The sequence below is a fragment of the Pempheris klunzingeri genome, chromosome 1 (assembly GCF_042242105.1).
Source record: "Pempheris klunzingeri isolate RE-2024b chromosome 1, fPemKlu1.hap1, whole genome shotgun sequence".
In the NCBI taxonomy this organism is placed as follows: domain Eukaryota; kingdom Metazoa; phylum Chordata; class Actinopteri; order Acropomatiformes; family Pempheridae; genus Pempheris; species Pempheris klunzingeri.
In genome coordinates this window covers 3,227,128-3,332,981 of record NC_092012.1, presented here as the reverse complement: position 1 = coordinate 3,332,981, position 105,854 = coordinate 3,227,128, and the positions used below count along the sequence as shown (strand labels likewise).

Below are 105,854 nucleotides of genomic sequence, written 5' to 3'. Positions count from 1 at the left end.
GATGAAGCCGCTGAAGCTGTTCCTGAGTCCACGGCACACGAGTGCAAGTACAAGAGTATCGAGAATCAACCATCAAAACAGCTGAAGCCTATTTCAACACGCTAACAAGCTAACATCTAATTACTTCAAAGTTTCTTTACTGGGATGCAACTGAAGAAAGAGAAAGTGAAGAGGGAGAAAGACATCAAATAGAAGATGAAAATAAGATCGATTAAAAGAAATTGAAATGGACAGTTAATACATTAAGAGACTCCTTCGCACAGAAACGAATGGACTTCAGCTTTGAAAAGCTCCACCACTGATTCTCTTAATGAGACCCTGCGGGGGGTTTATGCAGCTGTATAGTGCACCAAGGCTGAGAACAGCTTCATTTAACTGAATTCAGTGGCACGACTGACACCAGATTCAAGACCAGCCATACTTATACGTTATACCAGCGCCCCCCCACCATCCTTGTATCCCAGTTGGACCTTGAACTCAATAGAAATCACTTACTAGGCCGATGTGATCGCAGCCTGCTAAGAAAACTGCATGCACGTTTGAGCGCTTGGAGACGTTTGCATTCTTGTACGGACGGATACATTCAAGGAAAACGAGGTCATGTGGACAAGACATGAATGTAATTTCTTCCAACAGCTGACAAACAGGCACCATGTCACCAAACACAAAACGTATAGATGTCATATGGCGGCCTCCAGTTAGCTGATTCAAGACCATACAGATCTTTCCAAACTGCTAAACCCTGTTCAAAACACACTGTTAAATAACTGCCATTGTGCTCAGAGAGAAAACTATTAGCTCATTCGTTGATTGACAGAATTTATCTGAAAAAAAAGATAGTAATGTGAAAAATGGTCTGATTCAAGCTTTTCCAATTACACTTTTCCTCCTCTATGATAATAAACTCAGTTGGATCTTTGACTGCTGGTCAGACAAAACAAGACATAAACAACTTGTTGTGATGGGCTTTTCTTTTTTTTTTTTTTTTTACAATTTTCTGGCAGTTGATAAGCCAACGACTGACTCTTTACTATGTAGGAAAAACTGAAGATATTTGTTGCAGCCCTAATTCAAACATAGAGGATAAAGCAGGAGGCAATAACACCAACTAGTACAATTTTAATTGTTTCTCATGTGTCCCGAGGCTACACTTTGAGGGGGACAGGTGTAGCGGTGCGTGCCGTGTTAGCCACTGTGAGCAGAATGGTGCATAACTTAGGGATTTATTTTAGAAACTGGAGGTACATTAGTTCACAGAGTAAAGAGGCAGACGAGGGGCAACAGTTCAGGTGTGAAGACAGGTGTGACAAACAGAAAGTAGAAGAGAAAGACGTGACCCACCCCAACTTTAACAGTCTGAAAGCCGAGTAGCGTCTCTGGGCTGATTATATGTAGTGAGCGGCTGACGAGGGGATGAGGTGATGCAGGTGAGGAGGTGTGTGGGGACGTTCAGGCAGCTGATGAAGTGGGAACAGGTGTGTAGAGGAGCGGGGCGGTCAGGTGACGGGGAGAGGAGATAAAGTCTGAGGGCAAGAGACAAAGAACGGGGGGTTGGAAAGTGTGAACGTGGCTGGAAGGTCGGTTTAGAGACGCAGGGTGTGATGGTGTGTGTGTTCGTCCCAGCCTGCGACTTATTAGCTTCACTTTGTTTTAGAATATAAACTTTAATTGTCACGTCAGATGTCTGGTTCCTCTTCCTCTTCCCACCACCGTTCCTCAAAGTTCCCCAGCGATCTCAACGCTGCAGCTGTGACAAATTCTTTCAAAATAACTTGCGGTTAAGGAAAGCATCGTTTCTGATTCTGACTCATCTGTATCACAGTGTCATCGGCGTTTGTTATCAACAACAACAACAAGAAGCAGCGACGGTTTTGTTCTTTCTGCTGTGCGACTGAGCCCACTGTGCGGCTATATTTAGTTTGCCAGCCTGCTCCATAAAAACAGACCTAATGATGAAACTAGGGCAGCCCACAGTGACAGAGCCCCTTGCAACCTGAAGCAAAGCTCTCTGAAGTGCTTCACGATAATAATAATAATAATAATAATAACAACCCTAAGAACCTGATAAATGACTTTTCCAACAACATGTTCTGCTGCAAAAGGTAAAGCAGACACTTGTCTACAGTGTGCTAGTAAGCAGAGGGCTAATCTATAGACCTGGTCTTTTCCTAATTGAGTTTTTAAGACGTACAGATGACAGATTAGGTGATTTAAGGCATGCGGTTAGTATGCAAACACGGCACCAGAGAGGCTGAGTTGTATGGGGAGTGAGTCACGCCTGGCTGCCATCTGTGTTTTCAAAATTAGGTGATAGAGTGTGAGATATGGATCCAATTGAAGATATTAAAAATCCTCTAGATAGATGCATGCACAGATTATCATCAACACTTACTTGCAGCAAATCAAAAGTAACTCAATTTAACTGTCGTATTCAAATATCTGAAAAATTCAGGAAAGTGGAAGGCACGACGTCCCTCCACGGAGGCTGAGTTGGACACTAAAGACAGCGAGCACTCGTGGATCGCTGTGATGAATAATTAACCGGAGGGAAATCGGGATCCCTCTAATGACTCCAGCCTGTTACATCGCTGCTGTGGAGGAATACTCAATCATTTACTCATCAACTCGACCTCGGCTTCGCATTTCCACAGAGGCTTTAGTCCAGGTTGTGGAAAAGAATATTTATGTGCACAGACACAGCAGCTACACTGCAGCACCACTCAATCAGCCATCACTAAAGCACCCCTGCGGCACAGAGTGAAGCTGTGTGCTGTGACAGGCTTTAAAATATAACTTTAACTTTTATTGGTTTTTAGAGGGAGAAGGAATCAGAGTCTTTACATCCTGCTCTTTGTTTTGCAGCTCTGTACAAATTTAGGTCAACACTGTGATTACCAAAAAAAAAAACAGGAAACTTAAGTTTATTTAATTCTTCTGTGAGAATTGAATTGTTTCCTAAATAATTCATAGAATTGCTTAAATCTAGACGGCCGCTCTGGTAGTTAACCAGCTACAGAGACGGTGCTGTCAGCCCCATCTGTAGCTCCAGCTCTGCATACATTAGGTACTCCATGTCACGGTTTGGGTTTGTTCTGACTCGTGCACTTATTGGGTTAAAATTATTTTCAATTACTACAAATGAGTGCAAACATTAGCTTAGCAGTTAGCTTAGCTGTCTGGCTTCTATTCAAATGTTAAAGTAGTGGCTAAAGCAGTTGAGCTCACTTAAGACAAGGTTATGTGCCTGAAGCTCAAGTATACAGCAACACACTTACAGCAACTGAAAACAGGTAAATTACACAAATGGCCAAATTTCACCTTTTGCAGCTATGAATAAATAATTTTAACTTAGTATTTTACTAAGAAATCTGCATCCTTGGTATTTATTTTGACTTACTTAATACTTAGCAGAAACAAAAAATAACTGTCAAGTGTAAATCAATGCCAACGTTTGCAAGTGAGGCTAAAGGAAGCTATAAACTAGCCTGTTAGCTTACAAGGTGACTGTTTTTACGCCCTAATGATACATAACCAGAGCTGTGTGGCCTGGAAAAAGAGGAATTTTAAGCTCTGTGATCAGATGCTTTCTCCTAGGAGTTGTCAATGGGAAAATGAATGGGAATTCCATTTCCTGAAATAGCTATTGCCAAATGTCCAAATATTTATGCTGCAGTACCTTCATAGTTTATGTTTCCCTACACAAAAAATAAAGGAGGAATTCAAATTCAGGTCGACTTTTTTTTTACAAACTCAGATGGTTTAAAGAAACCAAGAAATTAATAAAACTGTGAATTAAAAAGAGAAAAATCTAGACAGGCAAAGATCCATAATTTACAACCAAGTGGTTTGATCGAGTACCAGCTCTGTCTTCGACCTAGATTACACAGGTTTAAAAAGAAATACGAGTTAAGGATTCTGTCTTTCATCCGTCTTTCTCTTCCTCTGCTCCTCTTTCCTGTCCATCCTCCTCTCATCCATACATCCATCCATCCATCTCTCCCTCCATCCATACGTGTCTCTGGGTGGCATGGAGCAGTATTAAAACATAATGTCAGGGAGGATGAAGATGTCATGCTGCAGGGTTATCGCCGTGTCTCTTATTTCCACAGCTGAGATGGTGCTTTGTTATTAACAAGGTTGCCTGGAGCTGCCTACGCACCACGACAACTTCTATCTCAAGACAGGTCTTAATTTCAACACTGGGGAAAATAGAAAAATCCAACTCTGCTGTTTGTGTTTTGATGATGAAATATTCCCATATCTGTCTCTTGTGGGTTTTTTTTTTTTTCCCACATCCTCTGCTCTTAAAATTTGTGTGTTAAGATATGACATTTCAAAGGCTTTTGCAAGAGCAGTTGCTTTTGCAGCAGATGCTTTTCTCACTAATTAATACCAGCGAAGACAACTCTGACATTCACTCACCAAGAGCAACAGAAACACAAGCGCCGTCTTTGCCACACTCGCAGATAGCGAGAGCGAGGCACGGGCACTGTTCATCTTTCTGCTTGGCACATTTACGCCGGCTATAGGTTAATTGGCTCATCCGGAGTGGATGGAGAGAGTTATGACCATGAAGAGTTGGAGGGAGAGTGAGTAAAAGACTGACAGCGAGGGTAGAGATGCAGCGAAAAATGGCAAGAGGGAAAAGAGAAAATGAGGGAGACAATCGGGACCAATTTGCCATCTTCTCCCATCATTAAGTGATAGCTGGGGCGGGTCATTAGCTGAGTCTGTGCTCTACTCTGGTCTCATGGTGCAGGATGAGGAACACCTGCTGAAGGTGGCAGATGGCAGAATAAAGTGCCCAGAAATAGACATCCGTGAGGGGGAATGGTTGATGATTCAGCTCCTGCGCTATTTTCAAATTGTTTATTCAAAATGTAAATATAGAGTTTGTTAAAGCTAAAAGAAAAAAAGATGTTCTCGCAGAATGTGATCAAGGTGCTTTAAAAGTCAGAAGAAAATCGGCAAAAGATATGAAAGCTGATTCATGTGTGCTTTGAGCCACTGCTGTTCTGTGAATATTAGGACTTGGTTATTAGGACTTGGTTCAGCTTGTGGCCCTAATTCCTCCAGTGCTCCAGCCATTTAAAAGCCCCTGCAGAAGAGGAGGGAAATGCAGCATTTCTATTAGTTTCAGGAAGGTTACAGAGTCCCCGTCAGTCCTCACACATCTGGTCATCCACCATGATCGCGGTTTGACTCCCAGCCCCTCCAGTCTGCATGCAGCCAAGGAAACTGAATCCTATGTGAATGATCGATTAGCTCCCCCTGATGAGCTGATTTGCAACTTGCCTCATAGCCCCACAGTGAATGAATGTCTGTGTGTGTGTGTGTGTGTGTGTGTGAATGTGGTGTAAAAGCACCTTGAGCGGTTGGAAGACTAGAAATATGCAGTATTTCAAATATCTAATAGAGCAACAATCACCAATTCAGTTATAATACACGTGGTGAAATGTGCCAAGAGGGACACATAATTACAGTATTTAAAAAAACACAAGACCATAGAGCCAGCGGATGGGAAGTTTGGCAAGGGGACAATGTTAGGGGGAAATGAGCTGAAGGCATAATTATATTTCTCCATTAAATTATTGTGCAAGATGTTTTGGCCAAGTGTCACGTTTTCCATTGGACAGTATAACTGTGTGTAAAGTGTAATTGTGTTCAAGCAGACGTTACAACGATATATAATCAAATGAGGCCCAGTTACTTTGATTCATTACGTCCCAGTCTGAAGTCTGATAATCAGACTTTCACACCTTGTTTTGTTCTCTTCATGCCTGCGTCAGACATCGTGATCATGTCTTCACTACTTCTAGTGACTAATAGATCACTAATAGATCCTTTCCTTGTTTCCCCACATTAACCAAGCAGGAATAGTTTTTGAAATATCCAGTATATTGTGTTTGTAAGTCCACTCGAGAAGTTTTCGCCATATTGTCTCTCTTTTATCTAAACGTGCTGACTCAGCACATCACGGCTTTGATGTTAAGCTCCTTTTTTTTAAAAGAGCCTAAATTAGTAGAGCTGAGTTGAAGTAGGTGGGCTGGATTGAGGGTCTGGGGGAGGGATGATGGGATGAGGGTGGGGTAAGGGAAAGAACTAAGGTTGTGGTCTGATGGACGGAACATGTAGATGAATCCTGGCAGCTTGATGACGGGAAGGAACCGAGTAGTTGAGACTCTGGGTGGGGTCTTTTCTACCATCTTGTAAATTACATCTGCAGCGGTTCCTAAATCCAGAGGAGAGAGATGTGAAAACAGAGTCAAAGGAGGAAGAAACAGACATGATGAGCTTAAATACTTTGGTCATTGTTTCTGAATTTCAGACCAAGCTGTGTCTGAGTCTGAGGCCGGCTGCTGAATAGTAAAGAAATGAATAAAGAAATCATAAAAGATGAAAAGAGTGTGTGCTGCTACGTGTTCTCTCTTTAGCTCATAACGATGTACATGAATTCACTTCTTGGTGAGCTTTGGAAAGCAGAAACAGTTCTTCAAAGAGCCCTCTGGGTTCATAAGGCTGACTGGGAATGATCAACAGGATCGTGGTGATCAATATTCAGGCCGACACTATCACTTAACTTCATCTACATTACATGAGTCTGTTTGCTGCCATTTCTGTGTTATTTTGTCAGCGTGGAAATATTTTAGACCCCAAAAACATGGTTAAAAGTTTAAGCAAGAAGTTGAGACTTTTTGGCAAAAACCAAATCGGTCTGAGCTTCTCTGCTTGTTTGCATCCATCAGTGATGAGTTTTGTCTGGTTTGAAAGCGCCAAACTAATCCCAGCTGGGACGAAACTTCAGTGAAGTAAGAGAGAGAGAGACCAACAAAAGCGGCAGCATAAAAAATCGGTGGGAACAGCCACTGAAAAAGGTTCTGTTCAAAACAACTTGTCTCTGCTGTGACGTGACGACAGCAACACAACTTAGTAAGTGTTGGGAAAGGATCGTTCTTGGGTACTTAGGTTGCTGCTAAATCACCACTTTTGACCCAATAGTTTGACAAATGCTCTCCCTGCTGTTAGTTCAGCGCCCACCGGCCCTGTCCATGGTGCTGGATCATCAGGGGTGTCGCCCATGACGGGATATCCACCAAACAACATTTCACATCACAGACACATTTCCAGTGATGAACAAAAGTCATGACAGGTTTATTTTGGTTGGTGCGAGGCCAAAGATGTCAGCAGCAAGGTGAGGCTACATACTTGTGCTGGTGGTTTGGTTTCTGTAGGGTCAGGACTGGATCACATGCTCCGATGGGACATATTTCAGGCTGTTACAGTATAATGGGCTGTCGGAGCAGTGGCACGGCATCATTAAAGTCAGGAGGTCCTTCTCATCGTGTTTGGTCACGGTTAAAAGAAACCAACTCTGACTTTGTTGTTCCTTTTTAATAATGCAAAACGCCTCCTCCTCTGCACAAACAACTCTGATGTCTCAAACATTCTATCAAGAAGAAAAAACAGTTATAAAATTCAGAGAGCTAAAAGAAGAGAATCAGCATTTCAGTCATAAAACCACAATCAACACACCAGTTTGTCTTGGTGAGCTTTTACCAGCACAGACATTTGCACACTGAAGACTTTCCGTTCAGTTGTTTGCAACCACTAACTGTCTGGTGTTTTGTGGTTCTGTGTGAACAGCAAACTTCAGCGAGAGTGTCTGAAAAGTGTAAACTGAAGCGTCTGTCAGCGCGGACACGTCCCCAGCTTCGGTGGCTTCACACTCCATTACCTTCGCCGGTCTGTTCCCAGCCTGCCCATTAGACCTGTTTAGCCTCATTGTGCGGCCGTGCTTCCCACTCTTTTAATTCTATTTCTGTGTGTTGGCCAAAAGACAAAGAGCGTGCCGGTTTGCCAAGAAGCGTCCAGGATGCTCGGATGCAACAGAGCGCGGCAGCCTGCCAAACGCTGGCCAAGACAAGCAAAAGCACAGGAGGGATTTAGTCAAGTGCTCATTTAAATATGAGCGAGCAACAGACTGTGGAATTTGAATGAGATTATAAAGGGGGACTGGGTAGGATGAATTTCAATTTGAGAGTATTACATGTATTCTCTCTGTCACCACCACCCCCCATACACACACACACACACACACACACACCCTCCCTCCCTCCCAGAGGTGAGATAATGACTCCCAACAATGAGCAGGAGGGAGGAAGTTGGCAGCACTGTCGCCACATAGCGAAGCCCAACGGTTGTTATGGCACGGCTGCTCCTCCCCTCTGATTTATCTGTGCACACACACACACACACACACACACACACACACACACACTGATGATTTAGGTTAACAGAGCATCATATCTGAGTGCATCTCACCAGCAGCTCCACTGCAGTGGTACGCATTGCACCTCCAAAACCTCCTTATCAGATCACAATCCCCCCTTAGCATATACAGTTTGTATTATGTGTGTGTGTGTGTGTGTGTGTGTGTGTGTGTGTGGTGATGTGAGGGGGGTGGGGGGGTGGGGGGGTTGCCTAATGCAGCTTCAAAGACAGCAGCAGGTTGAGGGAAGACACTGAAGGGGGAGGAAAGAGGCAGATGGAGAAAAAAAAACGCGAGTGACAGGGAAAAAAGTGCAAGGAGGGTGAGTGAAGAGGGTGGGAGAGAGCAGAGAGAGGGAGAGAGCAGAGAGAGGGAGAGAGCAGAGAGAGGGAGGGAGGGGAGGAGAGGAGGAGGAGTATTGAGGGAAGGTTTATCCGGCAGCGCTGGTGAGACAGAAGTTTCAGCTCTGCGCTTCACACACACACACAGGCAGGACAGAAGATATCACACACACACGTCCAGGTGAGACGACTCCTCTTTCTTCCTCTGCACCTCCTGTGAGGGTTTTGATTCTTCTTTAGCTGTAATATGATGCCGACATTCAGGTGTGAAGCTGAACGCAGTGTGGAAAGCGATGAACTTGGTGCTCAGACAGCCTAAGTTGGGAGTGTGCAGGCATGAGGCAGAGACGCCGGTGCATCAGTGAGGGTTTTGTTGCGTCCTGAAGGGATGAATGACAACAAAGACAAATAGTCCAGGATGTGTTGTGTTCGTGCCCAATGCACGAGTCTAATTTTCCAGATGAACTCTCAGTAGTATAAGTGTCGCTGTAATATTAATGGATGCTTTCCTGAAGTGTTGCATGCTGTGCGAGTGCTGGAGGGAAAGCGCTATACTGTCTGTGTGTGCGTTCAGCAGTCGTGCCGCGTCTGAGCAGCATGAATTATTTATCTGCACTGATCTCCAGAAACAGCGATACCTCAACGGGGGCAGAGGGAGGAATGTATATACTGTAACACAGTGTTACTATATTAACGCTGCGTTAATATCATATGTGATAGCTGGACTGATGATGTGAGAGGAGGAGAGCGAAGGGACAACCTGCATCTTTTATATGTTCAGCTGTGCCACACTTGCTTTGTCTTGTTTGTAACATCTTGCCACAGCAGGCATGGATATCCTATGGTTTATTTATCTGTCATTATCTGTGGTGGGGATACCGGAGAGCCCCGAGGCAGCAGAGGGCTGTGAATAAGGCTGAGGTGACAGGATCTCTCTTATCTTCAGATGGCTTTTCCACACCGAGGAGGTCGACTCCTTTTGTCTGCAGATACAGTATCTTTGTCCATCAGTGTAACACACGGCTGCTGCAGGCTACAGATTCTCCTCTGACTCACTGAGTGTGTGTGCAGATTACACGTTTGTAAGAGGGCATATGCTTGTGTTATTTACAGCATCTGTGTGTGTGTGTGTGTGTTTTTATGTGGCTGCATCCAGCTGCTTCTGCCCTCTTTTATTGAGGACTGAAGGCAGCTCCTGATGTGGAGAGAGCAAACAAAGAAACCAGCAGTTATAAGACCTGTTTCTAGATAACACAGCATTATATATACACACACACATAAACACTTTAATGACCAGTAAAGGAATATCGAAAGCCACCTTCTGTGGGCTTAGAGGATGGTTCTGTAAAGTTTTGAGGGAGATGCTTCGAGGAAGATTGCAGCTGTAGTCGGTTTGGATTTACAGCAGTTAGGCGGACTAGTCACTGCAAAAAATATCAAAGCCTTTAAAGAAACGTGTCAAGCAGCTGCTGCAGTGAACTGCATCTGCACACTGCTGTACATATTTTTTATTTATCTTTTTTTTTTTGCTAAAGTACACAGCTCTCATCCGTCATAGGCAGTTTTTGTTGTTCATGACCAACTTAAAGCTGGAAATAGATCTTAAGATCATTGAAACCCACACATTTTGACAACACACACAAATGTTTGTTTAGTCTTGACGGTTTGAAAGCGGCACACGCTGACAACTTGTAAATAATATGGACATGCATCTCCATCACAGATTACTGATACACATGAAGTGACTACCAATGCAATACACAGATGTCTGTGGTTGTACCCACACAGAACACTTACTGTGTCTGTAGTGCTGCAGCTCAGTAAGCATCTCATTCTGTTTTTGACCTCTCTCCTCTCATGGCTACCCGGAAATGGATGTTCATCAAAAACTGTCCGCCGTGTTTATTTATATTCTGAAATTCATGCAAGAAAGGCGAATATGTTGCACGTAACAAAGGAAAAACAGCTTTGTATGACCAACAAACTTATAAGAGTGGTGAGTGTTCAGATACTCTCAACACGTTTTCAGTGTAGTGTTCCTTTAAAAGCGATGCAGGCGACATATTGTGAGAAAAATGCAGACACTGCCTTTGCTCCTGCCATGGTCACCTTGCCATCAGGGAGACAGGGCAGTGACCCCGCTCAGATATTCACGACCACACATCCCCCTAGCGAGGAAACAAAAAGAAAATGTTTTCTTTACCGAAGTCTGATGCTGTCAGTCAGTCAGTCAGTCTCTTTTTTCATGCTAAAGATTTCCAGTAGTTTGGATTTGGAAGAGATCAGCTGTGACATTTTTACTTTTCCTAGAGCTTCTTCTGATGGGAATTTCCACCAGGAGCGTCTGTGTTGCATTCTGGCTGTGACACGACTGTCGAAGCTGAGCGCACACACTTTAGTTATCGCTTCAAATCCCACCAGCAGCGTCACGTTGCGTTTCGGAAGCGTCCCAGAGGCGACTCTGCGCTAAAGATACGCGACAGGTCTCTTTTCGACAGAAGCCGCAGCCTGGCCGCGTCATGCAGAAGATTTCCAATCACATATTCCACCACCACATCACCAGGCCGGACGTCAGCCGGTCAGAGGGTTTTTAACACCATGGACACTTTCCCTTTCACTTAAGCTGCTGTCTGTAGCTACAGCACAACAAAGTAGTAAATACATGCAAGAAGCACATTTAAACCGGACAAAATGGGAAACCTAGTAGCTGTAAGCTATAACCTATGAGCTAGTTTGCTCACGGTAGAAGAACTGAACTAAAAATGAAGCAAATCAACAAAATCAGTCAGGCAAAAACACTGAAACACTCCCGGTGGGATGTGAGGACGGAACAAGGCGCAGGCGTGTCCAGTGGGTTTTTCTGGTTTAGTTAAAGTTGATCATAAAGAGTGAGCTTCAAAACTTATTCTGTTTTCATGCTGTGATTATTTTTAGATCTGGTTTGACTCTGCTGATGTTAACAGTTCGGATGCAGAAAATAACAGGCCTGTTGTTCTTGCTGAGCTCCAACTGTTCTTCTCCCACACTGTTACGCACCACACACACACACACACACACTACTTTCCCTCTGCCTCATGCAGTACTCTGAATTACTGATGGCCCAGTGTAACACAGTGAAGTCTGTCAACGGCGAAATGATCCACAATAAGAATGAATTACAAAAACACTGCAGACTGGAGAGATCACGGCTCCTAAAGAGGTCTTGAACACGACGGAGTGCAGACCAGCGCTGCAGGGTTAAACCATTTTAAGGTTTAATTAAAAACAACACAAAGCGTTCACAAGAGAAAAAAAGAAATGATTATGACTTTGGGATCTTGTAATTATGACTTAACATAATTACAAGATCGATATCTCATTATTAGAAGAATATGATTCGGAGATATGGGACTGGGAGGTCATAATTACGAGATAGCGGCTCCAATTTCTTCTGCGGTAAATGAACTTCTGTATCAGCCGAACCCTGAAATTGATTCAAAAACTCACCATGAGCCAGTGTGGGGAGGTTAAAACCTAAAGTGATCATTTCTACATTTTGCACCAGAGTGGAGCCTTGCTGGTATTCTGAACAAGACTCCCAAGTGAGGCAGGAGCAGCTAATTACATGAGCGACCTTCTATAAATTAGCTGAGGATAGCAGCAGTTTGATCTTTGAAAATATTTCTAAGCTGCAGAGAGAATTGCTGAGCAAACTGTTATTCAGTTTTCTAAAAAAAAAAAAAAACTTTGCTTTAACTTGGAGAATAATCTTAGCCACACAGAATCCCCTGCAGATTATATCTTTAAAGAGTTATGAGTCAGGGTAGGTCTACCTTAAGTTACAGCTGACAGTATTGAATCATGCTGTTGCTGTACCAATAACACTGGCAGTGTGTTCCAAATAAAATTGAATGTGGGCCATTCGCAAAGGCAGAATAGCTGCTGCTGAATACACCTCTGCAAGCACCAACCAGGATACTCGAAGCAGATGGAGGTCTGTTCGGTCTGAGCCCGCCAGTCTTGAAACCACAACATGCAGCCCACACAGGACGCAGAGACAGAATGCAACCAGACACATGAGATTATTGACCGACTGCAGGTGAGTGTGTTGTGAGCAGAGATTTTTTATTTTTAGGCACTAACTGCACACCTCCAGGTTTGGATTGCTGTGGATTTCAGTTATAAACAAGTCACAAAATAAGCCCTGAGCAAATAAAAACATGACAGCGCTGCAGCATCTGCGGATGTCTTCCAGTTATACAGGGAGTCGTCATCTGACAGTCCCTGTGTTGCTGCACCTGTCTGTCTCCTGCAACATCCTGGAAATCGCTCACACTCACACTATCATGTTTTATTCCTCTGAATCAAACCGTTTAACCCTTTCCTCCTCCTGTGTACCTGAACGCAACCTTCATTTAAACCTAAAACAAGTTGCCCCAGAGGCTCATTTCTGTTTACTTATGTAAATTCAAAGCTTTAGGACGGCTACGTTGCCTACAGCGATATGTTAAATGAATTTCTAACAGTGGTGGAGAGCGTAAAGTTAGAATGACCCATTAGCTTTCCTTGAACGAGCCGTTTCTAGAGGTGTGTGCAGACAGAATGTGAGGCTCATTTTAACCACAGTGCAAAGTCAGACAAAGTCAATGTAAAGAAAGAAAAGGGACAAAATCTCTCTGGGTGGCTTTAATAACGGGCAAAGTCATGCTGGCATGGATTGAACATCATATACCATCTTATTTTTATCTCAATAACTCCACCCTCTAAGCATACAGCATATAGACAATAGGAGGAAAAGAAGTTCCCAGTGAGTTCTGAGCTGTTTGGGATCAATATCCACAAATCGTTCATTGAACAATCCAGTGGTCAACTGAGAACCAACTGCATAAAAGAAATGGACGTGGCCTCTGGCTTTGAAAAGAGAAGCCAATGTGGAAGTGCCTTAAACCTGCATTAGCTGAGTAAACACTTTCCTCATGAGTTTATGGTTTATGTGTTTATCATTACAGCCTGATGTTCGTTTAAATTAAGGTCCCATTTAGAGTATAAACCTTGTGACAAACCAACCAGAGGCAGGTCATGTCTAAACCTAACCCATCAGAGACGAGTCTTTCTGGAATACGAGTAGGAAAACAAACCAAGCATCACTTCTGGCTCCAAATTTTAAAAAAAATCAAATCTTGTACAGACATTCGTGGTCCCCAGAGAATGAATCCAACTGATTTTGGTAATTCTTTATTTTTAATGCCACCAACAAGTTTGATTTTTGGAGAAATGTCTTGATAACTATTGGATGCATTGCCATTAAAGTTTGTGCAGACATTCATGGTGCCCAGAGGATACATCTCTTCATTACCAGAACAGATCTTCTGCTTTGGTTTATGACTAAATACCTGTAAAACTAATGACGTTCTTGTTGTCTCTTGATGTTAACATCACTAAACGACGATGAGTTGTCATGTTGGCATTAACCTCAAAGCGGCTCCACTTATTCAGACATTGACACCTGTGATTTAATAGTCAATTCATCCCGAGGATTTAAAAATTGTTCGTGCGAGACCACCTCCGCTTGATCAGAGAAACTGAAACAGAGCAAATGAGAATTTCTGTGGCTATATGTGCAACAAAGATGAAACTAGATTATTTTTACGCATTAAAAGGATTATCCATAAGTGAGTGGATAAATCTGTCCCTGTTCCTCCTCTGATGGATTTCTCACTGCACGATATGATGTGAATATGAGTGTAAAAGTAAAATGGCAGCTCCATTTATGTTTTAGATCACAGAAACTTGTCGTGCTGTGCTGGAAATATCTCGGTGTGTCAACAATTCAACTGAAAAACAGGCCAAGAAACGAGATAATTCACTGATAAATGGTTAAATCTTGTCGTGCCATTTTCCCCTGCAACCTTACACTCACATTTTAATCTCACACCAGGTCCTTACATGCACACCTCCAGGACATTTGTGTGTTTGGTCCTCATAATAGCACCCATAATGAGCAGAGGCAGCAGTCGGCCGGCCCAGTCTGCTGCCTCGCTCGTGTCTCGTCTGTCACTGGTGAATCGAACCCCGCCGTGATTCCTGGCAAGGCACCAGGTTGCTGCCATAGCTGTTACTCTTCCTTCCTCGCTCTTTCTCTTCCTCTCAGTTTCTTGTGCTGTCTCTCCGCAGTCGTATTGGGCGAGTTGACAGGATTGTGAGAGCAGTCTTTCTGCTCCACGTTTTCTTTGTACTCAGACTGTGGCAGGAGAGAGAAGACATTTTACAGGATGGATTAGAGTTCATAGAAATGGATCTCCTCTGTTGTTTGCTTCAGCTGACAAGCCTGGCTTACACCTCTCTTTCTTTTGTACTCCTCCTTTCTGTCTTTCCCTCCATCCATGCCGTGCATCCGGTCCCCAGGCTGGTCCTGCGTCTACAGTTGAGCAGGCAGCTGACAGCACGGTGACAAGTGGTGGGGATGAGAGGCAGTGGAGGGAGGGAGGGAGGGAGGGAGGAACTAATGAGAGGGACAGCAGCAGCAGGGGTCTGTCACTGCACCTCCAGATAACAGCCCCCCTGACTCTCTTTGATATCCGTCCCAAGTGACCAGGTCGCTCCATCTTCAGCTTGTATCAGTGAGGCGGGGGTAGGGGTGCTTATTAGCCGCTTGTGCTTTTTTTTTTTTTTTTCCTTTGTGCACTTGTGAAGGGAGGAGGGGGAGGAGGAGGAGGAGGAGGAGGAGGAGGAGAAGCAGAGGAGGGTGGTGTCACACTGGCATGGATCAAAAAGCCAAAAACAGACCAGCAAGAAGATCCAGTAAAGGGAAAAGATGGAGACATTGTTTATCTTAGAGGGTTTTTGGTGCTCTCAGGTTCTCCCCCCTCTGAGTTTGTATTAAAAAAAAAAAATAATGCAGGCTACTGTACATGAGGAGGAGGCACCAGGGAGAGATTACAGCATTTATGATGTGCAAAATACCCAAACATGACTGCTGGCTCACGACAAAAATATCAGAGGAGAGCAACGTTGCAGTAAAACTGATTATATACATTTTAACATATGGAGGGATCATATCTACTGTATCTATTAACAACACAGAAATACTGGCCACCTGTTTTTCTTACATTCAAACATATAGTATATGTTAAATATTAATAATATGATAATATTATAAGTACTGTTAATAGTGTATATTACACTCTGTAGTTATTTACCTGCAACACACAACATTTTGTACATTTTTATTTTGCATATTTATTTGTTTGTATTCATGGTGGTGGTCACTTCTATACTATTGTAACACCATATATCCCCCCTGGGGATCAATAAAGTATTTCTATTCTATATATTTTATATAAATATGAGGATTCTTACAAACTCTTACAAAAAAAAAAGCACATGTGATTGAGGTGAGGTGTTTTTTTTGGATCTCGTTTGTCTCCATCTGAAGAAGAACATAGAGGATTTCCACCTTTTTCTAATGAAGTTTCGTCCATTTTAACCGTTTACTTTAAGCTAAGCAGAGACAGTAGAGAACAGCTCTTCTCCACTTGTGATTCCTCCTGGGAATGTTGACTCCACACCCAGCTCTTAATACCAAAGAATACAGCCAATACGAGGGGTCTCATCAGAGGACCGCAGGCTCAGTCACCTTTGTGTTAACTTGTTCAAACAGATTTATTTAACTGAAAATCTTCCAGATTGCAACTTTAATGCCTTTACGTTACATCCTCATTCAATATGTAGGAAGCCTACTGTGTATTTATAGACACTGTCAGCAGGGTGCAGATCTAATTACTGTATATTACTTGTAGCTCTTACAGCAGCTGCATATTTCAAGGTTGGCGCTGTGAATCAACTGTGTCACACGGATCACAGCGTGAGGCAGAATTAAAGCATGTAAAACAAAAAGCAGTGCTAGCTGGTGAACACGGAGTGGCTTTCATATTGTGACTGAAGCTACAGGGAACTGAGATTGTGATAAGGTGCTTCTGTTTATGATTGCGGGGGGAAAAAAAAACCCTCCAACATGTGCTTCCATTTTCCTTGTTGTTCTGGCAGCTGTGGCTCAGCAGGTCGGGCAGGACGTCCGAGCGGGACACCGAACCTCAAACTGATCTCAGCTGTAGCTTTGCTGACATCAGTGTGTGTGTGTGTGTGTGTGAGATTCAGGGTATTAAAGCAGTGTATTAAATAAATCTGAATGCACCTGATCCATGCACAGTAATTATCTTTCTAACTAGCAATAAGATTCAATCAAACTCCCTAAAATCATGCACACGTGTGTGTGTGTGTGTGTTGGGTTACTGCGCACCACGGTAGCATTTTACATTTTAAATCGAATGGTACCTTAAACTTGGCATGCACATTATTTAAGTCCTGCTGTCTGTTTTTTGCTGACTGGAGCAGCGGCCTTGTACTGATTGCCCTGATTGTATTAGCTGCTGCCTCATTTCATACAAAACAGGTCCCTGACTGAAGCCTCTGTCATCTCCTGAAGATCTATTTAAGGCCGACTATGTTTAGCTGCATTTTAATCCTCCTTTTTCCGGTTTGTTCCACATAAAACATTACAACTGCTGTTTTTTTTTTTTTTTTTTTTTTATAGATGTCAGTTTCAAGTTCTTTTTTTGAAACCTGGTTTTGAAAAAGCAAGCCAGCGCATGAAATATTTATGAATACAAACTTTGAGGGCCACAAAAGGACTCCAGGTGCTCGCTGTCAGTTCTCCTGCCCACAAACCTCACACTCCTCTGGGCTTTTGTCTGCACACAAGCCTGATAACATGAACAGTGCGATACAAACGTCAGTGGAGATGTACTCAAAGGACAATACAATCGATGGAATCTTTGGCTCCATTAACACCAAACAGCATAATCATTCGTCGTCCTCTGATTCTCGGGCTTCCACACTTTTATTTCCCCTCGTGTGATTACACACCCTGACATCCTGATGTGCACATTCTGGTATTGACTTTGAGTCAGAGGTGTGAACTTTGATATCCGCCCTCCCCTCAGAAGCCCGCGCTTTGATTTCGCCCTCCCAGCAGGTAGGAGACGCCCTCCAGCCAAACACAACGGCGGTATTGATCGTCATGGCAACCTTCGTGTGCAGGGATGTTTCTGTGCATTTAAGGGCAGACACATGCAGATATTCATTTATTTGTGTTTTGCGTCGAGTTGATGGAAGTGGAAGGAAGCAGTGGTTTCGTGCCTGGGAGGTGTTTTGATTGGGAATCGCTCGACTCACTGAGAGAACCTGGTAAAACACATATTGATTTCTATTCTTTTTCAAAACTGGAAACGCTCAATAGATGTGAAAGGGCATTGAAGCCTGCCGGGGGCTTGTCCCTCAGTCCTACTGAACTATATTGACTTTTATATCCAACCTGTGGTAAATGATGGTGGTTCAAGTGCACAATGGCACAGGTAGCTGTTTGGATGACTTATGTATCATGATGGATCATCTCCAAAATTCTCAGTAAATGATGGCAAACATTTTAATGCACAGCTGAGGTGTTAGATTTTCATAGTTTTGGCCATCGTGAATCGAGAAAATGAAGGTGAAATGTGAAATCATTTTTTGAACCGTCTGTTATAAACATCAATCACATCAATGGGTCACTAGAGGATAAAGTGTCAGTGTCACGTTCTGCCTTGTTTAAGCATCTGAAGTGCACGGCTGTAGGGGGCCATAATGATTACAGGAGGAGGAGGTCATGGTGGTTGGATGCATCAAACACAGGCTTATTAACGCAGGAGACCGGGTTTGATTCCTGTGTGAAGCAAAAAGGTTTGTTTTAGTTATTTTAAGTAACAATTTATGTATTTAATTTATTTATATTAACATACTTATTGCAACACAAACTATATGTTTTCTTTAACCTAACCACCTAGTTTGGTGCTTTTATTTTGTAAGCCTAACTGGACGTTGCATATTTATTGTTGCTAAACTGGCCATGGAAGGAAAACATGTGGTTTTGACAAAACATGGTTGTTGGTGCTGTTCTCCTGTGCAACAGGAGATTATTACAAACATTTCTGTTGTGTTCAGCTTTCGTTTTTTTTTTTATCAGAAAATAATAATGTTTAACTGTAAAACAACTGGCTGAGCTGTTCGTCCTCTGGAAACGTGAATGTCTGCTGTGCCAGCATCTGCCAATCCATGATGTAAATGTAGGAGATATTTCAGCTTTGACCTGTGTGATGGCACTAGAGGAAAAGTGAGTAGATCATCGTTTAAGTCGTGCTGCTAGTGGGGCAATCACTGATTTAAGAAAGAAAATTTCTCCCATGCATGAGCATATTTCTAGTGTGTGAAGCTCAGAGCATGACCTGTGCCATTTTGCACCAATGCTCAATAATCATTCAGGGAGAAGTTCAGTGAGGAAGAGGCAAACAGAGGCAAACACGGTCGCAGTATCCTCTCTGTTGCTATCACAACAGTCTCACTTTAACTGTATACTGTGGATCAAGGTCAGATGAGAAATGGCTGAAATGCACTCTGGAAAAAATACATAATTACAATCCATTGTGGAGGTAGATGACTGTTGGGGGGGGACAAGGTTCAGGGAAAGTGCAGAGCATGTTTTTTTTTTAATTTTATTTAGTACTCTAGGACATTGGACCTGAAAAGAAGCGATGACTATGTGGTTAAATTTGAAGGTATTCAACCAAATCCAATGAGCCGTGTGGAAATTATAGCTTTTGTTTTGTTCACCCTGTATCCTGCAATAGCTGATTTTTGAAGGCAACATCGACTTATCACCTTTTTAAAGAATAATGTTGGTATTTTTTAAACCTGGACCCTATTTTTTTTTTACATATTTGGGTTCAAAATGACTGGTAACTACAAAGGGTTATATAACACAACCAAACTAAACATCTATAGCAGTGGGAGACCTCTCCCCTTCTTCTGCGAGGTTAAATTGCTGTTTTTGTCAATGGAGTCTGGTGGCTTTGAAGAGAGCGATATAAAGGATCTTCCAGGTCTCTCTCTGTAGGGATCCTTTCTGCAACGTTGTCAGACACTTAGAATAACCACGATCTGACCCTTTTTCACACTCACACATTGTTTTGGCATCATAATTTTACATTTTGTTATTAGAAAAATATCCACTGTTGCTGCTTTAAAGTAAAAAGTGCTGCGCTTTTCTGTCAACATGGACGTGAACTCAAGCTGAACGTCAGCATTTCAACCTCACAACACAATAAAACCATCCCTGTCCTGATACTGTCTGACAGCACTGTAGATTCCAGGAAAGAAAATGAGTATGTCATCACAAAATGACTCCCTGAAATCACTTTTTGATGCCGTCTGACAGTGACAGAAGGCGGATTTTGCTTTAATCTACATGAATATCCTTGTTGATGACATTACACTTCATGAAAGACGGAAAACTATCATGGCCAATATGCACAATGTCAGTTTTCATGGCCTCCAGCATCTCATGTTGCAGCCTATTCATATGGTTTGATGAGCATCCACGCTGTTTAAGACAAAGTGTCAAAGGCAGTGATTATTCTCTCGTCAGGATCAAGCTCCTCTCCTCTCAGCAGAGGATTTGGCCGTGCTCTCGCTGCTTTCCTGCCTCTGTGGCTTACAAGGCTGCGTGCTGAAATTTCTATAAAAGTGGTTTTCAAAGGCGTTTTTATTCGGATGGCAGAGCGAGAAGAGAAAGCAGCCGCCGCCACCACTACTGGGAGGGTTGGGGCCTTCGACAATGGATGACTGTCTAAACTCATAAAGCAAAAGATGCTTCATCCACTGAGTGTGAGTAAACAGGACGGGGGTGATGTGTGATAAATCTTTTAACTAAACTTTTTGTGAAGCACTGTAAGCATATTTGACATTTCTAGTCAACAATTTACTCCTGATGAAATTCTATACAACTTTAAAGGGGAAGAAATTGCTTTCTTACATGGAGGGAGATGAGAGGATCGATTATTAAATCCCACTTTAGTGCAACAAGGACGTGTTTAAAGGTGCGAAATGGTTCAAAAATACACCTACCAACACATCTAAAGCTCACTTATTACTCACTTATTAAGCATTTACAGTGATGAAAAGGTGGTGATTTGTGGTTTCAGAGAGTTTTATAGTTATAGTATATCTGTCTGCTCTCTCTTTAACGTCCCAATCTTTCATCGTCCCTCTGTCGTCTCTCTACTGTGGTTTTTGCACTTCCTAATCTAACGTTCCTGTTCATAAACAGATAACAACAAGTGGAATGTAATATGCAGATCAGTGAGCTTTAGATGTTGGCAGGCACTTTGTTTTTTTTTGATTATGGACCAGCTTTCCCCCACCACTTTCAGTCTTTCTGCTAATTTAGGCTAAACACTTCCTGACTCCGCTTCTCTACGTAAACAGATTGTTTGAGATTTTGGGAATTGCAATTATTCGCTTCACCTCCAGGAGCAGATTCAAGCTGGTTCTGTTGGGAGTTCGGGGGAGAGCATCATGCTGCTGCGTCAACAGACAAATAACAAAGTGGAAAAAAAGCTTCCTCTTTATTTCATCAACTTGCTTCGTCACAGGGTGATTTACAGCTTGTCTTCCATTTACCAACACCTCTAAAGCTCATTAATTACCATGCTGTCATTCATTTGTTCAATGTGTCTGGCTGCCAGAAACTAGTCTGAGTTTAACTTCCCATTAAACCACAAACTGTTAGTCACCAAATTAAACCAACAACATACAATGAGTTGATTGTTGAGCTTTAGAGGAGCTGGTAGCCAGAAGCAGGCTGGCTGTTTCCTCGTGTTTCCAATGTTTATGCTAGAATATGTGCTGATTGCTGACTGCTTGTAGCTCCATATTTAGCAAACAGACGTGAGTTTTACATCAACCTCCTCAGCTAATGCTGGGAAAACAAAGCAAAAAATGAGCAGATATCCCGAAATGTTTGGAAGATTTAGTGGCAACCACCTGAATACCAGTCGCTTCACCCCTTTTCTTCGCAAATCTATTGCTTTGTTTTGTGCTAAACAATAAATAACTCCATGTACTACAACACAAAACGGTCCTCCTCCTTCCAACTGGTCCATTTGTGCGACCAAAGCTCTTGTTTGTTCATTCTGGGCTACTGAAGGAACACGACATGGTAGATTCGGTGGAAGAAGACCCATTCACTGTTTAGATATAAAGGGTTCATTCAAAGCAGATCATAATATGACAATTCTTAATCATACACTCCTTTAAACATAATTATTATTAGTAGTATTATATTCCATTATGGCCTATAGATCCTCCTAAATCCTTGACACTGCACCTTTAAGACGCAGAAAAGCCAGATGAAATTTCCTTGTATGCAAATGAGGGAGCATTAAAAACAACAGTAGCTTGTATGTGTGTGCATCCATACATATGTGAGATGAGTGCCTCTTTGTTATTTGGGCTTCAATGCAGGCAGGCAGTCGTGCTCCATTATACAGCAGAACAATAGTTCTCTCTGTGTGGCTTTGATCTAATGAGAGAGGAGGGAGGGAGAGAGAGAGAGAGAGAGGGAGAGAGAGAGAGAGGGAGAGAGAGAGAGGGAGTTTGTTCAGAGAAGAGCGGTGGATTTACACTTGGATCACGCTGATGGTGAAAGGGCTCCAAGAAGTGATTTCACTTTGGCTTGACCAAAGAAATTACAATAGAAATTGAATGGTGTGGTGTTGAGGAGTCATACCGACACTATTTTCAGAGCAAATGACAGATATGGGCTTTTCTTTCACACTAAATCATAGTGCTAGATGAAAAATGTCTGTATTTCTTCCTATTATGCATGTATGTGCACAGCTAAACGCACTTCCAATAAAGGTTGAAGACCTCAGTTGGCCTTAAGTGGAAGCAATTGTGAAGACAGTATTGTAGTACAAGTATAGTAACAGAGACAGAGGATTCAAGAAAGTATCGACCAGCTAGAGTTTCCATACACCTTTTTTTATCCATATTTTACATTTGCACATAAAAACTCTGAGTGGAAACGCAGAAAAATCTTGAAATATCACAATAAAGTTCAGTTAAAGCAAAACATGACACCAGTTTAGTGGATGATCTAGAGATAATACTCCATCAAGAAGTCAAATTGTTGGACACCAGGGGGGCAGAAGAACTCAGACACAAACACCAAATGTGCAGCAGAGCATGTTATGAAGTCGTTATATCTAACTTATGAGCAGCTTGTTGCTAATTCACACGTTCAGCAGACACATAATCAACATTATCTTCTCTCCCAGTTGGTTTTCTTTTTCTTTCTTCTGTCTGTTGAATATTAGACAGAATTAACTCTTCTTTTAACTCTGTGTTGGTCTCCACCAACACCTGAGAAAAACTCTTTCCCTGCTAGACGTCCCACTTTCTTCTCCAACTAGCTGCTAATTAGTTTGAGCGGTAGAGATCGGGGCTGGAGCCTCTGCATCGAGGTCCCACCCGCACGCCCACCTGACCCCATCGGGCGCCGGGATTAGCTGTCAATCAAACCACACGTATCTCAGCTTGATAAAAATGACCTAAAAAGACAGGAACCATCTTTAGTTTGATGTGTATGATGTTGTTTGATGTGATCTCTAACGTACGGCCAGCCTTCACCTCTGGGGAGCTTTACATACAGTCTATGGTCTGAACCATGAAATGCATTTTAAAAACCAAAACAATGAGCTAAAAGAGGCTACATAGAACCGCAGTAGAAAAATCTTCACAGGTTTGAGCCTATGAGCTATTTTAACGGATTCAGTGTTAATATAACAGCATCAATAACAATGAAGCTAGAAGCAGGAAACTCCAGTCACAGTCCAGTAACAGTAATCGTCCTCTAACTCCAGTCTTAGTTCTGTAGCAGTGAGACAAATTCAGGAGCTCCCGGTTGAGGGTTGAATTGCCTCCTGAGGCGTTTGTGTGATGGCGCTGCTGTGTGTGCACTGCAGCAGGAGGAAATACGCAAACATATTAACAGGTTCTCAGAGCGGACTTAAAGGTAATATAAACTAGTAATCCTCAGCCAGCCGGTGAGAGTCGGCGAGTGGTTGTTTTGCTTCAGTCTGAGGGCTAATGTGTTTGTTATCACCTAGAGCAGATGGCCCAGCATGGAGGAGAGATTCACTCACACACACACACACACACACACACACACTCATATGCACAACCACAAAAGCATTGTCACACATGCATATCATGCAAGCGCACAACCAACACAAGGCTGAATACACATATGCATGTGCTCATACACTCGTTTACACACAAAAACAATATCTCGCACACACACACACTCTCATTATGCTCCACAGTGGGGACATACACACACACACACACACACACACACACACATATAATTCATGTGCGCAAACTTACATTCGCACAAAAATACCTTTAATCAGCACACACAGTCACACATTTCCTCACACCAAGAGCAGCCTACGTAACTAAGACTACGCAAACACACACATCACCACCCACACAGCAAAGTTTTATCAGCCACACACACACACACACACACACACACGTATTGTATTGTATGGCCATTCTCCCATAAACACACAAATAGCAGTAACACAGCCAAACAACCTCCCACATCTTCATGCTCTGCTCTAAATCCACTCTCGCAAGAAATCTTTTCCACATTTGTTGGGCTCTTGCTCTCTCATCATCTACTCCTTCTCCTTTCCTCGCCATCCACGTCCTCTCCCTCCTGCCATCCTCCTTTTCATCCGCTTCTCAATCATCAGTTATTGATCTGTCTCCAGGGAGGAGAAATCCGCCTTTCGCCATCCTCTATTTTTAGACATGGGGGAGATCTCATCGAGAGCCACAACCTGTGAGAGAGACAGAGAGAGAGAGAGACGGTGGAAGGAGCCCAAATGCAACTGATAGTGCGAGGTGGTGCTTAATTTGATGGCAAGGCGATACAAGAGTCGAATAAAGAGGGAGTCTGTAAAGTAATGAACCTCCAGATGTTCAGATCAGTGCAACCAGTGGCACTGCAATGCAAATGTGGTGTATTTTTGCATATCTTTGCATTTTAACTTGAATTTAAGAGTTAGGTGGAGCTTCGGGGGGGTTGAGAAACGATGACACCCGAGGCTGCGAGACACAATCCGCTGTATAATCTCAAAAATGCATGAAGGTCAATCTAAAAATAAGGCTGGTTTTGAAATCCTTGATAGGCTGACCTTTTGGAGACAAAGGGGGCTCAGCTGACGGGTTTCCGCTGGCTTGAAAACACACAAACAGCTGATGGTGTGTTCAGACATGGTCCCTCTGTCTTTTTCTTAGAAGGGCACATCAATCCTTTAAGCCTGAGCAGACTTACTCAGAATGTCAAACACTGTTATAATCACAGCCGCAGAGATTGTGAAGATACTGGGGATCTGATGACAGCGTTTGATGGCTGAAATAATTACCCATCTGGTGAGGGCGAGACGGCCGTTGCGCGAGGAGAAGACTGGTGAACGGTACCTGACTGAATCCTCTTTCATTGTGAAAGTCGATCTGAAGCCACCTCCTCTCTGCAGAACCTCGGGTTACAGTCAATGCCAGTTATTTTATTTGGTATTTTTCAATTTACCTGAAGCACTTCAAACATTTTTGTCCAGCTGAAAGCACAGAAACACAGAAATGGACATTTATTGCTAACTGTGTAGGGATCTTCATCCAGGTCAGCTTGCTTCCTGATCTAACTACCCCACCATGTTCATCTGCCTCTTCACCTCTCTGGAGGTGGCAAGTGCAAAGTTAGTTTGATCCATATAGTCACAATGGCCTCATGGAAAAAAAACAAATTGTCCATAGAGGTTTGGGCAAGCTTGTGGTTACAGAGAATAAAAATACAATCATGAAAAGCAGTTCTGTGACTGCATGTAATCTGGCTTCCTACACGTAAGTGCTGCTAAATCACATAGTTAAGAATCATCCCAGGAATACTGGACTTGCCCCTGTGCTTTGTCACGTCATGTGGGGCGAGCACCCACGCCTCAGGCATCACTCAGCAGAGCTGTGGGGAGTCGCCCGTCCACGCAGGCAGTGACTACTCGCCTGAGACCACTTTGCCTTGGGTGGTGCCCCCAAGATCAGAGTCCTCCTGATAACACCGCAGCCGGGGTCGCTGAGGCGTGCAACCCCATCTTCCAGGATAACGCAGCATTTCCACTTGATGCTTCGGCATTAAGTCAAACTGGGAGAAAACAAAATGAAAATGTTTGAAACCACATGGTGGCACCCAGAGCAAGGATTCACGCTGTTTTCAGTTAGCAAACCTCTTTCAGCTGCTATTTGTGGTTGATTTAATGGAGTAATGAGTTATATCATGATTCCTTGTGGATTTACTGCAAAAGGTTTTTTTTTTCTGGCCCACTGAACTAGCCGAGATCGACACTCCCAGTAATGAAACTTATGACGGATGAAATCTTTTGTTTTGTTCCTGTTACATCTTGAGAGGTTTTCCTCAGAAGCTACACCAGCGTCTACCCTCGTCTTTTTTCTTTCTTATAGAGCCATGCTCGCGGTGTGGGAATGTCCACCGCTCTGGTCCAGACTGAGTTATTTCACCAATGAACTGCTGCTGAATGTTAATGCATGTGAATGCAGTCCATGCAAGTCCATTCGTGCTATTTAGGGGAGATTTGAGCAGCTGCCCAGATGAGGGAATTCAAGTCATTTTAATGATGAAAGAGACTGCAAGAGTGATTGTAAAAACTACAGCATTTTACACATTTCATGAGACTGGTCATGATTAAAGAGCTGAGCCAAAACGCAAAGCTCCAAACACACAAGACAGTGACATGTGGGATTTTATGTTATATTTAAATTGACAAAGGAGATGTTCATGTTTCATGGATCTGAAGGACTAAGTAGTGTCGTCCTGCACACTCATGACTAACTCTAGCTGTGTGCTTGTTTACTTACTCACCGGAAACCAGCGTTTCTGACAGGCAGCATTAAGGACCGGGTTAAAAAACAGGTTGTTATGTGCAGCGGTGCAAACATATAGAATAGCTGGAAGATATTTAAACATTTCCAGTGGATGTGAAGAGAACTGAAGTAGGTGGGTGGAACCGAGCGACATAATAAGAATTACATAGATTTACATTAAAGTGATAAAGCGATTTCTTTTTCAGCTGTGATTTGTGACAGTTTCTGGAAAAAAAAAAAAAAAGTGTTTACACGTTCAGATCCTCCTTAAGACCCTGTACGTTCACACGGGTGCTTTTGATCCTTTCGGCTGTCATTGCAGCTCTTTTGTGGTCTTTGAGGGGTTCTGTTAATTCTGTTGCATCAGATTAATTTTGTATTTGTAGTATACAAAGTTTGTTTATCGCTGCAAATACTTAGTATAGCTTTGCCCAACTTCTGAGAATAAGCCTAATTACCCCGAACCTTTTAAAGAAGTAAAGAAGGAAAAAAAGAAGTAAAAAGAAAGAAAGCAGTTTCTGAGAAGTGATATAGAAGTGGAACGAGGATGACAATGGGATTTATTTACTCCAGCGGATCAAAGTAAACCCATAATATGTCATCATCCTGAGGCTGCAGCAAGGACTCAGACTCCCTTTGTCTAAAAGTTTAAACAGCATGACCAGCTGTGAGGAGACTCCAGAGCAGATCCAGGACTCACTGGGGGGGGAAGACATCTTAAAGTCTGCTCGAGCCTCTTGGAATCCCCCAGGAGGTCCTGGAGGAAGCTGCCGGGCAAAGGAGTCTGAGTCGAGGCTCCTCCTGTGTGGATTGTAGCTCTGACCCAGATAAGCACAAGAGAAACCGGATGGATGAATGAAATGTTTGGAGATTAGTAATTACCAGCAATTAATAATATAAATCAGGCATTAGTCACATTCATTACCATAATCTGCATGGCGTCTTTTTTACCAATCAGCTGGACTAATGATTTCCTCCAATCTTTAGGTTGGCATTGGGCCATCATAATAAACTGCTGGTGATCACATTAAGGTTACGTAAGGTATAATTTGCTGGAAGATTCAAGCTGTAGCGCCATTGCCAGGGGGAGAATCCATATATAATATCCTCCCCACCCTCTTGAAACAAGTATCATCAACAGCTTTCATCAAGGTCATTAACCTTCCGGTGAAGCTGCTCAGTGAGAAGTGCTCACTAAGAATGTTCAATATTTCAATTCACTTTGGGTTTAAGAGGATACGACGCCATTATCACACATGTTAGTTCACACTAAAATAAGTATTTACTGATTTTCAGTTTGCTAATGATAGCTACAGTAGGTCTGTGGTCTAATTGTGTCTCCATGTGTGTGTGTGTGTGTGTGTGTGTGTGTGTGTGTGTGTGTGTTCTTTGCTTTTACAACCATTTATGTGACGATCTATGCACTTTTCGAGTGTTTGGCGGGGAAGGGAGTGGGGTGTTAAGTGTGAAGCTGTTTGGATGTGAAATGTTAAAGATCATTTAAAAGAAAATAATTCGCCGATCAGTCATTTTGTAATGGTGCATTTAACTACGGAAGAAGTGCGACGAAACAAAGTGACAGATGTGACAAATAATAGACACAACAGTTTACTTTTTAAACTTGCGTGGACTAATTCTGCTCCAGTCTTTCCTACTCATCTGTTCCAACGCCCCTCTCCGTGCTTTACTCCCATGGGTGCTCATTATGGAAGAGGTTTGTTTGATCTATTCTTTCATTGCCGTTTGAACCTGAAGCATCCCACTCTCTAAGGAGTGCAGTCAGTCGGCATGACTAGTTAAAACTGCTGCCATTACACAGACAAACAAACACCATTTCTTAGTGCAAGCTGCCTTTATGTGAACAAGCACAACTGCTGCATTGTCGGTGTTGTCGTTTTTTTTTTAATAACTTGAGGCTACGCTATAAAAAAAAAAAGTGTTCAGAGTCATTTAAAGGAAAATTATGATATTTTCAGCCCTGCTTTTACTGCGGCATCTTTTGCTGTAGCAGAATGAATTCCTCCCCCTACTGCAGCGAGACGAGAAATCAGAGAAAAACGATCAGTTGTGCCTCAGTGCCTTAAGTACAATTAACCACTATAATTAGTTTCCATTTAAAGAGGTCGATTTAGTATAAACATACAAGTAGAACATTTAGATTCAACAGTAAATAACTTCAGGGCCTTAGCGGGGACGCATAACAACTGTGGAAATAAATGTAGAGCATCATAAAAACAAAGGAGAAAAATATGCAACATATTAGACACTTAAAGTACATTTGATATTGTCACAGTGGCTGAAATGACAGTCAGTGATTATATTTTCATGCAGGGGTGAAAAGGAGGCTGACAGACTAACGGTCATGAGGACTCCTCACAGGATAGCGCAGTCTTACACAACAAAAATGTCCCTAAAGGCAACACCGACACATTTCCAGTAAGGATCCTTCCTGGCACAAACAAAACAAATGTATACTCTGGGTGGAATCAGCATACTATTACCACTGCTTCAGTTTGGAGGACCTTTCTGTAGATTGGTTTTGCATAAAGTTACCATATTTTTGTTGTCAGTCCTGCATCTCTTGCATTCCCGATTCACTCTTGTCCCATAGAAAAGTCGAAAAGTGCTCTCTGTGGTGTAGAGATGGGGGGAGCCGACTCCGACACAACAGCTGACAACACCGGCTCACTTACAGTCAGCAAACATAACAGAAGCGGGAGTTTTATTTATGTTGTATCGTGCAGAACTCTGGTGGATTTTAGTGCAACACATCAGGTATGAGATACATTTCCAGATGCTCTGGTGCCACACGGGACCAAACTGTTTTTACCCTTTACCTTTTGCTCTGATGTCAAACTGAAGCACTGGTTTAGTGGAGTGAGGAGTCGGCAGTCAAACAGTCAATTAAGAAAATTTGTGAATCACTGCAACCACGAGAGATCGTTGAGCACACAGGCTCAAAAACATTAGGCTGATCAGTCCGGTAGTATGCAAGATTAGATCCGGACAGACAGACAGACAGCTGAATGCATGATCCCCTCCAGCCTTACGCTTGGCTGAGATAATGAGACAAACCTTACAAAGCTTGTTTTTGCGTCGTGCTGCGTTCACTGGGGCTTTCCCTCTAAGGAGGATGTTAGTCGTGTGCACTAAGCGTGTTACTTCGACACCACAGCCTGCAGCTCACTCACGTCACCTTCCAAAAGTCTCCATGAGAGATTTTCTCAAACGTGTTGAGCAGACACGAGGGAGCAATACAATCAGCCAGAGGCTCTAAATAAAATCTATAATTGGTTTGAAAAAGGCGACAGTTTACTGCCTGTAAGTTACTGGATCATCCTGGATGATGGTGGGCCTCTGACAGTGTCTGGGTCACACAGAGTGAGGACAGGAAGAAGCTTAATTAGCTGAATGACTTGTGGACTTCCTGCCTGGATGAGGAGCATCTTCATCACACCTCCTTCCTGACGCCATTATTAAGCAGATGATGGAGCTGTTCCACCTCTAAACACGGTGTCATTTACTTCATAAACGATTGATAAACTGCACCGAACACCTCCTCTGGGTCTGACGGCGCTGCACATGATGCGCTGTGTCTTTTTGTCGTGAGGGTGCTTTGAGAGCGCTGACAGCTCCACCTGTGTGCGTCTGCTTCCTGCTGGTTCATTAGAGGAGGACACCGAGACAATGAGCGCACTTGTCTCTGCTAATAAATGACACATTAGTGGTTTGTCTGCTGAGAGCGATCTGCTCAGGGATTGTGTGTGTTTTGTCTTTTAGTTGAAGCCTATTTGTGTCTGTCTATTTTTTGTGATATGCCTGTAATCTCTGTCTATACATATTGTCTGCCTATGTGGGTGGTTTTAGTGTTTTACCTCCAAACTCACACTCACAGATTCTTGTGAACTCGTGTTTTCACTCGAGGGGTGACGCTTTGTTTCTTTTCTCTCACATGAAGCATTTTTCTAGTAGTGATGTGTGATATCTGACTGTAGCACCAGACACTGAACATTTTCAATAACCAAATGCTGGTTTTTAATCACCAATCTTGTTTGTTAATTTGTCTGATCAGATCATTCCTGATTCAAATCCACATTTTTCCAGTTTCGCACATTGTTCCATGTCATTCCCGTCTGTCTCTGCGGCTCAAGGGAAAAATGCCAAAATGCTGTTGTTACGGCAACTTGGGAGCAAATGCCCACCAAAGAGAGGCTTTATCTCCAGTTACATAACCAACAATCAGCAAACAGCAAACAGGAAAAACTGCAGAAACGCTTCTAGGTCAAACAGTGCTATCTGTGGTCTGAGATGAGCAGTGAGGTCAACTGTAAAATGATGTGACGAGACAAAGTATGACACTTATTGCAGTTATTATGGCAAAGTTGGCATCAGTGAGCAACAAAATAAACAAACATGGTCGTCGGGCAGCTTGGTGCTGCTGCTGTGTCACAGGATGTTGAATGAAATGTTTTAAATCCCTTTTAGGAGCTTCATGAGATAAATGAGTTGCAACTGACCACAACAGACAAATAGGAAGCAGCACACACTGGTTTCCCCTCCTTAGTTACCTGCTGTGGTTTGTCAGGTGATCAAAAGTCAAACTTTCATGATATCATGCTCAGGAACAAAACTCTGCAGCCATGTTATGTTCTGTATGTAACGAAGCCCATCTCACATTTTGTCTGTGCAGACACAATGCTGCTCCCGGCGAGCCTGCTGACTGGCCTGCTGTGCCTGAGCCATGTGGGCGGCGTGTGGGGTTTTGCCCGTCTGCTGGATGACGTGGAGCTGCGCTCGGCTTTCTCCGTTGCTCGCACCAACAGCATGGAAGGAGGGCCCAAGATGACTGTGACCTTTGACACTGTTTATGTCAACATCGGCGGGGATTTTGACCACAAGGCTGGCTTGCTGCGCTGTCGTATCCCCGGAGCCTACTACTTCTCCTTCACGGTGGGAAAGTTCCCACACAAAGACCTGTCTGTGATGCTGATGAAGAACAGAAACGAGGTGCAGGCCATCGTGTACGAGGAGAACGCCGGAGAGGAGAGGAAGGTGGGTTTCAGAGCTCTGAATCCAGGTCCGATTTCAGACCTTCAGATGAGTTCAGGTGTTGTTCTTATGAATGGAAGCTTCCTGTTCCACAGCCAATCAAAGCATGTTTTTCTTATTGTCAACAAATCCCATGACAAACAACCAGGAATGTGTGTACTAACAAGTATCCAAAGCCTGATATGTCTCATTCCTCTGTGCCATGAAGATCCATTGTTGTCCAAAAACTATTAAAGACACATCACTGACAAGAGTTCCAAATGTGGATTAATCCACTACTGGAAATAGTCCCCAACAAATGCATTATTTCTTCCTGTTTGAACAACATTTGTTAAAAACTACAGTGATCAGCTGTGTGAAACTATATATCTGTAAGCCGTTTTTAAAGATTTGATGCCAGCGTTATCCTTTAAACACAGCCTTTGTTTGTTTGTTTGATGTCCACTTTGAAAATGATGAGGCCCTCTGACAGAGAGCTTGCTGCTTCGAGTCTTCGTGCTAAGCTAAACTAGCAGCCGCAAAGTTAACGCAGTGACACAACAGTGATAATGAGCTTCTCGTGTAACTCTTGGCAAGAGAGCAAATAAATGTATTTCCCAAAATACTTCTCTCTCAGGCCGTCTCTCAGTCATGCCGGCCTCTGGTGTAAATGGCCAAACTATGTCTCAGGCTGGATTTTTCCCTCTGAGGAAATGTTTTCAAAGGTCTTTTATCAAGTCAGAGCTCTCTTACGGCGCAACACGGCTCTTATCACAGAGGGTTTGTTTGTGTTGGGGTAGTGAATGAAAGCAGAACAGAGGGGATTACACACCTGATTCCCCTGAATGAAGAGCTGTGTGAGGTAGATGATCGGATTATGTTTGGTGTCGGAGCCTTGATGTAAAACAGACCTGGATGTGACTCGGTAGCTGGGATAATGAAGTCTGCTTTCCACCCTCAGGTGCAGAGCCAGAGTGTCATGCTGCAGCTCGATTTTGGTGACACCGTCTGGCTCCGTCTCCATGGTGACCCTCGCTATGCGCTCTACAGCAACACCGGACACTACACCACCTTCACCGGTTACCTCGTCTACCCTGACACCTACAGCTACCAGACGCACCACCACCAACACCATCCAGCCCCCAACTCCCAGCAGCCCCAGCGGGACAACATCCCCCTGTTGGACAGCAACCAGGCCACAGAGCACGTCAGGTCTGCAGCAAGAGACACGGTGGAGGAGAAGGACCTGCAGCCTAGGGAGGAAGAGGAGGAGGAGGAGGAGGATGATGAAGAAGAGGATGGCCAGAGGTCTGCCTTCTCTGTGGGGCGCACCCAGAGCATTGTGGGAGTAGACCAAGTGGGCATGCCGCAGCACCAGCCGGTCAGCTTCGACACAGCATTCGTCAACATCGGAGACGACTTTAACGTAACGGAGGGGATGTTCACCTGCCGCGTCCCCGGGGCCTACTACTTCTCCTTCAACGTGGGCAAGCTGCCGCAGAAGACGCTGTCCGTCAAGCTGATGAAGAACCACCTGGAGGTGCAGGCGATGATCTATGACGACAGCCAGGGCGAGAAAGCTCTGCAGAGTCAGAGCCTGATGCTGTCGCTGAAGCCGGGAGACACGGTCTGGCTCTACTCCCACCAGAGAGATGGCTTCGGGGCCTACAGCAACCACGCCAAGTACATCACCTTCACCGGCTTCCTGGTCTACCCAGACTTCCCCGTCCCCTCCACCAGCCCCACCACCAGCCAATCATATGCAGACAAGAAACCTTAGCTGCAGCACACGGGCTAGGGACTGAACATTGTGGGAGGAATTCATGCAAAGTGGAAAAGTCCACAAAAGGTTGGGGACTTTCTGGTTTGCGTGTAAGTGGAGAATCCTCATAATGAATGTTGCTTCATGGTTGTCTCTGAAATTCCTCTTCATGTGAATTCCTCCACAAAGTCACAGGGACCTTGGGCTGACGGCTGAGCTCAAATGAAAATCTCTTCGATTTCCAGCTAATGGCTTCCCAGGAAATGACTCCATCGCACTCAAATGTGGAACCTTGAAGGACTGTAATGTGAACTCTAATTGAATATTTCGCTCTGTAATGAAAACTCAGTCATTACCATCTCTCCTCTGTGTAAGCCGAACTCTCATTTAAGTTAGTGCCGCTGCCAAAATGCACTGGGACTCATCTATCGCACTTCCATGTCACAGGAATTTGTGGCATCATTTTTTTTTTTTTTTTACAGCTCAAAAAGAAATACTCTGCAGCCAGTGTGAGGACACCATGATTGAAGTATTTTCAAATCAAATGATTGCACAGTGGGTCCAAAAGCCGACACGCATCCTTGCAGCCACAGTCTCCCTGTGAAGTGAAAACAAAAGGGCAGTTCAGTCTGATTATCATGCTCAAAGAAAATACTGATTAGAGGAATTTGATGAACATTTCATGCTCTTTTTTTTTTTAACTATAAGCAAAGATCATTAACTGCAGCGTTGGGGGAGTTTGGACTGACATGGAGGCGAGGAGGTAATCACAGAATTTTAGTTTTGAAGTGAAATAATTCTGTAAGTGCATTCATTATTATCCTCGTCAATGACTTGGTGTTTCTGCTTGTATGTAAAAAAAAAAAAAAAAGACTTTACTTTCTTTGTCTTAAGAGGCATGTGAAAAATATATGAACAGTGTGTTTTGTGTCAAAATGAGTGGCTTTCCTCTTCATCTTGAAGTGTTTCTCGCCCCGATGTTCGGCCACAGTGGGAGCAGAGGACGGCAGGACGAACTGACACAGTTTCGGAAAAAAAAGCGCAGACTGTCTATCCATCCCGTACAGACTGTTGACCACATGCCACCTCTGGGCCTGCAGGGATCTGGACCGTAATTTGATTTCTAATTCTAGCAGCGTTTAATTCATTTCTTCAGATGGCGACCACTGTGGGGAAAATCTAATTGCTTCTCCCGGGCAACTGTAATATGCATGTCTGTTTAATTTCACACCGCCGGGAGAAAGATGATGCTGTTCAAATTGCGATGAACCCTGACTTTATGAAATCACCTTCTCTGCTGGAGAAGCACCATGTGAAGTAATACTTCACCGTGATTGAACATTTACATTTTTTTTATTAGAGTTAAGTGGATGTGAATTTGTAAAGTGAAGTTCTGGTTCTAACTATGGTCGAGACACACAGGTGTGCTGCAAACAGAGCAGTTTACTTGCTGAAAACTCAGACTGGTTCAGTAAAAGTTTGTTTTATTATATACTGGACTACAATTTTAAAGGGATGGTTCACCCAATTTCTGCTGCCACTTCTGTGTGTAACATGACAGAGGTTGCTCGAAGAGTCGAGAATTTAAAGAATAATCCAATGACTCTACAGTTCTCCGCTCTGTGGAGCGTCTTGGCATCTTGTAGCTCAATGTTTCAGTTTTACAGACCAGAGTTTTACTGTTATGGTTCACTTCCACTGCTCTCATTGACTTTGTCTCCAGCTAAACTCAGTATATGCTAATTACTCATCACTACCAGACAAAGTTAACAAGTTAATGGTGAACTTTCGCAGCTGTAAAGTCAGGTGTTTCACTCATTGTATCATCCATCCGTCCGTTATCTACACTGCATTTCCTTAAGGGTCGCAGGGGGGCTGGAGGTGGGGAACACCCTGGACTTGTCAATCACAGGCCTTGACACATAGAGACAGACGACCATTCACACTCTCACCTACAGGCAATTTAGAGTCACTAATTAACCTGCGTGTCTTTGGACTGCGGGAAGAAGCCGGAGAAAAAAAAACCAAACAAGCGCAGGGAGAACATGCAAACTCCACACAGAAAGGTTCAAAGCTCAGACCAGATTCAAACCTTGAACCGAACCCTCTTGCTGTGAGGTAACAGAGCAAACCACCGCACCACCAAGCTGCCCTCGTTATATCATCATCAGCTCATTATAGTAGTTTTTTGTTCTCTCCAACACTCCAACAAACAAACAAAATAAGCACCAGAGTCAGTGATTTGAGATACAATATGGTACATACATATGCTAAGGGGGCCGGGGGAGGCCACAGCCCCCCGGGTACAATTGCTTGCTAAAATAATTGGAGTCCTCGGTGTGTGTCTCCTCCCTTGGCCAACAGTACTGTCTCTCAGATGCTGCAGCAGGCTCAGTTTTACGTTGAAGATGTATGTGATTTCCAAACCAGGGTTTCTGACCTCTCCGAGTTCACCAACATAGGAGAGGAAAAAGAAAAACGCAGAACAATACGTATAATCAAAACTTTGAAAAGACCAATTAAATAAGAAAAACCTGAAAATGTGGCCGTGTCGAGCAGTCAGAGAGCCGACAAGCTGAGCTTTCCTCCAAGTCATAAAAGTCTCTCTGGCACTGGGGAAATAGTCTCACACCTTGTCTGAAAACTAATAACAGACAGAGAGTCTCAGGCATCACACCCTCTTCCACCACAGTGTTACTAACCACAGCCTCCTGTCCTGTACGGCTGCAGCCTCTTCTCAAGGTTGTGGACGATGGGATGCAATTTTTTTCCACAGTAATGAAACGATACTGCAAGTGTCCCTCTGTGGTTTCTCCCTTTCAGCCTCAGAGTGAGCGGCGCACACAGGGTGGACCTGCGATGGCCTGAGTTTTACTTTAAGACCGACGTGACCCAGTTCAGTGAATCAGAACTCGTGTGTGTGTGTGTGTGTGTGTGTGTGAGGCGACTTGAGCGAAACTCATCCGACACACTCAGAAGCACTTGTGTGATGCATGCTTGTAACTAAAAATACAATGGATTAAAAAGATACTTTCTCACGGTGGCTGAGCAGCTTCGCGGGCCCAGTCGACGCCTGTTAACTGTATTTTTATTAAGTGAATCATCTGTACAGTGATTGACAATATGTTGAATGTTTCTGCTCTGTGCTTCTTTCTTTCTGATCACCCTGATGAAAGATGGATCGTTGTGTATTAGGAACTGTGTCGAGCAGACATGGGTCAAAATGTGGTTGAAAGTACTTCTCTTATTTCTCTAATTTGTCTTGACGAAATTGCCAAAATAGCAAATCTGTGTCCCAAAAGATAATAATAGCTACAAGTATATTAAAAAGCAAAACATTTTGACTCGTGTGCTGTTGTCAGTAGTCTGGCTCATGTTGACTCTTTGAAATGTTTTGAGTATTTCTTACATGTTAAATGAATGCTTTGATGAAAATGTTTGAGAAAATAAAAAACAAGAAATGCACAGGGCGACTTGTTATTGCACCTGTGATGTGAACTCATGTCTGAACTCATGAACTGAACCGACAGGTGTGATAAACAGCAATCGAGTCCTGATTTAGTATCCTGCGGTGCAGCGCAGCCTGCTGGGCGACTCCAGTATGGTGGATTGAAATTACTATTATCTATTATTACAATTCAGATTTCAACAAGAAAATGTTGTGTAATTCGTTTTAAATGGGCAGCGCTCCGATGGAAGAGGACACCAGTCTGGATTCAGAGGTAAATGATTTGGTAGCTGCGCTTCCTTGATTCAAATTGACTTAATTAGAGATGCTGCTGAAATGAAGGTGGAACATAGACATAAAACTTAAGGCGCTCTCTTTGTGAAGAGTTAAAAGGCCAAAAACAAAATCTGCCACATTTTTTAGACTTTGGGCCAAAAAAAGCTGCTTAAATTAGATATTTTGCCGTCTTGTAAAAAACCACAGATCCACAGAAAATCTTTTCACGATGGTTTTATTAGTATTTTTATTTACATAAATATTTCAGGTGGGTTTGTCGAACAGAGACAACGGTGATGAAACCCGGGGGGGGGGGTCTTATTTCTTCTCGGGGGCCTCACCAGCCTCCAGTTTGGGTGCGGCCTCTTTGGGCTCGCGGTAGGCGGGGAAAACCTCCCAGGGCGTGTTCAGGTCGAACTTCCTGAACTCCTGCGACAGCTCGACGGGCTCCGCCACCACGCGCTTCACCTCGTCATCATAACGCACCTGCAGAGGGAAACACGCTGCAGTTAGAACACCGGTGCGATTCAAGTTTTCATGGCTGTCGTCGATACATTTTCAAGACTAACAAATGGAAAATATGTATTAAAAAAAAAAACTACGACAGGAAAAGCTTTTCATGACCGGAATTTTTTACACTGTAATTATCCATTTATTCTTTCAAGGAAATCTCTTCAGTTTCAGAGCATATTGAGACCATAAATTATTCTTTCTCAGCACAAATTCTCAAGGATTTTCAAGGCTTGTGGGAACCCTGAAATTGGTATAATGTGCCCAACGAATGAATAAATAAATAAATAAATGAATGAATGAATGAATATATGAATAACAATCCCAGGACCCAGAGGAGTTTGGGCTCAGCTTCCATCCTGCCAACACCACTATGTTTATCTTTGGAGGAAGGAGATGAGGCTGAGTAGAGCTGGCAGGACTCACCTCTACGTATCCTGACAGGGGGAAGTCCTTCCTGAAGGGGTGACCCTCGAAGCCGTAGTCTGTCAGAATGCGCCTCAGGTCCGGGTGGTTGGCGAAGAACACACCAAACATGTCCCACACCTGTCCAAACACACACTTTTACTTCTAATGTGCTTATATTTACTGTTACCATCAGGGTTTGACTGGGTGTTTGGGGGTGAGCACGATCGGCCTACATACACAAAAGACTACGAGTCTATGTTGCTCTATTTAGCAGACATTTTCCTACTATTTCTGACACTTTGATAAACAAAAATGTCAATTATGTTTGAGAAATGTTTAAAGAACATTAGAATACTGGAAGAGGAGGAGCGTAGTGAGTTTGAGGGAGAAGAATAAGTCACCATTTGCCCTTTTTAGGAGGCTGTAGATGAGAGGGGAGTTGACTGCTGGAAGTCAGAGACGTCGTATCTAAACTAATGTTCCGCTTGTTCCACAGTTGTTTGATAAATTGTTATTGAACACATTCAAATAGGATTTGAATTGCTATTTGTATTCATTCTCATCCTTTTGGTGCTGGTGGATAAAACCTCTTTGTGGAGGGACGCCAAAGACTCCTCTATGCAGGAAAAACTGACTGTGAAGACAAAGTGTTTGGGGAATGAAATAGACTGTAATTAATCTTGTGATTGGGCCGGCGGGCTGTGACTCACCTCCCTCTCGTACCAGTTGGCAGCCTTGTGGACCGGCACCGCCGAGTCCAGTGGTGTTAACTCATCTGTGTACGTCTTAACACGGATACGAGAGTTGAAGCGCAGCGACAGCAGGTTGTACACAATCTGTAAACCAGGGAAAACACATTAGAACCACTATAAAACATTCAGAGACCGTAGATGTGAACCTCAGAATACCAGCAAATAAATATTTCAGTTCTAACAATAAAGCATTTAGTTAGAATGTGAGTGTTGAATGAAGACAGTAAGGCACTCCTGTCATAGTAAATACATAACAAACATAAGGATACGTCTACAGTTCATTGTAGAATTAAAGCTTTTGACTGTAAGAGCACTGCTGCAACACTAGATAGTGCTGTCATGTGTTCTAACCTGAGCTGCTCATGCTTAAACTCATTTACTCTCATTAAGATGAGCGACAGTCACTCTGTGTAGTTTTATAATGGAAATCCAAAGTCACGTTTTACATTTTTTGGCACTTTAATGACTTAAATGATTTTGGAATCATTGTATTTTGTTAGGCTGACCTTCTTTTAGGTGGCTAAAATCTGTTTTTCTGCTGCCCCTGTCCACAGCAGGGACTCCAGGCTGCTCCTCTAAACTAGGGATCTACTATAGGTGACACACTGACTGTGTATAAGCACCTCCTACAACCACACTTCAAATTAGTCCGAACTGTCCCTTTAAGTACTCGCATATTTGTACTAAAGGAGAATAACTGTGCTTTATGTCAAAGGGGAAAATGTGGCGGGATATGGGATAAGGACTTTAAGTAAAAAGGTAGTCCTACTTGTCGCCACTATGACATGTTTCTAGGAATGTGTGTGTGTGTGTGTGTGTGTGTGTGTGTGTGTGTGTGTGTGTGAATGTGTGTGTGTGTCAGCTACCTCAAAGCGGTTCTGCCGTGTTGGGATGTCGACGGCAGTCAGGTCAATCATGTTCCTGAACTGGCTGTTGGTGTGGTCCCTCAGGAAGGTCAGCACAGGGATCACTCCGTCAGGATGGATCATCACCTCCAGCTCATTAAAACAGGTCACCTACACACACACACACTTTTAGACCTTCTGCGCTCTAAATGTAGTTATCTTTATTGTTACCAGGGGATACGTGTTTGATACTCGTGTGATTCTGTGAACTGACCTGGACCTGCTGGATGTACTTGGGCATCATCTCGGACACGTACTCCCCGAACGCTGCCAGCTGGCTGTGAGTGACGGCATCCTTTGGCTTGACGGTGGCTACGGGAAGGACGAGAGGAGACGAGAGGTTCAAGATGACTGAACGACGCAGCGATTTCTCTCCATGACAGACACGCTTTCTTTCTTTCTTTTGTACCAACATCTCATCATTAACATGGCAAAACACCCTGTAGTATGATGTTTATTGTGCTTGTGTTGTTGATGTTTATTACGTTTTCGAGGGATCTTCAACATTTTGTGCCACTAATTAATTACATGAGTCACAGAACTAAGCATTTGTTATTCTAAATGATAAATCTTTGACAATCGCTCATTTAACAACACTTATTCATGTTTTTAATGTATTTGACTCTTTTGGCCATCTGGATCAAAGATTATTATAAATTAAATAAAAGACTTTTTTAAAATTGTGACATTTTTTCCCAACCAAAGACTGTAACAAATCAAGCATGGAGATATGTTTAGTCATGCAGCAGACAGAATATATTTATCTGGATAGCTAGAGTCAATGTATTCTGGATATATCTTTAAAACAGCTGTAAGCTAATTTGCCTCAGGGGGCTTCACAGTATCCTCCATCTTAAAACCCTCGATTAAAAAACTCTTAGACAAATGAAAAATAGATGTGCAATAGACAATAATAATCAAATTTTACAACAATCTTACAATAATGATAAAAATTACAATATGAACAATGAGGGTGACAGAATTATAGATGTTCCAGTGTTCTGACTCTGATATCAGATATCAATGTCTTGCAATATCTACAAACTGCCAGTGTTTTGAGGGGTGGAAGTGGCATTATAACATATCTCGTTTTATATTAGAAATTTAATTGCTGACCAATTAGCTGCTACATTTAAAGGTTTTACACTTGGATTATAATCCTGTTACTTTTGAGTTGCTGGTGCAAGATTATATATTATTTTCATAATGAAAAACCAAACTTATATCTTTGTATTTATTTGTGAATGATCAGAATCAGGACTGAGAAAATGGGAACAGTGCATCCTTTGATAAACGGCCTTTAAGGTTTTAACGATCACCAGCGGTTTAACTTTGAGAAATGCAGACAATTAGCCCTGTGACTTCAATGTCATGATAGTTACAGCCTGATTCACCTGCTACAGCTCCTGTCAACACCTCTTACTTATCTTAAGGACTTTATCCTGTCAACTGAAACTGAGCTTTAATGGTCTACATCCACACCTTTCCAAGTTACAAAACTAACCACAGTGAGATGAGCTTTTAGGGCCCCTGTAGCTCATATGAGTGTGGCAGCCATCCTGCTCTGACTGCTGCTAAACAACAGTCATTCTGTACATTACACGCCTGCTGCATTATCAGTTAGTGTGTACTCACGGTGGGTCTCGGTGGTGGAGCTCTGCAGCCTGTTCTGCTGCTGCAGGAGGCATGAAGTCCGTGCAACTGGGGGGGAAAGCAGGAGAAAGAGGTCACATAATAATATAAACATGCTACTGATAACTGGGGCTGCAGAGCTGCAGAGCATCTGGGGTGATGTGAGCAACACAGCAAGAATAGAATAAAATAAAATAAAAAAAACACACTAAATGTCGTTCTAAATGCACCCAGAACACTTCTTTATATTATTTAACATTTAAATGAACTCTCTGTTACATAAAACAGCATCAGCTAGCTTAGCTGTCCACTGTCTGCAATTCAGCTAGCGGAGGCTAACATTAGCATTAGCTAGCTCGAAGGTCAAACCGGAGACGTTTGACGGCTGAAAACGAGACAGAGTTGTTTTCACTGGCGTCCAAACTCCCGCAGAACCAGATGGGGAAAGTACAGCAAACGGCGGCCGGAGACTCAAGTGAATTTCTGGTCGACTTACTGTTAAAACTCCTTCCAAGTCCTCCGCGGACAAACCGCACCAACGACGCCGCCATGTTTGTTCTGTGGAAGCTGCTCTGCGCTCAGTGACGCGTCTGATGTTGGCCTGTCGCCCCCTGGTGGGCCGGAGGGGAAGTGTCCATATTAAGATAAGATAATAATAATAGTAATACTTTATTATAGTAAAATTAAATGTACTATGTCACAGCAGACAGGAGGAGATATATTTATATATATATATATGTATAAAATATATATATGTGTGTGTGTGTACAGTTAACACAGAGGAAGTATAAAGATAGAAACAATATAATATACATAGGGGGTATATGAAAATAGAAGAGGGAGATATTAAAAACTATTGCACATTGTGAAGTGAATTAGAGTGATGAGTGGATGAAATACTCAATTCATATGATAAACAGTATTAATCAAAAGCCAATTTTTCTGGCGTGTCAGTGTAAAAAAATAAATCAGATAACTATTGTCTAGTAAACGGTACATTATTCCCACCTGAAACATGCACAAATACTACCTGCATTTATTGGCTATACTGAAGAATAATTTGCAGGTGCTGGTACCTCATTTCAGTACTGTTCTTTGTCCCTTTTCAGCTCTGGCTAAAAAGATAAATACTAGTGCTATAATAGTGCTCCGTCTGCAGATTAGTGTGTTTTAATGTTGCTCCACTAAAACAGCTTTCATTCCCATATATGCATGTATTCACCATTAATACCAAAGAGCATAAACACCATTAGACTGGTTTCATCTCACAGATATTTTATTCAACACCATTGTCAGTATTTTTTGAAGCTATGAGGCACCAAAACAAAATATGATCACCTGAAATAAAGCATTCTTAAACTGTAACAGCGCTGAAATGTCCTTGTCTTGTTGCACCACTGCAGTCTAAATGCAACAAGCACAGCAACTGGATCAAGTGGAGTGTTTCTATGACCGCAGTCACAAACACACTGGACTGCAGTGCTCATTAGCTCGAGGAATTTGATGGTATTTTTGGCTGAAACAGGATGATGGATTCAGAAATCCAAACGAGGGGCAGGTCAGGTACTTTGAAAGTGGTCAGTTTCTTGATTTTGAGCTTCAAAACTTCCAGATATAAAACGAATGCATTTCAGCCACATGCAGGAAACCAGGCAGTCGGGGTGATTACTGGTATGTTGTGAAGTAACTACTAAAACGTTGCCATTCCTCAGTAAAACTCATGACACTTTCCTTTAAAAATAAAAGGAGGAAAACCCAAGTATTCAGCATTTTCTTCAGGTCTACATGATGATGATGTCGAGGATCGTGCAAAGCTCTGAGTCCAGTCCGAGCGGCCGCCCCGCTCTCCCTCAGCTGGACTGTCCGCACACCTGCTGGTAGTATTTCCTCAGCATCTCCAGCTGAGCGGAGCGCACCAGGATGTGCGGTCGAACGGACGCCAGCTTCTGACAGGCTTCCTCTGGGGTGCAGCAGTGTAACTGTCAGTGGCAAAGTGCAATGTCAAAATCAACAGACTCGCTGCTCACTGACTGAAATAGACAGCTGGGACCAGACACCAGATTTTGAACTGGAGATGTGCATTTCAAGCAAAAACGCTCGGACTAAAACGTTAGAAACACATTTTGTGCCCTGCTGCAAACAATTAATCAGATATTAAAACAACTGTCAATACATTTTCTGATAAACTGATGCATTTCATTAATAAATGTATAAATGGTTTAAGCCCTTACATAACAGCCTCCAGCATAGAAATGAGACATCACATAAACTCTTTAAGAGATGGGGGACAGAGTTACATAAATGGTTTATGTGATAACCACCTGTTTAAAACTGATGATTAGATTACAGGGTAAACAACAGGGGATGAAATGACACTGTGACCTCTCCATGGTTTTGTATTCACCCTAATAAGGTAGGCGGCGGCCATGGTAGCGCTGCGGGAGCGTCCGGCCTTGCAGTGGATGTACACGCTGGTTCCTTGGTCCCGGTGCTGCAGGGTAAACTCCACCCCTCGGTGCAGGTTCTCCAGGCTGGGAACGCCGGTGAGGTCCACAGTGCTCAACCTCAGCCGCTCCACCCCTGCAGCCCGCCACTCCTGCCGCCATCATCAAAGACATCAAATCAGTCCGTCATTTATGAATTGCCGGAAAGAAGAAGCCACCCTCAGCTCTGTTTACACCTGCCGGAGGAGGTCAACACTCCCGCTCCTCTGGTTACATCTCTCTATCTGCTTACAGGTCTATATCAGCACTATATCAGGTCTATATCAGGTCTATATCAGGTCTATAGCAGGTCTGTATTAGGTCTATAGCAGGTCTATATCAGGTCTATAACAGGTCTATATCGGCTCTACAACAGGTCTACAACAGGTCTACAACAGGTCTATAACAGGTCTATATCAGGTCTATATCAGGTCTATATCAGCACTATATCAGGTCTATAGCAGGTCTATAGCAGGTCTATATCAGGTCTATAACAGGGCTATAACAGGTCTATAGCAGGTCTATATCAGTAGGGATCTTTTCCATAATGTTGAATGACAATCTGACCCTTAAGAACTAAAAGTACGTAAAAGTCGGACCCAAGTTAAATTAAAATGAACGAGGCTTTTCTTTAAAGACAGGAAGGAAAAGTGAAGTAAACTCACCTCAGTTGAGTTGCAGAAATATTTAGTCTCATACATCTCATTCATGGTGATAACTCCTCCAACATTTTCTGTTTCTACCAGCTGCAACACAAGAAATGACAACCATCAGTTCTCCGAGTCTCTTTTTTAATCTGCTGAGGAGCTACCGACAGCAGCCACTACTTTTAATTGTCTGGGTCTGATTTATATGTAGGACTGTGCTGCAGCTAATATTCCAGCACTGCAGTGGATCAAAACAACAGGATTAACAACTGAGGCTTCAATTAAAGTGAAGCCTATGAAATATAAAGTCCACAGACTGAAAGACACGGGGAACAAAACATTCATTAAGAGTCCGTCAGCAACGTGTCTGACCTTCTAATGACTTTAGTGAGGAATGACAAAAGCAAAAACACTCAAACTGATGAATTACAAAAAGATACACATTTATTATTGTGACTTAGTGAGCAGGAAGCATTATCAGTTAATGAGAAGATGTTTTTCCTCCATTAGTCCTCACGGCTCATCTTACAGGAACAAAAGTTTTACTTTAATCAGCATCAAAATCTTCACATTTGAGAAACTGAAATCAGCTTCAGCTTCAGATTAACTGACTTATTTGTTGTGACTGAAAAGATTAACTGACTTATTTATTGTGACTGAAAAGATTAACTGACTTATTTGTTGTGACTGAAAAGATTAACTGACTTATTTATTGTGACTGAAAAGATTAACTGACTTATTTATTGTGACAGAAAAGATTAACTGACTTATTTGTTGTGACTGAAAAGATTAACTGACTTATTTGTTGTGACAGAAAAGATTAACTGACTTATTTGTTGTGACAGAAAACATTAACTGATTTATTTATTGTGACACAAAAGATTAACTGACTAACTGATTAACTAACTATTTGTTGTGACAAGGGTATTAAAGTAAAAAAAAGTTGTAGTTAAGTGAAATAAAACTAAAAACTAGTCTTTAGGGATAAAAATGAAACAACATTGTCTACATACAAAACTAACTAAACAGGAAATGTCTTCAGTCTTTTGTCAGTTTGGTTAAATTGTCCTGCTTAAATCTGCTCCTATGTAATAATAATGAACCTACACTGAAACTGAGACTAACAACAACTTAAAACAAATAGAAATAAACATAAAGCACAACAACTCTGTGACCTCCCACCTTCTAACTTTCCCTTTTCCTGATCTAAATGTGCTTCCGTGATGCTAACTGCTCCCACGGTGGTTCTGTGGTCTTGATCATGTAACTAAGACACCCAGACACTCAGACACACCTGGTCCCGTGCGGCAGCCTCACCTGTTTGGTCATGGATCTGAACGGCAGCGCTCCGAGGATCACGGTCTCGTCCACTCGGTCAAACCACCGCCGGGACGACACCTTCTCCATGAAAACATTGTAGGCTAACGTCGGGTAGAAAAGCAGCCGTGCTAACGCTCCGGACATGGCGGAGATTAAAAACAATAATATAATAATAATAATGTGAAAACTGAGCTTCAGGCGTCGGCAGGGCTTCCCATTAGCATACAGTGTTACCAGGGGCGGTGTGTCTGGACCGCATGCCGTGCAGTGTCATCTGTAAGCCGGCTAGCAACATGCTAGCATGTGTAGCTCTGTGGAGGTTCCTCCCCCGGAAGTCCATACCGGCAGCACTTCCGGTCTTCAAAGTAAAACTCGTGACCTTCACAAAATAAACATCAAAAACCAGAAAGACAGATTTTACTGTTTTCCAACTGTTTTTCTGTGTATGTCTCTTCAGTCATTATGGTCCTGCTGACTGGAACAACAGATCCTCCTGTGTTTTCACATTTAAATACCTGCTTATATGTTTTTTTTCATGTATGATGTTTTTTTGCTTCTGAATTTGAAGCACATTGAGTCAACACCTGTCTCATGAAATGTGCAGTATAAACTTGACTTTTTTTTCTTTTCTATTTGTATAAATAAATAAAGTGTATTTGCAAGCAAACACGCTTTCATTTAGATAACTTTTTTTTAAAACACAAGTTGCAAGGTGCATCTACGGGAGGAAGAAAAATGTAAAACAGAAATAAGAGACAGAGAAGACAAACGTTTAAAACAGGGAAAAAGACAAACCACCAAATATAAAGATATAGAAACCAGGTAAAGGTGATCAAGTGGGTTTTCAGATGCTATTAAAAGATGTGGATTAGCTTCCCTGAGACTCTGTAGAAGGAACAATTATTGTTATAATAATCATCGTTATAGAATATTTTAACCACCTAATTTCATCTTCTCTTAAGACTTGTGCACTACTGAATTATTTCCAAAGTGTATACATCTATGGTCATTGGTCATTTTAACTACCTGTATATATATACGTTATGTATGTGGCATGAGGGGGCAACAACTTACATTTTTTTTTTGTCACCTTGTTATATAAAGTCCTCAAATTCAGCCCTAACGTCCATTTGAGACATTTTAAGGCCACGTGTCCACTTCATCTTTGACTGGTGAGGCACAAATATTCCTTTTATCCTCTACTTCAGCACCACTATCAACTTCGACAGGGATTATAGTGATTGTCATGGGAAGTTATTGCTAACAGACTGTCTTTGTTACACAGAAAACCTCACAACTTTAATCTGTTCAGACGTGCCAGTGAAAGCAGTAGTCTGGTTATCACATCACAACTAAGTGAAGACCTACTGAGACAAAGTCAGATAACAGCATCTCATGTTCAGCTGTCTAATCAACACTGATTGAGTTAAATCTTAACTTAATCAAGTATTTGATACCGTAGTTGGTGGTAAAGTTTGATTTGCTGTCACTTTAATGATACCAGCTGCTAAAGTGTAGTTTCAGTCGTCAGATCTTATAAAATGTTGTTTCCCATCATTTGAAATCTTCACTCATTAGTGTTGAGCTTTGAGAGATAAACTCCTCCACTTTAGCTCGCATTCAAGGCTTATCACAGTCCAGTGGGTAAATCTTTAAGACCTTCAGTCGAGGGAACCTGCTGACACTGAGATCACTCTATTGTAGTTCATGTTATCTCTCCCTCTTTACTGACTGCACTTCTCTTGACCACAACTGAGCCAAAAAGACTCCTGCTTAATACTTAAAATACTAATCTCTGACTGTAAATATGGTTTCTGATCATTATTTTTCCACTTCTTCCCTTCAAAAACAGCTGATTTTATGCTAAACAGACCAGATAAATACCAGGAAGTCACATTTTATTGTGAAATCTTTTTACACTGGTGCATCAACAGTAAAGCTGCAACGACTAATCAGTTAGTTGTCTCCTATTAATAGGCAACTATTTTGAAAAAGAATGTTTTAGAAGTCCAGCTGATTAAAGGTGAATATTTTTCACCACTTTCTGCTTTAATAAAACTAATCAACTGAAAGAGAAAATACTCAACAGATTAAAATAATCATTAGTTGCATCTTTAGTCAATAGACGAGTCAGATTAGTTCACACCTGACAAACTTCACACACATCTGGTGTTCTGATGATATATATATATAAAAACAATATAATGGGTAAAATAATGAGCACACTTTCACAGACACTGTAATATGTGCAAATCTTTAGATTCCACTGTATTTTTTAATTCTTTGCAGCACATTTACAAACTCTTCTTATGTGACAACAAGTGAATTTGGATAAAAACAACTTAAAATTAAAACTGAACCTTCGTCCCATCATAAAACAGTGCAATCAGTCGTTTGAGTGTATTTCTTTTATTATATTTTGACAAACCTGTCTAAATCAGCCATGATAGTGTATTGAATCCATGTAATTTAACTACATTCATCTTGTTATGCACCAATATATAGTGTACTTTAACTAACAGTCACAACTTCCTGTTTGAACAACTAACATCTTTGTCAAACAGCGGCGTTTCTATGAAGTGAACAATAGATATAGAAATATATATACACAAATACATATATGTATAAAACAGACTTGGATGGAACAGTGTGGGTGTGTGTAAAAAAAAATCATAGCATAGCAAATCATGCGCCGCAATACATTTTCTAGAAAAAGTGCAAAGTATTCATAATACATTTGGCCTGTAACCCCAGATTGCATAACTTCAGAAAGCTAAAATGTCTTTAGTTTCTCTTTTAAAAAAGTGTGCAGTAAAAGATGCAGTCATCATTTATCACATCTCAATAACAGGTAACATTTAGAGAGCCGAGTAGTGTTTGTTTAACTTTTCTTTTCTTTTTTTTTTTATACCTCCTCTTAGAGACAGTGATGGACTGAGCAAAGATTCAGAAACACTGACGACAGCAGATTCCTTGTTTATCACTGACCGAACACTTAATATATTATCACCTTCATTTACATATAGAAGCAGAGAGCAGTGAAAGGTATTGATCCGTTTGGAGATCAGAGCTTCGCTGAAGGGACTACGGTAGGATAGCTGAGGCAGTCACCATCAGAGAGGAGAGGTCAAAGGTTGGAGGTGGTGGAGTTCAGGACGTCATGCTGGATCTTGGCGTTGGAGGCCTTGGACAGGTCTCGCTGTGGAAACGGACGAGCAGCCGTTAAGGTTCATTCTTCATGCTGGTGATCGTCAACAAACAGCCGCATAACAATTATTAAGAAATGACAAAGTGAAGGCTGTTAGTGTGAATTAAGAGAGAAAACAGACAGGCTAATAAGGTCTTGGTCCACAAGAGGCACCTCCGACTGAGGAAATCCACTTCAGACACTACAAAGTGTTCTTATTTCACTTTGTTGCTGGAATTTTTCCTGAACCTACACCGACTACATACTTACAGATTCCTACATTTACCAGGATGCAATTTGACAGCCCTTGCTCCGATGATGGAACATGGGGGGGGACTGTCAGTCGGCGCAGCGTGGGGGGGCCAGAAAAAGCTTGTCTGGTAAAAAAGTTGAACGTGGCTCAACTTGTGTCAGAGTGCAGCTCAATGCCGTCTGACAAGAGTGTGTTTTAGTGAGTCAAGCGCACACTCCTAATGGGGATTACTTTGTAAAAGGAATGTTGGATTTCTACTTTTTAGCTCAGGATCATTACCAAGAAAAGTGATATAATTGCCACCAAGATTCATCTTAAGAGTTGTAAAATCACGTCTCAAGTGTTTCGGCCTCAAATCCACGGAACCGCTACTCAAACTGGACTTCCTGGATTGTGCTTCACACCCACAGGGCTCATTTTAGACCAAATGCCTGGTAGCTGTGTAAGGCGAAGCTAAAGCAGCATGTTAAGTTACTCTTTGAGAGTAATTTTCCCTTTGATTAAAGTCATGCAATTACTGCAAGTGAAAGGGGGATTAGTGAGATTTGGGGTTTCAAACCCACCTTGACTGAACAGATTCAGTGTTGACCAAGTCCCTCTACAATATAAATTTACATCATTAGGATTTGTACATCATCAAAAACCTCAACAGTACACTCACATGCGCTGGTGCACAGAAATGAAGAGGAAGAGCGGAGAAAAATAGATTACAGACAAAAGTGTAAATTACCACAAACTCTGAATATGTGCTGGCAACAGAGGTTATGCTGAAGTTACGCTGCGGACTAGCGGGGATCAGCAACGCACCACTCAGAGGGGTCCCCTTCAACTGGCCCTCGTTCTCCTTGTTACAGCCCTGCAGTCGGGGGTGGGGGGGCTTACCGCCACCTGGCGTCCGTGCTGCTGGAGTCTGAAGGGCACACAGCGGGAGAGAATCACATCAGACAACCGTAGACGACACGATACAGCAATACGAGTTACACGGATAAAGAAATAAATGGTGGACAGAAGGAACATAATGCCAGTTAAGCATTCAGCAGACAATTCAGGAAAAGTTTGTGTATAAAGGAGAAGGAAAAAGGTCACATTTTACCACAGAGCAGAAAAAGTGAGTTAGTTTACTGTCCTGACTGACACTGATGTCACTCCCAGTCCAGTATTAAGTCCAGTGGACTTGATCGGCCTGTTTTATTCACACAGTGGCTGTCAGATTATCTGCCTGATTAACATCTGAGTGGGCAGATTCATTCTATTTTTTATCTGCGTGTCTAATATCCACCACTTTCATCCTGAAAATGAAACCTACCTTGTTTGCAGAGAGAGGTGGGCGGGGCACGGGCGAGCGACAGACAGTTCCACCATAGACAGAGCGCATGGTGCTGTTAGAGGTGGCGCTAGAAATGCTGGAAGTCACGTTAAACTGATGAGAGACGGAGGAGCTGGGTTAGTGCCGACAGAGCCAGACGACCGCAGAGACTGAATTTGTATTAAATCAAGAATTTAATGAGGAACTAGAAAAGTGGGTTCAGCACCTTTCGTGATTTATTTGGGGTAGTGGTGCCGAGGAATCTGCGTTTGGTGGGAGTTCGTACTGCTGTTCCATACAGCATGTCCGCCTCTGTCTGCTTGCTCTTCTTGAGTTGCTGTGAAGAGTTTGTACAAAAAGGCGTCAACACATTTCCCAGCAAACATCCGGGCAAAGCCTTTAAAACAACAAGGCGCATTGTTTACCCTCTCTTGTTTCTCCCTCTCCTTCTCTGTTTGGTGCAGCTCCCACTGTTCCTCCACATACTGCAGAAACTTCTGGTCGTTTACTAGAAACTCACGACCCTGTTCGCCTTCCCATGCATCGATCTGGGCTTTCAGTTTCTTCTCAAGCTTCAAACAACACATGCACATGATGTTTAGTTACTGTGAAGTGCTTAAGAACCGTTTCAGTTTAGAAAATGAATAATAGGAGACCCTCGTGTCTTACCTTAGGCAGGCTCTTGTGCAGCTCAGACCTCTGTTTCTCCTCTTTGAGCAGATTACCTCCTCTGTTTGTGAATCTTGTCGGATCTGTGGCCTTTTTCTGCAAATGAGAACAATCAGACACACAGATTATGACTGGGACCAGATAATATAAGTACATTTAGGGAGGTAATGATATATAGATTATTTTTAAGACATCTCAGAGAGGCAGAGAGAGAGAGAGAGAGAGAAGCTGAACCATTAAAATGGCTGCTATCAACATTCATTTACATGTTATTTTTTCATTGATGACAGAAAAATGTCAACTGTGTCATATTATGCTATATTGAAAAATGTGCTGTTTGTGATATGTACTGTTATCTGGATAAGAGATTTTGGTCATATCACACAGCCCTATTTCCTATTTGGATTGTCAGGATTGTCATGTATCTACCTGAAACTGCTAAAGAGAAAACACTACATGAATAAATATATTTATTAAATATATACAAACCAACTGGATGTAAGATGGGGTTTCATATTAATGCTGCAAGTGTAAATTCATCATCTGTCTTAACCTGATTTTCTAATTTATTCAATTTGCAATTTCTAAATACTTCTTACTGAGATATTGTAGCTGATCTTTATCCATCATTAAATTTTCAGTCCTACTAGCAATGCTAGTTTTCGTACAGGTGTTTGTTTCCCCTCCTCGTCACCGTGTGCTCACCTCCAGCTCGAGGAAGAGTCTCCAGCTGTCCTCCCACTGGTGAACCCCGTCAAAAAGCTCTTTGTGATCCTCGTAATGCTGCTTCAAGCGCTGGATCTCAGCATCATGCAGACTTAACAGCTCCTCAGTAAAATCCTCTAAAAATACAGTCAGTTAGAATCAATTAGAGCCTAAACTCCAATATTATTCATCTAATTCAAACAGCTAAAATGTCAAACAACCCACCACTGAAGTACGGTGCAAACGCCTGCCGCTGGTCAGTGCTGAGGAAGCACTTTTCCCAAAACACAGCGATCTCGGAGCGGATGGCGTCAGTGACATTGCAGATATTTTGTAGTTTGAGCTTTTCCAGACGCAGAACTTCTGCTTTTAACTGAGGAGGGGAAAATAAAAGTGTAAACTGAACAGCAAAAACAGAAGCGGCTGTCAGCGCTGACCATGAAAAACAGAAAACACTGAGACGTCAGCAGCACAAAAGGGGCCTTTGGATCTTCTCACCGCCTCCAGGTTCCTCTTCCTGGATGTCACCATGTGTTCGTTGAAGATCTCCCTCTCCTCCTGGGGCACCTGCAGTCTCTGCCACAGCTGCTGGATCTTCTCCCTGTGACTCTCACACATCGCCTCATTGTCTGCCTTTTGTTCCTCCAGCTGCAGGATCAATGTGACACCGAGCAGCATCAGTTACCGAGTGTGAACTGTGACCATGCAGCACTTAACGGAGCCTTAAGCTGTATTAATAAACTTTCAAGGTCCTATTCTAATTTTCAACCATCTTACCTGACAAAGAAGCAGTTTGAGTGACGTAATATTGTCTCTGGAAAGGCAGAAAGAGTCCTCGTCCTCACAGACGACGTCCTTCTCAAAGCTGGTCTCGGGGATGTGGTCCAACTCTCCCATGTACAAGATAATCTGCTTTTTGAGGTCCATGAACTCAGCATAGCGCTTTGCCTGAAAATATGAAAGTGGCAAACCATTTGGTCAAGTTGTGTTTAGGACAAAGGTTTCTGTGTTGATGCCTTGTGTCTAAAAAAAAAGTGACAACAGATTTTAAGGCAGTCCAGCTTTCACTTTTAAACATTTACTCCAGGTGTTTTTCCGATATGGCCTCTGCAGTTTGTGCCCATCTTCCACCACCACCAGCTACAGTAAAGCTTTTCTACTCTGAGATAACTGAACCCGGCTGAAGTAGGTGCTCCCACCTTCTCCGTGCTCTGGTTAGCGACGTGCTGCCTGAAATCCTCTAGTTGTTCCAGTGAGGGGACAGAGTCTGGAGAGATGCTGTAAGGCATGGAGCACAGGATGTCGGACAGGTCCTGGTCCTGCTCCAGCAGAGCCTTCAGCTGCTGCATCCGCTGAGTCTTCTCCTTCACCAGAGCCTCCATCTGTGTGCGGAGGTTCTTCTCTTGCTGGAGCATGCTGATGCCACTCTCCTCCTGTTTGATTGAACACAAGAGACAACAACTAATTCACTTTAAATTCAATGTCAATGTCAAATTCAATAAGTCTAATTACCTCCAACCAACTAATAACAACAATAACTGAGACATTTTATATCAACTCAGGTTACAAATCTTTTCAGGACCAACTGAAAACATAGTGAGTAAACAGGTTTTTTCCAACTGAATAAGTTTACAGTTGTTGTTACCTCAAACACGAGCAGCTGAAGTTCCAGGCAGAGTTTCTCCATTTCTGTCCGGCACTCCGTAATGCTGCCTACCACCCTCTTTTTCAGAGATTCCTCTTCTTTGATCATCATATCTAGTAAGCTCTGGTGGATGAAGACAACAAGATAAATCAGCTGTTTGCAAACGGATGTGTTTAAGCTTTGAAATTCTCACCAAAATGCACAGCGATAATTCTGATGATCATTTTGGTCAATACGGATACAGATATTTTTAATTTCTTTCCAATCCAATCCTATCTCATATGTTTCAAACGTTGAGTTTGCCTATGATACAGTAATATTGGTCCTTGGCGCAGATAAAGATGTCTTCTGTGTTAATTGCACCCGTCTTAATAGACTTTCTGCAAAAATACAAAACTCAGATGAGCACAAAGAACTTCAACTCAACTGTAGGAAACACAAAATGCTTATTATTGTGTTTTTTTTCTTGCAGTTTTCCCTCCACCTTTTGCTACACCCCACATCTGCTGCCTTTCATCACAAAAGGTTTTAGAAATGCACAGAGAGTCAGATGTCACTCTTCTCTAGTGTTGCTTGTGAATGCATCAGAAATAACCTGCTGTGGCTGCAGCAACACAAAGACAACCTTGTAATTAACTGATGATAAAACCAGACATACACATGACAAAACATTTTTTCTAATTCACTTTTTCAGTCGACAGAGGATTGTTGGGCTTTTTTCACTAGCGGATAAACACCTGTCACAAATCAGCCTGTTTGATCATGATGATATTCTGTTGTATGTAAAGAAAATGCAGCACAGATGTGTTTGACATTACAAGTACACTGCTGCCCATAAAGTTGGAATAAAATGTTTTTTTTACCTCTTCCCATGAAATGATTGTGACAATGTGATTTATTCATGATAAATAAAGTGTATATCTTCTCTACTTTACTGATCAAACTCTTCCAAACATATCACAGTGAAACTTAAACCACAATGAACCTTTGCAGACTGTGTATTCAGGGGTATTGAACAATTATTCCAACTTTACGGGCAACAGTGTACATTTAACACTGCAAAACGTCCATTATATCTGAACATATCTTGGACCCAGTTCTTCTCAGTTAGGTGTTTTGCTCTCTCATATATAAATACAGTATATCTACAAGGCACCCACTGGAAATAAAGGACCAGTTGCCACATTTCAAACTAAGAACTGTCCTTTTTTAACTAATAACAAGATGTCTGACAGTTTCACTCAATGAGAAAGCCCCTGTCTCCCCCCTCCCTCTATCGAAACCTGTTCACTAATGATCACCAGAGGTGTTATTACAGGTTTACAGCCACGTTAATGCCCATGTGATAACGTTATTCCACGTCTCACCTTAATGTGGTTCTTGACAACATTAGTCCTCTGCAGCCTCTGGTCCTCCGGGATCCCGATCTCCTCCCAGATGTCCTTCAGATGACACAGCGCCTTGTTCAGGCAAGACACCGCCTCTGCTGCGAGCACCTCGCTACGGGAACACAGACAAGTCCGGTCAGCTCGCTCATCAATAAGTTGTATCGATGGCAGCGATAAATAACTAACTAAGCCGCTGGTTACATTTAAAACAAAGATTACACACAGAAGTCGCTCATCTGGTTGAGCTAACCGACGCTCGTTTAGCTAGCTAGGCAGATCGACAGTTAGCCACCTGTTAGCTAACATTTTACAGTAATTTACATATTTTACAAACTGTACTGACGGTACAAATACGGATGCGCTTACCTCTTTCTCATTGTTAAATTCCAGTATGTGTCACGGTTTTCGGTTTAAACAGTTTAAAAACAACCAGGACTTGTCAGAGAGACAAGCGGAGCGTCTCCTCTCGGCTGCTCTCGGTCCGTTTGTATGCAGTTCAAAATACGCGTCCAGCCGCGTTCTGCTCTCTGATTGGCTCATTCTCGCGGGTGCGCCTGTTGGCTCAAACCGGCACCTGCCGCCGGAGGCTTCTGCTGTTGCTTTCAAATGGGGACCCGCCCACCACCGGGCAACTTGTGATTAAAAACAAACAGCCTCACGGTGGGTGTGGTGGGTGGTGAAGCTCAGCAGCAGTTTGTTTGACACTTCATCCAACAATGAGGCTGCTGTTAGGGTTAATTTTAGACTCAAGAATTCACAGCACGCCAAAATAAAGCGAAAGAAAACAAAGTTGTTAAAAAGATTTATTCACTTTTTTACATCTTTACAGTACTTCAGCTGTCAGGCAGTTAGTGGACGCCTGTAATGTGGAGGGAATGGTTGGCATGTGGCTGCAGGAATGTCCCAGTTTCTGTCCATCATGAAGTGCTGACAGGCTTCATGCATGGTTGTCCAGCAAAGCCTCCAGGAGTCTTGAACTGTTTGTGATCGCAGTTGATACCACAATGAACTTATAACCTGGAAAAACAAAGCAGTCATCTTTATTCAAAGAGTTCTGACACACGTTCGGGTATTTTGACACAAAGCTACAAGTGAATTTCCCCAGAGGACTTTTTTTTTCCTATGTTGAATAATTTACAAGTAATTTTGTGGAGAGGGATTAATGGAATTGGTACACGTCCAGTAAATACTTTGCAATTAATCGTTAGTCTAGCCTGAGTCAGCTGATGAAGCAGAAATATGAAAATAGTCCCCAGAAAAGCATAAAATCACACATGTAAGGACATTAAAGTTTCCAGATCTTTGCGTTAATATGATTTACAGACCCACATAAGGTAATGTATGAATAGAATGTATGAAACTCCAAATACACTGATTCACGTGTTCTTTACAGCAACAGCTACTGAATGTTAGCATGTAAAAGTAGGTTTATTTCTATTCATATAGCAAAAAAAATAAAAAACTAATGCTGCTGAATGTGACGTAACATGTTTATGAAGCATTCATTTCTAGAGGAAAGGAGAATTTGCTTCCTGTGGATGTCAGGAACTACGGCACCAAAAGAGGACTCCATTTAAATATCAGTCACACATCACACCGAACATTAGAAATTAGAATTTGTAACCTCATAAAAATTAGGAGCAGTTCAGAATACAACAAGGCGTCTGCCTGTTAGATTCACACACAGGACAGCAGAGGTGGAACTAAACACTAACAGGAAGTGTGAAGTCTAGAGCGGGGGTGTGTTTACCTTTCTCTCTGCCGAGGAAACGCAGGGCTGAAATCTCAGAAAAGGTGCAGCCACCGAGGAACATGACGAGGACGATGCGCTGGGCGTCGTTCGTTGCTCTTAAATCAGCTCCGCTGCCGCCTGATGTGAGACAGAGAAACCCTCAGCATCGGCTTAACTCGTGCTGATGCTCGCTGCCAGCTGAGGCCACCCACAAATCCAAACTATGTATAAATAGGGCGAAAGGTTTAAAAATACTGGAGTTATCCTTTAATATCTCCTGGTGAACTAACCTGTAACAGCAAATTCGTGCCCGTTCAGCAGCCTGGTGACTTCTTCAAGCCCCGACCAGCCGTCTCGCTTCAACACCTACAGACGAGCACATTGGGAGTAACGTTAAAAACGTTTCATCGTGCAGTCAGATCCTGTGGAATAAATGATTCCTGCTGGCTGGAATTTAGTCACCTGCTCGATGAGTTTGCAGCTCAGAGGGATGTAGGCGCCGCTGAAGATGTAGGCCATGTCTCGTGGGACACGCAGGTCGTATTCTTCATCTGACTTTGGAACCTTTACACAAAATATGAGAATATGCTTAATGACATTCAGAAGTTTCAGCCTGCAAAGGACAAAACACAGTTCTGTCACTAGAGCGGCAACCAACGATTATTTCAACGATTAAATGTCTTGTTTCGTCCACAACACATCGATATTCAGTTCATTATAATAATAAAGAAACCAGGAAGTATTCACATTTAAGAAAACTACTCAAACTGATTAATCGATCATCAAAACAGTCGACAACTAATCACTTAAACATTGCAGCTCTTCCTGTGACGTGATGAAAATGCCATACGGAGCAAAGTGGTTAAGATGATGCTAACTTACCAGGTTGAGCTTTCTGCTCAGCGCTCTGAAATTGCTCTTCTTTGCAAGAGAAGAGAAGGCGTCGGTCAGCTTTCCTGGAAAAGAAGGAATAAGGTGGATCAGGACAGTTTGGTGTGATCAGGAGAGAAAGAGAGGACTCTGTGCTGTGGAGAAGGTTAAGAACGAAGGCTGCTTCACCTGCAGTTTTGTCGTTGACCAGTTTGCCCACTTTGCTCTCCATAACAGTCAGAGTTTCGCCCGGCTGCTGCTCCACCAGCAGCCCCAACTGCCTCAGGTTGGCAAATGTGAGCAGGTGGTCCACTCCATAGCTCTACGAGGCCAAGCAGAGAGAATGTACCACATTAAATCAAAAGAAGGACAGGTTGAAAGGATAAAACTGCAAGGAATACGTTCAATACTTTCTGACTACGTGACCCAGTCTGTACCCAGGTATCTAGTTTCCTAAAACAACTGTAGTTTTTAGCAAGCGTTACTAAAACAAGAGGAAATATTTTCCCAATAAATATCCCTTCATTGCCCTCATCATCCCTTCCATCCATTCGTATAAGCTTTGTTTAATTCCTTTTTACTTGTGGCTCCCACAAACATGAAAACACAGCTAGCAGATTTAAAAATCTTAACTCTCACCTGTAGATACTGGGCCTTTAATGAGCGGTAATCTTTTGGCAGGAGTCCTGAGAGAAAACACCATCACACAGTTAATGCGGCTTTCAAATAACTGGGAATTATACACGTTTATATAGCAACTCACCGTTTTCCGTGATGGACAGAAGACAAAGCAGCCTCAGACTTTCTATCATGGACACCTAGAAAAAGAATAAAAAGATTAAATCCGTCTCCAGCAGATCATCATCATCATCATCAGGACTTTACCTGCTCCTGTGTCTCACCTGTCTGTTGATGTGCTCCTCTATGAACGAAATGCATTCACGGATTTCAAATCCTTCAAGTAAAGCTGGAACAGAGAACGAAGCTTCAAGACAAATAACAGCAGCAGCAAGCTAACAGAAATATAACTGAACAAATCAGGTCCTGCAAAGTAGAAGCAACGTTAATAATTGAGGAACACGCTAAACTAAAACCTGAATCTAATCTAATATACGGACGAGTCTTCTCACAGTGTTCCGTCTTCAGCATCTCCTGGAAATCCTGCTTTGTTTTCTTCTTCATCATCGACTCACTGGCTCCGATGTCTGAAAGAGAACGAGCTCTTCAGCAGGGCGGCCTTGCAGGTGTACACAGTACAGTGCGCTGCTGTAACACTCACGCAGGCTGAGCAGCCGGTGCTCCTGTTTTAACCCTTTCAGTTCCTCTGACACAAATGTCTTCATCTGCTTTATGTCCATCCCACGGCGCTTCTGCAGAATCGATAAAGGAGAAGGTGTTAGCTGTTCCAGTCGCCTTATAGATGTCATTTACACTCATTTCCCCATCACTGTTTGTCCCTGTCACTTTTTAAAAGCGTAATTTGTAAGAAAAACACCCCAAAAAGTTAAAATCACTTGATATGTTACGCCCTTGGTAATAAACATTTACTCACATCATATGCAGTCTGGAGGTTTCTGGCCTTCTGACTGAGGAAGCTAAAGACGTTGGAGAAATGCTCGTTTCTGATTTCGTTGAAGACCTACAAGACACGAGAATTCAACGTTACGACGTTAGACTTCTAATCGTGATGGAAGATGGCACCAGCAGACAGTTTCCCCTCCAATGTCAGTCCGTCTTAAGGTCTTACCTTATCCTGAGAGTTCAGCATGACTTTTACGCTTTTATCCGAGGAGGTGACGTCAGGTCCAAACTCCACACATCCTGCAGGACAGACGCCGTGATGAGACGACACATCGACACACAAGCGAGAACAACGGTGTGCAACCAAAGTGTCATTATACAAGTGGGAGGTTTGATTCTACAGAAAAATGAGAGCAGTCTGAGCTTTGAGTATTAAGACTGTTTCTTTTAAGATCGGCTCCACAGTTAAGCTTCTACGCTTCAGATACTCAAACTAACGCCCATCAGGGTCCATAGTAATGTCTGAAAATGCCTCTTCATTTGGCAAAAAGCCTTAAATTATCCTTAAATTAGCTAAATTTGTTTACAAAATATCAGAATCAAAACTATTAGTTTGTCACGTGATATTCACGGTGATAAAATCCTGATTTGATTGATCCCCTCAGCACAGCAGTGCAGAAACAAACAGTAAAAATCTGTAAATGACAAAAACTAAATGGTGAAATTCAGCTTTGTTATCGCAGTTTAGGTGAGCGGAGAGAGCAGAAGTGATCCAGCAATGTCTGTCCTAGTCCTCAGCTCTGTTATCTGCCGATCAGAAGATGAGGAGAAAGAGATACGGCTGTTTTTCTGTTATTCAGGTTTCTGACAGTGACCTGACCAGTGTAGACGGGCTAAACGTGGACACGGTCTCAGGGAGCAAAGCTGCTTTGGTACCCACCACATTTGATTCTAAATATATCATCCACGAGTCCTTCGTAGACCACTTGTGAGCACAGAGGAGTGACAAAGTCCACATCTGAAAATACAGTAACAACGTTAGGGAGGAAAAGCAGCACAGCTCAACACGTCAAACACTGAGAGAAGGACGCACGACTTCTTACCTCTGTCAATGAGAAACACCTTTCCTATTTCAGGCTGACGAGCCTTCTGCTCTCCCTCTTCTACCTGCTCCCTCCACGACTCGTACGCCATCTGGCACCAGACAGATGGACAGAATTAACGGCACAAACATCATCTTAGGTGAAGCCAAAACACATCACAGCTCATGTGACCGTTACATCAGATGAGTTTTTGGTCTCTGATCTTACTGCACCTTCGAACATCGTCCAATCCCGTAGATGTTTGTGAACGGGCCGTAAAGGGAGTGAAGGAGGTGCAGAGCGCTGCCAGCCGTCCTCACCCAGCGCTGGTCCCCTGCCTGGGTGAGAAAATACAACCTAAAGCACCCGTTCTGGTACTTATTCAGTTTTACTTATCTATATAGTGGCTCAAACTGCCATTAGTACTGGAATTATTCATCAATTTACCAACTTTTTTCTGATATTTACATCCCACATGATTCATCATTAAATCAATCATTAGTTACAGCTGTAATTTGCATCACAAGGTTCAATAGAATTCTTATTATTAGAGCCGTTTTGATGTTTGAGAGAGAAATATTTCTATCAGTCAAACATTATTTTATCTGTTAAGGTCTGGCCAAATGTAAATGTTCACTATTTGCTGGTTTTCTTTTCCAAACATTTAAGGCCTACAGAGAAAGATCCTTTTTGTTCAACCAAAAAACAGCCATAACACTTCGCTCAAAGCCACCAGACCCCATTGACAAAAATAGTCATTTTACCTCGCAGAATGCAAGAGTGGCTGATCTACTTCTGCCTCGATCAGTTAGTTTGTTGTGTTGTTGTGTGTTGGATTCAAACTATCCCTTCAAAACACCAAAGTCACACAATAATGGAAAGAAACTAACAGATTGAGACAGTGGTAGACCAGCAACTTTACTAAAATTAAAAGGACTGTTTTGTCAATGGAGTCTGGTGGCTTTGAACCGTGTGATAAAACCATAAAAAGTTTATTATAACAGAGGAGCCCCTCCAAATATTCACATAATAAAAGTTGAAACCAATAAATTTCAAATGGAACTTTTGCTTCCACTATTATTAAAATCATCTGTTAATTGACTAAACAAAAAAATCGACTAATTTGAATAATTTCAGCTCTATCTCAGACATTATTTACCAGGAAGTTGTCTCGAAAGAACTCCGGCAGCTCCAGACTGATGACGTCCTCGTCGAGTGGAAGGAGACTGAAAGCCCACTCATCAGTGGTCACATCTGTGGGAGAAGACATGCTCAAGTTCAACACTTCCACTCAACAGCAGTGATCACTTGCTCCTAAAATAAGATGTGAAGAAAGAGGGATGCTTACCGCCAAAGAGCCCCTGCTCCTCTAGCACCGCCTCGCACGCATAGAACTGGACGACACAGGAGAGTCAGTAGGAGCACAAGAAGAGCTCCATGTAAAACTAATCCAAGCAGAGAGTGAAATACCTTCTGAGGGGTAAAGATGATCTTGTATCTTCTAAATTTCCCTGCTGCCTTGTCTGCATTGGCCACATCTGGAACAAGAAGGAAAACAGCACGAAATAGAGTTTTTTTTTTTTTTTGTCTCAGTTTCATTCATTTCCATTAAATTTAAGATTTATGAGAAGATTATTAATGACAGTGTTAAACATTTAAAAAAAGAGAATATTCAACTCTACTTACCACATATCCATTTTACAGTTTGTATTCTCGGTCGGATCAGGAAACAGAGCCTGTAAGAGTAGTGCCACGTTGTTAGTGTGTGTGTGTGTGTGTGTGTGTGTGTGTAACATGATGTCAGGAGTACGAAGGCTGCAGGACTCACTGATCGGAGGTGCTGCTAATAGGTTTGTATTCCACTTTGTAGAGTTTGTCGACTTCATGTTGCTGTAAAAACACGGGAACAAATGTTTTTTTATTGGAAGGAGTCACTAGAGAGTCAGAAGACATGCGGTAAACAGCTGACGAGTTTCACCTTCAGCGTTGAGACATTGGCGATACGATCCAGCGGGCTCATCAAGTCCGCCTCGATGAAGAGGTCCTTCTTCCCTGGCAGCTGGGGCACAAAGAGAGGAGGATGGAGGAGAGGAGACAAAACCTGGGACAATCTATGCAGCAGCAAACACAAGCTAAAAGCTTTCTACACTGACAGGATGCTCTGTCTATTAGAATGAACTATTTGGCTGCAGAGTAAAAACATTTACACATAAAATACAGTAATTATGTGTTGCTATTTTTTTCAGGGTTGTATTTTTCTTACCATCAACAAATCCCACAAAAAACTACAAACTAAGTCTGTCAGTACTTCCCCTCCCTGCATGTGGCATTCAGCCATTGGTTCCTACTGAAGACAGAAATCTTTAAATCTCTAAACAGGCCAAATTGCACATTTTATGGGAACTACTGTCAGCTGTGAATTAATACACATTTGGGGCGCTGGTAAGTATTACAGGCAGAGGAAAATATGTGTGTTCACGGTAATAAAAACCTTTTTTTTAAAATGGTTTTTGGACAAATGGAGCCAAAGGCTATTATAGAGCTTGGCCTTTTCAAAGGATTTATGTAAGCAATAAGAAAATACTAATCATAACTAATGCAGCTGTGTATTCCCTTATTGTCTCCTAATAAATACAGTATCATGTATATGATATATGATGTTGATGGTGGTCTGTCTGCAGGAGGAGCCACAGACATGCTGCTCCTCTTACCTGTTCCAGCAGGTAGATGAGCTGATCTCTGGCCAGCCTCTTGAGCAGAGAGAAGTCAGGGAGCTCCGGGGAATCTCTCCTGGTACTGTGAGCCATGTTGGGCCACAACGGGGACTCTCACTCCTCCACTACACACAGAAGAAAATACTGATTTAACGTTACTACTCCGGAAACACAACATGTACTGGACTGACAGAGAGGCTGCTAAATCTGTGCCAGTTAGCTAGGTTAGCACGCAGGCTAAAAACACATCCTGTACATCATACGATTTTCCGAGATGAAGACAAGAGTCGAAATCCTGACTCTAATATGGGAATAATTTCACAAACATATCCAATAAATGACATTAAAAAAAGCACTGAATATCTCTCAAATCACCAGCAAAGGCTAGTTTAGCTGATACTACAAGCTACCTGCTTCCGTAGCTAAATTAGCGGAATGATCGCTTCATAAGCTGTTTCCGCCCGGACACCAAACGGAACGGACCGCAACACCTCTGGAGCAGCGACGCAGGTTGAAGTCAACTGACGCAATTTTTTTTTTTTCTGTCTCTACTTGTTGTTGTTGTCAGCCATGAATTTAGACGCAGTTTTGTTGTTGGAGACTGTTAACTTCGCTGCAGAGAAACATCGCAACCAACGACGCAAAGATCCGGAACAGACGCCGTATATTAATCACCCCATTGGTAAGAAGGGGGCGCCTCACTGTGCTGTGGTGCCTTCAGGTGCTGCTTGGAAAAGTCGAAATGAAAACAAAAGTAAATAGTTTCTGGAACTTTTGGGATTTGTCAGTTGGTCCAGTGTTGGCCACAATGGCTGTAATGTAATCTTTGTTTGTATAATCCTTTTTGTTTTTACCAGAAACAGCTGTAGTATCGCTCTCTTCAAAGCCACCAGACTCCATTGACAAAAACAGTAATTTTACATCACAGAGCACATCACTCGCTGGTTTATTTGCTGTAACTTTGGTGTTTTAACACTTGAATCTGGATTGGAATTGACTCTTTAAACCACAAAAGTTGCAGAATAATACAAAAAAAACAACAACTCATCAAGGCAGCAGAAGACCAGCAGCTCCTGTGTTTTGCAAGTCAAAATTACTGTTTTTCCAAAGGAGTCTGGTTGCTTTGAACCATGCCATATGATACACTTTGACTGGTGCATTGCCCTAAAAGATTATATTACAGCAGTTCTAGTCCATTCGCAGCTGCCGACTGATAAAATCTACTGAACCATTTCCAAAATTTTCTGCACCTTCTAGTCATTTCAAACTCAAGATGTGTAAAAATAGGACCCAGGTTTAAAAATGCTGAAGTTATCCTTTAATAGTCCTGATGTTTGTGGCAGCAGCTGAAACAATAAGACTTTCCTCTCTCTGATACTCACAGCTCTGTGTATGTGCTTTTAAGGAGTAGCAAGAATTCTCAGCCATGAAGGAGGCGTCACAGACATCGAGGTTTTGCAAGTAAGTTATCAGATAGTTTCTGTTAACACTGTCTGCTGCTGCAGCGTCTCTTCCCTGCATCACTGAGCCTGTGTGGTGCCTTCGTGTTGCAGGCGGCTCTGCTTCACGACACAGTGGAAGACACGGACACCTCTCCGGCAGAGCTCGAAGCAAAGTTTGGACCCATCGTGGCTCGTATCGTTCACGAGGTGACGGACGACAAAAGCCTGCCCAAACAGGAGAGGAAGCGCCTGCAGGTGGAGCACGCGGCTCACTGCAGCCGCCAAGCCAAGCTGGTCAAACTGGCTGACAAACTGTACAACCTGAGGGACCTGAACCGCAGCACACCTGTCGGTCAGCACCCCCCCACACACTCACTGTCACTGCTTCATGTGTTTTCATTCTTTATTGTGTCTAAAACAAACGATACCTCAACATTTTAATTAAAATATTTAGTTATTTATTCATTCATTGTACAGGAAATACACATATTAACATGGAAATTGTAAGAACTTGAACAAAGATAAAAACGTAATGGAAAGAAAAGAAAATATTGGCACAGATCAATGTAGACACCCCCATATATTTACTATTAATACAACATGTGTGTATTTGTATTCAAAGGCTGAAGTAGTATTACACCCAGATGCAATTCAAGCTTAGCTACAGTTCACTTATAGATAAGGCTGCTGATACTATAATATTTTGTTATTGTCAACAGATCCCATAAAAAATCTTTAAAACAGCTCAGAAATATTAAGTTTCATTTTCAAAAATAATTTTCTGAAACAGCTGGACACTTTAGTTTTAAGCAAATGTTACTTAACAGAAGTTCATGGGACTTTATTGGAACAGTGGATTTGTCAACAATAATGAAAGCTTCCAGTTTTTTCTTTTAAATGATGGTGCAGGAGTGCACACAATAAAGTGACAAAAATAAGAGCACTAATTTGGGAAAGATATATGTGTGTTAACTTATCTAACTACTAATGTTTTACAGACTCTTGTGCAGTTAAAAGTCGTAGAACTGTAACACCTCCTGGTGACGTCCTGCACGACTACTTCACAATGTCCCTGATCACCGCGTTGTCTCCCTCTGTTTGTGTTTGGCAGGCTGGACAGCCGAGCGGGCCCAGGAGTACTTCGTGTGGGCCTGTGAGGTGGTGAAGGGCCTGAAGGGAACCAACTCGGCTCTGGAGGAGAAGCTGGAGGAGCTGTTCAGACAGAGAGGCGTCCATCTCTGACGGCACCGAGCACTCAAATTACAAATAAATTACAGTTTAATTTGTAAATGATATAAATAAATCTGATTTCATATTAATGTTTGTGGTCTTAAATGTATTCTTTCATATTTTTATTGTGTGGTTAAATAGACAGTATGTTGATTTATCGCAGTGATGAGCCACTAGGGGGCGATATTACACTGTTGCACTGCTGAATACAATCAGGCGTAATCTCTTATCAACTCTTTAACTTGATATTTATTTATGGATAAAAATGCTATTTAATGCAACAAATAAACGGTAGTGTGTACGTGGCCTAAAAAGTAAGATATACACGATTTTGTGTTTATTTCGTGTGTGTTTTTATTGGCAGGAAATGTCCTTCGGAACAAATCAACTTCCGGTCCGTTCTCTCTTCAGCTAACTTCCGTTTTTGGGGGAAACGACGACGAGCTTAATTTCTCCAAGTGAAATATCCATTTTTACATCTGTTCCGTTGTCACCGTCGACCAGGCAGTCATGTCTAGTCGCGAAGCCCTCAACATGAAGCTGCCTCCGATCCAGTCCACGGCCGGAGCGGTGCCGGTCCGGAATGAGAAAGGTGAGACGTAGCGGTTAGCTTAGCGGGCGACTAGCGGCGTGCTAGGTTAGCCTGCTAGCTTAGCGTAAACTCACTGTTTTAACACAAACGACACGAGTAATCTGTCAGAAACGACGAGGAGACCTTAGATCATGCTGAATAAATGATAAGCAACCATAAACATTAGTGGGTGCACATCCCTGCAGGCTTCAACAGCATATAAACGCCCCATAATCACGGAGGAGTGGGATGTTTTGTGTCCCCAGATGTGCTAATAGCATAGATGGAGGAATAAAAGTCCAGTACAACAACAACTACGGCCTCAAACACGTTGCACTATGAAGCACAAATGAACCCCAATCATATCAAAGTATTTGACATTTAATTTTATTTATTTATTACTAGATTTGTCCTATGTTTGTATTACTGTCTGCAGGAGTTTCTAGTCCTCCTGGTCATTTACTGTCCAGTTAGTGTCTAAGCTGCAACTTAGAGGAGATGTCACAGTTTAAACTGCAACTGTAGGCTGTGTGTAAAGGTTTATTGATTTATATACAGTCCACAAGAACAACACAAAGAACTGTGTGAGAATCCCAGAAAAACACATTAGTGTCAGAGTGTTAATGCTGTAAGAAACACTTATTTCCATTAGTGATTAACCTGTCAGTTATATGTTCCAACACAGTTTCCCAAGGTGGCTTCATTTAATTACTTATTTTGATGAACCAACCGTAAATAATTACATTTATAATGATCTAAGATGGAGAACAGCCAGATCCTCTTTTCACAAGTTGGAGCCAGCACATCCTTTGGCGTGATACGTGATAAATGATTAGTTGGCTGTCAAAATTGACGCTGATTATTCTTCTGATGATTGCTTCAACTTAATTGGACTGTAGTATGTGTTAACCCCCTCCCCCTTAAAAAGAAATAAGCTTCATAATAATGATTCGTCACTTGCCCGACTCCACAGAAATGTATTGTAACAAAGATACTTAGACAACGTTAGTATTTTATGCAGAGCTGTTGAATTGTTCCCTCTTAAGTATCTCGTGTGAAACAGACAGTGGATTCAAGCAAACGTCCTACAATGCAACTAAAGCTCATTGTCTCTCTTTCTCTGCACATCCCAGGTGAGCTCTCAATGGAGAAGGTGAAGGTGAAGAGGTACGTGTCGGGTAAACGTCCCGACTACGCTCCAATGGAGTCATCAGACGAGGAAGACGAGGACTTCCAGTTTGTGAAGAAGGGAAAGGAACTGGAGCCGGAGGTGGAGGTGGAGGAAGAGGAGGTCTCCGACCCACGTCTCAAACGTTTGCTCAACCGTGTCTCGGAGGACGTGGAGGAGAGGTATCGCACCGCTTCTGGGATTTGATTTGACCGTTTTGACCATTTTAACTTTGTGCGGCTGAAATGCTAATTTGACCACATTGCTGCCCGTTTCTTTGCCCTCAGGCTCGCAAGACACAGACAGATCGCAGAGCCTGAAGTCATCGCTGAGAGCAGCGAGGACTCTGATGAAGGCACGTGGCACCCAGAGCATGAGGAGGAGAGTAGTGAGGAAGAGGAGGAGGAAGAGGAAGAAGTGGATGACGAGGTTGGTGTCTGCGCTGTTTAACTTTAACTAAATGTGTGTTTTTTTTGTAGTCTCTTAAGAAATTCTATCAGGGTTATATCAAGAAAAGTTCTCAATGTGGACTTTCTGGTTCTGCGCAGGAAATTGAGAGGCGACGAGCGATGATGCGACAGCGAGCCGTGGAACGGAAGAATGAGGAGATGGAGGTCATGGAGGTGGAGGAGGAGGGGAAATCGGGGGAGGAGTCAGAGTCTGAGTCTGAATATGAAGAATACACAGACAGCGAGGATGAAGCAGAGCCTCGGCTGAAACCTGTCTTCATTCGCAAGTATGACCTGAAACAACTGCTAATGTTTCTAAAGACAATTCATCTGTAAATGTTTCTGTGTCGATGTCATGCTTGAGTCAGGTTTTATGTTCTATTAAATTACATGTATTTTTAATACTGGGCTTCTGTGGCTACAAAGTAATGCTTTGGGACAGCTGATCCTGATCAGAGTACATCCACCACAAGTTTGTGTCTGACAACATGATGGAAAGTGTTCCTGCAGAGACAGACCTGTAAGACAAACAACAACAAACAGTTCTTATGTCGCTCTTTTCAAAGCCACCAGACTCCTTTGACAAAAACAGTCATTTTACCTCGTAGAACACAGAAGTTGCTGGTCTACCAATGCTCAGTTATTAAGTCCGCTTGTATTATTGTGTGACTTTGGTGTTTTAAAGGGTTAGTTCCAACACAATATTTGGTAAGACACAATAACACAAACAGATCGAGGTATACCAGCAACTCCTTTGTTCTGTGAGGTAGGTAAAATTACAGTTTTTGTTAATGGAGTCTGGTGGCTTAGAAGAGAGCGATGCTACGGCTTTTTCTGCTTAAACAAAAAGGATCTGACAGGTCTGTGTCTGTCGGGATCCTTTCCATAATGTTGTCAGGCACTTAGAGTAACAAACTGAGTCTGTCTGTCGCACAAATGAGCACTTTTAGTGGGGATGTACTTTGAACTGAGTTTATCTGCTGGAACAATTCCAAAACCTTTTGTACCTGCCAGTCATTTTGAACCCAAAATATGTTTAAAAAAAGGTGCGGGGGGGATGAAGCAGGGCCCAGGTTTACAAATACAGAAGTATAAATTGGATTGCTAATATAATACTTGGAGGAGTTAAAACATTTTTGTGAACATACTTCCAGTCAGCTGCTTAACTGATGAGTGAAAATGAATTTGACATTTTCCCTGTTTTCACCACAGGAAGGACAGAGTCACAGTGGCGGAGCGCGAAGCGGAGGAGCAGAGGCAAAAAGAGCTGGAGGCCGAGGCCAAGCGGCAGGCAGAGGAGCGACGGCGCTACACCCTCAAGATTGTGGAGGAGGAGGCTAAGAAGGAGTTTGAGGAGAACCGGCGCACACTGGCTGCTCTGGAGGCTTTGGACACCGATGGAGAGAACGAGGAGGAGGAGTACGAAGCCTGGAAAGTCCGAGAGCTGAAACGCATCAAGAGGGACAGAGAGGCCAGAGAAACGTGAGTAAAGGCAGATTAAAGTCTGTGAAATGGCTTTACGTTAGGATGAAACGAACAGGCCCGTCGTTCGGGGTTGTAAATGAGCTGTGTTCGTCCGCAGCATGGAGAAGGAGAAGGCTGAAATCGAGAGATTCCACAGCTTGACGGAGGAGGAGCGCAGGGCCGAGCTCCGCAACAACAACAAAGTCATCACCAACAAAGCCACCAAGGGCAAATACAAGTTCCTCCAGAAGTACTACCACAGAGGAGCCTTCTTCATGGTGAGTCACGACAGCGCTGGACTCCCTCCGTGATGGTGGAGCCACATGACGCGCTTTAATGGCCGAAATACACAGGGCATGAAAGCAGAGTGTCCTGTAGGTGGGGCAGAGGGGTTTTTCCTGCTAGACCCATCTGTCTTTCTGTTTTCCAGCTACACTGTGTTTTGCCAGGTTGGTTTGCAGGGTTTTGAACTAGAGAATCGTGGATACACTTCCACACACTCCGGTACAATGAGGTATTTATTTAAATCATTTTAAAGCCGATTGTAGTAAAGTCTGAGGGACGGCTGCATGGCGGAGGAGGGAACTAGAGGTGAGCGGCGTGATGCCTGCGTGGGTGCGTAAAGCTTCTGTGGTCGCTGAAGATGCTTCATCACTTCTTCAACGTGTAGTCGGCCTGTTCTTTCGAACCAGAGCAGACATCCAGAGACGTGTGCGGCTGCTTGTCTGATTCTGAGAGCACGGTGCATTGATCGGTGTTGATCAGTTTCCCTTCTGGTCTTACTTTAATAGTTTGATACATTATTATTATAACAGGAGCAGAACTGTCAGGGTTCAGGTCTAATGTTTAATCTCCTGATGATTCAGTGACTTTTCTAAAACAAAAAAAAGTTGGATTTCTATGACCTATAAATGTAACATGACAAAAACATCTTGAACACTTTAGATCACTTTAGATCACAGATCTCACACTCGTCGTTGCCAACTTTCACTTAGACTATCACTTAGACGTCCACAGGATAGCTCGATAATAACTAATAAATTCTCTGACTTTCCAGAAATCCCACGAGCTTTAATGTGCTATAATGTTCTAGTATGGCCTGAAACAGATTTTTAATTTCAGCGGTGCACTTTCCTCCATCAACATGTTCACATTAAAGGTAAAGGTGGAGCTTGTCAGCTTATCAGACCAGTTACCATTATCTAGGTTTATAAAATGTTCTCTTTGAGGCTAAACATCACGGCCCAAATGATAAGATATGTTCATATCAGTGCACATTTAGCTCGGTAAGTAACAACTAACAGTGTCTCCATTAAGTGTTTCTCCACCAGAGAGATTAACAAGTTTAGTTTTCAGTAGCAGAACGTCCCCCTCAGCACGGATCTTGGCCAAAATGTTTTTACTTTACAGAGGAGCTGATAAAGTTTTATTCAGTGTTCCAGACACTGAATCACCAGCTGATTCCAGTTTGTAACTGTGACCATTATTTCTGTTGCAGGATGAGGAGGACGACGTGTACAAGAGAGATTTCAGCGAGCCGACTCTGGAGGATCACTTCAACAAAACCATCTTACCCAAAGTCATGCAGGTCAGCTGCTTTTACTCAAGTGTTATCTGTCAGACTGTTGTCAGGACTGTTCAGCACAAGAACAAACCTGATCAGTTACTTACTAGTAACTTTAGTCCTAATCTAAATGTATTAATCTTATATGGAAATTTGTTCATATGCATGTTTAACAAAAGAAATGTCCTGCCCTTTAAGGAGAGCTCTGGTTATTAAACTGGGCCCCAGTAGTACAGATGGGACTGATCCATCAGGCTGCAGTGTAAAGCTTTGCTGACAACAGAAAGGATCCCTACAGAGAGAGACCTTCTTCCAGAGTAAAATTTGTTTTTGTTTAACCAGAAATTGCCGTTATATCGTCCTCCAGACTCCACTGACAAAAAACAGTCATTTTACTCAAAGTCACCCTTCAACACGGCAAGATGATCAGTAGTCCTGTGTTCTGACTGTTTGTCAGTGGAATCTGGAGGCTTTAAAGAGAGCGATTTGTGGTGAAACCAAAAGGATCTTCCAGGTCTCTCTCTGTAGGGATCCTTTCCATAATGCTGTCACACACTTAGAATAACAGTCTGAGCCTGTCAGTGGGAAAAACAAGCACTTTTAGTGGACAGACTTTGATGTGGTGCTGTAGCCCAACAGGATTACCTGCCCTACTTGGCATGTAGACACCAAAGTGTCCTGGTGTCTTTAAACTTGGGCTCTAATATTACACATTAGAGCCCAAGTTTAAAGACACCAGATTTGACCTTCATAACACTTAATTTTCCCTTTTAAATGTGTTACTGTTTAAATCTTGTTTTACATACATGATACCAGAATCAAATATTTTAACTCCTGCTGTGCTTTTTTTCCTTCTCTCCCTCCACTAAGGTTAAAAACTTTGGTCGGTCTGGACGCACCAAGTACACCCACCTGGTGGACCAGGACACCACGTCGTTCGACTCCGCCTGGGCTCAGGAGAGCGCTCAGAACAGCAAGTTCTTCAAGCAGAAGGCAGCAGGCGTGAGGGACGTGTTTGACCGGCCCACGGTGAAGAAGAGGAAGACTTAAGTGGACCGAACCTCACGCTGCAGAGCAGCTGTAGAGACTGAGCTGCTTCCTGGACTTTAAGCTGTGGAAGGACACCAAGACTGACTCCACCACTTTGAACTGTTTATCTACAAGGAAGGTGCACCGCCATTTAAAAAAAACTTAACATTGGCTATTTAAAACATACTGAAGATGCAGGAAAGATAGTGAATCACCTTTGTGACACGCTCAAAATGTTTCACCAGGTTTGTGGCTTTTGAGCCACGTAAGCAACAGATACCTCTTCAGTTTTAAAAACTGGTTTGTGGTGTAATTTTGTACAAAATCAGCTTGTAACAACATTTATTCTGCAGGTTCTTCTACTAATGTCCTGCAGTAGCCTTTGTTTTTTTCCATACTTGTCCAAGTGCAGCCATTGTAAGTTGATTTGTTTGTGAATAAAACTTGTATTTTTGACCATTTTAAAAAAGAAAAACTTTTCCACAAAGAGCAAAACAAGTATTAAAACAACTTTAATCCTGGGCACAAAATGAGGCAGGCCAACTTAGATTTTAAAAAAGGAAAAAAAAAAAAAAAGGATGTGGGGAGAAGATGACAACAGTTCGGCCTCGATGTCTTGCTGAGCCCTGGTTTAAAAAAAGAAAACCCAAAGTGAAGCAGTCCAGTGTGCCGATGCTGTTTGTTCAGTTGGTGAGAGCCACCAGAGCCTCCACCACGTTCCCCATGTGTTCCCTCAGACTGCGCTCCGCCACCGCCCTCGAAATCTCCATCTCTGACATCTGCAACACGAACAGTTAAATCAAATTACACTTCACCTAAACCAGCAATTACACACAAAAACTGTCTTACTAGACTGTTTGGAATGAAAATAATGACAGACACAGAGCTGCAACCTGCATTCTTTCTAATGGCCAGCAGGGGGCGACTCCACCCGCTCCATAAAGCAGCTGATTGTACATTTTGATGGACACTATAAACACTACTCACTAAAAGTTAGGGATATTCAGCTTTCAGGTGAAGTTTCAGGGTGAACCTAAAATGCATTCTAACCTTTCCAGGTGAACTTAATGTGACCTTCTCTAAACCTTTGAATGCACATGTCCAACTGTTCAGTGTCTCAGTACTTTCTGCACCAGCTGCTGTTCTCTAACAAGAAGCTTCACAGCAACATTCACAACAGGTTTGATCCATGAATCCACCAATACATTTCCTGCTTCAGTTAGAATTGGTATTTAAACAGTCCTCCTCATCCTGCTGTTCACATTCTGACATCATGAGACCAAGACGACACCTAACGGTTGATCAGCAGCACCTCAACACTGGAGGCTTCAAACAGGAAGTCCTCAGACGGAGGTGTTCACTGAGCTTAGAGGGTCACAGAGTGTCATCAGGAGGTTGGAACAGTGATACAGAGACTGGAAGAGTCACAGAAAGGAGAGGAGTGGACGTCCTTTGGCCACGTCCCAATTTATTGAGACACTGACATGTTTTATTGTGGTTTACCTACCACTGTTGGTAGATTTTCTAAATTGTTTAAGATGAAGAAATCACCATTGCATGCTTCTACTTAAATGTCCTACTTTCATGATATAATATCACTGTAGCATTCACTTTTTACATTTTCCATATATTTCACCTGAAAGTCAAATATCCCTAACTTTTTGAGTAGTTTGTATATATATTATAGTTTTGTCCCTTCCAGCATACAGTTATATGTCAGACAAACCTGGAGGGCCCTCACAGCCCCATAAACCACCTGTGGGATGAACTGGAAGGCCGACTCCATTACCCATCAGCCTCAGCTGCGCTTACATGGACAATGTTTCTTCAGTTCAATTAAAATGAGTTGGATTACAGGTTCCTTCTGAAGCGTTTACATGGACACTAAATAAAGAGTGTAAACGCCCCAAAAGCATTTAAATCAGAATAGATTTTTTTTTTTTGACAAAGTGGTTCTGTCCAATCTGCTGGAGATATAACAGCAGAAGAAGAAGATGTCACTGGTTGGAATAAATGTATTCTGTCTGTGTATGTTTGCCCCATGTGGAGGGACAGAGACAGTGTCTATGGTTAAATAAGGGCTAATATTTTACTACTGAAAACATCTTGCGATCAGGTCGGTCTCTTCTGGTTGAGGTCGTTACATGAGGCATAAACTCTTACTGTAATATTAGAGTGTAAACATGTAAACATTCACTAATCTGCCCTCTTATATCTGAATAGAAGCAAATCAACTGGAGCCAGATTAGAAAACCTCGTGCCTTCCTGGAGGCTGGTAACAGCAGCAGATTACTGCTACTGTTCTGGATTGACACGCTTCATTATCTCGTATGGCTGTGCTGTTTCAGTGTCCACATGGAGATGAATAGAGAAAAAAAAAACTGCAAATAACTTACAATTAGTTCTACGTCCTCTTTCTTGATGGTGACTTTGGCCAACTCTTTCTCTCTGGAAGCAAAACAACACAAAGTGAGAATAATCCACAGGTCCTGTGTCCTCAGACCAGATGTGAGATTAAAAATCCCTCAGTAACAAATGATAAAGGTCGTTTTCCTCTAAATCCTCACAGGCAGCTGTGGGTTTTGCTTTCTGTGGGGGCCACAGTTATTAAGATCCAAAAGTCTGAGAGCATGTTGAAAACCTCAAATATTTCCACATAAACTTGGAAAACAAGTTTGATTAGTCAGAAACATTAAAAAAAACAACTGACCTCCTTCCATTGAAGCTGCATTCAGGTGGATCTGATCAACTTTTGTACAAAAGGAGTTAATGACTTCAATTTTTTGGTCAGAAACAGTAAAGAAGCTTCATTTCACATCAGAAGCTTTTGTCTTTTTAAATATTTCTCAATCCTCAAACTTTCTGATTATTTCCAGGTTTATGTGAAAATATTGAAGACTTTAATGTGGTCTTCTTCTTCTTCTGCCCCCCCCCCCCCTCCACTGTACATTATCCCAAAGCCCCTGTTACACATTTCCTGTCCACGTGTAAAACCGACTGGACTCACCGCTCTTGTTTGGCTTTCTGTTCTCGTGACCTCCGGTCTCCAATCACTGACATGGCCTGAAAGAAAGAAAGAAAGAAAAGCAGTTATTTTAAACACGACAGTCTTCAACAGCTGTAACATCACAGAGAACGTTTTAAGGTAGATTCAGCTCGACATTTAAAGGACTTTAGGCTGCTGTAGTTGACGTTTACACAGTATCATTACTACCAATAGTGTAAATAGAAACAAGGAAACTATATCAAATACATGAGGTCTCACATCCCTCTGGCATGTAATACTTTCAATGTTACTTTGGGTAATTAAACAGAATGAGGAATAAAGGTAAGAGTTCTTGTTATTTATACAAAAATGGGAAGCAGGTCTTTTTTATTAGATATCATATTATAATATAATCCATTCAGTCTAGGTTGTACCTTAAAAAATAAATTAAGCCGGAGTATCTTTCAGAAAGAAGAATTTACTTTTAGTGGTTCAGAGTCAAACATTTACATTCTTCATCTGTGTTTTCAAAGGGAAGATTACTGCTTGGTCCCACTTGACGTCTTGTCACCGTTAGAAAATGTTAAATCTTCATCATTTTGAAGAACAGTGATGCTGAGGAGCACAGAAATGATGTTATACTTTAATCCCTATTTTAACTGTAACTTTAATTTGATGCTTTTCTATGTATTTTACACCATTTCCAGATTTTTAATCTGTTAATTTGTCAATAAACTCTTTCTTGAAAAGCAAGTTACAAATGTTGTACAGTCATGTTTCTCTGGGAGAGGTCATACAGAATCTCATTGTACTTTGCTGTATGATGACAATAAATCTGATTCTGAATAGAGGACCACTAATATTACATCGGTGTCTACAAGTATACGAGAAGACAACATCACATCAGCTCTCTTCACTGGACGACAGTAACTTTTAGAGATTTTAAGATTTAACAGACGACCTTTAAAGCCCCTCATGGTTCAGCTCCCTGATGTAATGAATGAATGAATGAAGAACCAGATCCTCAGGCAGAGCTCTGCTGCCTACATCAGGATTCCTCTGTCCTACTGAGGGAAGTGACAAACCACACAAGTACTGGCTGTAGTTTTGATCTTAGCTTCCTAATGTTGGGACCTGCAGAGGTGACTGATGGGTAGTGACCCTTCCTTTAGTAAGGTGGTAACAGTGAGCAGGCTTCTGCATTCAGAGACCCTCAGATCTAAACTCCTGGTCTAAAGATCTGAGGCTGCACAATCAATCAATCAATCAATCAATCAGCCTCTTTTTATAAAAACCTTTCTAGCAGGCAGCTCCTATCTGTTTAATTATGGGTTTTTTTTAATCCTAAATCATTGTTGTGTATTCTTCAGTTTATTGAACACTTTGTAACTTTGTTTGTAACAGTGCTGTAAATAAAGGTTGTAGTTTTTTATGATTATATACATTTATATTGATCATTAGTTTATCTGTGTGTCACATTGTTGTTTGTCCGCTCTATGCTAGCTTTAGCTAACTAGTTTTGAGGCAGTTAGCTACTGAGTCAAGCTAATGCTAACTGCCTTTTAGCACCCAGCGACAACAACTACTTATATAAATCTATGTATGTATTTAGACAGCTGGTTATAAAACACAGAGCTGATATCACAAACTGGACCCTTGACACGGTCCGTAACGGTGATGATGTACCGACAGTGTCGCCGGCAGTGGCCGCATGTTTGCCGGCTAACGCTAACGTTAGCCCGGAGCTCTCACCGTTTCCAGATCGGAGCTGGAGATTTCCTTCTCCTCCGCGTAGTCCGTGACTCTCTCCAGATCCGCGGCTCCGCTGTCATGTTTCCGAGGCTTTTCTGCCGGTTTCCCGGTGCAGTTTTCCTCGGCTTCCAGGTCCAAATCGACGTCTCCCTCCGCCGCCATGTTTGCGTCCAGTGAGGCCGGAACAAAAAGAAAGGTTCCTCCCGAACGTCGGACCTGAAACGGGGTAGTACCGGAAAGGGAAACTTTAAAGGAGAAGTTGGTAGGTTTATAAAATAATGTTTGTTTATTTCCCAACACATTGTTTCAGATTTTCCCCTTTTTTAAATCACTCATTTACCAAAACGAATCAATTCTATATCATTAATCTGAATCTATCTTTCCAAACAATACACCACCTCAAGTCAACTTTCCAAAAGTAGAAAAGCAATCAAAACACTGAACATATGTTCCCAATATCACATATTAATGAGGTGATTGTTGAGTGCTGTGATGGGGGCTCTGTTGATGTTCTGGCAATATTTACTCATATGATGTTTGTCAAGCAAGAATATTTTTGGGGGTGTAGACGTGCCAATAATAATAATAATAATAATAATAAACAGATACTTTACTCGTTTGTCTGATGTTATGTATCATCTACTATTTTCATACTGTTCAATTATCCTGTGCAGTTCCTTCTTATGTACCCTGCAACCCAACTCTCTGTGCAGTTATTAAATGTATATGGCAATATTGAATTTATAAGCCTACTCTTAGTATAATCCTTTCCACCGTGCGTGTATCACAATTATATGTGCAATTACTTATCCGTCACGGTCATACCATATATAGTGTATGCAGTTTTAGCTTTATTTTTATATTGTTTATTACATTCTTGGTAATTTCACAGGTGTGTAATTAATACAGTTATGTTATTTTATGTTATCTTATCTCGTGTAACTGATGTAAGGAACACAGAATAACTCCCCAAAGAGAGGTTTGCCTTAAAGCCATATAGGCTATCACATAAAACACTAAAATAGTCCCAGATAAGAGTCTCTGTGTGAGTTATCTCTGGGGACAGAACACAAACATTGAAATCCTGCTTCTAAGACTTGTCTAATGTGCAATAATGGAATAATATTATGACTTTACCACTTTAGATTTGAGCAACTCATGGCCCTAATGTTAACCTTATTTATATTTCTGTCACGCATGCTTTAAAATTATTACTAACCCTAACTCTTATTATTATAAATAGACTTTGACACAGGGCCACCCTGCAAAACAGTGCCACAACATTAGGTATTAGGTAAAGTTATTACTCAGCTGATAAAGCACCGTAGTGGTGCACCCTCCCAAGCCAATTGGCAATTAATCAAGTTTTCTTAAACGGATTAACACACAGTGAACCTGGAGCTCTGCGGCAGGTGTTTGCTTGGTCAGTTTGGTGATGAAGCCTTGGGTGTCAGCAACGACTGCAGATACGTTTCAAATATTTTGTGAGTTGAGTTTGTGACCAAAAGCTGCCTGGAAGCTGAGAAAAATGCCTAAAGATGCGTAGAAATACAACAAAGAATAGTTTGAAAACTTGTTTTACAGAAATCTGTAGTGAGTGTTCTGTCAAGTGTTTTCCCTGTGAAGTACGGGAATATATTCTGACAGGTTTCCCCACAATGTCCATGTTGTGAGTTCAAACTCACTTTGCGCAATAATCTGATAATCTTTGGTCTGAACAACAAACATGTAGTTTATTCTTTGCCAGTTAAGTGAATGGCTTCTATTTTTTGACTCAAAGCCAAAGCTTTAATGTCTGATTTGATCAAATTGTATGTAAAGTGTATGAATAAACATTGTCAGCAGGTTTCAGAGCATATATGTTTATGTCTGATTTATCTACTGTCCTGTTATTGTCTGGGAGAACTGTCCGGATTACTAGATCACTCTGTGTGCCTCCTCTTTCTATTCCTGTCTCTTATAAGAGGTTTACTTGTACTTGAATACAAATAGCTCTTCAACCACTGTAACAGATTTCCTGTGTCTCCAGACTTTCCAGCCCTTTCCCTGAGCTTTCCACCTCCCAATAATCTGATTAAAGGAAAGAGAAACCTGCTCATGCCTGCAGCCCTGAGCGGGACTGAAAAAGCCATCAGTGCTCTCTGGTTCGCCTGGTTTCAGGAGATGTGTGTGGTGGTGAGCGGTCAGAGGAATGGCACCGGGGCCGGAGAGGCATCGCTGTCGTCACACCAACCCCTTCATCCTGCTGTATGACTGACGGCTGCCCGGCTGACTGTTTGGAGCTCTCCTCGCCTCAGGCCTCAGGGACGTCATGTCGGGACGCTGGTGTCGGGCTCAGGTGAGGATCTGCAGGATGGCGAGGTGATAAAAGCATGACATCTCTCACAGTGCAACAAGGGCAGTCACACAGGACTGTCTGCACGGGCACATGAAAAGGTTTAACTAAAAATGGAGATGTTAGGAAATATAATATCCTGCCTGCACAAAACACACAAGCATTCAACACCAAAGTGTAAAACTTAAATCTTGAATGAAGGGAAACTCTTTACTTTATCCACATTTACTCTGTTTAGCATTTAATAAATGGTTTATAAAGCACTATGATACAGTTTTAGTCAGATATATGGACACTGAGGTGTTTATTAATGTACAGTACAGTAATGTATGTACAAGAAACATCAACATATTTAATATTATTACAACTGTGTTTTACTATATTGTCATTTATTTATTGTTACAGCAGCCTCCAGAGGTATTGTTGTGAACAAATACATTAATAGACACTTATAAAGCTTTATATTGATGATTATTACCGTGGTATAACTGCTTCTAAATGCTAAACAGGAGGGATCAAGGAAATAGAGCTCGTCGCTAACACACCAGTGAGTTAAATACTGGACACATGTTCTGTCTTTATCTGCTAATATTTGAAAATGCTAAAATATTCTAAAAGATGCCATATAATAAAATGATAAATTAATTATAGAAGTGTTAACAATGATAAAATGATAGAATATTGTTGAGGCTTTGATATCATAAAATGACATGATATTGTAAAAGCTTTTAAATCAGGACAGTCTGTCAATAGATCAGGTAACTAAACTGACTAAAAGGTTGAAAAACTGTTGCATTCTGACTGTTTGCAGAAAATGTTAAGCTCATTAGTATAAAATAATGAGCTTAACTTTTACGCTGGCTTGATCTCTGATGGATGATATTTATTTAATGTGTCTAATATGGAGACAAAATATTTAATGAATTAAAGGAAAAGAAAACATTTGGACATTTGGTCGTGCACTTTGTTGCATGTCTGGTTCTATTTTCCTTTTATTTTGAAATTAATCAACTAAAAGCAAATACATTCAGGCCTGAGGGCCAAACGACTGTGGGGCTGTTGAACATGCCCTTCGTGTCCTTGCATTCATTTGCAGCTTTAACAGCGTCCACTCCTCTTCGAATACAAGATCTTAGAACCTGGCTGCAGGGATTCGCTCCCATTCAGAGCATTAGTGAGGTCCAGCACTGATGTTGGGTGATCAGGTCTGGCTCCCAGTCAGAGTTCCAGGTCGACCCAAAGGTGCTGGGTGGGGTCAAGGTCAGGACCGGGCCGGCTCCTCAACACCAAACCATTTCTTCATAGACTTCTATCTTATCTCTTGCTGCAAAATTTTAAGCTCCCTATTAATCTATTGGCAGGAGTTTGTATTAAATCTATAGAATAGACACATAGTTTTATTCATGTAGGGTAAAACATACAATAACCAATCAATAGATACCAGATATATTTCAACAAAATGCCAAAGTTAAATATCAGGTTTGGGTGTGAAACCTAAAAACAACATTTCATCACACTCCAGCCGTCCAGCCAATCTTTCTGGACTCTTTTAATAATCTGCCGTTAGTCTAATCCCTCAGAATATGAGCAGGTGGTGTTCTCCGTCATGCCACATTTATGAATGGGCACATTGTGTTTCTATGGGAGGGACAGTTCTTGATGCTGCATGTGCATCATTCACGACAACCAGCTTTTTTTATTTACGTCTGAATCAGGTTTAAAAAACTTTGCTGCTCAAAAAACACATTTTGCTCCAAAAGAGTCCTGAACGAATAATGAATTAATAATCTTTCCTCGTCCTTTTTTTGTAAACAAGCTTGGATTTCGGCCAACTGTTATTGCGCAAGCCCGTTGAAACCATAGATTGAGCGCTTTCACTCAAGCGGCGATTTGCATCCGCTTATTTGCTTTTGTTTGCTCCCGTTGGCACTTCCTCCTCTCCCACAAGGCAGCAGCAATTATCTGAGAGTGAAAGGGGCCCCCAGGAATGCCTGGTCCGCTCACAGCAACACATGTTTATCACAGGGACTTACTGGTTTACACCCGCTCATGTTGGAGGGAATAATGCAAAGTGAGATTAAGCATATTGTGGGGAACAATGAGTGTTTTTAGGCTCTTGGTCCTTAGATGTGTCTCCAAATGTATATTTCTGGTTGTGTAATTATCTGCTCTGGAGGAGGACGTCATTTATGTGACAAATATCTACATGCAAAACTGAGAGCAAATCATTTGTCTTATTCTTAGAGCTATTATTTTACTTTTCACCGACTCTGTTATTATGAATAGCTCTTTTATTTGTCACACACGGCATAGCCAGATATTCTAGCATCACTTCAGCTGATATTTAGCAGTATGATGTTTTAGTTTAACATGTTAGCATGCTAACAATTAGCACAAAACACAAAGTACTGCTGAGGTGTGAATGTCTTTAGGTTCTTATGTTCTCAGTCATGAATCAAAGTTGATGTTAAAGTTATTGGGATTCGTCGTTGGTGAATGTCTGTGCACAATGTCGTGGCACTTTTGTCTGCTTTTGTGCATATGGCCAAACTAGAAACTACAAAAAGTTAATGAGCTAGGTAACTTTACAAGTAGCTACCAAGTAATGGACCATCCAATGGACCAGCATCCAGTTAATCAGATAAGTTATAACCAGTAAACATTGTTTTAATGTTATTTATGCTAACTAGAGCTTAAAGCTCATGTTTAGTAACTTTACATTAATGACAAAGTTGTCAATATCAATATTTCATGCCAGTCAAGAAGAACACACCCCAGCCTTCATCAGCTCCTCACACTAATAATCCTGCAACTCATGATTTCGCTCGAAGGTTTGGGCGTCTTCATTCACTGGGTTTGTAAGTCCAAGCCTCTTATCTGTGTCTGGACTGAGCTGACGGTTATTCTTATTTAACCTCTTGGTTGTTGCTCAGTCCCTGGAGAGTGAACATGGACATGTGGTGCAGGGTGCTTTCACTTGCATGTTAAGTCCTAAAAGCAGCGTCCTACTAAAGCAAACACACTGCAGATAAACACGGCAGCACTAAATTATTTCTGTTGCCACTAAAGTCATTTTATTTGTCTTTTATTCTGAATATCTGTTGTCATTTTGCATAACAGAACGTAAGATACAACATGTCATCCACTGATAAGGACCCTTGTTAATGTTATTAAAGTGAGCCGATACATAAGAAAGAGTATTTTTTAGTGATCATTATTCTTGAAACAATTTTACTTTGCAGCCCAAGAGACTTATGGGTAATGTAGTTTAGAGATTTTTTTTTTAGACTGACTGCTATTTTAAGGTAGTTTCTGTTTTTGTTAAGAACATTTTATTGTCTTGACAGTATTTACATGATAACAATGAGAATATAAGTAGTTCTGCAAAATATATGAGGAATTATCATAGTTTAAGACCGTTGTTGCCTCTGATTGAGAATCGGTCGGTGCAGTGGGTTAACTGTTGTGAAGTGAGCACTGACAGAGAGAATTCAGATCCCTAACTTTAGTAAAAGTACTAATAACACACTAAAAATACCTTGTTACTTTTTGAATAACAGTCTTGTATTGCAAATGGTACATTGGTGGAGGCTGAGGTGGAGGTGGAGCTCATTGGATGATTATTTTCGCTATTCATCGATTGTTTGGTTGGGTTGTAAAAATTCAGAAAATAGTGAGAACTGAGAGACTGTGCAGCATCACTGTAAGGAAAACTTGCCATTGAGCTGACTTTGTTTTTTTTACACTGAACCAAATGATGAGGGCAAGTTGCTGAATAACGGCACAAAATCCATAAAAATGATCAAAAATATTAAAGGAAAAGCAGCAAATCTTTACATTTGAGAAGCTGAAGCCATGAAATGTTTTTACAGGAAAGATGACGTGAAAAAGATAGTTGCTAATTAATTTTCTGTCAAATTAATGAACAGACTTAAAGCAAGCAGCTTTATTCATTAAAGTTAATTAATAATTAGATAATTGTAGTGGAGTAAGATGTACAACATTTGCCTCTGAGATGTGGAGGAGTAGAAGAAGAACAAGCATCTCAAATCACTTGAGAAAATGTTCTCAGTCATATTCCAACGCTGGAGGTGAATAATCTCCAGTCAACAGGTCAGACAGAGGAAGAGGGCACTGGGCTTTTATCCCGTCATCTGTCAGAAACAGCGTTCGTTAAACGTCTGTAGGATGAAGTCAAATAGCTGCAGTGTGATTGAGTCTCTGGCTGCGTGTAACAGGCCGCAGCCACCGTCCCGTCTGGGCTGGTGAAGGTCATCCCGACTGAGAGGAGGGCTGAACAACGATGGGATTATCCCGGTGCTCCGCCCTGCACACTAACCCAAATCTAACCTGACTCCCTCCCCATGCGCTCAGCACTTTCTCACAGCGACCAGTCACATCATTTCATCCTGCTGCTGCTGCTGCTGCTGCTGTGCAGAGTGTTTCTATTGTACAGCAGCTTTTTACATATTCCAGACGGCTGAGCAGATATTAGGGCCCTTTTTTCTAGAAGGGAAGAAAAGGGAAAGGATGCTTTTAAAGATGAATTTCAGAATTTAAAAGTCTGCGCTGACTGTATTTATCATTACAATAAATTCGGATGAACAATAAGTACAGAAGAAGAAGTAACAACTGATTATCAACAAGTGTCACCATTGTTAAAATAAAACAACCTTAGAATCTTGAGGATTTTCACTACAAATGAGGGAAAACCTGAAATTGCGGTGTGTGTTTTAGATTATTAGAATTGACATATCTGATATCTGAGCTTTTTAAAATGATCATATTGTCTTCACAAATTGTTCTGTAAGAGTTTCAGAGTGCGTTTGTTCCTTTTCATTTGCACAGAAAAAGCTCAAAGCAGAAAACACAAAGACAAACATCCAACAAATACAACAAAGTTCGTGTGAAAAGTAGCAAGAAGAAAATGCTAAATTTGACTTAAAAATCCTACAAAAGCTTGTTGTGCAGCACTTCTGATGTGAGACTTAGAACTTTAAACAAACACTAACAATGAGAAACACACATGAAAAGCCCACAGTCAGACCTAAACACAAGCTGTAGGCTGTAGGACTACATGAGAGAACTGTAAACTCAGCGGAGCAGCAGATTATATGTTTTCTCCTGATTTATTCTAATAAAGTGAACCTCTAAATGTAACGGGAAAGTGTTATTAGCAGTGAAATGATGATGGTGAATTAAAAGTAGAAATTATTTGAAAGCTCACATTTATTTTTCTAACATTTTCTGCCTGCTGCCTTTTCGATCCACTCATAAAAATCCATGGGTGTGTTCATGGTGAAGTTACTAATGCACGCTGGCTTTGTTGATCCCATCACAGACAGACCAGCATCCGGTCCGTGCCACTCCAGTGTTTCTGGGTCATAATGCGGTCATGATAATTTAACTTAGTTGGGATTATGGACGTGGCCTCCTTCTGTGGGTGACCTGTGGACTCAGACTTGGACCAGGTCTGGGTGGGGGTGGGGGCGGGGGGGGTCTTGTAGGTTGGAGGTTGTGAGACGTCAAGCATCAGTGTGCAGTAATCACACCAGGTAATTGTTTAATTTTGCAAATCTGGATTAAACACGAGTATTGGCCAATCCCATTGTACTGTGGGGTTTGTGCAGCGTTGGGGGAAGGGAGGGACAGATGGGACCGACACATAGTCCCTGTTGACCTCCTCCTCCTCCTCCTCCTCACCCCCTCCTCCCCTCACAGACTCTCTCCCTAATCTGACTGGGTAGGAGGATGGGGGAGGGCAGCGGGCATTTGCCACCACCTCTCCCTCTTTTCTGGCAGCACCCAACGCAGCCACAGAGCCAAAGCACGCAGGATATGGGCAAAAAAACAACTTATTCCCCTGCGAGGCTGGACTGTGAGCAGCTGAACCGGCGCTCATGCTGAGGCTCTCGGCTGCAGGGAGCCCAGCCGGACTAGATTTACTGCTAATCCAGCATAAGGAGCGTGCAAGGACAACCTGCTGGACCTTGTGGTTTTACTTTTTATTTTCATTTTCTAACAGGCCTGCTAGAAGTTGTGTTTTGGCCTCTTTGGGGGATGTGAGGATGCCATTTTTGCAGGCTCACTGAGAAAAGCTGCTTGAGTGTTGGAAGCCCATGGCCAAATGTAGAGTTGTGGCGCTTGAGGAAAAGGAGTTTATGGGCACAATGTCGGCCACTCAGGGGATGAACCACAGCGGCGCCTACAACTACTTCCTCAACATGGTGGCCTATCAGGTGAGAGCTGATGAACCGGAGGCAGCGACTGCAGCTGCACTTTTTAGTTTTAGTTTGTTCGGTGCTCCATATTGGTTGTAATCTTATCAGTAGAGGAAATTCATTAATCAAAACGCTTCTGAAATATTGTGAAGATTTTTCTCATGGAGATTTTCGGTGGAAGAAATATTCAGATATTTTACAACAATACTAAAAAATAAAAAACACTCCAGTGCAAAAACATGTCTTACATACATGTCAAGTATTATGAGAAAAAAAAAAACCCCTTTCAGTGTATTAGTACATATTCTATCAGTAGAGCATCATCACTAAAGCACTGACACAACATTTTTGTGTTGTAGCTGTTTAATCTAAAGGTGCAGTCTGTGGTTTGTTTGATGTGGGGGAATGTCAGATAATATTCATAGTTGTGTTTTCAGGAGTGAACGATAAGCTGAGACTAAGAATCGTATTTATATCTACACTGTGTGAAGGTCCCACTTTGATGCAGTAGACTGTGTTACGTCACCATGTTTCCTCAGTAGACAAACATGGGCCTTTTGCATTGTTCCGTTTACGTGGCATTCGCAAATACAACAGTTGAAAGAAGGAGGAAGAAGTGCACCATCATTTTGTGTTGTAAGAAGCTTGAGAATGGTGGAGGATCTTTCTTACTGGCCACTGTAGGTTCTCCTGCACGCTCGGAAAGACAGCTTGGTTGCAACTTGCAGTCTTACCACTATAAGCCAATGAATTCTACACACGGCACCTTTAAACTGCTGCTGGGAAGGCAAATCTCTAACAAACCATTGTATTTTACAAAATGATCACACATTTTCTATGTAGAATCCAAATCTACAAAGTTATTAGCAGCTATAACAGTCAAATAAATGTAGTGGACCAGAACTATTAAGTAAAATAAAGTTGGCGTACTCATACTTAGTCCAGATGTTTCACTATTCTATTGATCACTGGCAGAGATGGATTTACGTCAGAGTGGATTTCACGTTTTAACTTCAAATGAACTGAAGGGGTTGGTCAACACCTGCACTATTCAATTCAGTAATCAATACTGACTTTATTTGATTCTAAGTCATACTGTGACTGAGGGATGGTCAGTCTGGAGATTCACACTGAGCAATTACAAATGAGCGAAGTTATTCAGTGCTGGGGAACTTATTAACTTAACTTGGCTTTATTTGATTGTTAGTTTGGCTTTAAATTCTGAAACCTTTAAATAAGTAGTAGGAAGGGAGAAAAAAACAGAGCCAGTGACAGAAGAAATGGATTTTTAAAAACAGTTGTTCACTTTCTAGCAAACATTACTCAAACACGAGCAAACAAATGCACTCAAACAGTGCGCTTGTTGGGGACTATTTTCAGAGGTGGATTGATCCACACTTGGTGCTGTAGTGAGTTGGGGCAGTGGGACAGTAGGTGTGTGTTCATGGTCACACAGTGCAGTTCAGACAGCAATGGATCCATAACAAACAGAGGATCAAATTCAACCTGTTCTCACCCCCAAAGTGTCAAATACAGCAGCTCGGTCATCATGGCTGCCTCTCCAGCGTAATGTTTTCATGTGCCATCAGAGTCAGGTGATGCAGTACAAACAACAAAGAGAATAAAAAACATATTTTAATTGATGTAACATCTGTAGAACTTTGGTGAGTCCACAAACATAACTTCACTTCTGTAACTATCATAGTAGTTTTGGCACCTAAACGTTCACAATGTTAACCATGTGGGTATTATTGCTACCATGACGTCACCACCTGACTTTGTCCTTCCTTTCCTGCACGTTCAAAACTCTGGAAAAAATGATGTTAGACTGGTACCTGCAGTGTCACAGCTTGAAGCTTAGGGCCACATATCAGGGTCCATCCTGCACTGCTACAGCAGTGGTGTGGGTGTATGGATGGAGATGTCCGTCCTCCACTTTGAGCCCGACTGAAATACTTCAGCAGCTTTTCTCCTGACTGTGGTGATGCTCTGACCTTTCATATATATTTGGCTCAGATACTCATGTTCCCCTCAGGATGATCCACTGCAATCATCAAGTCAGTGTTTTAATTTATCCAATACTTTGGTTTATTGGTTTTCAGCTCTACTTTGTGTTTAGTGCTGATTTCCAAATGTTAGTCGATGAACTAAACTGGCGACCACAGTGAACATTATATCTACTTAACATCAGCATGGTGGCAAAACCACTGTGAGCATGTCAGCATGCTGATGTTAGCATGTAGCTGTGCCACAGAGCCACAAACATGGCCGAAGACTGTTGTCACACTTGTTAGATTCATGGGATTTACTGACAGTATCACACATGCAGAATATCTGCAGCCTCTATCCCCAAAATAAACTAAAACACAAGAATTAGAGAAATCATACCTCTCTCATCCTGTATTTCACCAGTTGTGGCTACAGAGGCCGCTGTGCTGCAAAGGTTTCAGGAAGCATCAGGTGCGAATGAGAACAACAGGTTGTTTCACTTTTTAATAGTAGTCACAGGTCACTTGAATTGATTAACTGATCAAGTAAGCAGTGACTCTCGACATCAGGAGTGTAAAATAGTTTTAATGCTCAATAAAAAACAACCTCATATGCAAACACAACAAAAGATCCTTACAAAGTTGTCACACATAGTACAACATGGTGCAGAGTGTGTTTGGTACATGTCAAAGATTTTAATTTAGAGCAGGCGAAGAGGGAATGATCTGAATAATAAAAACAATAGGAAAAACTGTAGGTGCTAAAAGAGTGACAAGAGCTGCAAAACAAATTATTCCCAAACTGTCTAAGTGATATCAAACAATATTGCTAATATTAAAGATGCCTTTAAAGATAACGTGAGGAAAGACAACATAAAACTTTATTTTATTCTATCAGACGTAAAAACGTAAAAAAAGGTCGATTTCATTTTTGATAATTGTCAATAAAGCTGCAGTTACTTATTGAAAAGTGACCTTTCCTTTAAAGACAAAGTGGCTTTCGCTCCTTTACACCCCTTACACTGGAATTCCTCATTTAAACCCAATTAATCTGCACACTCTCAAAATCGACAGCTAAAACCGTGTAAATTGCACAAAAGCAGAACTGATATTGCATAAAAAGCCACCGCTGTTGAAAGGAGAGATATGGATCACCGCTGCATTAAGCATGAGATTAATGCAGGATTAGCTCCCAGATTAGCTTCTTGAATACTTGGAAAGATGCAGGAGATTCTATAATCATTCACCAGCAAACAACTATGAGTGAGTCCTGTCCTGTGTCTCCGGAAAGACACACACAAGTGACCGGATCATTCCTGATTTAAAAAGGCACTTTGGTGCTTTTTTCCAGACCTGCACGATGCCTGAGCTGAGACTGGATCACTAGGAGCTTTAACATGAAGGAGGCTTATTGATTATTCCTCAGCGCTCCACACACTCCTGTCTATATGACCCAACACTGAAGTATTCAGACTCAATCAAAGTGATTATTCTGTTTAGACCAGATTTGAGCCCCCTCGCTTACTGCAACAACTTCTCTCTGTGACTATTAATCCTGTATTATAACCCTTAAACTAGGCCAGAGGACAGACACGTGCCGAGCCAAGGGCGCTAGGAAAACACCTGGCTGTCTGCGAGACGGCTCAATAAAGGATGCACACGTTCAAAACAGCAGATTTCCCTCCGTTTATTGGTTGGTTTTATTGCAACAAACTGAAGAAGCCTGGCACAGAAACTGGTCGGTTCAGTCTGCAGAAAGTTTATTCTTTTACAAGTTGTTTTCATCGATGTTGCACCAGCAGACGGTGCAAAGCGACTCGACCAGCAAATAAACAGAAAATAAAGGTAAAGTGTCTGCAGTAGAATAATGCGTCCAACAAAATCTTGTGTATTTAATGGTGTTTTTTGTAAGTCCTACTTGGTGAGTGATGTCGGCAGCCTTTCAGTTCAGAAAGTAGGTTATTTTGAGACCCGTGGGGTGTTTTGGGGACGTGTTTGCAAGCAAGAGGACAATCCAGGCACTCCAAATATGAAAATAAATATAAATATAAAAGAAAACAATGAGGAAAGAGATATTGGAAAGCCTTTATTGTAGTGGCTATATTAGTAAAAAGCCAACATGTCCTCACAACGGCTACAAAAAAAAACATGTGGAAGCAAAAATATCTAAAATGGGAAGAAGAGAACAATAAAACTGGAATAAATAGAAGAATGTTTAATAAGTGACAAGTGCTTTCTCCTCTTTGGCAGAATAATGTTCTTCAGACATCATTTCTTCTAAAACTAAAGGGAGGATCCGAGGCACAGCAGTAGCGTGAGCAGTCAAACTGTCCGCTTAATCATGTTTCATCTGTTACAGGATCAAATCATTTTTGAGCTACTGTACATGATTAAAGCTCTATTTTTACTCAGTCCTCCTTCAATGAGAAGATGTTGGATAATCTCGGCATTATCCATCAGATTATTATCGTGCACGTGACGAGCAATAACATCATATCTGGATTCACTGCACAAGTGTTCGCTGCATGCATTCATAAATACAGATGCAGGATGGAGGCAATAGTTCTCAGGCTGCACATTCCCACACTGATTCCCAGATTTTACATCAAATCATTGAGGATTTCACAGAGCTGAGCAGAGAAATACAACCACATTTACACAGCTGACAGCATTCTGTCGACCCTGGTGATGTTTTGGGATGGGAATAATGCCTGTTGTGGCCCCGATAACGCAGACAGAGCGCCAGACTGTGATCTGCAGAGTTCGCTGGAGCATCAGACAGATGTGCGTGCAGGTTTTGCCTCCTTAGATTTAGTTCAGGATCAGCGGCGACGGGCGGCTTACGTCCAGTCGTCCACAGTCCTCATTTATCACAATCAGAACCGGCCAGTTGGACTCATTAGATTAATCTGCCCACGCTGCCAATCAGTCCGTCAGTCCAGCAGGCTGTCTGATGCAGTGACTTCCAAAAGTCTTCAGACAGCTGGAGTTTGAACTCCTGCACTCAGTGCATTCATAAGATTAATCCCATGCTGTTTATAAGGTGTTTGAGTCAAATAGAGGTCAGATATAATTGCATCTCTTAAAATGTCATCAAGAAGATTCTCTTTTAAGGCTTTTTTCAACATAGTTTAATACATTTTCATTGAGAAAAACGTGGATGTCTTAAAAGTTATTACAGTTTCTTTAATATAAAAGTTCCTCTTTGTACTCTTGCACAGAAACACTGGGGTGAACACAGGGTGAATTCGTCTGCCAACCTCCTCCTTTCTTTCCTGATAAAAACTCATTTGTTGTTGTCATTGTTATACTTTGTTATGCTGAATTTAAGAATGCACTTTGACTGCACTGATTCCTTCACACTCAGTATAGACAGGAGGAACAATTACAGCACCAAAACCTCTTTCAGTGTACAGACAGTGTGCGTGTGAGTATTGTATTCAGATAAACTTCTCTCGTCTAAGCTTTAAACATCAAATGTTAGAGAGCAAAACAAAATCAGCATGAGCAACTTTGCTAATTTTGCAAATTTGACTGATTTATGTACGTTTTTGTGCAGGTTTTTGACAGAATCCTGTCAAAATTAGAATCAGAAATACTTGAATATTTCATTATAGCACAAAATTATTGTAACAAAGTCAGCAGCACACAGCTTTGATGATCATTGGATTATAGCTGCTGATTGCTGATTGGAGTTAAAGACACCAACCATTAAAAACAGGCCTAGAAATGACGGAGAAACGACAAATCGAAGGAGGAACAGGAGAGGAGATTTCCCTGAATGGTTTTACTGAGCATGATAGTAACGTGTCTCTGTCCTCGCCTCCTCAGATATGCTGTTGCTGTGGACCGGCTCCCTGCTCGCTCTGCTGTGCCTTCTGTCCTCCGGTCAAATCCTCCACCAGCACGCGGATCATGTACACCCTCTTCCACATCATGAGCTGCGCCGTCTCCTGCCTCATGCTGTCCCGCACCGTCTCTGAGCTCGTCAGGGAAAATGTGAGTGTTGGGTCTTCATCCTCCATGACATCTTCAACTAGTCAAGGAAATCAACTGACCTATGATCATAAAACAACCAATAATCTCCTGCTAGATGACAGAACAATACAAACTTAATGCAGGGAATAAACAGGGAGCAGAAAGTGTTCAGCTCTGCAGTCCTTTAATACTCCAATAGTTTGTGTGCGGAGACACATTTCCCATCTTGTGTGCACCAGATAAACTATGAATTCATAGAATATGAATATTGTTCTTACTTTGTCTCTCTGATGTTCTTTTCTCATTCTCTGCTGTGTCAGAACACCTGTGAGGGTGGACAGCTGTGATGAACCACTGAAAATGAGCTACAACTTCAAAGCTCCATTAAATCAATCAATCAATCAATCTTTATTTATATAGCGGCAATTCATAACAGCGTTATCTCAAGACCAAACTCTTTAATTAAGAGACCCAACGATCCAGGAATTCAAAATTAAGGATTCAAGAATCCCCACGAGCTGCATCAGATATACATTAAACTGCTACTTTCATATTAATGTAACATAACAATACTCAATAACTATTTATAGATTTATATGATAGTTAATTTATAGTAAATTATCATGTGTGCACAGGATAAATAACTGTGTCCCACAAGATAAAGAAATATCATCTTTGACTTGACTTACACAAAGAGGTTAAAAATAAATAAAACAGGTTGGAGGGCAAAGAGCCCATCAGACATGTTAACCAACATGGACCCCGACAGAATCATCTGCACCTGCCTTGTGTTTGCTGACACACATCAAGAGCCAAAGCCACAATAAAAGTCATCTGACCAGATGAAATATATAATATAAACTGCTCAAACTCAAACTGTTGACTTGCATTAGAAGAAAACAACAACAAAACCTCTGCTTGTTAGGAGTGAGGCTTTTTCTAAAAGTTTCAAATTTACTCATAAAGAAGGAAAATCTGTCTTATCATCATGAAGTTGTACCTAAATAGCTCGACACACACACACGGATGCTGTGGTTGATTACATACGGTGTGTGTGTGTGTGCTTCAGGTGCCTTTCTTCAACATGGTGTGTGACCAGGCGCACGGCGGAGGCCACTGTGAGATGCTGGTGGGCTACTCGGCGGTCTACAGAGTCTGCTTTGGCACTTCCTGTTTCTACCTGATGATGGCGATCTTCCTAATAGACGTGAAGTCCAGTCAAGACTTCAGGGCGCTCATTCACAACGGGTCAGTGCTGCAGAGTGTCCCAGAGGATCTGCTCCAATCAATTTAATCATGGATGTGATCACACAGATCAAAAGCTGATATCATCAAATACCACTCAGTTTTTTATTGATCCTGCTGACAAACAGACAGAAAACTTTGGATCTTAATAATCAGCAGCAGTTCTTACACACATTAATCAATCTTCTTGCCCAGAAAAACTCTAAATGAAGCGTGAAAAGGAAAAAACACAATACACAGTTTCTCAGAATTTACACTTAGATTAGACAAAGATCTTTATGTCATTTCCCTGAAGCAGAATATTTAGGGTGGACCTGATCCCGTCCAGAGACGTTACCGCCCTCCTCTTTAAATACTTCACCACAGTGTGTTTTCTCTCACCCGACCTGGTCCACTGCGTTATTTTAAGCTCTTTGTTGTCACACTTTCCATTGCAGTACGGTTGCTTAGAGCGGTGACGTAGCTCGGATTAGGATTTGACAGACTGGATTGCTGGTCCTCCTCTCTGGTATAAACGTACTCACAAGAGCTTCAGGGTCTTTAGCAAAGGCTGCAGCTCTTAGTGGACCTTAGGGGGGTCAGGGAGTGACCCAGTGCCTTACTGAAACCTGCATGTCCCCTTAAAGACCAGACATGGTCACGTGATTAAAGATTTAATCTGTAATTCTGTGGTTACAGAACTTCTGCTGTGTTCGTACATCTCACTGACGAACTCTACCTGTGGATGAATAATACACATTTATGTGCCTTTCAGTTGATGGTTAGTTAGTTCTGCATTTTAGAGTCGTGTCAAACAATTTTTTAAATAGTAGAAATGAGTTGAGTTTTTGAAGTTTCAAAGTTCTGCTGTCAGTTTTTTTAATATTATACAGAAATTAATTATGCCTGAGAGCATTAAAAAATAGATTAATGCTATTTTGCACCCATAAAGGTGTAGTATGTGGAAAAAAATATATTTTATGTTTAATGTACCATCTTATATTTGCTTCTGACTTATTATCTTTACCCAAACCAAAATGTAACCACGTAGTTTTGGTGCCAAAACCAAACCAAACATTTATTATCATCATTGTTATTAATTTACTGGAATACAGTGATTATCACATTACTGATTCTACACTGAAAACCAAACCAAAAAAAAAAGGCTTTAAAAAAGACAACATGATTTGTAGTAAATGGCCAAAAATGTGCAAAACAAAATAATAGAACATGTTCTTATTCTGTTATTCAGAGTTATGTGAATGGAACACACAAGCAGAACATAAAGAAATAGTGAAAACTTAACAGGAGAAGATGATAAATTAATTCATCTGTGTCGTCTCCCTTCGTGTCGACCTGCAGCTTCTGGTTCCTGAAGTTCATCACGCTGCTCGGGATGTGCACCGCTGCCTTCTTCATCCCAACAGAGTCTTTCCTGCATGGTGAGAAACTGTTTTCTGTCCCACACAGGGAGTGAAAGTGATGATGATGATGATGAAGTGTTAGTGCACCTCCGTGTGCCTCCTGCTGGAGGGCAGCAGAGACCTGCTCCTGAAAACACTTTGACTCATTGCTCTGAATTATTGGACCATAAATCTCTGCAGCTTGATTTCACTTTGTTTGGAAACAATAAATCTGATGGTGACACGCGCCTGATATCAGAGCTGGTTTGTGATTTAAAGCTCGCTGTTTTCTCACTTTCCTGAAATAAATCAAACTGTGTGGATCACGCTTCTTCTTCTTCTTCTTCTTCTTCTTCTTCTTCTCTCTCTTTCTCTCAGCTTGGCATTATGTTGGTGTGGTGGGAGGATTTGCCTTCATCCTCATCCAACTCATCCTCATCACAGCTTTTGCCCACACCTGGAACAAGAACTGGTGAGTGAGAGGGTTATATAAATAAAATACTATATCACTGGATATGCCGTTTTTTATATTACGATAGTGATTCCGATCAATGCATTAAACATTTGTGAGACTAGATAGTAAGTGCACACACTTGGTCTGGAGCTGTTTGTCCTGGATGAACTGGAACGGCGACTGTGAGCCAGACGTTATCACCCAACATCAGTGTCTGACCTCTCTAATGCTCTTGTGGCTGAATGGGAGCAAATCCCTGCAGCAGGGCTTCAACATCTGGTGGGAAGCCAGAGAGCAGAAGAGTGGAGGCAGATTAATGCTCATAGCTGCGGAGTGGCATGCTTTATGGCCACATGTGGGTGCATGGATATGTTTAGGTGTCCGCAAACTTTTGGCCGTATTGGCTGGTGTACCTGCTCACAACGATCCAAGATAAATCTCAAAGGGGTCCGACTTTATTCTCCCACTTTTTCCTGTGTGAGTTAAGACTTTTCAGCTCTTTAAGTTATTAAAATAGCCTAAATAGCCTAAAAAGCCTTTATTTCAAGGAGTCAGAAGCCAAAAAGGTTGAAAATCACTGGTTTAAAACAACTGCAGATAATATAGAAACTGTATGTGCTCCAATGAAAAGTGCATTAAGGACATTCAGAGGCTGATAGTTGTCAGAAAGGCCAGTCAGTCATGACTGTTTATCTTTAATGATATTTATGTGAATGCACAGAGATACTATAACTCAGTATCAGGCTGAGGATCACAGTGATGAATGGAGGCAGATGCTTCACATGAGTGTCAAAACATATTGATTTGTAATGTGAACCTGGCAGAGAGCTGTGGGAGTCTGAAGTTTGAGGAGAGGAGAAATGTGTCAGAGGAGGGAAAGATGCTTTAACATGTATCAAATATAATATGAAATAAAAGATGTCCTTCGTGGAATTAGAAAATGATCCTTCTTCTTAGACTGAATAAACCGCCCGTTTGTGTCTGACTGCCGACCTTGCCACTCTGTTATTCTTCTGTCCTCTTGTTCCACGCCATTTATTTTCTGTAGGTTTGAAACATTCACTAATAACTCAAGTAAGGACGCACAAAGACTCGTTGTAGCACATCTCAAACTCAAAGGGGCTCAGTAAAGATGTTTTTAATGCCTGGAAACCTTGTGTATTGGTGCACGGGTGTATTTTGTGGTGCTGTGATGATTGTTATGATTTGTGTCGCATTGTGACATTTAAATGGACAAAATTCATCAAAAACATTCTAAAATAAATATCATACACTGTCATATTAAGGCAAGCAATGCCAGAAAAACAGTGGAAGAACATAACATAAGAATGTGTCGTCTCAAAGCAGAGCTGGAGTCTGGAGCTGACCACAGGACGGTGATAATATGTTATTTAAGGCGCCTCGCAGCATTCAAACACATACAGACTGCAGCCTGGTTCACATCTGGAGAAGAGAGGCTCTCTTCTACGCTGGTGATGATAGATTCATCTTCTGTCCTGCAGAGCTGTGCAAATCATCCAGGCTGATTCAGCCACATCTGCCCTATCCGTCCCAACATCTGGAGCTCTGTCTCTGTTTTCATTTGTCTAGTTTGTGGCTTAGTTTTTGTTTTTTTGTTTGCTTAGTTGTGGTTTTTTCTTATTCTTATTTCTAACATCTTAATTCACTTCAGTCAGAGAACATTAACTCATTTATAGAAAACTGTCAGATTTGACAGAAATGTTTTCTCCCAAAGACGACGAGGATGCTGACGTGAGAACTAATTCCCAGTACATGCATATTAAATCTGGGGGGCTGCTGAGAAAAACACCAATTATTATTTACCTCAATCCTCATGTGTTGATCCTCAATTCAAATGTTTTTGTTATTTCTTCTGACCAACAGCCAAAAGTCCCAAAATATTCAGTGTGAGATTATATGTGTCAAAGAAAATATAAAACCTGACATTTGACAAATATTGTCTGCCAACCAACAAATCAATTAACCCACAAATCATTCAGCACCATGTTTTATTGAGCACATAAGGGACGCTGCAGCAGCCACCATGAGTCTGAGGGTTTCAGCACAGTCAGCAGTCAGTTACACGGATATGGGTGGATGTTCCTATAACCAGCTGGTGGTCATGAATGAGCCGCTGATGGTGAAGCATGAATGGCACTGCTGACGCCCGTCCTCTGTCACAGCTCATGCTATGTGCAGCTTGTTCCTGCTGTTGGCCGCTTTGCTCTCACTGCGTTGTTTGTTTGTTTGTTTCTCTAAATCTGTTTGTGTGTTATTTGCTTACTTGTTGATGTTTCCTTTCCTCTGTGTCCTCTCTGCCATGTCCTCATTCATTAAGCCAGACTGACAGCCAGCTTGTCCCAGATGTTATTTGCTGTGTCCAGCTGTTGCTGCTGCTCTTGCGCGCCGTCAGTCTCTGTCAGCCACCTCTGAACTGCGCTGTGACATGGCAGAGTTGTAGTTACAACAACTAAGAGGATTTATTCATTTTGGACTATTTCCAAGGCAAACACACAGCTAGAAATCCTCTTATTCTGTTAACAGTGACAGGGAAGACGCAGAGACGAGGGGACGTGTCTACAAGTGAGCAAATGTAAAGACAAGCAAACAGGCAAACAGTTGTAAAGGGAATAACCTGGCTGTCCCTCTCTTCCACACCCAAAAGAAAGAGTTATTCAAGTTTTTTATCCAGCTGAAATGTCCAGAGATGTCTCCTCACCTCATGTGTATCACAATCCAGCAGTTGTAGCCACCAAAAGTGCAATATTTCTATAATTATCTCCTCTAGTTTCTGGACTTTGGAGCTGCCTTTTAGCTGCCATAGTGTGCACTCTTTACTGCATCTGTTGGGATCATTGTCAGTGTGAAACCTGGAACAACAGCTGGTCTTTTTTTTGTCGTTTTTTGCAATTAAAATGTGTTGGATTTGGAAACTTTGGGTTTTGATGACTACTAGTGTACCCCAGACTACACCAGTTTTCATTCTCATTTCATCATTTTTACACAAACACAAACGTATGCCATCAGAATAGTTTAAAAGATGCTTTAATCACACAAAAACATTCAATACATAGTCGCTCAAGATGCAATTGGGCTGCATGGATTGTCATTTTGGAATGAAAGACTATTAAGGCAGATTTCTTTCTGTGCAATCATCAAATCTTGGTTTCTTGACTTTGTGCAGGTTGTTGTGAAGTCCAACGTTACTGTAACTCTGAGACTCCTGCTGTGACACATGCAGCTGAAATCCTTCCTGTGTCCTGTGTGTCGCTCTCAGGTTGACCGGAGCAGCAGAGAACAAGCGATGGTACCTGGCGGTGATGTGCGCCACGCTCTTCTTCTACACCATCGCCACCATGGCCTTCACCTTCATGTACAAGTACTACACACACCCCATCGCCTGCCACTTCAACAAGGCCCTGCTGTGGATCAACCTGGGGCTCTGCGGCCTCATGTCCTTCATTGCCGTCACACCGTGCGTGAAGCAGAGTGAGTCGATCTGTCATCAGCTGTGGAATAACACTTAGTCCACCTGCAGCTATGCAAACATCCCCCTGTTGAAACCAGTGCTGCTGCAGATAATAATAATTAGATGTGAGCGAATATTTTCTATTTATTCGTATAAAAACTAAGCTGCAGTCCTGATGTGTCTGCACACGTCTGTGCTTTATGATTGAAGCCCACAGCTGCTCACAGTGGTGGATGAGGGACACGCTTCATGGTACTCTGCACTGGTCAATTTTGAGATTTTGGGCTATTTTTCTTCCATAATTTCAGATGTGTGGAAATAAAACAGCCAAAATGCACATTTCATCACATTTTATCCCTAAAAACATTAACAAAATTAGCTTTTTTATGGCTTTTTTGGGGTGATTAAAATAAAGATATCCAAAATAATAATAATTTGTCAACAAAATGAAACAAGGATTAAATGTTAAGGCAAATTATAAAATGTGTAACTTTATTATTATTATTATTATTATTATCATCAGTCACACACTTCTATTTATCAAATAAAAAAGAAAGATAGGAAAAATCAGCCTTGTTTCAGCTTAATGATGCAATTAATTTGACACATTATGCAAATTTGAGCTCCTGAGGTCGTCTTGACCTCTGAAACTGCAGCTGAGGAAACACTCAGCACCAGGTCCATTTAGCAGCTGCTCCAGAGCTTTTAAACACGTCACATGGTCTCCGTCAGTTGTTGCAGAATTTTGAAAAGATCATGTGAAGAGTTTTAGACGGTTTTCTCGTCCTGTAGAGGAGCATTAGTGAATCTGAATACATACAAATAGCCCAAATTGTTCATCAGGTTTCAAAAATGTCTCCAAATCTAATTATTCATTGAAGTTTGTGGTTTTCATTTTGTACCAATATACAATAAAAATGACACACAAAATCTTTATCTTGATTTTTTTATTTTAAAATCTAGCTCTGACAAGAACCTTTTATTGTCACCATAAGGTGTTACACATCTTATAACTTAATACTAATATTAGGTTACTTTTACCTAAATCAGTGGATCTATGAAGTGTGTGAATGTCTTGTGGTTATTACTATATATATATATATATATACTGTGACTCTGACTCTCTCTCTCTCTCTCTGCGTCCCTGCAGAACAGCCTCGGTCAGGACTCCTTCAGGCCTCCATCATCAGCTGTTACGTCATGTACCTCACTTTCTCGGCGTTGTCCAGCCGCCCGCCGGAGAAAGGTAAGCTAACTAACTAGACACAGAGCAGGAGCACAGTGACACGAACGCTGTGTCTCTGTCCAGTGTCAAAGAAACATCTGACATGAGCACACTTTTGGGGAATTTTCAAGGTTATGCTCTATGCCGATTAAAAGAGAAACATATGGGACAGGAAATGAGAAGAAGATTTCATACATCCACTTCACTTACAATCCTGTTTGTGCTGTAATGTTGTCATTAATAGCACCTTTTTGACTGTAAGTGAAGTGGACATCACAAGTTAGTGACAAACCCACATCCCCAAACAAGAGACAGATAAAGATTGCACCAAGCCAGTGAACACAGTGGAGCATTTAGCAGCTACAGTATCTAATACTTTCTCAGGAGTTGGTGGAGACCAAAACAGAGCTAAACAACCATTGATTTATTGACTATAAACGTGACTTATTTGCGAGTCTTGCAAGATTTATATCCATTGTTTCATCGTGCACATTGTTTAACCTTTAGCCCTGAACATAACCATAACCATTAACCAAATCTGACTGCTAATCTAGATTTAATATGACAACAATGATAACAGCAACCATTTACTGTCAGCTTGAACATTACGGATGAAAATCTGTATTAAGACTTGTAAAAAAAAAAAATATCTGAATCTCCTCTTTATTTTCACCGCAAGATAAAAGCCTCTTATTGTGAAATAGAAAGTGTTTAGTTGTACGTCATCATCCTGTCTGCTTAGACTTAATACAGAAGAGTCCACACACACACACACACACACACACACACACACACTTGTATAGTAAAATCCTCCATAATTTGCCTTTACTTCTCTCATAATGACTCACCTGTTGGCTCCAGGTAAGACAAAGAGCCTCCACATGACTGAGACATTAGTGCAGAGGCCCCCGTCTTATCCGGGGTTTACATCTTAATGGCACGCATGCAAATATAGACACACACACACACACACACACACACACACACACACACACACACACACACACACACACACACACACATACATACGCACACAGATAATCTGGGATGAGATGTGCTCTGACATGCTGCCTGCTGGGCTGGTGGCCTGTGGTGAGGGCAGACTGAGGGATATTTGTTTCACATTCCTCATGGATCCATTGACAACATAATAACACAGGAATACAACCTGGCAGCGTCATTACATATGTCCTCTTATGTCCTCCTTCCGTTGAACTGATGAAGTGCAATACAGCGTTTAGATCTGCTCACGGCGTAAAGAGGGATGCATTGCTGCTGCGGAAAGGTCCGATTAAAACACAAGAGGTTGAAAGAAAAACACAAAACTGCTGCTTTTTAGCTGTTTATTATATATTATATAAGTGCTCCTTCAATGCTGTTTGATTGTGTATTTCTTTTATGTAGATTGTGTTGGACTGGGCAGGTATTTCCACCTGCAACTAAGGCAGAAAATGTTTCTGAGATGGAAAAAAAGAAACTGTAAAGTTAAATTTGGTCACAGTAAATGGACCAAAATGTGAATGCAGCTGGCTGATTTGCTCATAGGCCAAAATAATAGTAAGTAAAAGCCCCTTCTGATTCTGGGAAATGGAGGAAGTCACAGAGAAGTCCAAGAATATAAAAGGAGTCGTCTGTGTCTGAATGAAGATTTTAGAGATCTGATGTTTTTTTATGTTTTCTAAGTGACAATCAATGTTTTTTTTTTCATTCGAATGTCAAACACTCGTCCCATTTGGACCTGCAAAGTGTCTCAAAGAAGTTTGTTGGTTTCCTCTTTGGTAAAGAATGTAGAAAAGCTTGATATCAGCCAGTTAAAATGCATTACAATGAGAACACACTGAGTATACCGAGCAGGTTGTGAAGCTCCTCTGAGGCTCAGAGATGGATTCCTGCTGAAGAGGTTTCCTTTTGAATGAACTCCCATTAGACCCTCTGAACATTTGGCTTCACTGTTCGTCTGAAACGTTTGTGACTTGTTCCTTCGTGGAGGATGGCAGCACGTGGCAGGTTTGACCAACAGTGGTTAAAATTACAGCTGGAACAATCACAGAAATATGAATATGAATCATTTTGTCCTTTTTCAAGTAAAAAATACCAACATTTCGATGGTTCTGGCTTCACAACTGTGAGAATTTGGTGCTTTTCTTTGTGTTACATTATAGTAAATTGAATCTCTTTGGATTTTGGACTATTGTCGCACTAAGTAAATTGAAGACATCACATTGAACTCCAGGAAATTGTGGTTTGGTTTCCAATATTCTAAAGACCAAATGATTTATCAATTCATTCATTAGCAGTTTAATCAAGAATACAGTCTAATTGCAGGCTTGATTACTATCAGTTTAAATGATGAAACTATTGTTGGAATCCATTGCAAACTAAGTAAATCTGCTAAAATGATTAACTTTTATGAGCTCTGTAGTCCACACACACACCTTTTCAGTGGAGTATTCCTTTAATTATTTAACCGTTCCTTTAATCCCATGGCGGAGCTATTAAATCATATCTTGTTATTTAAGACTATTCTGGCACTTCTCCTGATTTCCTTTTGTGTTTAACATGCTGTTCTGCTCGAAGAGTCGGTCCCTGCATGTGTGAATGTACAGTAGAGTACAGAGTGTGTACAGTAGGTGTGTGTCAGAGTCCTGCGGCAGTGCAGGACATTGTAGCAACTTGTTGGGAAAATATGCACTCTGAGTGTGTTATAAAAACACCTTTTCACCACAGACTGTGAACCGCACACAAAGACACACACACACACACACACACACACACACACACACTCACAGACACACACACTTGTAACCTAACACTCTCCTGTGGTGTAATATTTAATTTCCACCTACTGTTGCTGAGTTTTCCTTTCCCAGCTGCTTTAATTCAGGGGTTAGGCACCTGTCATGGTAACATCTCCAGGTGTGTGTGTGTGTGTGTGTGTGTGTGTGTGTGTGTGTGTGTGTGTGTGTGTGTGTTAGACAAAGAGATCCATCCTCATCCTCGTTACTATCCTCTTAGGTCTTTGTTTGCCCAGTCTGTCCCCGGAAGGCTTATTCTGCTCTATGACCTCACCAAGACAAACACACACACACGCGCACACACACACACACACACACACACACACACACACACACACACACTGGGAGAAAGAATTAGTCTGAAGTTCAAGTGAAAAGGACAACTCAAAGCGAAGGATATGTTCTCTCTCCCTTAACGACTCTTGACCCGAGTGTGTGTGTGTGTGTGCCTGTGTGTGTGTGTGTGTGTGTGTGTGTGTGTGTGTGTGTGTGTGTGTATAATATAATCTGAGTCCTGTAATTAGCCGGTGTTTTCACTGAGCTCAGGTTCCTTTTTCCCCCACAACACACAAACACAAAACTTCTCTCAGGAATCCACAGCCAGAAACGACCCTGTGGAGGTTGGGCTGTGTGTGTGTGTGTGTGTGTGTGTGTGTGTGTGTGTGTGTGTGTGTGTGCTTGTGCACACGCACATGCATGTGTGAGTGCAGCATACAGTACATATTTGCGAGTGCTCAGTGTTCTCCTCAGAGAGTGTCCAGAGGGTGAGTCCTCAGGAGAGAGTCCCAGAGGGGAACATGCAGCTGAGACCCTCTTTTACAAGAAAGAAAGGAATTTCCCAGGAAATGAAACGAAGGAGAAAGAATGAAGAAAGTGACACAACACTTGACCTTCACGTGGCACCTTTTCTCCGTGGAGCCGACATGAAAGAGCAAAAAGTTCACTGTCAAAAAAAGAAATGTAGAGAACCAGCTCAGACTGTGTGTGGAAAACATGGAGCAAGACTAATGCCAGAAGAGCATGATGTGCCGCTCTTATACGGCCCCCCAGCAGTCAAAATGTCCAAATCCAACTTGTTCTTCTCTACTATTGCTGTCTAGTAATACAGGTTATACCATACTACTATACTACCACACAAAATACAGCTAGTGTTGATGTATTTTACACCCAAAGCTTTGGTTGTTTATCTTTAAATTCAGTGTGACGGCTACAGAATATAATCTGTAGTTTAAATTAGAGAAACAGGGTTTGGTTTGGCATTATACCTTTTTAAAAAAAAAAAAACCACATATCACATTAATAAAAAATATCAGAAGCAACTATAACATGAAACATTTAACATCATTATAATGTTTGTACATGGATTCATCGTCACTTTCATCTCAGTCTCACCTGCACATTTACTCCGTCTTGTGCCAAATCATTATAAAAATACAATAAATCACTGATTAACTTTAAAGATCCTGAGCTGCAAAACTGTTTCCATTATTTGTTTTTGCTTAGACATGGACATTTATACCTAAAACTAAACATTTTCATGGGGAAAACATAGAACAGCGACACAATATGATGCCTCAGAGTCATGTGGAGAGTGTTTTTTGTTTGTTTTGTAAGAACTAACTGACTGTTACTTTGATGAGTCCTAACCTGCCGTGCTCTTCTCTGTGCCAGTGGTGTATCAGGGCATGAACATGACCGTCTGCTACCCCAGTGTGGGACGAGATGGCATCCAGAATGAAGGCAACGCTGTGGCTATAATTGGAGCTGCCATCATGTACTGCTGTGTCCTGTTTGCATGGTGAGTAGACGCTTTATCTGAGAGTTATTACGTATTAAAATCACCTAAAAACAAGTACATAGTTACTTTTGGAGGAATAATGTTTGGGATAAATGTGTTTTTCTCCGCAGTAATGAAGCTTCCTACCTGGCAGAGGTGTTCGGTCCGTTCTGGATGATCAAAGTTTACCGCTACGAGTTCCAGAAAGCCACCTGCTGCTTCTGCTGCCCCGAGGAAGAGGAAGGTTTGTACTGATGCAGTCTTTACATCAATGAACAACTCATTCATTAATATAAAGATGGATGCGAGCAAAGCAGAAGGTCCAGGATCAGAAAAGTTCTGCATAAATAGTTCTATTTTGAGAAAAATCAGTTTGCTTTGTGGCAAAAACCATGAAGTTTAGTTTCCAGGTGTTATGTTCCTGAGAAGATCCAGAGGATTAGAGGAGGAAGTATGGAGTTTATTATCAATAACTCAAAAAATCAGCTGCTTACACACACACACACACTAAAGTGATGCTAAATAGCACTGAAAGTAGTTCTGTGGATTGTAATCATAGGAGAACCTCTTGGTGCTACGTAGCACCTTTGTAGAATGAAAAACTTTCCCCAACTTAACTCAACTAAGCTAAAGAACCAGCAGAGAACCTCTAAATAACCATTTAGGGGCCTAACAGGTTCTTTTAAGACACTGATGCTACGTAGCACCTCCACCACCCCAAAGAGCCGCTGAAGAGCCTCCATACTAAAGATACGACTGAAACATCAACTCTGTTTCCACTTCCATTGTTCCAAGTTTTCAGACTCACATTAACTTACTTGATTTGCAAAGACTGGTGCTGGATCTTATCCATCGGCACTTCAAACAGGCGGGACCAGGAGAAACTGTGACTGACTGGACAAAAACATGCACCGACTGACGAAAGTGTCTAACGGTCACTGTTTGAATTATTAAGATGGACAGAATGAATTCAGCACATTTGTAAGGCCTCGAGGATACACACCATGACTTTTGGTACGAAACATTACAAGTAAATTTAGCTTTTTACAAGAAAACTCCACGGGGGAACACAACTTTCTTATTTTTGAATACAACTCAGACACAAAAATTGAAAAATTGGTTGCTGCATCTGTAACATTCTTTGCAAAAAGAAAAAAAAACCCTGACATTTATCAGAGATTTCTTTGAGTCAGCATCTTGTAGCCATTAGAGCAACTGCAGCGTTTATGGGTAAAAAAAAGGTCTTTGTAGTTTGGGAACAGCGAATGTTTACATGAACGCAGCACCCTCAACAAGCCTTTACTGTATATTCAGACCAAAGACCATTTCAAACAAGCCGACACATTTAAAACAGGATTTTAAATAATGGACGGGCAGGTCTTCTAAATATAAGTCAGCTTCAGTCACTGCAGCATGTAGGTGCTTCACAATCACTTCCTGGAGTCTGGAGTTTGCTGCAGGTGTGATGGGAGACGTTTCTCACTTTCTGTCTGTTTTTCCAGTCGAAGAAGAGTTCGCGATTGACGACGAGAACAAAGGCTGTCAGAAAGTGATTCACAACGAGACCCAGCGAGTGGCTTACAGCTACTTCTTCTTCCACTTTGTCTTCTTCTTGGCCTCGCTGTACGTCATGATGACCCTCACCAACTGGTTCAGGTGAGTCAATCACACAGACTTTGGTTTGTGACGAGCTCATAGCTGAGTAAAGATTGAATGTTTTTACGGTAAAGTATAAAGTGACGGTGACAGTTTATGGTTCAAATATAAAGAGAACGCTTCATTTTGATGTGTTTGCTGTAACTTTGGTAACTGCTAACTCAGTTTCTGTTGTGTGTTTTAATAGCTTACTGAAAATTATTATTCCATGAACACATTAGGGTGTAAATTGGATTATGCCACCTAACATTTTCATTATTTATGGCAAAAATAAAATAATATTAACACTGGAGAGGGTGATGCTCTTTGACAGTACTGATGCACAATGTTCAGCAGCTGCAGTTTGAGTTAGACTGTTTCGTCCTCCTCCAGCTATGAGTCAGCAGTGTTGGAGACCACGTTCACCCACGGCAGCTGGTCTACCTTCTGGGTGAAGATGTCGTCCTGCTGGGCCTGTGTCATCCTCTACCTCTGGCTGCTGCTGGGCCCTCTGTGCAGCTGCCAGTCTGAATCCAGACCCCGGCGCTCACGCATCAAACGCCGCGCTGCGTCCTCTCGTCACGTCACCGTCAGCGTCTGACACTCTCTGTGAGGGGGCCGGGCGGGAGGGAGGCCGGCAGAGGTCAGGTGACTCTGAGCTTCCCAGCGGTGCTCCGCCGGAGGGGATTATAAGGAATGGAGACCGCAGGGGTCAGGGGTCATGGACTCACAGCACTGTGAGAATAACCAATCACAGGGCTCAACGCTCAGCTCCCTGTTCATATGTGAAGAACTGGATAAAACTCTGATGTCACTGGTTAGACACCATGAAATAAAACCACTAACTGGGATTGGACTGTGGTTTGGAAACACACTTACAGTATGACTTGCCAAAGGGATCAAAAAGGGTGAACTCTCACTCTGGATAATGTGGGAATTCAGTAAGTAGGTATAAAGATAAACATTTATGAATTTTTACTCTTTAA

At 41.9% G+C, this 105,854-nt stretch overlaps 9 protein-coding genes across 13 annotated transcripts; 4 read left to right on the top strand and 5 right to left on the bottom strand.

Moving 5' to 3' along the window:
- Positions 1-31,161: 31,161 nt before the first annotated feature.
- Positions 31,162-33,274, top strand: c1qtnf4 (C1q and TNF related 4). Its single transcript, XM_070835202.1, has 2 exons — positions 31,162-31,518; positions 32,456-33,274. Exons 1-2 carry the CDS (start codon positions 31,162-31,164, stop codon positions 33,272-33,274), a joined length of 1,176 nt encoding a protein of 391 aa, XP_070691303.1.
- Positions 33,275-37,199: 3,925 nt separating this feature from the next.
- On the bottom strand, positions 37,200-41,752 carry ndufs3 (NADH:ubiquinone oxidoreductase core subunit S3). The gene is made up of 7 exons (XM_070830152.1): positions 41,684-41,752; positions 41,191-41,256; positions 39,770-39,867; positions 39,517-39,666; positions 38,609-38,734; positions 37,917-38,036; positions 37,200-37,466 (listed from the first exon to the last, which is right to left on the bottom strand). Exons 1-7 carry the CDS (start codon positions 41,736-41,738, stop codon positions 37,299-37,301), a joined length of 783 nt encoding a protein of 260 aa, XP_070686253.1. The 5' UTR covers positions 41,739-41,752; the 3' UTR covers positions 37,200-37,298.
- Positions 41,753-42,457: 705 nt separating this feature from the next.
- Positions 42,458-45,951, bottom strand: ptpmt1 (protein tyrosine phosphatase mitochondrial 1). The gene is made up of 4 exons (XM_070831704.1): positions 45,635-45,951; positions 44,336-44,416; positions 43,592-43,783; positions 42,458-43,166 (listed from the first exon to the last, which is right to left on the bottom strand). The coding sequence occupies exons 1-4, from the start codon at positions 45,779-45,781 to the stop codon at positions 43,038-43,040; spliced, it is 549 nt and encodes a 182-aa protein (XP_070687805.1). The 5' UTR covers positions 45,782-45,951; the 3' UTR covers positions 42,458-43,037.
- Positions 45,952-47,941: 1,990 nt separating this feature from the next.
- Positions 47,942-55,255, bottom strand: prc1b (protein regulator of cytokinesis 1b). 4 transcript variants are annotated; one of them, XM_070828671.1, is made up of 15 exons: positions 55,157-55,255; positions 54,770-54,902; positions 53,403-53,525; positions 52,957-53,190; positions 52,535-52,705; positions 52,256-52,405; positions 51,983-52,130; positions 51,758-51,894; positions 51,053-51,148; positions 50,809-50,955; positions 50,610-50,720; positions 50,384-50,497; positions 49,808-49,987; positions 49,641-49,675; positions 47,942-48,836 (listed from the first exon to the last, which is right to left on the bottom strand). In XM_070828671.1, exons 1-15 carry the CDS (start codon positions 55,165-55,167, stop codon positions 48,788-48,790), a joined length of 1,839 nt encoding a protein of 612 aa, XP_070684772.1. In that variant the 5' UTR covers positions 55,168-55,255; the 3' UTR covers positions 47,942-48,787. The 4 variants fall into 4 exon arrangements, with proteins under 4 accessions (XP_070684772.1, XP_070684780.1, XP_070684788.1 ...); XM_070828694.1 differs by having other exon boundaries at positions 48,761-48,836; positions 49,885-49,987; XM_070828679.1 differs by lacking the exon at positions 49,641-49,675.
- A 325-nt stretch (positions 55,256-55,580) lies between these two features.
- Positions 55,581-63,161, bottom strand: vps33b (VPS33B late endosome and lysosome associated). 2 transcript variants are annotated; one of them, XM_070844153.1, is made up of 24 exons: positions 63,120-63,161; positions 62,707-62,834; positions 61,974-62,054; positions 61,824-61,885; positions 61,682-61,731; positions 61,466-61,533; positions 61,344-61,389; positions 61,155-61,249; positions 60,229-60,333; positions 60,017-60,107; positions 59,854-59,931; positions 59,140-59,213; positions 58,945-59,031; positions 58,672-58,762; positions 58,523-58,597; positions 58,295-58,359; positions 58,156-58,210; positions 58,032-58,078; positions 57,582-57,714; positions 57,405-57,478; positions 56,985-57,086; positions 56,813-56,888; positions 56,541-56,660; positions 55,581-55,807 (listed from the first exon to the last, which is right to left on the bottom strand). In XM_070844153.1, the coding sequence occupies exons 2-24, from the start codon at positions 62,800-62,802 to the stop codon at positions 55,728-55,730; spliced, it is 1,851 nt and encodes a 616-aa protein (XP_070700254.1). In that variant the 5' UTR covers positions 62,803-62,834; positions 63,120-63,161; the 3' UTR covers positions 55,581-55,727. The 2 variants fall into 2 exon arrangements, with proteins under 2 accessions (XP_070700254.1, XP_070700173.1); XM_070844072.1 differs by lacking the exon at positions 63,120-63,161 and having other exon boundaries at positions 62,707-62,932.
- Positions 63,162-63,184: 23 nt separating this feature from the next.
- hddc3 (HD domain containing 3) lies at positions 63,185-65,470 on the top strand. Its single transcript, XM_070843842.1, has 4 exons — positions 63,185-63,391; positions 64,115-64,170; positions 64,263-64,503; positions 65,263-65,470. The coding sequence occupies exons 1-4, from the start codon at positions 63,280-63,282 to the stop codon at positions 65,391-65,393; spliced, it is 540 nt and encodes a 179-aa protein (XP_070699943.1). The 5' UTR covers positions 63,185-63,279; the 3' UTR covers positions 65,394-65,470.
- A 344-nt stretch (positions 65,471-65,814) lies between these two features.
- Positions 65,815-72,051, top strand: mfap1 (microfibril associated protein 1). The gene is made up of 8 exons (XM_070843724.1): positions 65,815-65,973; positions 67,086-67,302; positions 67,408-67,549; positions 67,669-67,856; positions 68,782-69,051; positions 69,152-69,311; positions 70,532-70,621; positions 71,468-72,051. The coding sequence occupies exons 1-8, from the start codon at positions 65,892-65,894 to the stop codon at positions 71,645-71,647; spliced, it is 1,329 nt and encodes a 442-aa protein (XP_070699825.1). The 5' UTR covers positions 65,815-65,891; the 3' UTR covers positions 71,648-72,051.
- A 71-nt stretch (positions 72,052-72,122) lies between these two features.
- On the bottom strand, positions 72,123-76,541 carry hypk (huntingtin interacting protein K). The gene is made up of 4 exons (XM_070843960.1): positions 76,365-76,541; positions 74,634-74,689; positions 74,023-74,074; positions 72,123-72,405 (listed from the first exon to the last, which is right to left on the bottom strand). The coding sequence occupies exons 1-4, from the start codon at positions 76,524-76,526 to the stop codon at positions 72,310-72,312; spliced, it is 366 nt and encodes a 121-aa protein (XP_070700061.1). The 5' UTR covers positions 76,527-76,541; the 3' UTR covers positions 72,123-72,309.
- Positions 76,542-84,818: 8,277 nt separating this feature from the next.
- Positions 84,819-105,469, top strand: serinc4 (serine incorporator 4). Its single transcript, XM_070834895.1, has 11 exons — positions 84,819-84,938; positions 90,740-90,907; positions 91,956-92,134; positions 93,473-93,552; positions 93,892-93,985; positions 97,245-97,456; positions 98,587-98,682; positions 103,128-103,254; positions 103,365-103,477; positions 104,736-104,889; positions 105,262-105,469. Exons 1-11 carry the CDS (start codon positions 84,819-84,821, stop codon positions 105,467-105,469), a joined length of 1,551 nt encoding a protein of 516 aa, XP_070690996.1.
- The last annotated feature ends 385 nt before the right edge of the window (positions 105,470-105,854 follow it).

What these genes read in the sequence shown, in the direction of transcription:
- hddc3 (XM_070843842.1), top strand. Translation starts at nt 63,280, where the DNA reads ATGAATTTAGACGCAGTTTTGTTGTTGGAGACTGTTAACTTCGCTGCA. An exon ending in GTATATTAATCACCCCATTG is followed by an intron (nt 63,392 to 64,114) that starts GTAAGAAGGGGG and finishes TGTGCTTTTAAG; the next exon opens with GAGTAGCAAGAATTCTCAGC. An exon ending in CAGACATCGAGGTTTTGCAA is followed by an intron (nt 64,171 to 64,262) that starts GTAAGTTATCAG and finishes TTCGTGTTGCAG; the next exon opens with GCGGCTCTGCTTCACGACAC.
- mfap1 (XM_070843724.1), top strand. Translation starts at nt 65,892, where the DNA reads ATGTCTAGTCGCGAAGCCCTCAACATGAAGCTGCCTCCGATCCAGTCC. An exon ending in GACAGAGAGGCCAGAGAAAC is followed by an intron (nt 69,052 to 69,151) that starts GTGAGTAAAGGC and finishes GTTCGTCCGCAG; the next exon opens with CATGGAGAAGGAGAAGGCTG. An exon ending in TCTTACCCAAAGTCATGCAG is followed by an intron (nt 70,622 to 71,467) that starts GTCAGCTGCTTT and finishes CCCTCCACTAAG; the next exon opens with GTTAAAAACTTTGGTCGGTC.
- hypk (XM_070843960.1), bottom strand. Translation starts at nt 76,526, where the DNA reads ATGGCGGCGGAGGGAGACGTCGATTTGGACCTGGAAGCCGAGGAAAAC. An exon ending in CCAGCTCCGATCTGGAAACG is followed by an intron (nt 74,690 to 76,364) that starts GTGAGAGCTCCG and finishes TCTTTCTTTCAG; the next exon opens with GCCATGTCAGTGATTGGAGA. An exon ending in AAGAGGACGTAGAACTAATT is followed by an intron (nt 72,406 to 74,022) that starts GTAAGTTATTTG and finishes TTCGTGTTGCAG; the next exon opens with ATGTCAGAGATGGAGATTTC.
- prc1b (XM_070828671.1), bottom strand. An exon ending in TCAAACTGCTTCTTTGTCAG is followed by an intron (nt 52,406 to 52,534) that starts GTAAGATGGTTG and finishes TTGATCCTGCAG; the next exon opens with CTGGAGGAACAAAAGGCAGA. An exon ending in GGAAGAGGAACCTGGAGGCG is followed by an intron (nt 52,131 to 52,255) that starts GTGAGAAGATCC and finishes TCCCCTCCTCAG; the next exon opens with TTAAAAGCAGAAGTTCTGCG.
- ndufs3 (XM_070830152.1), bottom strand. Translation starts at nt 41,738, where the DNA reads ATGGCGGCGTCGTTGGTGCGGTTTGTCCGCGGAGGACTTGGAAGGAGT. An exon ending in ACTTGGAAGGAGTTTTAACA is followed by an intron (nt 41,257 to 41,683) that starts GTAAGTCGACCA and finishes TTTCCCCCCCAG; the next exon opens with TTGCACGGACTTCATGCCTC. An exon ending in CCCTGTCAGGATACGTAGAG is followed by an intron (nt 37,467 to 37,916) that starts GTGAGTCCTGCC and finishes TTCCCTCTGCAG; the next exon opens with GTGCGTTATGATGACGAGGT.
- c1qtnf4 (XM_070835202.1), top strand. Translation starts at nt 31,162, where the DNA reads ATGCTGCTCCCGGCGAGCCTGCTGACTGGCCTGCTGTGCCTGAGCCAT. An exon ending in ACGCCGGAGAGGAGAGGAAG is followed by an intron (nt 31,519 to 32,455) that starts GTGGGTTTCAGA and finishes TTCCACCCTCAG; the next exon opens with GTGCAGAGCCAGAGTGTCAT.
- vps33b (XM_070844153.1), bottom strand. Translation starts at nt 62,802, where the DNA reads ATGGCTCACAGTACCAGGAGAGATTCCCCGGAGCTCCCTGACTTCTCT. An exon ending in ATTAGCAGCACCTCCGATCA is followed by an intron (nt 61,732 to 61,823) that starts GTGAGTCCTGCA and finishes CTACTCTTACAG; the next exon opens with GCTCTGTTTCCTGATCCGAC. An exon ending in GCTGCAAACTCATCGAGCAG is followed by an intron (nt 56,889 to 56,984) that starts GTGACTAAATTC and finishes GCTCGTCTGTAG; the next exon opens with GTGTTGAAGCGAGACGGCTG.
- serinc4 (XM_070834895.1), top strand. Translation starts at nt 84,819, where the DNA reads ATGGCCAAATGTAGAGTTGTGGCGCTTGAGGAAAAGGAGTTTATGGGC. An exon ending in TCAACATGGTGGCCTATCAG is followed by an intron (nt 84,939 to 90,739) that starts GTGAGAGCTGAT and finishes TCGCCTCCTCAG; the next exon opens with ATATGCTGTTGCTGTGGACC. An exon ending in CACACCTGGAACAAGAACTG is followed by an intron (nt 93,986 to 97,244) that starts GTGAGTGAGAGG and finishes TGTCGCTCTCAG; the next exon opens with GTTGACCGGAGCAGCAGAGA.
- ptpmt1 (XM_070831704.1), bottom strand. Translation starts at nt 45,781, where the DNA reads ATGTCCGGAGCGTTAGCACGGCTGCTTTTCTACCCGACGTTAGCCTAC. An exon ending in TCAGATCCATGACCAAACAG is followed by an intron (nt 44,417 to 45,634) that starts GTGAGGCTGCCG and finishes CTTGTGTTGCAG; the next exon opens with CTGGTAGAAACAGAAAATGT. An exon ending in CCGCCGCCTACCTTATTAGG is followed by an intron (nt 43,167 to 43,591) that starts GTGAATACAAAA and finishes TGCCACTGACAG; the next exon opens with TTACACTGCTGCACCCCAGA.